Genomic DNA, 127,918 nt, shown 5'->3' with positions numbered 1-127,918 from the left:
ACAGATCACTTTGCTCTCGATTAAGGGGAAACTCCCAATCTGTATGATTCAATATGTAATCGGCTGCGCTAAAAGCCGGACGTATCTTTGCGGATGATTTTAAAAATACATTTATATATATTACCAAACACTCTTTCTCTCTCGCGAGTGTTTGATAATGTCTTAATAAGACAAAACGCGTCATATATTATCATATATATATGTAAATAAAAAAAGTATTCAATCGAAAAACCGTGTTTTGGATATATTACCCAACAATAAATCATTGTACAGAATGGAATTGGGTTTGCGTTTACTTGTGATTACTATACGACCCTAATGAGTATAATAATTAGGGTCGGGGTCGATGAAAAAACCGCCCAATAACAATGTGTTAATTAATAGATCGTCTTGTTTGTGTCATATCAAGTCCTTCCGACATCGACTATAACTTGAGAGTATGTGTCTCCGTCTTGGGCAGAACTAAACAGCGCTTTAAATGTTCTGATCCCGGTCTAATCTCGTATATTCCTAGATCTGCCTTCTGTCAACACCTTGTCGACCATCTATAAAGTGCAATAGCTCATACTTCTCTCCTCTAAGCACATGCCCCAGAAAGAATACCCTCCGGACTTTGATATCAATCAGCAACTGTCTTTCTACTCTTGCTTTTTCAAGCATATTTGTATGCTGACCATATCGGTCCGTGAAACGAGTAGCATTCTATAATGCAACCACATTAGGAATCCCTCTAACTATTCTATAATAGTGCCGAATTAGAATTTAAAAAATACCAACTCGATAAATGTGGCCAAAATAATGAAATTAGTGGGAAAACTGGTGAGTTGACCTTAAAATAACAGTCAAAACGACGTAACTCCTAAACCTATAAATATCGCCAAACCCTCACCACCTGAAAGCTATTTTATATGTATATATATATATATATATATATATATATATATATATATATATATATATATATATATATATATATATATATATATATATATATATATATATATATATATATATATATATATATATATATATATATATATATATATATATATATATATATATATATATATATATATATATATATATATATATATATATATATATATATATATATATATATATATATATATATATATATATATATATATATATATATATATATATATATATATATATATATATATATATATATATATATATATATATATATATATATATATATATATATATATATATATATATATATATATATATATATATATATATATATATATATATATATATATATATATATATATATATATATATATATATATATATATATATATATATATATATATATATATATATATATATATATATATATATATATATATATATATATATATATATATATATATATATATATATATATATATGCGTATTTGATTGCATGCCATAAACATTTTTTTTTCATTTATTTATTGATTTGATGTTTAATGTGTAAGAAAAATGTATATTGAGACAATTGTTTCGCCTAGTTATAATATTTTCTGACTGATATATTCTCTGAACTGATGGTCCTTATACAATTCTATACAATTCTAGGTGCTTGAGTAATAGTTTTAACATGTGCAGTAATAATTTACGGGAGACAACAATAGTTAATGGGGCATGTAGGTACGTATACATACAACATAGTAGACTCAAAAAATCTGTGTTTGATTTAACAATTAACAAATAAATATTGTAAATGTGCCCTCGGCACGGGAAAACTCAGTGAGGGCACATTCTTGTAATTTGTAATTATGTGTATGATGAAATAAAAATAAATAAAAAATTATAACATGGTATTCTTACCAACACGGCCGCGGTGTAGCACCTCCACTCCAGCTTGATTTCCCTCGCCCGCTCTTGCGAGCTGCCTTGCATGGCGTCCTTCAGGGGCTGGCAGTCGGTGGGCCTCACACACCTCCCCTGAATACCGATTCCAGTTTCACATTCTATGCCGATTTCTGTAATCGTAATAAATCAAATAAAAACTATTCATTTCGTACGATTTGGCGCGTCCTAACCTCACATACTGACCACAGACTAATTACAAAGACTAACTAATTTGCATAGACTAATTACTAATTATATTTTGACAGCTAATAAGAAGTATAATTAATGATGGTCAAGCCATGCGTAATGTGACGTCAATCCTGAATTGGCCAATTGAAAAGCGAATTCACCAGAGACAATTTTTAAAATATTGCATTGGTCAACGGCGGCGGTAATGTTTCCGTTGTGGTTTTACACGCATAGGCTTCGGTAATTTACCAAAGAATATGATAATTTTAGCCTGATGATAGTAGGTACAGGCTTAATATCTGTGTAGACTTCGTTCGCGTTCGATTCCCAGGGGAGGGTCAAATAAATATAAGTGATTTTTTCACTCTAATATTTATTCAATATTACCCTGGACTGGTACCTGAAGCGGAGGACTGATCACCTTTCTTTCATGTATTGGCGATCAAGACAACACTGTGTTTATATGATGCACAATTGGGGTGCAGATAAGGGTTTGAAGAAGAGAGTTCGTTACAAGTTTAAATTTCAAACAAAATTCTTAATACATATATATAATAGGCAAATAGTAGTAGTCACTAATTATAAAATTAGAAATAGGAATATAATAAGAAAAAAATATAAGAAAACTATACATATCTCAATATAAAATGGGTTGATGAGACGACAGAATGTATGAAGAATGAATGGAAATTAATGAATAACGTCACAATAAAATATTACTACATAATAAAAATGTATATAATTGTAGTTATTTTAAGACTGTAGTCTTTATCTAATCTATCTTATAGAATAAAACTGTTAAATACCCCATTATTTACTGATTTGGCATTTATAATGATTCAAACACAAAAATTAAACACTTGTTGTTTTACAGCAGTTCTCATTCATTTTTAGTAGTTCTCGAAACATTACATTACATTAATAAACTCAAAAATGGACAAATGCAAGTTTTATTTTTATCTTTAACATTAGATATTAGTTATTGTGTAATATAAATAAATCTAATATCAACATACTTTTGTTTACAATAACAAAATACAAATGCGGTATTTTTTCGACTTTCGTGTGCTTTCTTTGCAATGTGTGTATTAATAATAATAAATTTACATTTTCAAATATAACGAAATACGCCTACATATTTGTTTAAATTCGTTTGATAGAAAATTTCTCAAATAGTTTTTGTTGGATTTACGCAACGTCCAATTGAATCTAAATTTCAGCTACGGCTTATGCAACAACGCCAATCATGTCCTTGCATAGCTTTTAATTTTGTAAACTTAGGACACTGAATCGTATTGATGCAATATTATCTAATCGTTAATATATATACATATATATATATATATATATATATATATATATATATATATATATATATATATATATATATATATATATATATATATATATATATATATATATATATATATATATATATATATATATATATATATATATATATATATATATATATATATATATATATATATATATATATATATATATATATATATATATATATATATATATATATATATATATATATATATATATATATATATATATATATATATATATATATATATATATATATATATATATATATATATATATATATATATATATATATATATATATATATATATATATATATATAATTTATTATTAGATTAAAAACCAATATTTTTAGCTTTTCCACTTTTTTATTTGACCAGCGACCGGGTTTCGTCGTTACCGACATCACCCGACGAAACCCGGTCGCTGGTCAAATAAAAAAGTGGAAAAGCTAAAAATATTGGTTTTTAATCTAATAATAAATTAAAAATGCAATTCCATCACGAAGTGTCAGTGGATAATATAAATATATATATATAATAATTTAATCGTTAATTACATGAAAGTAAAGTGTCATCGTCAAAGTCTAGCGTTCCAGAGTGTTATTGAATAAATATTTTTCTTCATTTAACCCTTATCTGCGCCCAACGTTGCATAGAGCACCGCATCGTAGCGAGGCAGTGTTATGATAATATTTTTTTGCTGTAAAGTTGTATAATTCCCGAAAAAATATAAAAAATAAAAAATACATAAAAAAAATCACTTTCGAAACATTGTGCTTGGATCACTAGAGAACTTAAAGAACTTCACTAGAGACATCCATTGTGAGATGAAAGAAGCTTTTTATTAAGCAGAAACTCTTTAATTCTTCGTGGAAGACCACGTTCATGCATCTCCTCAGACATACACATATATTATTCAAAACATACCGTATGAGGAAAACTTGGCACAATCAGGTATGTCAAATACTTGAAAGCGGCCGGGTCAGGAGTCGTAATAATCGTCGGGTATGTATGAGGAGATGCATGAATGTAGAAGAGGCAAAGAATGTTTGCAAGGACAGAGTGGTGTGGCGTTCGATTCTCTCTGCCTACCCCTGCGGGGAAGCGGCGTGATGGTTAGTTAGTTAGTTTTTATTACATACCGTTTTTTCTGCTCACCGCATGTCCTAAAATCGCACTCAGTACCAAGAGCACTAACACGGGAGCCATATTTGTAAACAACGCGTAATACAGTAATAGAGAGAGTAATACGAGGGTCTTGAACAAATCGCGCTGTCCGTATGGCTTCGTAAGGTGAACTGGATGAGACTACCCGTGTTACGTCAATATAACCGGTAGAACAAAACATTATATAGCCATCATTCGTATGCTAAACAAAAAAACTGATGTAGAAGGAAAAACTACTCGGTCAGCCTAGATCATTGTTCCGCAAAGTGTGTGCCGCGGTGATAAACGTCTAGTTTTCTGAAAATAACACAATTGCTCCAAATTTTGATTACCTGTGCTCAGTTAAGTAGGCTCACATTTCGCATTAAACATAATATGCTAAATATATTACCATAATATGGTTTACCAGTGGTCAGGTTAGGAGTTGTAATAATCGGCGGGTATGTATGAGTAAATGGATAAAGTGGAAAAGGCGAAGAATGTTTGCAAAGACAGAGTGGTGTGGCGTTCTATTCTCTCTGCCTACGCCTGCGGGGAAGCGGCGTGATGGTTAGTTACTTAGTTAGTTAGTTACCAAACCTTTTTATTATTTACAAAAATACATCATTTTCATACTATTTCTGTGAGCCTGAGCGGCTCTTTATAATATAAATATGTATTAAATTGTGGTAGAGTTGGTTCGAACCCAGAAACTCAGACTCAAAAGTCCGCGACACTAACCATTTATATGCACCTATTTATATGCACCTATTCATACGCACCCCTGAAATTTCTTAATTTGGTAGGTGTACCCTGAATAAAAAAAGTTTGCGGAACATTGGTCTAGATTACACTCGCAGTGAGCTGACCACAAGTTGTCCAAAACGACCGGGAAGTTTGGTGTCCCGAGCGGCTTCTTGCCCGAATGATAATATAATTAGAAATGTGACTAATGGCCAACTGCTACTTTTCCCTTACTCTATTGCGTAGGCCTCGGAAGCCCTCTTTGACCTTTTAACACATTAATTACCAAAAACCGAGTAGATGTTGGATTATTGGCTAATAAATTAATATGCAAAATGTATCGACAACATTCTTATTGAAATCTGTAGGGAACTAAGGTAGATTATTAAAGTTTAAACTTTAGATATTTGAATAAAACGAAAAACGTGCGTTCGCATACGTCATCGAACGTTGTATTACGTCATATAGTTTATTGTCTATGGTTTATAGAGCTGTAATAGTAGTAGTGTTTACCACTATACTATCATTTGTGTTATGCAAATATGAGGGGGGATGGACCATAAACATCAAAAAATAGAGCCGCCAATAATTTTGCAATAACACCAACATTAAAATAACTCCATCGTTTCTGTGACGTCATTCATTGCCAACTTACGAAAATAAAGTTTTTTCAAAGGCGAATTTTAAAAAATAAAATGATGAATGAAAATATTACTTATATCGTCTGTTATAAACACAAAACGAGTCATATGCAATCCTTTATAGGTTTAGTACGTTAAATTAGATATTCCTCCCGTCTGACAAAGATCCGTTGCGGGTGAAATTTCAAAGAGTTTATTGGGCACATTTCGTTACATGAGAGAGATGAAAGAAATAAAGTAGAATGTAGGAAATGAGAGCTAACTATACATTCTAATGCCAAACGTAAGTAAGTCGTTATTTCATTATTATTTTTATAAATTCCATCAGCCATATATAAAAATGATAAAATAATTATACAAATACACCAACGCATGTCTGTGGTAAATTTATATTTGATAAAAAATGCATTCCTTTTTATTTATCATTACATTTGCGGTTTAGTTACTATTAATAAGTAACTTAGGAAATTTCCTCGTCAAATAGGAAGATATTCAGGTATGTTTTTTGTCGTTCGTTCGAATGACATTCGTTTGAAAATTGCATAACAAGGCGAAACGATTGTACCAATTTTTTTATGTGTTTTTATAACAATAAAATACAACTTAGTAGACTCCAAAAATCAGTGTTTGATTTTAACATTTAATATATTATATATACAACATATTGAGTGTGTCCAAATACTTGTTAACAAAATCTGGATTATCTCCAATCACAGGAGTTATTTTCATATTCAATTTTTTACATCTCATCAGGGATGAAGAAGAATATGGAAGTCTGGGCATTTACGGGGCTGACGACCGTCATAGGCTGGTTTAAGTGATCACTTTACACACGTGTAACATTCACCAATTATATTAATAATAATAATAAAACCCTCATCCGCACCCCAATGGTGCATAGGGCACTGTGTTATATAAACGCAGTGTTATCTTGATCGTTTATACATGAAGGAAAAGTGATCAGCCCTCCGCTTCAGGTATCAGTCCATGGTAATATTGAATAAATATTACAGTAAAAAAATCACTTACATTTATTTTACCCCCCTTGGGAATCGAACCCGGGACCTCCAGAACGGTAGCTCCAGAAAGGTAGAGCAGTAGCTGACCATTACACTACGGAGGTGGACCAATTCTAGACATTATTAACAACCACACTACTCGAATTCTTGGAAGTTCTATATATCTATATATATATATACCAATTTCGAAACATTATTCTTGAATCACTAGAATTTCACTAGAGACATCTATTAGTGAGATGAAAAGTATCTTTTTTATATAATTTATATTTGAAGCACTAACTTTGTAATTTTCCATTTTATAATTAAAATGTAACTTTGTTTTAAAATCACTATAAATATTTAAATATTTTATTCGTATGGAATCGAAAGTAGAGCGGACACCGTTGCACAGACGGCCGGCGGCCTAAGAAGAGCGGTCGTAGGGGGTTATCGTAATAATTACTAATCATGGCGTGTGTTACTGTACCTACAAATATTTTTTTATGGATACTTTGAGTAAATTCACATAAAAAACAACACATTTTTATTTTTAAATAACGTATTCTGCTAGTAGGAAATGCTGATTGATGGCCGCTCGCGCTCCCATCGAAACAGCTCTATCAAACGGGCGCCACTGGTGTAATCAGCACATTACACCAGTGTGCCGCGGCACACACTTTAGGGACACAACTTTAGGGTTGTGCAAAAAAATCTATTCATCGACGGTCGTGTAAACGACGGTCGTTAATCGACGGTCGCTACATCGTCGGTCGCTAAATCGACGGTAGTTAAATCGACCGTCGCTAAATCGACCGTCGCTAAATCGACCGTCGCTAAATCGAACGTCGCTAATTTGACCGTCGCTAAATCGACCGTCGCTAAATCGACCGTCGCTATATCGACCGTCGCTATATCGACCGTCGCTATATCGACCGTCGCTAAATCGACTGTCGCTATATCGACCGTCGCTAAATCGACCATCGCTAAATCGACCGTCGCTAAATCGACCGTCGCAAAATCGACGAAATGGGTCGATAGCTGGGAATCGACAAAATCGACATCCTTTTAAAAACAGGCCACAAGGCCTACAACAAGATGAAGAAAAAAGAAGATAAACATTTTACTATAACTTAATTATAATGTCTACCGGTTAGCTTCGAAACCGGTAGACATTATAATTACCTTATAACTGATTATAAAATATTTACAGTGATTTTAAAACAAAGTTACATTTTAATTATATCTTTTTTTTGTTACACTACCTTATTTAATTCCGTCTTAGGCTCCCAATAAAATACCGGAAAAATAACAAGTTATATTAAAATAATTCATGGAAAGTCTAAGACGCAATATAAATTCGTTTAAAAATGTAAAATTTTAATGCTGAGAATTAGGAATTAAGAATTAATTAATAACAATTAGAAAGGGATATTTACCATTTTGACTTCACAACTTTGTAAAAAATTAAAATATGTACAATATTTTGTGTATTAATGCATTGTTAACTTTGTGGTTTGCTAATACAGTGAAACCTCTATCTATCGTTCCTCGAATAATCGTTTTCCCGGATGTGTCGTTTATTTCTTCTACCCCAGATTCATCTCATACAAAAATAGATCGCATTGATCGTTTCTCTATCATCATTTTATCGCATTCATCGTTTGAATTACGCTCCAAATGTTGATATTTTGTTTGTGTTTTTTTTTACGTTCTTTCCAATTTTGTTACATTTGACGGATACAACAGAAGAGGTTGATGTTGATGAAGAGGAGCTTCTGCCTGTACCTTCATTTTCAGAAGCATGCACACTATTTGAAAGATTGAAAAATTTCTACTACGCACATTCAATAACTAATGCAAAAAAAAATATATACAAAGCTGAAAATATACTGTTGACTTATGGAAATAAAACAGTGAAAAAACTAATGCCGATCATAGATTATTAAATAATAATAAAACCCTTATCCGCACCCCAATGGTGCATAGGGCACTGTGTCATATTAAGGAAGTGTTATCTTGATCGTCTACACATGAAGGAAAGGTGATCAGCCCTCCGCTTCAGGTACCAGTCTATGGTAATATTGAATAAATATGACAGTGAAAAAATCACTTATATTTATTTTACCCCCCTTGGGAATCGAACCCGGGACCTCCTGAACGGTAGCCGAGCGTGCTGACCATTACACTACGGAGGCGGACATAGATTATTAACAATTCCAAAAAACTTAAATATTTTTTTGGTTCTCTTCAGCTATGTATTTTTTTTAAAGAAGTACATTTATTTGTATCTAAAACTTGTATTCTTCTTAGAATTTTAACTTGCCAATGGTAATGCAGATTGGGAGGACGGTATCTTTACTCGATCGTATCTCCTTGTGTATCGACCTCTTAATCTCGCATTCATTGTTTTCCCGCATTTATTGTTTTCCCGCATTCATAGTTTATTTCGATGGTCCCTTTAAAAATGATAGATAGAGGTTTCACTGTATTACACTCTCCTTATCATTCATCCTTATCTTTGTGTAATACCACTTTAACCTGTCCGGGAGTAAGTTTCTGCGCGAAAACTGTACCTGGGGAGTGAGTTTTTTTGCTATTTTTTTTTACTTTTTATAATTTTATATCATATTATGCTATAAGCAACATATTTTCTTGAATTTTTTTTTTTACACCAGTAAACATGATTTATATCAGAATTATTGACACATCTATAAACTATGTTTTGATATAAATCATGTCATAAATTATGTTTTGTATCGGCCGTACATGTACGGCCATACTCCCGGACAGGTTAATAAACACTAATTCGCGACTACCGGATCACAATGGGAATTAAAATAATCAATTCCTATTGTGATAGAAATGATGTAAAAGCTCGCTGTTGTGTTACTTTATTTAGAAAGGATCTAGACTCCTTGATCCTTGATCTAGTCCTGCTTGATACATCGTTGTTCCTTACATGTTTTTTTTTTCAAAGAGAAATATTTGTGTTTTTATCATTTACACAAATATTTCAATTTCATACTATTTCTGTGAGCCTAAGCGGCTCATTATTAGAAATAGGTATCAAATTGTGGTAGAGTGGGTTCGTGCGGAAAAACTCTGACTTAAGCGTCCGCGACACTAACCACGGGACCACAACCCGACACATGTTCCGACCAATGAGTCACCAACATGCGCCTGTACACCACATCTCATCCCTGAGTTTTAGGTTCCAGTCCAGGGTAATATTAAATAAATATTAGAGTGAAAAATCACCCTGGAAATCGTCTCCGACTCCGTGGTGTAATGGTTAACGTGTTTATCTACGGTGCTGGTGTCCCGAGCTCGATTCCCAGGGCGGGGGGTGAAAATAAATATTGGAGATTTTACATTCCAATATTTATTTAGTGTGGTGCCGCATATATAATATAATCCTGGACTGAAGCGCAGAAGTGATCACATTGCCTTGGTGTATGTAACGATCAAGATAACACTGCGCCAATACGATGCAGTGCCCTATGTAACATTGGGTGCGGATAAGTGTTAGAATAAAAAGAAGGAGGGAATCGAACCCGGGACCTCCAGCGCGGTAGCCAAGCGTGGTGATCACCACAGAATAAAAATTTAATTCCGCAAAATAATTTAAGTAAATTAGGTATTGATTAATTAATTACAGCATCAATAACTTATGATATTGGCACATGTCGTACGTCATTGTGTATTTAAGTTTGTACATCACAGATGTCGCTTGTTCTTTCCGTCAGTATCGATGTACATAGCAACATGTAACCATTGGTGGAGTCGTAGGGCGAAATGACCTATCTCCATTTTACTAAAATATCCGTCATAATTAATATTATCATAAATACGAGAAAGCTTTCTTTTAAATGTCCAAGTGACTTCGAAATCTAGGTACAGCTTATGCAACACCCCTTATCCGTACTTTTCTGTCGTCAACTTTTATAACCTATACCCACTTGTGAATGTATTTACTCTTGATGTTTAAAGTTACTATAATTTTGTGTAATTCATGAGTGAAAAGTCTAGGTAAGTCATTCATTATGTTATTAAAAATTATTCTTCTTATTTTTCCATTTGGGCTCCCTAGGTGGAGCATATGGCCAACACGAGACATCTCCGAGTCATTCTGTCACGCGCCATCTCTTTGGTTTCCCCCCAGGTCATTTTCGCTGAGTATAGTCGGTGAATGGTCGTCAGCAGCCTTTCGGGGCGCCAGAATCCTCGGGGTTGGAAGAAGAGACATGAGGGATTGATGCTCTCAGGTGGCATTCTAAGGACATGTCCCAACCATGTCCACCTTCTCCTCTTCAGGGCTTCCAGTATGAGGGGCTGTTGGGTTCTTCTCCTCACGTCTTTATTACTAAAATATAGACATTTCATTTTATATATATATTTTAATGTGTTTCGAATGAGTGAAGAATGAACAGTAAAACAAATTTATGAGGCGAAGGTAATTTTACTACAAACATTGTGATTGTGTCACGTTTTCGTTTTAGTGGAGATGATCTAGGCGAATGATTAATTTGGGGAAAAATAAATCATGAAACGTGAACGTGTCACCAACTGATCATCCGGATATGTTTTTCAGATATATTTATATAAAGTTCCAGCTCGCTAATCCGAACGTAAATCGTGCAGAGGGTCATTCGGATTAGGGAATCGTTCGAATTACAGAGTTTAAAGATATGATGGTTGCATTTTTTATTTACCTGGCGTATTATGTAGAAAGGTTTATAGATCATTAAGTGGATTTTTGTTTCTTCTAACTTCTGTCACGAGAGGTGGTATCATACATGATAAAAATAGTGAAGGATATTGGTAATATAAACCAAGCTAGGACACAAAATGCCGAACCCTCTTCTATTGGAACGGAAGGTCTGCTGACGACAGTCAACAGTCCGGCTTCTCCTGAGAAGTTCTACGGATTACTGAGTGTTTTAAGAAAAATAAGAGAAGAAACGGAAATTTCGGTTTATGAATACGCTCTTTATTTTACATGATTTTTTTCGGTAGGTACTAAATGAGTGATTAAAAAAAAATAGCATTTTTAAGTGTGAAATTGAATTTTGGCGTAACAAAAAAACGCACATTTTGACATATGCTCTTTTGGCCCGCAACTCCGCGCCGGCTTGTGTACACAGTTATGATGAATGTGAATACACACGGAAATACAAACGACAGAGGTGTTTGCAATCAGTGGGAGTTAATTCTTCAAAGATCCTCGCAGACGTCCCAGCACCGTTCAAAACAGCCCGCGAACGACTAACCAACCGGTCACAGTAAAAGAGACATTGAAATTTCAATGCTAACTGCAATCGATCGGCGCCGAGTTTCACCGAGTTTGGACGTGTTTTGAATGTTATTTTTTTTTAATTTAAAAAGTTGAATTAATCGAGATGTAAACACAAACAATATACAAACACAGCGACGAGGTACAACGTTGGATATGCGTTTGTGGTTTCTCCGCCCAGAGCGGTCAGTTCGAGTGACTCATGTAAAATTATGAAGTAATTCACACAGTAGCTTGGCGGCGCACGTTTGAAGTATCGGTCACATTGTGGATACTTGATTTTGCATTATTATATCGGGACAGTGTTGGTGATATATCGTCCAGGATGACAGGAGACCGAGGCTGCCTGCAGACCGTGGTGCTACTCGCAGTGCTGGCCCTGGCGCGGTGCCGTGAGTCCATTATCTCTTGTTATTCCGACTTTTGTTGACATTACCTCGTTTCCGAGAAAACGTCAATTCGGCAAACTGGTTTTGTATTCGCATTCCTAAAACTAGCAATATTTTTTGGCAACGCTTAGCGATTGGGTCAACAGAGTAGTTATTTGCTGTTTAACCCTTTTAAAAACTCAACTCAAAATATTGGCTCTTACTGAATAATCTTAAATATATCGGCATAGCAAAATTTCGTATTTAATGTGAAATTTCAAATACATAATGAGCTTTGAGTGTCATTTTTTTTAAATAAACAGACTATTATGTACTATATTATATGTTTAGACATTGTATTTAAATATATATATATATATATATATATATATATATATATATATATATATATATATATATATATATATATATATATATATATATATATATATATATATGTAAATATATATATATATATATATATATATATATATTTTATATATATATAAATATATATATATATATGTAAATATATATATATATATATATATATATATATATATATATATATATATATATATATATATATAAATATATATATATATATATATATATATATATATATATATATATATATATATATATATATATATTTATATATATATATATATATATATATATATATATATATATATATATATATATATATATATATATATATATATATATATATATATATATATATATATATATATATATATATATATATATATATATATATATATATATATATATATATATATATATATATATATATATATACATATATATATATATATATATATATATATATATATATATATATATATATATATATATATATATATATATATATACATACATATATATATATATATATATATATATATATATATATATATATATATATATATATATATATATATATATATATATATATATATAAATATATATATATATATTTATTTTACCCCCCTTGGGAATCGAACCCGGGACCTCCAGAACGGTAGCCAAGCGTGCTGACCATTACACTACGGAGGCGGACATATATATATATATATATATATATATATATATATATTTAGGTATTGTTTTGTTTATTTATATTTATTTATGTTTATAAGTTGTTTAACCGTTACAATAAGATTTTATTTTTTATTTTAATTATTCATGTAATATTTATAGCCCAAAATATTTATTTGTAATTTAGTTTGACGGGGAAAAGAAATATTTTAATAAATGATCATATTATTTACTGATTATTGCAAAAAAATAATTGGGACGTATTGTAATACATACTATGATTGGTGAGTGTTCGTATGTGTCCCAACAGTATTTTATAATAAAATAGTAGTAATTATAGTAAAATAGTGGAGCATATAAAATATATTTTGCACTAAAAAGAAAAAAGCCAGGTTTGGACTTGTATGGACTTGGTATGACCGTACAGTACTAAAATCCCAGATCCCAATGCATTTGTAAGCATTTAAACTATTTTAGTAATTCTCTGGGACAATATGTCCCTACAGTATTGAAAGGGTTAAGTATATTTATATAAGTTTATAAGTTGTGTCCGCCTCCGTTGTATAATGGTTAGCACGTTCGGCTACCATACGTTCGATTTCCAGAGGGGTCAAATCAATACAAGTGATTTTGTCACTCTACTATTTCCCTGGACTGGTACCTGAAGCGGAGGGCTGATCACCTTTCCTTCATTTGTCAACGATCAAGATAACACTGCGATTATATGATGCAGTGCCCAATGCACCATCGGGTGCGGATAAGGTTTTTTTAAGTTCATATAACGTAAAAAAATATAATAAGCGATTTGTAAATTCCTAAAATATAAAACCATTTGCTCGGAACTTGATAACAATCAAAATAGTTTTTTTATTAAAATTATTTTTAAAATTATCAATCTGTAATTAGTGTAAATTGGAGGGTTATTAAGCGTATTTATGAATCCTGTTAAAATTTTAACTTGTAACGAACATTCATAAAAAAGTGACTAGGCCATGTGTTACCCCATGTATCCTACACTCATCCACTAAAAACCATTATTATAAAACCCTTATCCGCACCCCAATGGTGCATAGGGCACTGTGTCATATAAACGCAGTGTTATCTTGATCGTTTACACATGAAGGAAAGGTGATCAGCCCTCCGCTTCAGGTACCAGTCCATGGTAATATTGAATAAATATTACAGTGAAAAATCATACTAACCTTTAGTAAATTCCGCCACCAAAAAAAACGATGGCGAACGCAGCCGCTTTCGTTGGGTTCAGATCAGATTTCCAATGTTAATTTATAACCGTATTATCTGTGCAATACTTCATGCTTTATCTCTGGCGAATTTGATTTGTCCGCCTCCTCTAAATGATTTTACTTGAGGTTACTTAAACGTTTTTGCCATACTTTTTTAAATGTTTTATGACCGCACTATTGACATTTTGGGAGTTCATTGATAAGAGGTGCTGGACATTCAGCGGGAAGGACAAACCCTCCGAGCGAATGTTTGAATAGGGTATCATCACGTTATGTTTCAACGCGACGATATACGAGTGTAATCAGAACCCAACACAATTAAAAGTTATTATTCATTATCTTGTTATCTTAAAATCAGACAAGAAATAATAAATACATATACATATAAATCTGTAAAAGAATAATTTATATGTGATTCTATAATATAAAATAATAAAAGATATATAAATCGTAAAGGAATAATGGATATCGTTCACTCCTTTTAACAACGTCATAAATCAAAAAACTTGATTTTTCAGGACATCGTTTTTGCAGCTTAAAAATATAATAATAATTATGTATTAAAAATAAATAAGTAACACTTATTGAACTTTTTACTGTGCAACAGATCTTTTTATGTAAAACCTGAATGTTTTTTCTCCATTTGAAAAATATTAAGTTTATTTAAAAAAAAATTGAACAACACCTTTTCTTCAAAATGCAAAAACAACGCTTTCTGCCCTGTAGCGGATAAATATTAAGTTAAAAATATGCCTTTCATTCATTCCGAAAACATTCCAAAAACAGCATGCACAACTGAAAATTTACGAATTTTTATATATGACGTTCTTGAAAGGAGTGAGCGATATATGAATTTGTATAGGAATAATAGATTTATAAGGATAATTAACTTAATGGATATATAAACCATGAATACATAAAAGTGATATTTCTAACAAGAAATAAAAGAGTTAGGGATTGTTAAAGAAATGATGAAGAATCTAGTTTTAGGTAGGTATTTGCGTATCACAAATTCTGTATTCTAATTATCACTAAGTACATTTTGGAAATAATGAATAACTATTGATTAATAGGATTATTATAAATAAAATAAAAAAAGAAATACAGTCGAATTCGGTTATAACGAGGATGAAGGGACCAACTGAATTTGCTCGTTATAACCGTTCCTCGTTATATCCGAGAATAGGTTTTTTAAACATATTGATCACATAAGTATGTTATCTGGAATGGTCACATAACACAATATGTCGCAATTGAAACAAAATTCATACAATTCACCCATTACACATGTGTCATATTTTTCTGTCAAACCAGTTTTCCTATAAAAATTGGAAAAGTATTTAATTTTTTTATGTAAAGTGTGTAGAATGTTGATGTGATAATGCCCCTTTAGAGTAATAATGCCCCTTCGAGCTAATTCGTTAAAATATCGTAATATGATGACAGCTAGGAAAAATTCAACGGGACTCCCATAACAGCAATTAAATTGATAGTTATTACATATAAACCATTACGTGTAATTCTCGGAATCTCTGCGCATAATTCTCCAACGTCTGTAGCATTTCCTAACCTTTTCCTTAAATAAAAGGGGAATTTAAAATATCCAACCGCAAATAGTGATGCGATTCCCGGAGAATCATATTTAGTAATTTAGGGTACTGAAAAAAATTAAGTGGGATAATCAATAAACCGCAACTTAATTTTCCTTAAATTTAACGTACCTAACTGAAATTTTTGTATTGAAATAATGAGTTTTTCTTCGAAATAAATACAGTAAACTCCCTATAACGTTGAGATAGGTTCCGCGTTGTCGGAAGAAACGTTATAAGGGGTTAATGCTTTAAAATGAATTTTTACACTTTAACGAGTGGATTTCACTGAAATGAGTCATTCTTGAATTTAAATACAGTTTAAAAACGTTTTCTCTCTATAAAGTTCTCCCCGATAACGCGGTACTTATCTCAACCTTATAGGGGGTTTACTGTGTGTTTATGATTTTGAAAAGAAAAGAGATATTGAAGGTAAGGAGTAAACTCATTTTTTTTTAATCCAAAATATTTTCTTAAAAAATTTTCGCGAACAATACGTGTGGCTTCTCGCGCAGCCGGTAGCGCACTGAATTGTATATTTGAGAGTACCCCCATAACGAAAGGTTGATGCTTTTAGTTTTGGTGACCAATAACCAGTCTCATCGCTCTCGCAACATCAACAGACTAAAACAATTTACAGTTAAAAAATTGTCTCATAATTTCTTTGTAAATTTTCTTGTTTTTTGTATGTTTTCTGTTGTATTTATTGTTTTTTTTTCTTATTGTAACATGAGAAATATTTGTGTTCTTTTTATATACATAAATATTTCAATTTATACTATTTTCGTAGGCTAAGCGGCATGAAATTAAAAATAGGTATTAATTGTGGTATGGTGAGCTCAAACGCAGAAACTTTAACCGAAAAATACATTACCTTTTTTACTAAAAAGAATAAAGATTTAAAAAAATCTTCTATAAAAATATCAATTATCCCTTATCTTCCCTTATTCTCCCACAAATTATATAACTCTATATGATAGCAAGCGAAATATATCCTAATTTTATTTTTGAACATCTCATATAAGATGAAGAAGAATATAGAAGTCTGGGCATTTACGGGGCTGACGACCGTCATAGGCTGGTTTAAGTGATCACTTTACACACGTGTAACATTCACCAATTCTACCCATTATTGACAACCACACTACTCAAATTCTTGGAAGTTCTATATATATGCACCAATTTTGAATCTTTATTCTTGAATCACTAGAACTTCACTAGAGACATCTATTGGTGAGATGAAAAGAAGCTTTTTGTTGAGCAGAAACTCTTTTATTAGTATGTGAGGTCCGAATCCTAAATTAATCCAAATTTTGTGAAACAGTATTTGAACGCACTCAAAACATTGTATACAAATATTTCTCTTGATTTTCTGCAGAAATGGACGACCCTTGCACCAATCCTTATGGACAGGGTGGAAACTGTATCAACCTGAAGAACTGCCCCCCGATATTCAACTTCCTCATAGCGGAACCTCGACCCTGGTCCATGGCCATTAGAGACCTGCTCAGGGCATACCAGTGCGGCTTCGAGGGGAAAGATCCTAAGGTAAACCGCAAAAATTTAAATTTTTTTTTGACATGTCAACACTGATAAAGAAGAATACGGAAGTCTTGGGCAATTACGGGCTTACGACCGTCATAGGTTGGTTTAAGTGATCACTTTACACACGTGTAACATTCACGAATTCTACCCATGATTGACTACCACTTCACTCAAATTCTTGAAAGCTCTGAATAAAAAGTTACTGCTCAGTAAATAAAATTATATTGATATGTAATTCGGCATTGTTACCAGGTGGATCTTTTAACATTGTCAGTCGACATTGATATCGTGATGTGTCCTTCGTTTCAACATTGTCAGTCGACATTGATATCGTGATATGTCCTTCGTTTCAACATTGTCAGTCGACATTGATATCGTGATGTGTCCTTCGTTTCAACATTGTCAGTCGACATTGATATCGTGCTGTGTCCTTCGTTTCAACATTGTCAGTCGACATTGATATCGTGATGTGTCCTTCGTTTCGTGTCCCTCCTTCCCGTCCCTCTTCCAGGTATTTTAACAAATGAGGAATTTTGTAATTGAAACAGTACAAGTACTTGTTTTGTAATACTTCCCATATGTGTATAACTGATCTGTTAAATTCCCGAATATTTTTTGAAAAATAATTCAATCGCCCGTGTCTACGCCATTTTCAATCAATACTAGTCTCCCTTCCGCTGAATGCATGCGTGCAAATGTCATATGTTTGTATTTTTGTCTATTGTTGGTATTTTCTACTCACCAGATTTGCTGTTCTCCTATACCTTTCGACAGCGGTGCCACGAACGAGAACGGAATCCAAGTGAATCTGGGTATTCCGACTACCAGACCTGTCGACAATAGCAACCAGAGTCCTATGACTCCGCCCACTGTAGAAGGCCATCCCAACCTCGACTTGCTGCCCACGTCGTGCGGTGCCGTGGAAGAGGATCGTCTCTACGGCGGAAATTCAACTGGGATCTACGAGTTCCCGTGGATGGCCCTCATATCATACAATACAAGTAAACATTTTTTAACCAAGTAATAAAATATTATAGGTATCTCAACTTGATATGAGAAAATGGTAGTCTGAACATCCCAGGGCTTTCGACCTGGTATTTTTCTGGCTTCTTTCATCGTGTATACGTTGCTCTCCTTTCATCCACTCCCGTGACGTCAGAATATAAAGCTCCCTTTCTTCTTCTCTCTAAGTTCTATCTTTCTTAGAAAAACGGCCAAAAGCACAAGCCAATCCAAGCCAACCATCCGTTTTGTCATGCTAACCGGACTGCCGGACAGTAACATTCCGTGTAGTGCACAAGCGTGCGTCGAGTTTAAGATGTACATTTCGTTACATAAGAGAGAAAGAAGATAGTACTTAGAGAGATGAAGAAAGGTAGCTATATATTCTGACGCCACGGGAGCGGAGCAAAAGAGAAAGACGTAACAACTATACAAAGCGATAGATTATGATATTTTTTAAAAGGGAAATATTGGTGTTTTAATTATTTACAAAAATATTTCAATGTTATAATATTTCTGTGAGCCTAAGCGGCTCACAATTAAAGGTAGGTATCATCTTGTGGTAGAGTGGGTTCGATCCCAGAAACTCTGACTCGAGAGTCCGCGACACTAACCACGGGATTACAACCTGATAAGGTAGTGTCACGCATGCGCGCATTGTAGATGTGCGCGTCAGACGCTATATATGAACAGTGACGTACGTCGCGTAATCGCGTCGTAATGACGACACCTAAAGGCGGGGGTTGACTGGAGCATTTCGTCATTTATAGAACTTCCGAGAATTTAAGCTTCCGGTCAGTCCCCACCTTGAGAATGTTGATGTTTCCAGTCCGCGGTCGCCGCTTCTCCTGCGGCGGAACCATCATCAACAGGCACTACATCCTGACGGCGGCGCACTGCGTCACGAACCTCGGCACGTCCTCGCTGGCCGGCGTGCGCGTGGGCGAGCACGACGTGCGCACGGAGGCGGACTGCGAAGGGCCGCCCGCCGCGCGCGTGTGCGCGCCGCCCTACCGCGACTACACCGTGGCGGAGGTCCTGCCGCACCCGGCCTTCCTGGGCACCTCCTCCCGGGGCCTGGCGAGGCTGCAGAACGACATCGCACTCATCAGGGTCGACGGGGAGATGGACCTAACTAGCGGTAAAGCCAACATCTTAACTCATTCGGTAGTCACTTTGTGGTAGGGCTTATGGCTGGTGGAGAGATTGACTTGACTAGCGTAAAGCCAACATCTTCTTGATCCATTAACTGATTCGGAAGTCACTTTGGCTTAGGTACGACTGACAGAGAGATGCACCTTACTAGCAATAAAGCCAACATCTTCTTCTTCGGTTGGAAGATATTGCTTTTTAGCAATAAGCCGGCCAATGTACTTATTTCTTTTCTGTACATGATGTTTAAATAAATAAATAAAATAAAATAATTTCCAAGATACGCTTCTGATGTCTTTTTTTTCTTCTTTTAGATAATGTTGGGCCTATATGTTTACCTATCACGAGGCAGCTCCAATCCATGCCCCTGGACGGAATGAATCTAGTTGTGGCAGGGTGGGGAGCGACTGAAGACGGCACACAAAGTGAAGCTCTGCTGAAGATCAACCTTCCCATGGTTCCGAATGCTCAATGTGCTGTCATTCACAGCAGGTAAAATAATTTACTAATAGCTTTTTTTATTTTAAAAATGTCAATATTGATTAATTTATTTTCATTAATTGATTCGGCAGTCACTCTGCAGTAATATCTATGCATTTGTAATTGAAGTTTTACTTGGTAAATACCACTATTTCTTAAAATCTATTGTGACTCGTGTTTCGATGCGAAAAAATCTGAGTCGTGTGGTTGCCTCTCATCTTGTTGGGGCCTTTTTTGATAGCTGTCCCACCACATTCCCAGATCTGATACAGAAGCATCTAGGCTTCCTGAGAGACCTTCTCTTGCAAAGCAATTTTTTAAAACTAATTTGCGAAATTTATTGAAAATATGAAACAAAATTAGATCCCGATTTTACTGTGAATTTACATTTAAAAGCTTCCGCCTTACTAAGATGCAAATTTGGTCATTTCTTCTTCCAGGTCTACTTTGGACGGGATCGGCTATCGCCAGCTGTGCGCTGGTGGCGTCCTCGGCGTGGACTCCTGCGGGGGAGACTCTGGAGGTCCGCTGAAGCTGCCGACCGTGAATAGCGAAGGCTACCCGAGCTACGTGCAGTACGGGATAGTCAGCTTTGGACCGAGAAGATGCGGGACCCCTGGAGTGCCGGGCGTGTACACCAACGTAGCCTTCTACATGGACTGGATCCTCGACCAAATAAGACCATAGTTGTTAGTGAATACGCACAGAGAAGTGTATATAGTCACAATTCAAATAATCCAGGATTCGGACCTCACATGCTAAAATAAGAATGCTAAAATATGAATGCGGTCATATTTTCATATAATTTTTTGACATCTCATCAAAGATGAAGAAGAATATGGGAGTCAGAGCATTTACGGGGCTGATGACAGTCATAGGCTGGTCTAAGTGATCACTTTACACGCGTGTAACATTCACCGATTCTACCCATTATTGACAACCACACTACTCAAATTTTTGGAAGAAATAATATGAAAATGACTCCTATAATTGGAGATAATCCAGATTTTGTGAACACGTATTTGGACACACTCAAAATGTCGGTCATATTTTAGCAACACACTCAGACGTAAATAAATTAGTTGGTCAAATTATAAGCTAGAATAATAAAATGAAAAGGATATTTCCTGGCGTTTCTTACACTGCAAATATAATAGTTTCTGCTCAATAAAAAAAGCTTCTTCATCTCACTAATAGATGTCTCTAGTGAAATTTTAATGATTCTTGTACAATGTATAGAAATTGGATCATATATATGGAACTTCCGAGAATTTGAGTAGTGTGGTTGTCAATCACGAGTAGAATTGGTGAATGCTTCACGTGTGTAAAATGATCACTTAAACCGGTCTATGACGGTCATAACCCCCGTAAATGCCTAGACTTCTATATCATTCTTCATCTATGTTGAGATGTGTACCATTCACCATTCTTCCCATGATTGACAACCAAACTACCCACTCAAATTTTTGGAACTCTGTTTACAAAGACAGATGTAGTATTCAATTCTCTCTGCCTATCCCCACGATTGTCCGCCTCCGTAATGTAATGGTCAGCACGCTCGGCTACCGTTATGGAGGTCCCGGGCTCGATTCCCAAGGGGGTTAAAATAAATATAAGTGATTTTTTCACTGTTATATTTATTCAATATTACCCTGGACTGGTACCTGAAGCGGAAGGCTGATCACCTTTCCTTCATGTATAAACGATCAAAATAACACTGCGTTTATATGACGCAGTGCCCTATGCACCATTGGGTGCGGATAAGGGTTTTATTATTATTATATTATTATATTATTATCCCTACGAGAATCGGCGTGATGGTTAGTCAGTTAGTTGAATAACATTTATGATTGATCGTTGTGCAATCGTCTGTTAATTTCATCAGTTTGGATATATCGGTGCAGCATGCAATTATGCTTGAATGGACATTTGGCATTACTCCTTGTATGGAAAACTTCCGCCCATATGCTTTACTATTTAGACGCATAGCATTGGAAAGGTCGCCGCCTTGCTTCAACGCCATCTCATGGTTATTTAAAGATCAATGCGACGTTAAAAAAAAGTCTGCAACCAAAAATTACACGGTGCTAATTTGTTCCAAGGGAGCTCGAAAGCGGTGGTCCTCAAATATTTCATCGCCGCGGACCTCTCAGCGTTTGATAATTTTACCTTGGCCCGCTGAGGAGACGTTGATTGATTGGCTTTTTCCATGTAACGCGATGGAAAGGCACTCTGGCACATTTCGTTCACTCCTTTCAAGAACGTCATAATCAAAAAACTTGATTTTTCAGGAGAACGTTTTAAAGTTTAAAAATATAATACGATGTATTAAAAATAACTATCAAGCCACTTATTGAACTTTTTACTGTGCAACAGATCTTTTCAGGTAAAACCTGAAGGTTTTTTCGCCATTTGAAAAATATTTAGTATATTTAAAAAAATAATTAAACAATACTTTTTATTAAAAATGCAAAAACAACACTTACTGCCCTGTAGGGGGTAAATATTAAGTTAAATCCCTCTTTTGCTGGGATATAGTACATTTTCTGGGCATTCCAAAAACATGCACAACTGAAAATTGACGATTTTTGATTTATGACGTTCTTGAAAGGAGTGAGCGATTTTTTCACGGATAAACGTTTTTTTTTAATTTTCAAAATCAATTAAACGGAACAATGTTTCCGCTAACGTAATTAAAATCTATATTTATATAATTCGTTAAAATGATAAAATATGGTATTGTAATGAAAATTTAAATGATATTTTTTTAGTAAAAAGCTTGACATGACCAGTTACGAGCAGTTATCTCTTTTAAACCCTCATTATACATAATTGTAAAAAAAATATCATTTTCATTTGATTGTATTTTAACACGCCTTCAAAATAAAATACAGTTGACATCTCAATTTAGATGAAGAAGAATATGAAAGTCGTATGTACAGGGTTTACGACCTTCCATAGGCTGGTTAAGTGATCACCTTACACACGTGTTACATTCACCATTCTACCCATGATTAACAACCACATACTCAAATTTTGAAACTCCTTCATGTATCATAAATCTTATTTTTTGACATCTCATCAAAGATGAAGAAGAATATGGAAGTCTGGGCATTTACGGGGCTGACGACCGTCATCGGCTGGTTTAAGTGATCACTTTACACACGTGTAACATTCACCAATTCTACCCATTATTGACAACCACACTACTCAAATTCTTGGAAGTTCTTTATATATGAACCAATTTAGAAACCTTGTTCTTGAATCACTAGAACTTCACTAGAGACATCTATTAGTGAGATGTAAAGAAAATGCCCAGACTTCAATATTCTTCTTCATCTTTGATGAGATGTCAAAAAATAATATGAAAATAACTCCTGTAATTGGAGATAATCCAGATTTTGTGAACAAGTATTTGGACACACTCAAAATGTTATCATAAATCTCATGATATATATCTCGTGGCACCATGCATATGAGTTCACAACAGCCATCTAAGTTGGATTGAAGAAAGCTGTCATTTAGCTAAGACCCTGCTCAAATTTTGGAAGTCATACATATATGATGAATCTCATGACATTTCACGACAATCATAGATGGCTGTTGTGAACTCAATTATGGAGGTAGCTCAAAAATTCAACGTCTGTCGAATTTTGAGCATACCAACTGTTTGCAGTTACAATAAAAAATTTAATAGGTGAGTGGAAAATATAAAACATATATTTTTCAAACGCAGTTATCGCGTCCTTTCAAAAGGACATAGGTACAAAATGAGGAAGTGATCTAAAAAAAACACTTTAGAGCAGTGGTCCTCAACCTAAGGCGCCACGGCCGGCATTGGTCGAATGTGGATCACCGTGAATCAAATGGTACTTGGTAGCCCAAGGCCCTGCTTAAAACTCAAAATTGATTATGAAAAAATCAATCCAATTGTCATTTCTGTCGGGTTGTGGCCCCGTGGTTAGTCTCTCGGACTCTTATGTCAGAGTTTCTCGGTTCGAACCCACTCTATTACAATTTGATACCTATTTATAATAATGAGCCGCTTAGGCTCACAGAAATAGTATGAAATTGAAATATTTGTGTAAATAATAAAAACACAAATATTTATCTTTTTTTAATAAAAAAAACTTCACGTTGATGCTATGCGGTGCCTTATGCACCATTTTGGTGCAGATAAGGGTTAAGGTAGATCCAGCACTGAAATGGGATTCTCAAAATGTCAATATTGTAATATGTATGTCCAAAAATATAGTAGTTATATTTTTTACTATGCGGTACGTTTCATTTAAATTCCTGCAGGTGTATGTATGTACAGATGATAGACTTTTGTTTTTTAAATTAAAACTGAAATAAAAATATGCATTTTTTAAAATTAATTGGTATTATAATAAACATAAGACTTTCAGAAACTCTTATATTAGTATGTGAGGTCCAAATCCTGGATTATAATCACACACATGCTTAATAAAAAGCTTCTTTACATCTCACCAATAGATGTCTCTAGTGAAGTTCTAGTGATTCAAGAACAAGGTTTCTAAATTGGTTCATATATAAGACTTTCAATATTTAAAAATATTGTGTATAATAAATCATTTAAAATAGAAACTAAGTATGTATAAACTAAGTATTTTGTCCGCTTTTGTGGTGTAGTGGTAAGGGTGTTTAGCTACCGTGCTCGAGGTCCCGGGTTCGACTCCCAAAGGGGGTCGAAAATAAATATTAGTGATTAGTGAAAATAATTATAAGTGATGAAAAGAGTTTATTAGTGACTCTAATAGTTATTTAATATTACCCAGGACTGGTCCCTGAAACGCAGGAGTGATCATCTGGCCTTCATGTAAGTAACGATCAAGATAAAACTGCGTCAATATGATGCAGTGCCCTATGGACCACTGGTTGCGGATAAGGGTTAGAAAGTGTAAAAGAGCTATTCATAAATGGATAATGGAGGTGGGTGGATCTGAAATAGATCGCGTCATTCGGTTATGTCGTATTTGATTGCATGTCATAATCGATTGTCTTTTATATAATTTTATAAATAAATATTGTAAAATGTGCCCTCGGCACGGGAAAACTCAGTGAGGGCACATTATTATAATTTGTAAATTACATATGTGTATGATGAAATAAAAATAATATAAACAAACTGGTTATTCGAGTGCCATAATTTGAAGAAAAAAATACAAAAATATGTACGTAAGTTATAATTATATTATGTGAACATTTTACGTAGTTTTAATGTGTAAATAGTAATAATTAAAATATTACAAAAAAACAACAAAAACATCGACACTGGAAAGAGAAAATGCCTGAAGCGATATTTAGAACACCTGGTTCGTGCAATTGGTTATTTTTAAACGGAATTTGACGTACTGTACATACAAATTTTATTTCGCCAACATTTCAAAACCCTTGCTTAACTAAGTCAACTTACTTAAATGCTTGGTTTCGATAATGGATAATTATAATTCGATAATCGATAATTCGATCATTTTCAGACGGGAGGAATATTAATTTAACATACTCAACCTATAAAGCATTGTGTAAGACTCGTTTTGTGTTTATAACAGCGCATATAATCAATATTTCCATTCATCATTTTCTTTTACAAAATTCGCCTTCGTAAATACGTTGTTTTCGTAAGTTCGTAACGAATGACGTCACGGAAACGAATCTACACTACTACTATTACAGCTATATAAAGCAGATACAGAAAGGGATACGCTCCATACCCTATGACGTAAAATTTGATGACGTATATAGCGGTGTCTGTTTTTCGTTTTATTCAAATATGTAAAGTTTCACCAAAATATCACCCTACAGCTTGCAATAAGAATGTTACCGATAGTCTAGTGATTTTTCATTTTAATTTATGAGCCAATAATAACACATCATGAGAATGATCTATTGAGTTTTGAAGATGATATTTAGATTTGTACAAAAATATATAGTAGAACCCGGTTACAAAGCGTCTTTTATAACGCTCATTTTCTAAGATTTGCAATATTTATATTTCTTGCTAGAGTACCGAAAGCCGATATATCGCTCACTCCTTTCAAGAACGTCATAAATCAAAAAACTTGTTTTTTCAGGAGAACGTTTTTAAAGTTTAAAAATAAAATACAATGTATTAAAAGTAAATATCAAGCCAATTATTGAACTTTTTACTGTGCAACAGATCTTTTTAGGTAAAACCTGAAGGTTTTTTCTCCATTTGAAAAATATTTAGTATATTTAAAAAAAAAATTAAACAATACCTTTTCTTCAAAATGCAAAAACAACACTTTCTGCCCTGTGGCGGGTAAATATCAAGTTAAAAATATGCCGCTTTTGGTGGGATATAGTACATTTTCTGGGCATTCCGAAGACAAGCGCAACTGAAAATTGACGATTTTTGATTTATGACGTTCTTGAAAGGAGTGAGCGATATCGGATTTTGGTAGCCAAAAGGTTAAGGCATCCAGCGTACAAGCACTGCAAGGTGAATTGAAAAACAACCCACGGAGTGAGCTATATGGTGATCTACAGATCTGCAGTTAGAGATATACTTTACGAGCCGGAAATACCCAAGATATAATTCACCAATGGGTAAATATCGACAAAGATTAAACAACCTGTCACGTACTAACAGATGAGGATATAGTTGAAAATGTAAACAACGAAACTAATTTAGAAGAAATCGACGATGGCGTGCTATATGAGGAGTCAGTTGATAATCCAACATACCAAGAAGCAGTGCGAGAATTACAGACTTTAGACGAGCATTGGATGGCTAGAGCTACAAGATAATGACCCAATAAAAATCATGCAGTTAGTTTCTCTGTAAAATTCTAGTCTCAACAAAAGATCCTTTAGAAAAAAGCAAGAGATTACTGTTTTATGTTATATTCATTTAAACATATTTTATCAAAATTATTTAATTTTTCTCACAAGCCCTTATCCGCACCCCAATGGTGCATAGGGCACTGCATCATACATACGCAGTGTTATCTTGATCGTTAACACACGAAGGAAAGGTGATCAGCCCTCCGCTTCAGGTACCAGTCCAGGGTTGTATGGAATAAATATAAGAGTGAAAAAATCACTAATATTTTTATTTGACCCCCCTGGGAATCGAACCCAGGACCTCCAGAACGGTAGCTGAGCTTGCTGACCATTACACTACGGAGGCGGACAAGTTTTAATTTAATTTTATGTTAAGTAAATTAAAAAATATTTTGTTCTTCATAGAATAGAATCATAATTTTGTACAATTTGTTTATAACGCGTGTTAGATACGTCGCCGCCGCCCGCAAACCCGCCGTATAACCGAGTTCCACTGTATTTATTAATATAAAAGAACTCTCGTTGTTTTCATACAACTCTAAATATCATTTTCAAAACTGGATTATCGAAATCAACCCTTCAAGTAAGTTAGCTTTGGTAACTTTTGAAATTTCGTAGCGTCAACAGAGGTCGGAAGTTTTGCGATTGGGGTCGAAACAACCAATGACGTCACAAAATGTATTTTTTCTTGTAATTTTAATTAAAAGATTATTAGTTCAATTCATTATACATGGTATCTGACCCGTTTTATTAGCAATTTTGTTTAAATAATGAAAAGATACAATTTTCAAAAAAGTCTCTTCACGCCTCTTCGCTTGCCAGTGTCGACATGTTTATTTAGTTTTTTTTTACCTTTATCTGACCATGAATTTTTATTATGAAGTTAAAATATCATACGACATCCACAACATTTTAAGTGTGTCAAAATAAATTTAAACTTCGCCTGAATGATGACAGTCAACAGTCCGCCTTCTCCTGAGGGGTGCAACGTGGTTTCTTCCCAGCAATGAGCAAATGCTGACAAGTTCCTGACTGGACCACACTAGATTATCCCTCCTGTTCCCAACACAGATTCCAATAAAAATATATTTAATTATAATTTATATTTGAAGCATTAACTTAAAATGAAACATTGTTTCAAAATCACTATAAATATTTTATTATAACTTAATAATAATATCTACCGGTTTCGAAGCTAACCGCTTCTTTATCAAGATTTATTAAGTATTAATCAGTCTTGATAAAGAAGCGGTTAGCTTCGAAACCGGTAGATATTATAATTAAGTTAAAATAAAATATTTATAGTGATTTTGAAACAAAGTTTCATTTTAATTACATATTTAATTAGCTAGAATAAACAAAAATCCACTAAATGATCTATAAACATTGTACTTAATAAGCTAGGTAAATAATAAATGCAATTCCAATCTAAAAATAAATAAAAAAAACTTCACCTGTTAAATACCACTATTTCTTAAAATCTCTAGACGCTTTGAAGGAATCCTTCAACATCTCAAGGGCGCAAACTCTACATTTTAATCTTGGCTACACATCCGGTGTTTGAAAATGGTGCGGAAAACATCAAAACACGTGTCATAATAGATTTTAGGAAAAAGTGGTATTCACAAAGTGAAATTCAAACTGAAAATGGAAAGATTTTATCACAAAGTGACTGCCGAATGAATTAATGAAAATAAAATACACGTGGAGCCGATACGCTCAACTATTTGGAGTAAAATCTTCGCTGTAAAGCGTATTCCCTAGACGCCGCGCCGTTTGACATTACAATGAGATCTGCCGGCTGATTCGGCGTCATAGGTTCTAACCAACTAAAGTTGTTTAAAAACAGAGAATTTAATATTAATTTTATTATTTTAATTTTTAATTTTATTTGAGTTAACAACAGCAACATATGTAAAATAAAACAATTAAAAGATATACATTAAACAAGCCAATTATAGTTAACCACAGAAACATAAAGATTAGTACAAAATTTATGTATTAATTTTAAATCAAACAGATTTTTTGAGTCTACTAAGTTGTATTTTATTAACAAAAAACACATAAAAAATTATATTGTGACAATTGTTTCGCCTTGTTAGGGCATTATCAAACGAATGTCGGACATTCGTTTGATAATGCCCTAACAAGGCGAAACAATTGTCACAATATAATTTTTTAAGTGTTTTTTGTTAATAAAATACAATTTAGTAGACTCAAAAAATCTGTGTTTGATTTAAAATTAATACATAAATTAAAATGGAGTTCTACAAATTAAACGCCAAGTCAATAAATAAAAAAAAAATTAGTACAAAATATTTAGTGTAGATCTAGCAAATGAATGAATGTGTGTGTGTGTGTGATGTTGATTCTACATAGTAGGGACACACATACGATGCAGAGAAGCATAGTTTTTAAAGATCCTGAGAGGACAATATGCTCACCATTCGACTTCTCAACACAGATTTTCCGCAATTAAAAATGTCAACTTGGCTAAAACTTGAGTTGTACTCACTAGCCATTCAAAACATAGGTGAACTCAGCAACATAATATACGTGGAGCCGATACGCTCAACTATTTGGGGTAAAATCCTCGCCTTACATTGGCTAGACGCCGTTTGACTTTACAATGAGATCTGCCGGCTGATTTGGCGTCATAGGATCTCTGCATGGTCGGTGTACAAGACGCAGCGCCATAACGTAACCAGTCGACCAGTCTGAGGGCGGTAGCTGTCCGCTCGGCTCGGTAATGTGTTGATACACGGCAGAAACTAGTTTGCCGGCGCTAGTCGCGAGTCGCGAGTCGGAGTAACCTTCGCAATGTCCGCGCTCGTCATCCTGAGCTCTTTACTTCTGATGTTTTCCTCAATCGGTGAGAATACTATACATATTTATCCCGTGACAAATCCGCCTTTATTGTGTCGCGATTTGTGAGAAAATTGTGTAAAGGAGTCGTAATAATCGTCGGGTATGTATGAGGAGATGAACGAATGTGGAAGAGGCGAAGAATGTTTGCAAAGACAGAGTGGTGTGGCGTTCGATTCTCAAGTTCAAGTTAGTTTTTTGTGTAAATCACGTCATTTTACATGTCGCTCACTCCTTTCAAGAACGTCATAAATCGAAAATCGTCAATTTTCGGTTTTGCATGTTTTTGGAATGCCAAGAAAATGTACTATATCCCAGCAAAAGAGGCATATTTTTAACTTAATATTTACCCGCTACAGGGCAGAAAATGTTGTTTTCGCATTTTGAAGAAAATGTATTGTTTAATATTTTTTAAATATATTAAGTATTTTTCAAATGGAGAAAAAACCTTCAGATTTTACCTAAAAAGATATGTTGCACAGTAAATTGTTCAATAAGAGGCTTGATATTTATTTTTAATGCATTGTGTTATTTTTTAAAACATTAAAAACGTTCTCCTGAAAAATCAAGTTTTTTGATTTATGACGTTCTTGAAAGGAGTGAGCGATGTATCTACAGCTTGTTTACAACTGTAATGTAAGAAAAAAACAACAACAATACATCTCAGCATAGAACTTCTTATATTCTTCAATAATATGGATATTTACAGGACTAATTACCTGTCATAGGCTGGTTAAGGGATCACTTTACACACGTGCAACATTCACCATTCTACCCACGATTGACAACCACACTACTCAAATTTTTGGAACTCCTAGATATATTTGATCAATCTCGTGACACAGCATATATGAGTTCAAAACAGCCATCTATGTTGGATTGAGAAAAGCTTTCATTTTACTGAGACCCTTTTATTTAAATGCGAACGCTCGATTATTTTTCCAACTTTTATTGCTGGGAAACACCTGAAAATATTATTTAATTTTTTTACGTAGCTTATAATTTGACAAGTTATTTTTATTTAAAACGTTTTCAAATACTTGTTCACAAATTTGGTTTTTTCGACTTAGAAGTTTATTATTTTCATTTTTACATCTCAAGAAAGATACAGTAAAATATTAATTTTACTGTATATACTTATGTTTATTTATTTTCGTTTTAGATAACGTTAAAACTTCTAAAATAAATCGATTCACATGAACGATAAAAATGACAATGAATATATTTTTATACACCCTATAACTCGTTTAAAAATGCATCTTTAAATTTGTTTTTTGCGCTTTATAAAGAAAAACATTTTCACTTGAATTCATTACAGCATTTTTTCCCTTGTTCTTTTTCCCTGAAAAATAATGTCTGATTACGAGAGACGCAATTTACTAATGTTAATTTTTTTTAAATATTAAAGCATTAACTTTATGGATCATATTGATATATTATTTCGAGAAGTAAAAAATACTTTGTGTTCTGATCCACTCACATTTTTATTAACCAACTAGTTTCGGCAACAACCTGTTGCCCTCTTCAGGGTTTCATTTATTACAATAAACCCTGAAGAGGGCAACAGGTTGTTGCCGAAACTAGTTGGTTAATAAAATGTGAGTGGATCAGAACACAAAGTATTTTTATTTCTCGAAATAATATATTTTATTTTTAATCATTTTTTGACATCCATGAATGATAAAACGTTGATAAATGAACATTAATATAAAATTTAACATTTTTTTAAATTAAAACCACTCGGTTTTTAGTAACGATTTTATAAATAATCGAATAAAAGAGTCGATTATTTTAACAGTATATACGCGGGTCTACCAAACAGTACAATGTATCGACTGCAATGAGTGTTAAACGCAGCAGCGAGACTGATTTCTGGAGTTTCTATTTGGGTAAAACAAATTTCTGTTTGGGTAAAACAAATTTATGAGGCGAATGTAATTGGAAAAAGGAGCAGAGGAAGACCGAGAAACATGGCACAATCAGGTGTGACAAATACTTGAAAGTGGTCAGGTTAGGAGTCGTTATAATCGGCGGGTATGTATGAGTAGATGCATGAACGTGGAAGAGGCGAAGAATGTTTGCAAAGACAGAGTGGTGTGGCGTTCTATTCTCTCTGCCTACCCCTGCGGGGAAGCGGCGTGATGGTTAGTAAGTTAGGTAGTTGAATAAACTGTATTTTCAGTCACACATCCCCCAATACTTCACCAACTGCACTGGTTACGCTTTCCCGAAAGGGTTGAATATATATTTATTTATATTTTTTAAATAACCCCATAGTATAACTGTTTTCTTTTCGAAACCACATAATTATATCGAAGAAAAACTTGTATTTTCAATGCGAAAACGGTGTAAGAAAAAAATTAATTACGTAAAATGTTACCTGGATTTAGAGAAAATTAAGTTGCGACTTAACGAAGCTGTATGTAAACAATTACTTTATTTCATGTATCTTGTACTTTATATTATTTTAAACCCCGGTTAAAAACAAATCAGCTGATATTATTTCGAACAGTTATACTAACTGTTTCTTTTCGAAACCTTACATTTATTTCGAAGAAAATTTATTTCTTCAATGCAAAAACGGTGTAAGAAAAAAATAAATTACGTAAATAGCTACCTGGATTTAGAAAAAGTTGCGACTTAACGAATGGTGGGCCTTAAGTATGTAAACAGTTGCTTTATTTCTTGTATTTCATACTTTCCATTATTTTAAATCCCTGTTAAAACAAATCAGCTGATGTTATTTCGACTGTTGCGCGCGACCTTGAACTGTCAGTCACAACTGACATTTCCGGCGCCTTCTTTACACAGTCTTGACCTTTGACCTCTCCAATGCCGTTGAGTTAAAATACTGATTTGTCGATTACCGGATCGTCGAATTGGACAATGCGCCTACATATGTGTGTGAACTCATCCTTTAGGTCGGAACCTCACGTGAAAAATGCTTTTATTTTTAATGAAGTTCACATTCCGTTATTAAGAATGACGCCATTATTCAATACTCTTTGGTTTTACTATGACTCAAGTGACTCGTGACTCGTGACTCGTTCTCTGGAGATGTGCGTCGTTCGTGAACGACCGGATCCTAACGAACCGTTCATTTGGATTAATTTAGTAACCGGATCCCAGTGTATAGTGAATATCGTTCAAAAATGCTGACTCGTTCGCCAGTTAACTCTACCATATACTTGAGCATATATTATATGATTTGTTATTTTTATAAAACTTTATAAAATGAAACTAAAACTTTGTATTTAACCACTCTTTTTTGGTACTTTTATATTTATTTCAAAACATATTACATACATAAGTCATATATACAATATTCCCGATGTGTAATTTCTATTTCTCATTTTGAACCGTTGACTCATTCTCCAACCGGTCTCGACAAGCAGGGATAGATAGCCATCCCTGAAGACGACAAGGTGCTTGATGGATTTCTTTAAAAACACCTAAAGTTTTATTTTGAAATGAGCTTTCGAACATGATTTTACGTTTTTGCAGCTTATAATTGTGCTCATCTGTGTTAAGATGTTAAAAAGTGGAGAAATCCAGATCTGTGAACAAGGATTTAGGCACACCCAAAATGTTATGAAAATTTAAAAAAATTCTCACCTCAAAACAAAGAGGTGAATAAAAGCTTTCTCAAACCAACCATAGATGGCTCTAGTGAAGTCGAACATAAGGCGTAATGAGATTTATGACATGTGGGAGTTCCAAAAATTTAAGTGGTCGAGAAACCCAGATTTGTGAACAAGGATTGGGACCCACCCAAAAATGTTGCGAAGGTACTTACTCTTTATTTTTCAGGTTTCGTGAATTCAAATTTCGACGATGGAAAGTGCGACACGAATTGGAAGTGCAAGCCGCTAGCTTCGTGCGCCTTGGAGCTCCTCGACACTGATACGGTCTTCCCGTGCAGCCAGTTTGGGGCCCCCATCCGAGTGTGCTGTCCCCCCACGCGGATGGGGGACCTGGAGCTCGACACCACCACCCCCGAGCCCCCCACCACCACCAGCACCACCACACCACCCCCTACCACCACTGCCACCACTACCACCACTACTACCACCACTACCGCAGCACCAACCACCACCCAGACCACCACTACGGTCACCACCACCAAAGAACCAGTGAAAACTACACCTGTTACGACTACCACTACTGAAAAACCAGTAAGAATTCATTTTGTATTTATTATATTCTTTATTTTTATGGCCTTTCTGATGCTGACAGCATTTTTCAAGTTTTTTAATTAATTTTTTTATTATTTTTTACTTCATCATACACATAATTCTTCTTCTTCTAACTCTTATCCGCACCCAATGGTGCATACGGCACTGCATCACATCAAAGCAATGTTATCTTAATTGTTAACAAATGAAGGAAAGGTGATCAGCCCTGCCCTTCAGGTACCAGTCCAGGGCAATATTAAATAAATATTAGAGTGAAGAATCACATATTTATTTGCCCCCTCTGGGAATCGAACACGGGACCTCCAGTACGATAACCGAGTGTGCTGACCATTACACTATGAAGTTACAAAATTCACTTAATTACAAATTACAATATTGTGCCCTCACTGAGTTTTCCCGTTTTCAAGGGCACATTGTACGATATTTATTTATAAAATTATATGAAGCAAAATTGTTTATGACATGCAATCAAATACGACACGGGCAAATAATGCGATCTATTTCAGATCTACCCACTTCCATTATTCATTTATGAATAGCTCATTTATGAATAGTTTCTATTTTTAATGCACTTATGGATGATGGAAGCAGGTTTCTTCATTTTCAAACACCATATTTAACGTACGGTGTTTGAAAATGATGCTAAATGCATCGAAACATATGGGAATAAACACTTTTAGAATACCGGGATTGTATTCCTTAATCCGATCAAGTTAAAGCTGCAGCAGGCACCTCGGTGGTTGGAGCGCTATGTGCAACGCAATCAAGGGATAGCCGAAGAAGAGTCATTGCTTCAACAAGGGTCACAACCCTCAGTAACGAGGAGTGAGACGGAGAAGAGATGAAGAATTCTTTAATGCTGGCTCAAAAACTAGAGAGAGTGGCTCCTTTAAAGCACTAAGTCACTATTTAAAGTGTCTGCAGACAAAGTGACAATAACTAAAATTAAATTGATTGTAAATTAATTGTTTTTTTCAGCACCCTGCCACGGTGTGGGGCAAATTACCGCCCAAACTGCAGGCGAAACTAAAGCTTCTTCCCACACAATGTGGTCGAGTTGTTATTTCGGAGAGGATTCTCAACGGGCAGGAAGCCAACTTAGGAGAGTGCCCTTGGATGGCGCTCATAGGCTACGAAGGTAAGAAGACATCGCTAACAGTACAAAGACATAACCCGAACCACCCAAACCTTTGAAATATAAATCTATAGATGCCTCAAAATCTACTGCGATAGTTTTTAATTTTTTTTTATTGAGGTCAAGGGATCTTGCATCCCTTATGTCACTGCAACCATATTAGGTATTAGCGCCCTTGAGGTATTTTTTTACGAAAATGGCGCTATATAAGTTATCCAAATTTATTATTATTATTATTATTATCGTGACCTCTAAAATATTTGTAACTGCGATAGTTACAAATATTTTATTTATTTAATTAAAAGTCCGCACCCGATGGTGCATAGGGCACTGCGTCATGTAAATGCAGTGTTATCTTGATCATTAACACATGAAGGAAAGGTGATCAAACCTCCGTTTCAGGTACCAGTTCAGGGCACTATTGAATAAATATTAGAGTGAAAAAAATCACTGATATTTATTTGACTCCCCCTGGGAATCGAACTCGGGATCCCCAGGGTAGCTAAACACGCTAACCATTACACAACGAGGCGGACATTTATTTCACTATACCAATATTTATTTCACTTTATATATATTAACAATTTATATTTTACAAGTTTAAAATTGACACTGTTAAAAGACGAAAAGCCACATACTTTGTTTGGCCACATTCCGTGGAGAAAAATATGCCTTTCTACAGTTTTTATTAGAGGGAAAGGTAGAGGGCTTGGGTCGTAAAAGAATATCATGGCTCAAAAATCTTGGACAGTGGTTTGGAATACCGGAGGCAGCAACCGTCATAAGATTGACCCAGAACGGTGTGGAATTTAAGAAGATGGGAGTAACCTAACCTCCGATAGGAGTGGAATGAGAAGAATAAGAATTTTAAAAGTACCACAAGAACATATGGCTAAAAATATAAGACCAATTCGATTCCTATTCATAATACAGTAATACCCCGCTTAGGGGGGTAATCCTCTCTTCTCCGTTTCATTCCTTGTGACCCTTGTGGAAGCAATGACTCTTCTCCAGTTACCCCTTGAGTGCGCTGCACGTAGCGCTCCAACCACCGAGGTGACTGCTGCTGCCTTAACTTGATCGGTCAATCGTGTGGGGATCTTCCTCTCCTTCTCTTCCCCTTCAGGTTATCAATCACAACCAGTCGTTCATGGCTATCCTCGTTACCATGCGCAACGTGTCCAAATCCGTGCCAGCAAAATGGTGCGCTAAACGAATCAGCACTAAGCGGGGTCTATTTTCCATACACATTCCAGCGGGCGCGTTTAGAAATTTCCCTTGAGCGGGCGCGTGTCATAAATTTTATGTCATTAAGTTTTCTGTATGCAAATTGGGTTTTCTTTATATAAATGTTATCAAATGTCTTTAACGATTGTGTAAATTTATTTTTTCCGACTAAAAATTCTTCCATTGTTTTCTTCTCTCTTTACTTGGTCTGACATGTTTTCCTGTTGAAACTAAATAAGAAATACATTTAGCTATAAAGGAAACGATTTAAATGAAAAATGAATAGGAAAATGAGTTTTTTTCTGTATAAAATACATAAAATACACTTTAAGGGGCGATTTTTTAAATGTATACTTAAAGAAAATTTCCAATTTTCAATGAAAAACAAAAACTTGTTAGCACACTAGGTACATCTGTAGTTTAGAGAGACACTGAGCCTGGAATAGCTCGGAGCTGGATGCTTGCAATTAAGTGATAAGGGTGGAGGAAGCGATAAGGTGCATTTGTCATAAATTTTATGACAACGCGCCCGCTGGAAGGTTAAACGAATGTCCATATTTGTATGCAGTGTTCAATTATCGCGATTTTATATACAAAAACTAATACCTTTGAGTATTTATATTTTATCTAGATGATTTTTAATTTTATTAATTTACTAAAGATGCGGGAGAAAAGAAATTCTTCTGTGGCGGCACACTCATCAACAAGCGCTATGTCCTGACAGCGGCCCACTGCTCCCGAGCAGCTAACTTCACTCCGTAAGTTCTTCAAGAAATCTCCTTCATTCCTAAACTCTCTCCATTCCAAAATGTCCAAATACTTGTTCACAAAATCTGGATTATCTCCAATTACAGGAGTTATTTTCATATTATTTTTTTTGATATCTCATCAAAGATGAAGAAGAACATGGAAGTCTAAGCATTTACTGGGCTGATGACCGTCATAGGCTAGTTTCAGTGATCACTTTACACACGTGTAACATTCACCTATTCTACCCATTATTGACAACCACACTACTCAAATTCTTGGAAGTTCTATATATGTATATGAACCAATTTTGAAATATTGTTCTTGAATCACTAGAACTTCACTAGAGACATCTATTGGTGAGAGGAAAAGAAGCTTTTTATTGAGCAGAAACTCTTTTATTAGTATGTGAGGTAAATAACTCCTGTATTTGGACACACTCAAAATGTTGTTCTTTATTGAAGATGTTAAAAATGTACAAAGCATGTGTATGCTAATGTACCTAATAAACTGCTTTAACAGTATAAGAAATAGTGATATTTACTAAGTTTTCTAAATCATTTTGATATCTCAACATAGATGAAGAAGAATATGGATGTCTGAGTATTTACAGAGATGACTTTATACATTTTATATTTTACTTATTTTGTCCGCCTCTGTAGTGTAATAGAGGTCTAATAAATATTAGTGATTTTTTCACGCTAATATTTATTCAATATTACCCTGGACTGGTACCTGAAGTGGAGGGCTGATCACCTTTCCTTCGTGTGTTAACGTCAAGATAACACTGCGTTTATATTATGCAGTGCCCTATGCACCATTGGTGTGCGGATAAGGGTACAAATGGAATACATTTATAATATTCACCATTCTACCCATGATTGACAACCACACTACAAAATTTTTTGGGACTCCTGCATATATTATAAATCCTATTATTTATTTCGTCATTGACTTTGTGGAATGACATGATTATTTTACTAAAATTAAACACATGAATATACCACTTTAATGGGTTTTATTTATATATACGACTAGTTTCGAAAATGAAAACATCTGTAAGTTTTCGAAACTAGTCGTATATATAAATAAAACTCATTAAAGTGGTACATATAATTAAGTGTTTAATTTTAGAAAAATATTATAAATCCCATAACACTTTATGTGTGAGTTTACTGAAGCCATGTATGGTTGGTTTGAGAAAGCTTTTATTCAGCAGAGACCCATATTTTTAATGTATGTAAGATTCTAACCGGATTATTTTACATACTGTAATCTTAGGACATTTCTTCCGTACAGTTTTAAAATGAAATTTATTTAATCCCATAACACTTTATGTGTGAGTTTACTGAAGCCATGTATGGTTGGTTTGAGAAAGCTTTTATTCAGCAGAGACCCATATTTTTAATGTATGTAAGATTCTAACCGGATTATTTTACATACTGTAATCTTAGGACATTTCTTCCGTACAGTTTTAAAATGAAATTGATGGATTTTTCTAAATTTGAAGGTCAGTAGTCCGATTCGGGGAGTGGGATCTGACGAAGGACCCGGACTGCCAGCTGTTCCAGGACAAGTGCGCGGATGTGGCGGACCCGGTGCTGGACGTCGCCATCGAGGAGTTCATAGTCCACGAGATGTACGGGAACAGAAGTCTGCCCCTCTTGCGATACGACATCGCCCTCATCCGACTGGCAACTGATGTCAATTTTACTGGTATGTTACAAAACTCACATTCTTCTTCTTCTTCAAACCCTCATCCGCACCCGATGGTGCATAGGGCACTGCATCATATGCACTGCAGCATAATCGATTGATTTCACACCCTATTCTTTTTCTATTTGGAGATCGAAGTCATCTATGGCTCTAAATGTCATAGATCTATTGCAGTCAAACATTTCATTCATTCAAACCCTTATCCGCGCCCGATGGTGCGTAGGGCACTGCATCATATAAATGCAGTATTATCTTGAGATTGTTAATACACAAAGGAAAGGTGATCAGCCCTCCGCTTCAGGTACCAGTCCAGGGTAGTATTGAATAAATATTAGGTGAAAAATTCACATTTATTTGACCCCCCCTCTAGGAATCGAACCCGGGACTTCCAATTCAATTAAATTTATTTATTTCAATTAGTATATACATTACAAACTATAAAAAATTTAAATCGTATACATTAAAAATACATTCAGACACATGGAATAAATCAATATCCAATGAGATATTGTTCAACATAGCGGTAGCTCTTCCTACAGGCATAACCATCGGCAGGTTGGTCCTGTGTATAGGAATGTGAAACAATCTATGTCGACGCTGTCTTAGGTAATTATCGGGAACATACAGACCAATGTTCCGGACAATTCCAGTACAGTAGATGAGCGTTCTGACCATTAAGGCAGAAAAAAATATACCTGCCATCAATTTTGGGCATCCTACCATAGATGTCTCATCGTTGATGCGATGCAATGCCTTATTCACTATTGAAGGGCAGAAGAAGTAGAGAGTTGTCAAGATGACACTGACATATTGTCACCAGTGTTGTCTTTGGTTTCAGATTTCATACAACCGATCTGCCTTCCTCCAAAGCTATATACGGAATCTGATAAGTACACGGTGTCAGGATGGGGAGTGACCGATAACATATCCAGGCAGCCCAGCTCCATTCTGCAGTACATATCGGTCTCCTTGTTCGACTTCTTCGAGTGCAACAACATAGCACCCCCAGAAGCGAGCCCACTGTTAGCTCGAACGCAGTTCTGCGCCGGAGGGTCCAGTGGTAACACATCATTTATTCTGTTTACTCTTTTTTATTTAGGTTAACAACAGCAACATATGTAAAACAAAACATTAAACAAGCCAATTATAGTTAACCACAGAAACATAAAAATTAGTACAAAATATTTAGTGTAGATTGAGCAAATAGACACGTATTTATGAGAGAAAATGTGTGTAAGAGGGTGTGTGTGTGTGTGATGTTGATTCCAATAGGAACATACATACTATGCAGAGAAGCATAGTTTTTAAAGATCCTGAGAGGACAATATTCTCACCATTCGACTTTTCAACACAGATTTTCCGCAACTGAAAACTTGGCTAAAACATGAGTTGTACTCACTAGCCATACGAAACATAGGTGATATCCGCGCATAATTAGTTCGAAGGACAGGTACTCTGAATAAAGATTATTTAATCATATACAAAATTACAAATTGCAATAATATGCCCTCACTAAGTTTTCTCGCCCTAAGGGTGCATTTCATAATGCTTATTTATAAAACTATCTTCTTCTGTGTGTGTCATGTCAGGTCCTCCTGGCGTCGGCTATCGCTTGAGAGTAATTGTCCTTGTCTGCCCAAGAGGGCAGCTCTAAACAGCGCCTAACAGTCCTGATCCCCGTCCTCCAATCTCGTATATTCCGGGGCCAGGAGATCTGTCTTCTGCCCACACCTCGTCGACCCTCTATTTTGCCTTTAATGATTAGATGCAATAGCTCTTACTTTTCTCCTCTCAGCACATGCCCCAGATAGGACACCTTCTGGACCTTGATATCAGTCAGCAACTGTCTCCCTGCTCTTGCTTTTTTGAGCGCATTTGCGTTGCTGACCATATTGGTCCGTGGAATGCGTAGCATTCTACGTATTTAGCCACACATATATAAAACCACAACATTTTGAGTGTGTCCTAACACTTGTTCACAAAATCTGGATTATCTCCAATTCATATTATTTTTTGACATCTCATCAAAGATAAATGCCCAGACTTCCATATTCTTCTTTATCTTTGATAAGATGTCAAAAAATAATATATAAAACTATATGAAAGAAAATTGTTTATGACATGCAATCAAATATGACATGGTCGAAGGATGCAGTCTATTTCTGATCTACCCACCTCCATTATCCATTTGTGAATAGCTCTTTTATACTTTGTTTCGTTTTTCAATGACTGTATTAATAATGAAGGCATGTTGTACAACTTTATTGCATAAGAATTAAAGTTCTTTTAAAAATTCTACCCATTATTGACAACCACACCACTCAAATTCTTGGAAGTTCTGTATATATGAACCAATTTAGGAACCTTGTTCTTGAATCGCTAAATTTAATTTTTGAATGTGTGTAAAGTGATCACTTAAAGTTCTTTTGACCAAAAGAGGTATATGTGTTTTATTTGATGTGTTTTAGATCTTATGGCTCTATGCACGTTTCCATAAAGTGTGTTTATTGTGATTTGTGTGCTTTGTTGGGAGGTACTTTCTTATGTTATGTGAGAGTAATTCTTAAATAAAGTAAGGATTATTTTAGTGTTTAGTTGGTTGACTGCCATAAGTTATAACTTGCTGAATATTTCCTCTGTGGGAGTCCGTTTCGGAACTTAAGTATTATTTTCATTTTTGATTTTTGGGCAACAATACCACTGTTTAATAATGCATAACTTGTACCACCCCTACCAACAATCCCATACTGTAGATTTCGTTTGATGTGTTTCTGTGTGTCAGATTACCAAGACTCAACTGTACTTATAAAAATAATTGCAAACACACAAACTATTGTATGCAATTATTGTTATTTGAAGGGTGTTTCCAATTTTTTTTGCAATTCTTTTATTTCCTTTTAACATTGAATAATTACTCTCCAGGTCAAGATGCTTGTAAAGGAGACAGCGGCGGGCCCTTGTCTTACAACATAAACAATATGGAATACCAGAAGGGAATAGTCTCAATGGCCACTTCGTTCAAGTGTGGAATGGAAGGCCGGCCAACCGTGTATACCGAAGTCACCACATTTGTGGGATGGATTCTCTACCATATGAAACCGTGATATTAGACCTATAACTAAGTGATTATTATATTTTAATATATATATTTTTAATAATAAAAAACTATATAATTGAAAAATACTTGTTTTTTATTTCTTCTTGGTACTGCATCACTTTGAGTGAACTTTATCTTTACACATTGCTGTTGGGCGGTGTTTTGATCAACCCCGACCCTAATAAGTATACTAATTAAGCTTGTATACTAATTACAAGTAACCGCAAACCCAATTTCAATCTGTACAATGTTTTTTGGCATCTTTCACGCTCTACTAAAAGTAAGCAAATAGAACGCTTATAAGCATCTCCCACTCTCACCAACAGTGTGTAAAAGACTCTTTCAAGCATTTCCAGCAAAACATGTTAATGAATAATGCCATTGGTCACCACATTCATGAATATAGGTGATGGAAATGTTTGTTGGGATACAAATAACAGATGTAAAGGAACTGAGAGTGAAGGAGATTACTGCTATATGGTTTACAAACAAATTTACATATATTTCCTCTGAACTTGATCAAGAAATGTACCATTGATATTAAAATAAACTCAAAAACTCAAGCACATTATACCTGGCTTGTTCTCTATTTGAGTTTACTTATAGTATAGCTACTGGGGCCATACATTAAAAACAAACTTCATAATACAAACATAATTTATTTCCAAGTATTAATATAAGTAATATGTTTTTAAAATTTGCAATTTGTGTTTTAAAATTCAACAAACTTGTGTATTATTATGTATCACTATAAAATACAAGTCCCGCTAAGTAAAAACACAGTAATAACACCAACCACAAAATAATACATAGTTAGATAAACATGAAAAGTTATTTTTGAGAGGAGTTCTTTATAATTGAGACAAAATCAGATGCCCAGATTCCCATAGACTTTAAATTTAAGATCGAAATATTATTTTTTGACATCTCATCAAAGATGAAGAAGAATATGGAAGTCTGGGCATTTACGGGGCTTACGACCGTCATAGGCTGGTTTAAGTGATCACTTTACACACGTGTAACATTCACCAATTCTACCCATTATTGACAACCACACTACTCAAATTCTTGGAAGTTCTATATATACCAACCAATTTAGAAACCTTGTTCATGAATCACTAGAACTTCACTAGAGACATCTATTGGTGAGATGTAAAGAAGCTTTTTAGTAAGCAGAAACTCTTATATTAGTATGTGAGATCCGAATCCTGGATTATAATCACACACATGAGAAACGCCAGAAAATACCATTTTCATTTTTATTATTAAGCTTATAATTTGACCAGATAATTCATTTACAACATTTTGAGTGTGTCCAAATACTTGTTCACAAAATCTGGATTATCTCCAAAAATATCTCTTTGGAGATAATCCAGATTTTGTGAACAAGTATTTGGACACACTCAAAATGTTGTTGAGATCGAAAGCTTAAGCAATTATTTTTATCTTTGCTTGTGCGAAATACTTTGAATGTCGATATTAAATTGAGATAAAAGTATTTATAGCATATGTGCGTATAAATGGAACCCGAGAGCTTCTATTCCAGACCCGGGAATGTGTCGGGAACATTCAGAGTATCACTCACACTATGCTACACGAATCGCCGCATGACAGGCACTATATCTAGTTGTATTTACATTTTGCAATCTTAACACGGATGATGAAGAATATGGGAGTCTAGGTAAATACCAATACAGTATATAAATAATAAAACCCTTACCGCACCCCAATGGTGCATAGGGCACTGCTTCATATAAACGCAGTGTTATCTCGATCGTTTACACATGAAGGAAAGGTGATCAGCCCTCCACTTCAGGTACCAGTCCAGTGTAATATTGAATAAATATTAGAGTGAAAAAATCACTTATATTTATTAAACCCCCCTGGGAATCGAACCCGGGACCTCCAGAACGGTAGCCGAGCATGCTGACCATTACACTACGGAGGCGGACAGAAATACAGTATATAACACCTGTAAATACAGGGTTTATAACCTGCTATAGACTGGATAAGTGATTACTGTACACACATGCAACTGTCAACAACTGTCGTCAAGAAAAGGTGATTCAGTTGGCTTGGCCATGTACTCCGCATGCCTCCCGAGAGCCACCATCAAGCTTGCCTCTTTTACAAGGCATCAGGTTCGCGTCGCCCAGGACTACCACTGCTGACAATTCGTCGGCAGTTCTCGTCAGAACTTCAGGACGCGGATCTGACTTGGGAGGATGCAAGGGAGCTGGCAGCCGACAGAAAAGGCTGCAGACAGTTTGTGGACTCCATATGCTCTACCTAGGGAGCGGATATGGTTTAATAATAAATAATAGTACACACATGCAACATTCGTGTTTAACAACCACACTATTAAAAATTTTGGAACTCCTACATGTATCATTAATTTCATGACGCTTTACTTGTGAGTTCAGCAGAGCCATCTAAAGTTGGATTGACAAAGCTTTTATTTAAAGATGTATGAAAAACATCATGAGATTAATGAAATACATATGTAGGAGTTCCAAAAAATTTAGTAGTGTGCTTGTCAATCATGAGTAGAATGGTAAATGTTGCATTTGTGTAAAGTGATTACTTTACCAGCTTAAATACCCAGACTTCTATATTCTCTTTCGTCTGTGTTGAGATGTCAAAACAGAACTCCTGAGTGGAGATACCTAGATTTGTGAACAAGCATTCGGACACACTCGAAATGTTGTAAATATCTATCTAGTTTCTTTGATTGCCTATCTGTCATCCTCAAAATCAAAAGCATTATCGATGCTTTCCGGAATGTCATCAGACGACTTGGATTCCTTTTCGTCGTCACTGTGCTTATACAAAAACTCGTCGATATCATCCCGAATTGTCTCCGCAGTCTCGTTAATAGACACCTTCCTGGAGCGGACGGGGGAGGCCGTGTTGGGCGAGAGGTCCCGGTTGATGAGGGCACTCCGCAGCTTGCTCTTCCTGCCCCCGCCTTCTCCGGGATAGGCCGACTCCCTCCGGGGGAGGTTCTTCCGAGGTCCGTACGTGCGCTCAAACATGAGAGGCTGTCGGTGCACTCGGCCGTACATGAGCTCCATCTCGTGGAGGAACTGCTCCCTGAGGAGACGCTCCTCGTCCTTTCTGGTTTGGAGACGCATGGCGATGTCGCCGGAAGGACTGGAAGAAAAAAAACATAAAAATTAATTAATTAAGTATACTGTTTCGCTAAAACACTGTTTCAATAGCGCAGTTCAGTGGTTCACTAAGGAACCATTCCATAATCAAAAAAATGGTACCCAGTCACATATATAATCAAAGGGACAATCCAATATTGATATATAAACATTTTAAATTACTGCCGGTACGTGGAATATTGTGGATGAGTATCATCGAACAGCAAACTAGACAAAAATATCAAAATCTTTTAGAACACAACCATGATACACGATTTACACACAACAAAGGTTTGATAGTCCCAAGAATTAACAATAAATATGGGAGTCCAACACTGCAATATATCGTTCCGAACATTTTTAATTTGTTGCCGATGGATGTTAGAGGTCAAAATAAAATATGGAACAAAGGCAAAATAAAGGAATGGGTAAGAGTTGGGGAAGAGAATGGGGATCAAGAGTTTATTTTATGAAAATTGTAAAATGTTTATATTCTTAATTTTTCTTTCTTTATGGGTGTATATTAGGTTAAAATGGTTAAAAACAGTAAAAATGTATTCAAAAAGAACTCCACCGACAAGACACACAACATGGCTTGTGGGTCTCTGCAAAATATATATATTTTTTAAATATATATATATATTTTAAATATGTTAAAAATGCTATTTTTTTACTTTCCGGGATATTATACGGGATTTCCTAATATTTATTCAGCGTTTACGTATTTATTACGTTTACGTTTACGCGTTTAATTATTTAGTCGCGTGTACGGAGTGTCGACTCATACTGCATTAATTCTTGAAACCTGTATATATGCTATGGTCCTAGATCCTTCTGCATATCAGTAAGGTTTTCGATACATTTGTGAAGCATGGCCGATTGTTACACCATCAATTCCGCGATTCGTGAAGTATTTAATAAGCTTATTACTTTTTGCTTCCATCTTGTTTCATAAAAATGGGAAGAATGATACATGTTTCTGTAAGGAATGAGGGTATCTTGCTGAGTGGTGACAACAACATCCCTCAATCGTTTATATACCCGCATAGTCAGGCAAGTGGCATTCTAGATTAGTCTCACTTAGAGCTACCTAGTAACTTATCTTTGATAATCTTCCACCACCTTTAAAAATTTACAACTCATCCGTAGGGTAAATAATCTAGTATCCGATATAAATAATATTAATATTGTTGATAATTTATGTTGTTCTAATCATTTCCCCTTATAAATAGTCCAGTTATGTGTTCAAAACCTGTACATTAATGTTTTCCATGCCGGTTTTCTTCTCAGAACGCTGTCCCGCCACTTCACCTCCGACTGGAATCTTTCTTCTTCTAGAATCTTCATGACATCGGCCTCCATTTTCTTTTTGGTGGACTCGATTCGCAAAATGGCTGCCAAGTTAGATCGGTTCACAGACGGGATCTCTATTGCCGACCGAGCCCGGTTGGGGGCATTCGGTGACGAATTTGTACTCGCCTGAGAACCATAAAGCTTCTTCAATAAATCCTAAAACCAAAACAAAAATATCATATTATTTCCATTAAAACAAATGTATTTTTTTATTATTAATTGATTTGTCTGTCACTTTGTGGTAATATCTATCCATTTTTAATTTTAGTTTTGCTTGGTCAATACCAATATTTCTTAAAATGCAATATGACACGTGTTTTGATGCATTCCGGATCATTTTCAAACACCGTATGATGGTAGAATGGTGAATGTTACACGTGAATAAAATGATCTCTTAAACATGTTAGGTCGTAAGCCCTGTAAATACTCGGACTTCCATATTCTTCTTTGACCTTCATATTGAGATGTAAATTTTATTTTTATATTTGAATGATCAAGATAACACATGAGATGGTCCGACGACATAGTCACTGTGAGGGGTAAAAACTGGCTGCAAGCAGCAACCGACCGGATAAAATGGAAAGAAGAGGAAGAGGCCTATATCCAGCAGTGGAGGTCAGAGGCCTCATAAAGAAAGAAAAATAAGATAACACAGCTTCGATACGATGCAGTGTCCTAAATACTATAAGTGCAGGTAAGGGATAGAGAACAAAGATGAATTTCAGTGATTATATTTAATGGTTGAATGGTTATATACCCCGGACGGGTTTCTACTTGATCGGGTGGGTGATTTGCTTCCGGAGGCGATAAACTCCTGTTTCAAGTCGTCGTATTCCCGCTCCGTCCTGCCCTGCCTCGCGGCGTGCCTCCTGCACTTCTTGCTCTTGGCCTTCCTCTTCCTCTTGTCGCTGCCGCTGCTGGCGCTGGATATGGTGTCGCTGCGCTGGTCCGCCCCGCGGCACAGCGCGGGAGAGCCGCAGTCCTCGGATTTGTGCTTCTCCCGTCTGGCCATGGACGGGGGGAGGGAAGATGCCTTGAGCATTTCCTCCGCTCGGATCCTGCGATTAAGGGCTCTGCAATTAATAACAGCGACAAAATAACGTTGCTAAGAATTCCCACATACATAATTACCTTATGACATTACAGTACTGCGGTACAGTACCAAGGGGTTGATGGTCCCAAATGTGAATAATATGGAAATAGAAATCACTTCATTATATAGTTCCGACCATTTTAAAGTATTAAGAGGGCAAACAAAAATCTAGAGTAAAGCAAAATAAAGGAATGGGTAATTGATCAAGAGTTTATGTAGTACAAATTGTATAACGTAGAACGGGGCTACTTAAACTTTGATGTGTTACTTGAGCCCAGTACAAAAAAATTAAATCTGTATTTTAGTCTACAATAATGAACGTATCGACATGATTCATTGTTTCCCTGACAGGTGACACTTATTGTCATAATACTTCGATCGATACCACGATCTAAAAATTTTTTTTACTGGGCTCAAGTAACACATCAAAGTTTTTTGAATTTTGAATTTTTACTTTTTTATTTTCGTGTGTGTACATTATTATTATGTATTAAGATGTTAAAATATATTAAAATAATGGAAAGGTATGTAAAAAGAACTGACCACTGACAAGACACACAAAGTGGCTTGATGGGTCCCTGTTGACACATTGTTTGCGGGACACGCTTAAAAGCATCTTTTACATACAGTTGGTAGAGAGAGCGGGAGACACTTATGAGCGTTCTGTTTGCTTACTTTTGGTAGAGCATGAGAGATGCCAAACATTGTACAGATCGGAATTGGGTTTGTGGTTACTTGTGATTAGTGTCAGGTGACAGACTGTCTGAGTCTGTTAGGGTCAGCGATGTTGATAAAACCGCCTGACAACAATGTGTTAATTATGTTTATTAAAATGGAAATGTGTACTTGTTTATGAATATGTAAAACAGAAAAATAATCTGGAATATGGTTTAGTGTTTAAATACAACCATAGATGGCAGTACAAGTATCATTTTAGAAATAAATGTCACTAGACTTTGCTAGTAACATTTATTTCTAAGCTAGGCTGTCACTGTAAGCACAGGTCTACACTCCTTTGAGAAAAGTTTTGTTGGATGATCATATACGGCCATACTCCCCCAGATGGGTTAAATTACTAAATCATAATATATATTAAATAATTAAAAGGTCGAATTACTAAATTACGCTACAAAATATTTTTTCATTTCACCTGTAGAACTCGTCCTCTCTCATCTTATCGTAAATGTAGTTGCTGAAGAGGTTCTTTGGCACAGGTTTGGCTCTGAACTTCTTACCGGACCCGGTGTCCGGAGACAACAGGTTCAACTGGGGATTGGAGCGACAGAGACGGCTTCCGAGGCTCCTGCGCTCCTCTCTCTCCGTAAACTTGAAAGGCTTCATCTGGGATTGGAGTTCTGCGGTCGACTGCAGTTTTGAAATCGAACGCCTGAAAAATTGATAGAGACACGCTTTTAATGACGATTTTACAACTTTTCAAAAAAGTATATACTACTACTGATACTTATAACCATCACGCTGCTTCATGCCATAGGCAAAGAGAATAGAATGCCACACTGCTTTGTCTTTACTAGCATTCTTTACCTGTTCCACATTCTTGCATCTCCTTAGACATACCTGCCGATTATTTTGCTACTGATCTGATTAATTTCAAGTATTTGACATCCCTGATCATGTCAAGTTTTCCTCGGTCTTCCTCTGCTCTTTTTCCAACTACATTCGCCTCACAAATTTGTTTTACCGTTTTTTTTCCTCAGTCATTTGTTCCACATGTCCAAACCATCACACACTTATTAGGAGCCTTTGGTCCAATATATGGACAGCAATAATATATTTTGGGCCCAAATATTGTGACAAAATTTATTGCCAACTTATAAAACTTTAATTTTTAAGAAAGCAAATGGAAATGCTAAATGAAATTATTAACTATATGAGCCGTTATAAACGCAAAAGAGTCTTAAAATATCCTTCATATGAAGGTGATGTTAGATTCGATATTACTCCAGAGAAAAAATGGTCCATTTATCGAAGCATCCCAACTCCATTTTGCGGTACATATGTCAGTCATAACATCTCTTTCAAAAAATCATAACTATTTATTATACAGTGAATAAAACAACAAAGAAAATAAATCATAATTACCAGGATTTCCCAAATGCGAATTGCGTTATTGATAAAATGGTCAAAATGCATTAACATTTAGGAGGGGCTGATTGAAAATATATAAATCATAAACATAAAATAAATAATAATGTTTAAAAAAAAAACTAACTTTTCAGAAAAAAGTGCATTTAACTCAGGATAATTTGATTGCTTCTACATATTTTGAAACCTTAATTCCTGGTCCTCCATAATTTTATCAAACAAAGGTATCCTCGATTCTATGGGAACGGGATTTGCCCGAAATTTCCTGCTATTCTTTTTGCTCTGAAGTATTTTATACTCTAATTCGTCCGAGTAATCTTGTAACTGGTCTAACAACTGCTTTTCATCCTCCCTGAAAAAACAATTTGTAAAATAACTTCATACATATAAAAAATATACATTAAAAAAATATATAATGAGGTTTAACAAGGGGATCTTATGTTATGTGTAATTTAAATCCAGTGTAGGAAAAGACAGTGGTTGAAAACTTAGGGGAATGGTTTTATTGTAGCACTAAGTCGCTGTTTAAAGCGGCTGCAAACAAAGTTAAAATTGGCAAAGTTAAAACAAAGATAATTGCCAACAATATGAAGAAGAAAAAGTTAGACTTATTCACTGTTTACGACCATTTTCAAAACATAATAAATTATGTTTTACAAAACTTTCTTCAAATGATCCATCATTGCAAATAACATGAGCTGATGAAATGTAGAACTTTATAATTCCAAACTTTCAACTAGAAACTGCTGAAATGCAAATGCTTGATGGTCAGTTGGAGAGTATAGAGACAAAAAAAAGAGTTCACGCATTCGTGGAAGCCTAGGTGTAACAGGCATAAATAGTAAGGTAGAGTAAAGGCAATTGAGATGGTATGAGCACATAGGATGCAGAGAACCTGATCATATTGTGAACCAGGCAATCACCATGGATCATTCTTGAAAGACATCTAGAGGAAGACCAAAAAATTCATGGATGCTACAGAAAGATAAGATGATTTGAAGGCATGGCCCAGGTGACGTTAAGACCCAAGGACCTACAACCTGAAGGAAATAAGTTGGGATGGAGCTAAGAAGATTAAGAAAGGCAAAGGAATTTGCATGATTTAAAGAATTATAAATACCTTTCAGCCGTCTTCAATTTTCGTGGCGAGACAAAACAATTAGTGGACAAATCAAATCTCGGTGACTTTTTCACCGGACTAGTTGGAACACTGAAAGATTTCTTAGAAAGGGCATCTTCCACTTTTCTGTACTTTTGAAATGGTATGTTTGTATCATCTCTATACGCGTGAGCATTATTATTTTCATCATCCCACGGTGCCGTAGAGTTTGTCCGTACGGCACTATTCAAATTAAAATCATTATCAAACATCTTTCTGGAATCTGGGGACAGAGATTCGTCCTTTCTGCTAAATTCTCGGAAGTTAATAAGACTTTTATACACTTCCGCCGGATGTGAGTGAGTGATGAAATCTGATTTTGATGTGATCGGTCTATCCATTCTATCAACTTCTATGTTATTCCTGCTGCCTTTGTTCGAACCGTGTACAGACTTTCCACATTTTAACAACAGTTCATTTTTATTTTCTCTTAATCTTTCTAGTTTTAAGTAAAACTCTTGGTTCGATAAATGAGTTACGTCTTCGTAGTCAGGTATGCTTTTGTAGAATTCTCGAAAAGATATTTGATTTTTGGATTCAACATTATCCATAATATCATTCGAAATCAAATCACGCTGCTTTTTTTTACTGGGTGATAAACTCAATGTTGTTATCCTTTCATATTTGGCGGATGGCAATCTGCTGGACGGATTCAAAGGCACTTTTAAACAAGAATTCTTGAACACTGTATTTGTATGTAAACCCATTTTGCAAGTGAATTTGCTTGACTATATTTAATCAGGAATCCGAAAGGTTTAATTGTATTACTATTTTAGTGACTTGACATATTGTTTGGTGTCTCTGTATCTATGGCAACAGTAATTCATTGATTTCCCAGCCGTGATAGCAAACAGAATTAATATTTTATGTTGTTTGATCTAGCACAGTTTATCAATTTTTCTTTTAATTTGTGAACCATAATTATTTACTTATTGATTTTGGACTTCAAATCAGATATATACACACTTTATATAAACACAGGATTTCAAAAGAAAATTTAATAGGAGTAATACAACTTTCATTAAAGGTTATTTGAAGTACAAATAAATGTTTTTTCATTATTTAAATTGATTCATAATATAACTTCTTTAGTTTTAAACTTTAAAAGTATTAAAAATAAGATAATTGATATTTCGCTCACTCCTTTCAAGAACGTCATAAATCAAAAACCTTCGATTTTCAGTTTTGCATGTTTTCGTAATGTCCAGAAAATGTACTGTATCCCAGCAAAAGCGACATATTTTTAACTTAATATTTATCCGCTATAGGGCAGAAAGTGTTGTTTTTGCATTTTTAAGAAAAGGTGTTGTTCAATTATTTTTTTTAAATATGCTTAATATTTTTAAAATGGAGAAAAAACATTTAGGTTTTACCTAAAAAGATCTGTTGCACAGTAAAAAGTTCAATAAGTGGCTTGATATTTATATTAAATGCATTTTATTATATTTTTAAACTTCAAAAACGATCTCCTGAAAAATCAAGTTTTTTGATATATGACGTTGTTGAAAGGAGTGAGCGATTTGTGAACCAATGATTTTTATCATATTTTGTCTTAAAATCAACCACTGAATGGATATAAAAGCAAATACTTAAGAATCAATAAATTATAAAAATTAAAGCGTATACAACTTTCAACTTTGTCCGCCTTTGTAGTGTAGTGGTTACAGCGTTTGGCTACTATGTTGGAGGTCCCAGGTTCGATTCCCAGATGGGTCGAAATAAATATACATATGTATTTCTTTTTATTTTTAAAAATATCTTCCTGAATACTGATTACCTTGCCTTCATGTAATCAACACTAATGCCCCTAAGGTCGAAAAAAGCATGCATGAAAAGCATGAATGAATGATGGACATCGCAATATGATGGTCCAAAACATTTTTTTATATAAAATATGGGCCGTTGACATAAATTATTATGTCAGGGAAAAGTCTCTTTTTCTTCAAAATGAATGGCATGCCCCAATTAGACCGCGAGCCTCGCTTTCCAATACCTGGATTAGACCATATCAATGAAATCTGAAATAAAACACAATGTTACCAACTTTGTGTGATAATTTATTATTATTTTAAAGTTACCTAACATTGTTGTCAAAAAATCAGACCTCGTTTATTTCATCAGATTGATCACTAAATGATCACCCTGTGATTATCTGAATTGTTTATTTATTTATTTATATTTTCACAAAAATTCTTTTTTTGTCACTTTTCTGAACGAAAGCAATCTTAAGACAATACATCGGTATCTTAATACACTCAACAAGATGATGGTTATTTCCTTAGTCATCGGAGAACTGCAATATTTATTTTATATAATATTTCGATTTTTCAATAAGGAGTGACATTATTAAATTAAAATAACAAGACTCGTGTTAAAAGACTGAAATCACGTGCGATGTTTGTATAAAATAGTTATATATGTTGCATAATATTACATTATATTTACGAAGATATCAAATAACCCTATATTTTTTTTAATGTTATTTTCGTAAACCATTATTATTTGTATTGACATATCTAAACCTTATACTAGGAATTCGGAAAGAAGATTACGAAATCAAATCTAACATTCTTCAAGACTGAAATAAATAGAAATTAAAAAAAACCTGTAATACTCGTAATATATTTTAAAAACTGTTGTAAATTGCGAAATTTAATCGGCTTTTAATAGATACAAAATCATGTAAATAAAAAATATACGAGTATCTCTTCGAGTCATCAGATGATCGTAAGATAATTATAAACACCTTCCAAAACAAAATTATCAAGTGACATTTGCGAATTGACGCAGCTGTCAAAATGATCCGAAATTCGTTATATTTACGCTCTCTTTGGCGAAATTGTTTTGTTTTAAATAATGTTTCAAAGAGATTTCTTTCTTCTACACAAAGTGGGAATGTCGATAAAGAAAATCATTACGATATTATCATCGCCGGCGGCGGAATGGTGGGATGCACACTAGCGTGTAATTTAGGTTAGATTCTTATTTTTATCACAAGCTATAAAAATTATTTTAACCTAATAACGTATTGTTTTATAAACTAAAACTATAGATCTAATTATAACTATCACGGTTTTCGATAATCTCATGAATTAGAACTGCAATCGCAAGAATCTTCATTTATTTTTTCAAACATATTACATACATAAGTCATATATACATATAAGATACCCGATGAGTAATTTCTATTTCTTATTTTGGGACATGGGATTAAGGTCAACAAGACTGGAACACAAATAATAAAGTTACATTTTTTTTTAAAATAACCAAAACTAATACGTGGCAAAATATAAAAAACAATAAACAGGTATAATAAATAGGCATAAGAAGCATTTTTAAAATAAATAAATTAGAAAAACATAAGGTAAGAAGCATATTTAAAATAAACAAATGAGAAAATATAAAAAACGTAAGGTAAAAATATAATGACAAAATATGACCAATCACTACATATTTATAATATTCTCAATATTATTAATATTAAAAGCATTTACTTTGTGGTTAGTCATTTTTACTTATTTAATTTTTTTTACAAAAATGTTAATAAAATTAGTATATAACCACTCGCCGAGATTTTTACGTCTACCGGTTTCGAGACGTACCCGTCTCTTCGTCAGGACAATCACTAACACAGCATGCAAACAATACTACCCTTCACCACCATAGCACCATTTACACACTCAAAACTACACAAAATGTCTAACACATGCGATTTTTGGTCGACCCGAAGACCAACATGCACTATAGTTTTCAATACAGACACGCGTTACGAGCCGAGGTTAAACGTGCAATAAAATCATATTTATCTTTTCACAAAGTATTTTTTTATATCATTTATTTTGGATCCCCGAATGGGTTCTATTTTGTATATCGCTCACTCCTTTCAAGAACGTCATAAATCAAAATACTTGATTTTTCAGGAGAACGTTTTTAAAGTTTAAACATATAATACAATATATTAAAAATAAATATCAAGCCACTTATTGAACTTTTTACTGTGCAACAGAACTTTTTTGGCAAAACCTGAAGGTTTTTTCTCCATTTGAAAAATATTTATTATATTTAAAAAAAAAAATAAACAATACCTTTTCTTCAAAATGCAAAAACAACACTTTCTGCCCTGTAGCGGGTAAATATTAAGTTAAAAATATGCCGCTTTCGCTGGGATATAGTACATTTTCTGGGCATTCCAAAAATATGCATAGCTGAAAATTGACAAATTTTGATTTATGACGTTCTTGAAAGGAGTGAGCGATATGTCACGCAGCTGGTTAATTTGGGTACAGGCAATATATTTTAAGGACCTTACTCCAAATTTAGTAGTGTTTATCGGCTCCACATGTATTTTGTTATGTCCTCGTGTATTATGATACAAATTTCTTTGTCAAAAATCGGAATGGTGTTGCTGTGAGTCGTTTTAAACATTATTTGAAGCATTGTATTTGTAATCTCATAAGTTGGTAGAATGTCAAAAGGTATTATGTTAGTGCTCAAATAAATGTCTTTTACATGAGTGGTGTACGGTAGTAACCGTAGTACGGTAGTTACCGCCTTTGTGGTGTAATGGTCAGCACGCTCGGCTACCGTTCTGGAGGTCCCGGGTTCGATTCCCAGGGGGGTCAAATAAATTTAAGTGATTTTTTCACTCTAATATTTATTCAATATTACCCTGGACTGGTACCTGAAGCGGAGGGCTGATCACCTTTCCTTCGTGTGTTTACGATCAAGATAACACTGCGTTTATATGATGCAGTGCCCTATGCACCATTGGGGTGCGGATAAGGGGTTAGAGAGAGTTAGAGAGAGTACGGTAGACGAAATATATTTCTAATAGCTCTAACTAACTAACTAACTAACCATCACGCCGCTTTTCCGCAGGGGTAGGCAGAGAGAATAGAACGCCACACCATTCTGTCTTTGCAAACATTCTTCGCCACTTCCACGTTCCTGCATCTCCTCATACATACCCGCCGATTGTTACAACTCCTAACCTGACCACTTTCAAGTATTTGGCATACCCGATCGTGCCATGTTTTTCTTGGTCTTCCTCTGCTCTTTTTTCCACTTACATTCGTCTCATAAATTTGTTTTACCGTTCTTTCCTCACTCATTCGTTCTACATGTCCAAACCATCTCAACACCCCTTTCTTAATTTTATCGATAATGCTTATCTCAGCTTTGCTTTCCTTCCTTATTTCACTATTTGCACATCTATCATACATCGTTTTGTCGCACATTCTTCTGAGAGATCGCATTTCGACTGCATTCAGTTTACTTTCATCTTTCTTTTGCCAACTCCATGTTTCACTTCCATACATTAGAGTTGGAACCAGGACTCCGTTGTGCACTGCCAGTTTAGCTTCCGCTGATAGGTTTTTACTTGCTATAACTGATTTTTATTTATTGTTTCGGCATTAACTTTGTGGTAAGACATGTTACAATGATTAAAGAAAACACTTCGTTTTTTACCACTTGAGTTTTATTATAGACTACATGTTTCAGAAGTTCAATTTCCATCATTCAGGTCTGTATAATAACTATTATACAGACCTGAATGATGGAAGTTTAACTTCTGAAACATGTTGTCTATAATAAAACTCAAGTGGTAAAAAACGAAGTGTTTTCTTTAATCATTATAACTGATTTCAGTGCACCATTAACTTTGTTCCCAGCATTCACTCTCCTTTCTATGTCTTTCAATCTTTCTTTCCAATCAATCAATCTTTCCATCCCCAGAAAACATACTACCCAAATATACGAAGTTAAATATACTAAATTAAATCTAATAGCTCTATTTTGTATAACTTGTATTTCGGAAATTCTCTTCTTAGTTGTGAAACCCCAGATACAGCAAAGGTATGAGGTAGGTGGGAATGTATCACGGCAAAAAAAATTGATCGGAGCATCGATAAAGAGAGAGTACCCTGCAATCGATATAATACTCCTGTTATGGGGACAATTTTTCTTTTAATGTGTTCCGACCATGAGAGCTGGGAGTCTACTACTAAACCCAAATACGTCGTCACATTGCTCCAGGCGATCATTTCCGATGTTTACATTCAAAGAAATGTTTCATTTTCTACCGAAAAGAATGTAGTGCAATCAACGCTAAACAATGAAAACTCTAAAAAAACTAACTAACCATCACGCCGCTTCCCCGCGGGGGGAGGCAGAGAGAATCGAACGCCACACCACTCTGTCTTTGCAAACATTCTTTGCCTCATACATACCCGACGATTATTACGACTCCTGACCCGGCCGCTTTCAAGTATTTGACATACCTGATTGTGCCAAGTTTTCCTCGGTCGTCCTCTGCTTCTTTTTCCAACTACATTCGCCTCATAAATTTGTTTAACCGTTCTTTCTTCACTCATACGCTCCACATGTCCAAACCATCTCAACACACCTTTCTTAATTTTATAGATAATGCTTATCTCAGCTTTGCATTCCTTCCTTATTTCACTATTCGCACATCTATCATACATTGTTTTGTCGCACATTCGTCTGAGGGATCGCATTTCGACTGCATTCAGTCTGCTTTCATCCTTCTTTTGCCAACTCCATGCTTCGCTTCCATACATAAGGGTTGGAACCAGAACTCCATTGTGTACTGCCAGTTTAGCTTCCTCCGATAGATAATGCAATGAAGAGAACAACGCAAGAGTGTAGAAAACTCTAACGTTCCTTGAATAATAGTTTTCCCGGATGTGTCGTTTATTTCTTCTACCCTGAATTCATTTCATAAATAGATCGCATCGATCGTTTCTCTATCACCATTTGAAATATTATTTTTTGATATCTCATCAAAGATGAAGAAGAATATGGAAGTCTGGGCATTTACGGGGATTACGTCCGTCATAGGCTGGTTTAAGTGATCACTTTACACACGTGTAACATTCACCAATTCTGCCCATTATTGACAACCACACTACTCAAATTCTTGGAAGTTCTATATATATGAACCAATTTAGAAACCTTGTTCATGAATCACTAGAACTTCACTAGAGACATCTATTGGTGAGATGTAAAGAAGCTTTTTATTAAGCAGAAACTCTTATATTAGTATGTGAGATCCGAATCCTGGATTATAATCACACACATAAGAAAATGAGAAAACCATTTGATATATTTTGTCTGTTTTTTTACATTCATTTAAATTTTCTCAATACAACAAAATTGTAACAACATTTGATGATGATATTCCAACATATGGGATACAGACTATCGAAAGCTTGTGTTACCTAAGGTTGGCGGATACAGCAGAAGAGGTCTGAAGTTGGTTAGGTTCTGTTCAGTTTTGTATTTTTTTAATGAATACATTATTTACGTCTACAACTGTATTCTTCTTAAAATTTTAACTTGGTTTTGCAGATCAGGAGGACAGTATCTTTATTTGATCTTATCTCCTTGTGTATTGACCTCTTAATCCCACATTCATAGTTTATTCTCATTTGTTTATTTTAAATATGCTTCTTAGCTTATTTTTTTCTTATTTATTTCTTTTAAATATGCTTCTTATGCCTATTTATTATACCTGTTTATTGTTTTTATATTTTGCCATGTATTAGCTTTGGTTATTAAAAACAAAAATGTCACTTTATTATTTGTGTTCCAGTCTTGTTAATCTTAATCCCATGTCCCAAAATGAGAAATAGAAATTATTCATCGGGAATATTATATGTATGACTTATGTATGTAATATGTTTTGAAAAATAAATAAATAATATCAACAGGTCCCTTTAAAAACGATAGAGGTTTCACTATATTTGTATTTGATTTGATTTAATTAAAATTAATTAAACCATATCCTCTCCCTAGGTGGAGCATATGAAGTCCACAAACTGTCTCTAGGCTTTTCTGTCGGCTGCCAGCTCCCTTGCATCCTCCCAAGTCAGTGCCGAGAACTGCCGACGAATTGTCAGCAGTGGTCGTCCTGGGCGGCGCGAACCTGATGCCTTGTAAAAGAGGCAAGCTTGATGGCGGCTCTCAGGAGGCATGCGGAGTACATGGCCAAGCCAACTGAATCGCCTAGATTTGATAATTTAGTATTTTTGTTTATTTTAGCAAAGAACCCCAAGTTGTCATCGCAGCGTATATTGCTCCTCGAAGGAAGTCCAGAGCAGAAGTTCACGTTGAAGGAGCAGCACAGCAACCGAGTATCAGCTATTAACCACAATACCAAGAAGTTAATGAAATCTATCGGGGCATGGAAGCATATTGAGGATATGAGGTACCAACCAGTCAAACACATGCAGGTTTGTGATAATTATTATTAATCAATTTGGCAGTCACTTTGTAGTGATATCTATCCATTTATTATTTAACTTTTACTTGGTAAATACCGCTTTTGATTAACACATTGTTGGCAAGCGGTTTTTCATCAACCCCTGCCCCAATCAGTATATTTGGGTTATATACTAATCACAAGTAACAGCTAACCAAATTTCAATTTGTACAATGTTTTTTTGGCGTCTCTCGTACTCTACCAAAAGTAAGTAAGTTTCCAAGAATTAACATATAGTTAATAATAATTTTACATATAGTCCATTGTTTGATTCGACATCGATTAAACACGATTCGTCAATATCCAATTCGAACCCCCCCCACTCCTCTCATCCTACAAGTATATAACTAGATTCGATTCCTAGTCTAATTTTAATGTACGTTTAACCTCGGCTCGTAACGCATGTCTGTATTGAAAACTATAGTGCATGTTGGTCTTCGGGTCGACCAAAAATCGCATGTGTTAGACATTTTGTGTAGTTTTGAGTGTGTAAATGGTGCTATGGTGGTGAAGGGTAGTATTGTTTGCATGCTGTGTTAGTGATTGTCCTGACGAAGAGACGGGTACGTCTCGAAACCGGTAGACGTAAAAATCTCGGTGAGTGGTTATATACTAATTTTATTAACATTTTTGTAAAAAAATAAATAAGTAAAAATTAACAATAATTATGGGAGTTGAACACTGCAATCTTTTAGAACACAACCATGATACACGATTTACACACAACAAAGTTTTGATAGTCCCAAGAATTAACCATAAATATGGGAGTCCAACACTGCAATATGTCGTCCCGAACATTTTTAATTTGTCGCCGACGGATGTTAGAGGTCGAAATAAAATATGGAACAAAGGCAAAATAAAGGAATGGGTAAATGATCAAGAGTTAATTTTATGAAAATTGTAAAATGTTTATATTCTTAATTTTTTTCTCTTTTTTGTGTCTATATTAGGTTAAAATCGTTAAAAACATTTAAAAAATGTATTAAAAAAGAGTCCGCCTCCGTGGTGTAATGGTCAGCGTGTTTAGCTACCGTGCTGGAGGTCCCGGGTTCGATTCCCAGGGGGGGAGGTGAAAATAAATATTAGTGATTTAACACTGTAATATTTATTTAATATTACCCTGGACTGGTTCCTGAAGCGCAAGAGTGATCACCTTGCCTTCATGTAAGTAATGATCAAGATAACACTGCGTCAATTTGATACAGTGCCCTATGCACCATTAGGTGCGGATAAGGGTTATAAAAAAAAATTAAAAAAGAATTCCACCGACAAGACACAAAAGGTGGCTTGGTGGGTCTCTGCAAAAAAAAAATACTCTAAATATATATAAATTGTGATTTAGATAAATGTATATAAATAAAAATAATAATAATAATAATAAAAAAAGCAAAAAGAACACTTATAAGCATCTTCCGCTCTCTAGTCACAGTATGTTTCACTTGATAGTAATTATCCTTGTCTCGGGCAGCTCTAAACAGCCCCTCGACGGCCCTGATCCAATCTCGTATGTACCACCAGAGCCAGGAGATCTGCCTTCTGCCCACACCTCGTAGACCTTCTATTGTGCCTTTTATGATTAGCTGCAATAGATAGTACTTCTCTCCTCAAAGCACATGCCCCAAACTGTTACACATTATTGTCGGGCAGTTTTTTCATCAACCCCGACCCTAACTATTCTCGGACAGTCTGCCGCCCGACCCTCAGTATTCCAATCACAAGTAACTGCAAACCTAATTCTCATCTGTACAATTTTTTTGGCGTCTCTCGCGCTCTACCAAAAGTAAGCAAATAGAACGCTTATAAGCGTCTCCCGCTCTCTACCAACAGTATGTAAAAGCCTCTTTTAAGCATTTCCCGCAAACAGCGTAATCAATCAATATTTTGGGTATGTCAATTAATATTTTGGGTATGTCCATAGATTTGGGACGCCAGCTCCGATGCCATGATCACCTTCAACAAGGACAACCTAGAGGGAGATGTCGCCTACATTGTGGAGAATGATGTACTCCTACACGCTGTCAATACCGAACTATCATCTCCCGATAATCCGAATCCGGTCACCGTAGTCCACGGTGCGAAAATAGCCGACTATGCTCTACCCGGCAGCGAAGGCGGGAAACCCATTGTAAAGATGGAGGACGGCAAGCTTTATTCCTGCAACCTTTTGGTAAGTCAGCTCAAAATTTTAATATCTCAACTCTTGATTTGTTGTTCTGTGTTTTCTAGGCAAAAATTAGCTGCAAATATTTTCAAACATTTTTATATTAACACCTCATAAACCAGTCTACTCCAAAAACCGCGCTAGTGCGGATATTTGATCTTACCATTAATCATCCTACCCATACAAACGTATGTGATACGTCGCATTTATTATCGCCCAAACGTAACAAGCCATATCCCGTATGTTCAGGTACAAAAAAGTATACCTGCAAGCACAGAAACGTTGGTGATACGTCAAATTGATCCTACTTGCCATAAGGTGGAGACTGACCGGAGCATTTGGTCATAACGTAACATGTTACGATGCGAGCATTCAGGCAGTCACTACAGCGAGCCGAGCGCTCCGTCCATAGTTTCGGATGCTCGGTGATGCTCGCCGCGAGCGATTTTACGACGTTATGTTACGGCGAAATGCTCCGGTCAGTCTCCACCTTTACACATACGAATACGTCACACACCGCATTTAGTATTTCGAGGTTAACACACATAACACACGGATGGAAAGGTATTTCTACCCGTTTGGTCGATTGATGCTTAAGGACAGCAAGTATTTTTACCTTCTGCGCAGGCATCATTTCAAAGTCAGAAAATAATAAATTATTGAATGTTTTTGTATGAATATTATGTACCAATCTCTTTCTTAAGGTCTTATTTATATGTACACAATTATCATATCCCGTCGCCACAGGCATAAAAAATCCCCATCTGATATGTCGCTCACTCCTTTCAAGAACGTAATAAATCAAAAATCGTAAATTTTCAGTTGTGCATGTTTTCGGAATGCTCAGAAAATGTACTATATCCCAGCAAAAGAGGCATATTTTTAACTTAATATTTACCCGCTACAAGGCAGAAAGTGTTGTTTTTGCATTTTGAAGAAAAGGTATTGTTTAATAATTTTTTGAAATGTACTAAATACTTTTCAAATGGAGAAAGAACCTTCAGTTTTTGCCTAAAAAGATCTGTTGCACAGTAAAAAGTTCAATAAATGGCATCATATTTATTTTTAATAAATTGTATTATATTTTTAAACTTAAAAACGTTCTCCTGAAAAATCAAGTTTTTTGATTTATGACGTTCTTGAAAGGAGTGAGCGATGTGTTAATATCAATGGCTACCTCATTTGCAGGGTTTGTCAAAACCATGTTCTTTTTTATTGTATTTATTTTATGTCATATTTATATACAAACTATATTTGTAAAAATATTCAATAGAATATTGTTACAAGAAAATTATCTGGCAACATCTTATGTTAAGAGTCAAAGGAAATAAAGAGAATTTTTTCTTTGTGATTATTTCCACAGGTGTCAGTAATATAACTAATTACTTACAGTTTAAGCAAAAAATATGAGAGCAGGTTATAGAGTGAAAACCTCAAAGTTCCTTCAGATAAACGACGTATATGATTAATTTTGTTTTAATCTTGTGGTTCTATGAATGTTTTCATGCAGTGTGTTATTGATGATTTGTGTGTCATTTAGCTGGTAGGTGTTTTCTTATGATTCGTGTGTTTCATTTTTAAATGTGTATGTAATAATTATTTTAGCGTAAAGTTGTTTGACTGTCTAGCGCAGAGTTTCCCAACTCCGTGCCGGCACGGGGTTGGAAACGATTCGTATGTGCCCACTACTATTACACAGAGACAGAATTATTTCATAAACATTAATTGAAAATTTGATTTTTTTAAATTTATTTGTTAGTTAAAATTTTTTTGTGTGCCTATATCTGCGATATTGTATGTATGAGTGGTCCCTTTGTTGACAGTACTTAAAAGTAAGTCGATTAAAAATAAGTGGCGCCCGCCACCCTGCCGATATTTTAGAATGTTCTCTAGAGTACAAAAATGTTGGGAACCCCTGGTCTAGCGTATAGTTGATTCCCAGAGGGGGTCAAATAAATATAAGTGATTTTTTTCATTCCAATATTTATTCAATATTACCCTGGACTCGTACCTGAAGCTTGCCTTCGTGTGTTAATCACCTTGCCTTCGTGTGTTAACGCTTAAGATAACACTACGTTTATATGATGTAGTGACCTATGCTAATCACCTTGCCTTCGATTAAGATAACACATTGTTAACGATTAAGATAACACTGCGTTTTTATGATGTAGTGCCCTATGCACCATGGGGTGCAGATAAGGGTTTGAATGAATGAAATGTTTGACCGTAATAGATCTATGACATTTAGAGCCATAGATGCCTTCGATCTCCAAATAGAAAAAGAATAGGGTATGGAATCAATCAATTATGCACTTTATACTTTGTGTATATATATACTTTTTTAAATTTCTTCTTTTCTTACAAATATCAATACAAAATAATCAACATGTAAATTAGTTCTCGGTTAAAGTCCATTCACGGGGTCGGTTGTGTGTCATTTTTGCTTATACTCTGAAGGGCGTCTTCGAGCGACGCCATTCTAGCATCCACCGATTTCTGGAACTGCGCCATCTTCTCACAGAGCTCTGTGATTTGGCTGGCCAGACTCGCCCCGTCTGGTTCCCTCTTGATAGAAGTGGTCTTGAACATTCTGGGCCCGATGCTGGACACGTCGGAGGTGGTCCTCGGCCGCAGGCTGGAGTTGTGGTTCCGGAGGGTGGACTGGTGGCGCAGCTTGATGGTCGTGTTGCGATCCGATATGTTGGGCGTTCCCTGATAGCATTTGAGGTTCCTCGTTGCCGCTTTTGCCTGCTCTTTCCTGCTTGCGACTAATTTGTATATGTTTGTGATCAAGCTTCGCGGTATCTGCAAAGAATGATCATCAAAAATTATTTGAAAAACCGTATGAGCATAAAATTGCATATTTTCGAGGTAATGTTTTTTGCCAGTACACCCAAAATACATCCTTCAATTGACACCTTCTTTCACATATAATTCTTGGCAGCATCTATCGTTAAGTTTTTTATTAGCAGAGACCTCTATTAGAAATGTATGTAAGCTTCTTCCCGAATTATTTTACATATAAGAGAACCTTTGATAATGTTTTTTAAAGAGGTCTCTGCTAGTCAAAATCTCAACTCATCTATAGATGCTACCAGTGAATGTGTTTAGGTATTAATGCAAAAACAGGAAGAAGAATGCTTGTTACTCACTCTGTTTTCCCTGGGATCGTTGGGTCTGATGACCAGCGCCCAGCGGTATGGCTCGGACAGCAGCAGTGCCCCCTTGTGGAGGAGCGCCAGGACTCTGAGGGGCATCCAACGCAGCAGGGGGCTGAACAGCAGGCTCTCCATGCGGGCCACCTCCCCGGCCTGTCTGACTAGCCTGTCCAACCCTGCGCTCTCTTGCAAGGCCTGCAATATACACAAAAGGTCTGAGGGAGAGAGTCATACAACAATGGTGGACAAAGATAAGAGAGAATACCAAGATGTGGCTCAAAGAATGGCAGAACAAAAGTGGAACTGGGTAGGTCAAATAGCACATATTTCTGAGAATAGATGGACGAAAAAAAATGCTTGACTAAAGGCCTAGAACAGTGGTTAGGCCCCAGACAAGATGGTCCGATGACATTAAAAAAGTAGCAGGCCTCCACTGTAAGAGAGTCTGTGGAAGTCCAAGAGGGAGGCCTTTGTTCAATACTGGACATAAGAAGAAGGCTTAAGAAGAGATTGTGAACCATGCAGTCACCATCGATCTTCCTCAAAAGACATCTAGAAGACCAAAAAATTAATAGACACTACAGAAAAATAAACTCGATTCGAAGGCATGGCCTAGGTGACATTGTCCATGATAGAATGACTTACAACCTGAGGATGAGGAGAGCTACCCCAACGATCTACAAAGACAATAAGTTGGGATGAAGCCTGGAAGAAGAAGCGGAAACGTTTAGATTTAGCTTCACATACGGTGTTTAAAAATAACGTGTCACAATTTTTTAAAAGAAAATGTGGTATTTACCAAGTAAAATAAATATTCACACTTAATGGATGTTTCGACTAGTTTGTATGAATCTGGCAAATGACTCATCTACTACTATACCTGAGCAGAGAACCAGCATATAAATCTCACCTGGATATCGCTGACAGCCAGACCCACGAGCAGGTTGGTCAGGATGATGGTGACCAATAGCACAAAGGTAATGAACAGAGCGTGGGCCGTTCCCGGATAGAGTATTTCCTGTTTATCGTCGTCGGGATAGAACAGGTCCTCGTACTCCACCTCTCCGGACATCATGACTATCGTCTTCAGGAAGCTGAGGAAGATGTTGAAGAACGGCTTGAAGTTTGCGAACAGCACGCCGAAGGAGAACGCGAAGGCTATCAGGAGGCAGGAGTAGGCCATCAAGAACTTGGAGAAATTCACTGAAACTGGTGGACAAAACAAGCGTACGAAGAATGAATTAAAAGGTCTTCGAATGCTGTTTAATTTGCCATCAATGAGGTTTTGACAATCTTGGAGCTAAATTTGAAGCCTAAGAAGGATTTGATGATGCAAATGTGTGGGAAAATCGATGTATGACAGAATTACAAATAAAGAGACATTAGAAGAAGACATTATGAAGACATTAGAATCTAATTTATTTTATTTATTTATTTTTAGGTACTTAGATGCATTTTTTTTACATTTTATTAATTGTATGTATTACGGCTCTTTAGGCATAGCCTGTGTTGAGCCAAAATACTTACATGTTAATACAAAAAGATATATTTTTTAAATTACTGCAATTTATGCATTACAAGATACAATAACAATTTACAATAGAAAGGTTGTACAATAAAATAATCACAATATTAAGCCTGGACTCTAATTAAGTCTGTTTCCACCTTGTCCCTACCAACGAGAAGCAACCATCAACGGACATTGTTCTTAAATTGAATTATTTCTTCAATACCTTCATCTCATTAGATTCATTAGATGAAGGCATTGAAGAAATTATAAAGTAATATGAGTTAGGGATAGTTGAAAAAATTAGGAAAAGCTCTTTCAGATAGACATGTGGTACGAATGGATAACAAAAAATGGAAAATAGAGAGTATATATATATTGCAAATTGAATGGTACGTACAATAGAACGAGAAAGACCAAGAATGACTTGGCACAACTAAATCAATCGCAACCTGAAATCTTCTTCAAACCCTTATCCACACCCCAATAGTGCATAGGGCACTGCATCATATAAACGCAGTGTTATCTTGATCGTTGACACATGAAGGAAAGGTGATCATCCCTCCGCTTCAGATACCAGTCCAAGGTAATATTGAATGAATATTAGAGTGAAAAAATCACTTATATTTATTTGATCCCTTCCCTTGGAATCGAACCCGGGACCTCCAAAACGGTAACCGAGAGTGCTGAACATTGCGCTACGGAGGTGGACAGAAGTGAACCTGAAATCTGGTCGAGTCAAAATTAAAACAAGAGTGTCAGGACAGACAAATGTGGCGTTTCATCCTCTTTGCCTATCTCTGCAGAGAAACGGCTTTTTAGTAGAGAAGTAGCATAGAACCGCGAAATCATAACAATGACATCGCAATCGTAAGATGTGGTAAAAGAAATTATTTTTACACGGGAGAATCTAAAAGCCTTTTTTTTAAAGATCTTATAATACCTAGCCCATTGTGGAATGTTACCTGTCGCAAACATTTGGACGTAAAGCCCAAACATGGGAAACCTTCCCACGATCAGCATCAGCTCCACCCAAGCCAGAAATATCCCTATCGCAGCCGCGTGATGTTGCCAAGTTGACAGGTCCATCTTGATGTCATCTTCCTCGCCTGGAACCTGAAACGATATCTTCGACATCACTTCTGGAGTTCTGCTTATCCTACTCTCCCAACTAGCAAAATAATTTGGGATAAGAATAAAATTAATAAAATAAAAAAGAAGGATGAAAGTATACTGAATTCAGTCGAAATGATCTCTCAGTGCAGCAAAACCATGTATGATAGACGTTCTAATGGTGATATAAGGAAAGAATGCAAGGCTGAGGTAAGCATTATCGATGAAATTAAGAAAGGTGCGTTGAGATGGTTTGGGCATGTGAATCAAATGAGAATGTAAAGCAAATTTATGAAGCTTATATAATATAGAATATAGTTGGTAATACGAGCAAACAAAGAGGAAAACTTGGCATGATCAAGTATTTCAAATACTTAGGAGTGGTCAAGTGTGATTGGTAGTCTGGAGGGGAAGAGAGGAAGAGAAAGATGCCCCACACGATGGACCAAATTAAGACAGCAGCGCACTTGAGGGATAACTGGAGAAAAGTCATTGCCGTGACAAGGGTCACAATCATCAGTAATGAGGAGTAAGACGGAGAGAAGAAGAAGACTGGTTTTATATTGAAACTGACTTCTTTCGTCAGCAAATTGCCAGAAGTCCTGGGTTCATAAGCCCCAACATTTTTACCAGAATACCCTTGAAGGGTATTTTGAAGTAAAGAAGAATAAAAAAGATTGAATATTTGGTCAAGACTCACCGCGCACATGAAGACGCTGATGATGACCAGCCATTGGAGCCAGTTCTCTCCCTGCTTGATGTAGGCCATCGGGTTGTGCAGCACTTGGAACAGCTCCCGGACCACGAGCAGGAAGCTCAGCGCGATCAGGAAGTACCCGACCACTTTGACTATCAGCGGGACTTGGCATTCTTTCACGAACGAATCTCGAGTTTCCGGCGGACAGTCGCGCAGATAAACACCTGAAAATATCAGTCAGTCCTTCAAAGCTGTCCAAAATCTCACTGGACAACGCAACAAAGGCTTCGATACACACAAAAATCTTAGTGAATTAACATTTTCGGTATGTCCAAATATTTTTTTTTTTTGTTGTTGGAATCACTTCATACATATACTATCTAATTCTTTTCTTTTCAACACTACATATTTCTTTCACAGAAAAATATATTTTTTCAATATAAAAACAGTGTTTTAAACAAAAAAATTCATTACTGAAATATGATAGATCTAAGATCTATGATAGGTCTAAAACGTACGAATGACATAGATCAGACACATAATAAATGTTAATAATACAGGAACAACCTGAAGTGATAATTTTGGTTTATAATAAAATTAAAATTTCATTAATTGATTCGGCAGTCACTTCATAGTAATATCTATCCGTTTTTAATTTAATTTCACTTGATAAATACCACTATTTCTTAAAATCTATTGTGACACGTGTTTCGATGCATTCTGCATCCTTTTCATCATCACAGTGTTTGAAAATGATGCGGAAAGCATTGTAACATGTCGCTCACTCCTTTCAAGAACGTCATAAATAAAAAAACTTGATTTTTCAGGAGAACGTTTTTAAAGTTTAAAAATATAATACAATGTATTGAAAATAAGTATCAAGCCACTTATTGAACTTTTTACTATGCAACAGATCTTTTTAGGTAAAACCTGGAGGTTTTTTCTCCATTTGAATTTTTTTTGGTATGTTTTAAAAAATACTTAAACAATACCTTTCCTTCAAAATGCAAAAACAACACTTTCCGCCCTGTAGCGGGTAAACATTAAGTTAAAAATATGCCTCTTTTGCTGGAATATAGTACGTTTTCTGGGGATTTCGAAAACATGCACAACTGAAAATTTACGATTTTTGATTTATGACGTTCTTGAAAGGGGTGAGCGATATGTAAGAATAGATTTTAAGAAATAGTGGTATTACCAAGTGATGTATTTAAAAAATTTAATTTCAATTTAATTTAAAAATTAAATTTAAATACCAATGTATTTAAAAAATTACCAAGCCACTTATTAAACTTTTTAAAATGCAACAGATCTTTTTAGGTAAAACCTGAAGGTTTATTCTACATTCGAAAAATATTAAGTGTTTTTAAAAAAATAATTAATTAAAACCTTTTATTCAAAATGCAAAAACAATACTTTCTGCCCCGTATCGGGTAAATATTAAGTTAAAAATATGCCTCTTTTGCTGTGATATAGTACATTATCTGGGCATTCCGAAAACATGCACAACTGAAAATTGTCAATTCTTGATTTATGACGTTCTTGAAAGGAGTGAGCCATATAGATTACTGCTCAACAATATTATTTTTGGCAAATGAAGGAAATTTAAATAAATTGGAAATTATACTAAATAAAGCGATGAGAATAGTGCTCAAGTAAAATAGATATAATAATATGGACAAAATGAGAGAAGAACTCAACTGGTTATCTATAAAAAAGAGACTAAAATTAAATATGCTGATCTTTATATATAAATTTTCAAACGATAAATTACCCAAATATTTTAAAGATAAAATAGTTAAACAAAAATTTTCATGAACATATTACTAGAAATAAGGACAAAATAAGACTGCCATTGTTGAATAAAAACCAAGTCACAAAATTGTTTAATGTGTAAGGATTTGAAAATGTATGATGAGATGCCTGAATGTATAAAGAATGAAAAGAATGTAAAAACAAATGTTTTGTTTACTGTAAGAAGATGTAAATATATATATATGATGTAAATTAAGTGTAAATAATAGTGTTTTCTAGGGACGGAAAGATTGATAAAGACATAGAAAGGAGAGTGAATGCTGGGAACAATGTGAATGGTGCACTGAAATCAGTTATAGCAAATAAAAACCTATCAGCGGAAGCTAAACTGGCAGTGCACAACGGAGTCCTGGTTCCAACTCTAATGTATGGAAGTGAAACATGGAGTTGGCAAAAGAAGGATGAAAGTAGACTGAATTCAGTCAAAATGCGATCTCTCAGAAGAATGTGCGACAAAACGATGTATGATAGATGTGCGAATAGTGAAATAAGGAAGGAATGCAAAGCTGAGATAAGCATTATCGATAAAATTAAGAAAGGTGTGTTGAGATGGTTTGGACATGTGGAACGAATGAGTGAGGAAAGAACGGTAAAATGGATTTATGGGGCGAATGTTAGTGGGAAAAGAAGCAGAGGAAGACCGAGAAAAACATGGCACGATCAGGTATGCCAAATACTTGAAAGTGGTCAGGTTAGGAGTCGTAACAATCGGTGTGTATGTATGAGGAGATGCATGAACGTGGAAGAGGCGAAGAATGTTTGCAAGGACAGAGTGGTGTGGCGCTCTATTCTCTCTGCCTACCCCTGCGGTAGGCAGAGAGAAAGTTCATTAAAGATTCGAATTAAAGAACATCATAGCGGTCTTGTTAGTAATTATTTTTCGGAATTTGCAAATCATATAATAGATACTAATCACTCATTTCCCTCTCATAAATTAAAATTATTACACCTTGTTCCATATAAAGGCCAAATTATGAATTGTCTTGAAAATTTAGAAGTACAAAAAAACTTGAATTCTAATAATAATTTATTAAATAATATATTGTTTCAAAATTCTTCGCCATTGCTTTCCATTTTTCCTTTGTTTTCAAACTCCGTTCCTTGACTAACCCCTTCCCCTTACTTTCCCCTCTCCTTATTTATAGAACAATTTTATATTTTATATTTTAGTTATTATACAGACCTGAATGATGGAAGTTTAACTTCTGAAACATGTAGTTATAATAAAACTCAAGTGGTAAAAAACGAAGTGTTTTCTTTAATCATTGTAACATGTCTTACCACAAAGTTAATGCCGAAACAATAAATAAAATATGGATTATATCTATGGAAGTTACACGTGGAAAATGATATCTGACGAATGTATTGATTTTACAATCATTATTTGATTACATCATCATAATTGAATCTCAAAGTAAGACAACAAACCTGTGGATGAGTTCTTGTTTCTTTCAACAACTCGTAAACATATAATTATTATTTATTATGCAAACTAAACTCGTCTAACAACTTAAGTACGTCTGCCATAATTATATGCTAGAATAATCTATTGCTGGTACATTATTTCTAAATACGCAGTTGTTACTTAATACGGATCTGAGCATGAATTTAATAACTAGATCTTCGCAAACAATCTTCTTCTTCTTCTTCAAACCCTTATCAGCACCCCAATGGTGCATAGGGCACTGCATATAAACGCAGTGTTATCTTGATCGTTAACACGTGAAGGAAAGGTGATCAGCCCTCCGCTTCAGATACCAGTCAGGGTGATATTGAATAAATATTAGAGTGAAAAAATCACTTATATTTATTTGACCCCCCCCCCTGGGAATCGAACCTGGGACCTCCAGTCGAGCGTGCTGACCATTACACTATGGAGGCCAACAATCTTCACCTCTTCCAAATTCATGCACTCCTCATACATCTTCTTCTTCCTGGCTACATCCCAGCTTGCAATGATTAAAGAAAACACTTGTTTTTTACCACTTGAGTTTTATTAAAGACTACATGTTTCAGAAGTTAAACTAACATCATTCAGGTCTGTATAATAATATATATTTTAGTTATTATACAGACCTGAATGATGGAAGTTTAACTTCTGAAACATGTAGTCTTTAATAAAACTCAAGTGGTAAAAAACAAGTGTTTTCTTTAATCGTTGTAACAAGTCTTACCACAAAGTTAATGCTGAAACAATAAATAAAACATCCCAGCTTATTGTCCTTATAGACTTTTTTTTTTAGATGGGAATTGCATTTATTATTTACCTTGCTTATTATGTACAAGGTTTATAGATCATTTAGTGGATTTTTGTTTCTTCTAGCTAATTAAACATGTTTTTATTTGAATCTGTGTTGGGAACAGGAGGGATAATCTAGTGTCCTTATAGACTGCTGGGGTCAGCTCTCCTCGTCCTCGGGTTATAGGTCCTTCTGTCCTAGATAACGTCACCTAGGCCATGCCTTGGAATCATGTTATCTTTCTGCATCACCCATGAATTCCTTGGTCTTCCTCTAGATAACTTAGGAGGAAGATCCATTTTTATTGCCTGGTTAACTAAATGTCGTAAACTGTAAAAATGACGTTTTTTGGATGAAAGACAGAGCATAAATGCTAGAATAACAGAACCGTCAAAATTATAGATGTCTCAAAAATATCATTGTATTTCCCAACATAGAATGAATCTTCTTTGTAGACTGTTGGGGTTAGCTCTCCTCGTCCTCGGGTTGTAGGTCCTATCACATACAACGTCACCTATGTAGGTCATGCCATCGAATCATGTTATATCTCTACAGCATCCACGAATTTGTCGGTCTTCCTCTAGATGTCTTTCGAGGCAGATCCATGGCGATTGCCTGCTTCACAATGTGTTCAGGTTCTCTGCGTCCTATGTGCCCATACCATCTCAATTGTCTTTTCTCTACCTTCCTGTTAATGTTTGTTACGCCCAGGCTTCAAGGAATGTGTGAACTCTTTATTTCGTCTCTAAGGTACACTCTCCATACATACCCCCCTATTATTCCGACTCCTGACTTGACCACTTAATCATACCAATTTTCTTCTTCCTCTGCTTCTATTTCCGTTCGCCCTAAGCTTACTAACTAACCATTACGCCAGTTAAGCAGAGAGAATAGAACGCCACACTGATCTGTCCTTGGAAACAATCTTCGCCGCTTCCATATTCATGCATCTTCACATGCATAACCGCCGATTACTCCAACTCCTGACCTGACCAAATCCAAGTATTTGAAATACTGGATCACATCAACTTTTCTTCGATCTTCTTCCTCTACATTTATTTCCAATAAATTTTCTTTACCTTCTTTCTTCACTCATTTGTTCCACATGTCCAAACTATCTCAACACAACTTTCTTAATTTTATCAAAAATGCTTATCTCAACTTTAAGTTCTTTCCATATTTCACCATTGGAACATAACGCTCACTCCTTTCAAGAATGTCATAAATAAAAAATTGTCAATTTTCAGCTATGCATGTTTTCGGAATGCCCAGAAAATGTACTATATCCCAGCAAAAGCGGCATATTTTTAACTTAATATTTACCCGCTACAGGACAGAAAGTGTTGTTTTTGCATTTTGAAGAAAAGGTATTGTTCAATTATTTTTTTAAATATACTTAATATTTTTCAAATGGAGAAAAAACAATTAGGTTTCACCTCAAAAGATTGGTTGCACAGTTAAAAGTTCAATTAGAGGCTTGATATTTATTTTAAATACATTGTATTATATTTTAAAACTTTGAAAACATTCTCCTTAAAAATCAAGCTTTTTGATTTATAACGTTCTTGAAAAGAGTGAGGGATATGTGAAAGCTTTCAACATAGCCATCAACTGGGCTGAAGAAGTCGTCCAGAGCACTGAGGAATCGATAGTTTTATGACGAATGCGTGATATAGCCCTTGAACACCAGTTAGGTTCGTTGGTTTAAAAGAAAGTATCTGATTTTTAAAGCTAAAATAAAAAGGTTAATTTTTAAACAGTTCAGTCAATTTTAAATGAAAAACACTTGTTTTTTTTAACACTTGAGTTTATTTTATGACGACTAGTTTCGGAAGCTATGCTTCCATTTTCAGGTCCAAATGTAAACTGAACCTGAAATATTTCGACCTGAAGATGGAAGCATAGCTTCCAAAACTAGTCGTCATAAAATACACTCAAGTGGTAAAAAACAAGTGTTTTTCATTTAAAATTTCATCATGTCTTACCACAAAGTTAATGCCGAAACAATAAATAAAATTCATTAAATACCTAGCTAAAAATGTGAAATAAACAGCATTTTCATGAATCGAAATTTCATTTTTTTCTCTCATTGTTCTCCAAACACGCAGTGATCCGAATGGTTTCCTAATCCGACAACCCAATGCACGATGTTTGTTCGGATTAGCGAGCTGGTATTTTGTAATGTTATTGTTTCTAGTTCTTATGTCAATCTTTGTAAGGTCTTATGTCCAATAAACCAAATATCTCTGTAGTTTGAGTTGCGTTTCCTTTTCTGTAGCTGAGTGACGCCAGCTTATTTACCTTGGATAAACATTTTTTGGTCTCTCGAACCTCCTACGCCTTTGCTTGACATTCAAGTACGTTTTTTAAATTCTCTAGCCTTATTCGATCTTCTTTATTTATTTAAACTTCATGTACAGAAAATAAATAAGTACATTGGCAGGCTTATTGCTAAAAAGCAATATCTTCCAATAACCAAAAACAGACTAGTGATATTGATCAAAACGTTTGATACCATATATCGCTCACTCCTTTCAAGAACGTCATAAATCAAAAAACTAGATTTTTCAGGAGAACGTTTTTAAAGTTCAAAAATAGAATACAATGTTTTAAAAATTAATACCAAGCCACTTATTGAACTTTTTACTGGGCAACAGATCTTTTTAGGTAAAACCTGAAGGTTTTTTCTCCATTTGAAAAATATTTAGTATATTTAAAAAAAGAATTAAACAATACCTTTTCTTTAAAATGCAAAAACAACACTTTCTGCCCTGTAGCGGGTAAATATTAAGTTTAAAATATGCCTCTTTTGCTGGGATATAGTACATTTATTGGGCATTCCGAAAACATGCACAACTGAAAATTGACGATTTTTGATATGTGACGTTCTTGAAAGGAGTGAGCGATATGGCTGTTTGCAATCAGAGGGTAGATAGTACTTGAACATTAAAAAAAACATAAATTACAAATTGACATTTAAAAAATATAAATTACAAAAGATGATAATAAGGAGGGCAAAGGAAAAAGGGAGTTTAGGGAAGGAGGAAGAGGGAAAAACTAAGGGAGAAGGTTTGATGGACAGTTAGGATTCTAATGATTAGTAGTGATGTCTCAGACGTTTCTTAAAAGTTATTAGAGAAGGTGCATTTTTTCTTCTTCTTCATATCCAATAAGGTATCATCGCTCAGGAGGAATATCGAATTAAAAAATTATCTGTATAAAAAGGATATTTTAACCTTCTACATAAATCCCTCTAACGAGGTCTTAAAAATAGCTTAGTTGAAAGTACCACCGAATTGTTGTAAAAAATACTCATATTTTTTTCTTATTTTTTTTAAACCCTTATCTGCATTCCAGTGGTGCATAGGGCACTGCATCATATAAACGCAGTGTTATCTCGATCGTTAACACATGAATGAAATGTGATCAGCCCTCCGCTTCAGGTACCAGTCCAGGGTAATATATAATTAATATTACAGTGAAAAAATCACTTATATTTATTTGACCCCCCGAGAATCGAACCTGTGACCTCCAGTACGGTAGCGGAGCGTGCTGACCACTACAGTACGGAGGCGAAAAAAAATCAATTTATTACCTAATAAATAAGATCGCTGAGAAAACCCTAGTATATCTTCGTAACTTAGTATTTGATCGGCTTGATAAATGAATGGTGTCGTGAGTCATCGGGACGACCTTGCCGGATATTGCAAAAATAATGATATGACTGCATACGGTCGCAGTGTGGGATTCCTTATTATTATTATGTCTCGGACATTCCAGTTTATGGGGTGAGTCACGGAAATTACGCGATCCGGCTATAGCCGCTTGTGCACTACGCGGAATTTTACCGTCCGGCAGTCCGATTTTGAAAAATAAAAGCAACTACAGTTTAGCGTGATCGAATTTACGCGCAACGTGTTCACGCACCGATCAAGAGCACCGATCCGAAGAAAGACGGACAAAAGCACAAGCCAATCATCCGTTTTATTACGCTAACTGAAGTGCCGGACGGTAAAATTCCGTGTAGTGCACAAACGCCCTATAACTCGATGGTAGTAACTAGTGACCAATGGATAAATATATTACGATGTGTGATTATTGGCTAATAAATTAATATGAAAAATCACAAGACTATCGGTAGCATTCTTATTGAAATCTGTAGAGAACTAAGGGAGATATTGAGGTTTAAACTTTAGATATTTTTATAAAACGAAAAACGTGCGTTCGCATACGTCATCGAATTTCCGTCATCGGACGTTTTATGACGTCATATGGTTTATAGAGCTGTAATAGTAGTAGTGTGGATTGTTTGTTTACCACTACACTACCATTTGTGTCATACAAATATGAGGGGAAAGGGGGTGGGAGGGTGGATTATAGATATCAACAAATAGAGCCGCCAATAATTTAGCAATGTTACCAATATTAAAATAACTCCATCGTTTCTGTGACGTCATTCATTGCCAACTTACGAAAATAACGTTTTTCCGAAGGCGAAATTTCCAAAAAAAAAAAAATAATGAAAATATGAATTTGATTGGCTGTTTTAAACACTGCACGAGTCTAATACAATCCTTTATAGGTTGAGTATGTTAAATTAGATATTCTTCCCGTCTGACGAAGATCCATTCCTTCAGTTAAGACGATGGCTTGTCTAAACAAGTCATAAGATTCACGAACTTATGCCTTCACAAACAAATAGGGTGCTACTAAAATTTTAATTAATTTATCGGTTCGAGCCTATTTCCTGGTTGTTCCTTTAATGTGAAAATAATTTAAAAATCGTTCGGCCATATCTAGTAGGTACATAGCGACAATGTAAACGCTCCTTAACCTGTCCGGGAGTACGGACGTAAATGAACGTCAGTGCGAATTTTCCTTAAAGGAGTATCGACGTTAATGAACGTCGAAGTCCGTCTGTCAGTTAGTATGATGTAACTTGTATGGCAATGACATCTGTGGATATTTGTTTGTGTAAAATTTTTTCATAATTGATAAATATTTCGAATAGGTATTTTTTGGTTAACCTTTAGCTGCTGAGGTGGATTTAATTTCACGTAACCGCTGACGTGGGGGCCTCACAGTCCCGCATATATATGTGCCGATATTTAAAAATTTTCCCTTTCTTTAGGGTTTAGTCTTTTATAATAAGCATTAGCGGATATATTTAAATATATTTTTTTAAATTACAATTTATTTATTTAAAATTAACTATTATTTAAAAGTTGAGAAAAAAATAAGCATTTCGTTCACTCCTTTCAAGAACGTCATAAATCAAAAAAACTTGATTTTTCAGGAGAACGTTTTTAAAGTTTAAAAATATAACAATGTATTAAAAATAAATATCAAGCCACTTATTGAACTTTTTACTGTGCAACAGATCTTTTTAGGTAAAACCTGAAGGTTTTTTCTCCATTTGAAAAATATTTAGTATATTTAAAAAAATAATTAATCAATACCTTTTCTTAAAAATGCAAAAACAAAATTTTCTGCTCAGTAGCGGGTAAATATTAAGTTAAAAATATGCCTCTTTTGCTGGGATATAGTACATTTTCTAGGCATTCCGAAAACATGCACAAGTGAAAATTGACGATTTTTGATTTATGACGTTCTTGAAAGGAGTGAGCGATTTCTCGGCAAAAATCACATGAGATCATAAAAAATAGACTATAAAAAAATGTATTTTAGAAAATCAACAAATTAACTAAGAATCTCAATTTCAAATAGTATTTCTAGTAAATGGCACATCAGCAATTATTATTCTATTTTAACATAATTTCTATCTTCATAATACATCGATTTAACCCCTTACTGCATGATTTTTTTAAAACTTGTGAAAAAAATATATGATGTGTAAATTATGAAAAGAAAAGACACGTATTTTTTTATTTTTCAAAAAAAAATATTTTTACCTATATAAAATACAAAAAATTATTTTGGTCCAAATCTGGCACGCCATGCAGTTATAGTAAAAAAAATACTAGAGTACATGACATGGCTTGGAATCGAAAACCAATATTCTTAGTGGAAATTTGTAAAGCAATTCCTGTTTTTATTCAGACATAAGTTTATTTTGCATTTTTTGCAGATGACAAAGACAGAATCGGCCTAAAAATTAGGCCGATTAGGAGATTTCGACCCTCTTTGCAAAAGTAAAGAGGGTCAAAATCTGGAGAATCTGGAGATGCCATTACAGAGTTGTCGACAAAATGCAGACATTTTTTTTAATTCCTCCCACCTATTGCACGGTTCACCTATTCATGCTTTCGGAAATTAATGGGTTACCTAGATCAGGATTCCAATAATGACGTGTAGAGGATAACTGTACTATAGACATCATCATACATATTCCAATGAATTGTTCTATATCATTTTTCGACAATAAGATTGATATGTCTGGTCTTTGGTTTGTCGAGTACAACCGTGATTCCAAAACTATCATTCCAAGATGTCGTCTTCAAAAAATATTTAAAAAATTGAACAGGAGAATCTATATCGTCAAAGTCATTTGGAAACTCTAGATCTTCCAAAAATGCAATATCATCTGGTGATTTACACATGTTTCGACTTCTCCACACAAACTTCTTGGTAGCAGAAGTTTAAGGAGCTTCTTGGACTTCGTTTTCTTCATCAGAACTGCTCTCATCGCTTTCTAGAATAATTACATTTTTGGGAGTACTCATTTGGGGGTAATCCTCATTATCTGACACATCATCCTCGCTGTCAATACTATTGTTTGGTATTTCTCTTGCATGTTTTGTAGTGTTGTAGAATTTACGAGCGTCCATATTTAAAAAAATAGTTAAAATCGATTAAAATACACTTAAGTTGGTTATTGGCATTTTACAACTTATTTGACCGTATGTGCAATTTTTTTTGACTAGTTGCATGATGGACCATATATGGACCAAAAACATTTTACACAATATTATCCATAATTTTATATAAAAGTGATCATTTTATTACTTACCCGATGAAAATAATATTAAACCAGTGCAATATAATTTTTATAGCGTTTTACAAACAAAAAACTAAAAAAAAAACACTTTTGAATATCACGTTTGGGCAGAAAATCATAAACCGACGGTTGGAAACAGCCGAACCCACATCTAGTACAACCAGATACATCTAGCAAGAAGTTTGACAACTAGTAACGCGGATCATAGATAAAACTTTAGTATTATTGCCGAAAGCAAGAAATATTTTATCATTTTGTTGTTTTTTAAGGCGAAAGATTATTTTGGATCATATATGAGCCAGTATGCGGTAAGGGGTTAATGAAGAAGAAAAAAATAATGTAAAAAGAACCCACTCCCCAGAGAAAGTCGGACTTCAATTTTTGTACTCCCGCAAAGGTTAAAAATAAAAGTAACCTGATAATCAATCGGCCAAAATAAAAATATTTAAAAATCGATCGAGTGGGTACTTACCGACAATGTAAACGCTGAAAAGCAGCACGAAGACCGCGTGGCAGACGAGGCTGGCGAAGAAGAACTTCCGGATCCGCTTCCACTTGAGGTGCAGGAAGGTCTCGCAGAGCGGGTGCTTGAGGACGTCCCTCCTGCCCACCTCCACGAAGGACAGCAGCAGGCTGCTCTCGCTCCTGGCCTGCACGACCATTCCGCCCAACCTGCAAGCGAGGAATACATCTTAAACGGGAATGATACTCCGCGCTGTTCCTTGATTCATGTTGTTAATAGCATCAAAATATATTTGAATTTTTCTTGGTAAATACCACTGTTTCTAACCAGTTGCCAGCTTATCCCGATTGCGACTCGGGCAAGGAGTTTGTGTTGCATCGATGAGTCCGAGTGCTGCTCGGGCAAATCGTATTTCAACTTGGTGGTATTGATTTGCCCGAGCCAAATATATTTATGTATTTGGTTTTATTGACCCGAGCAGTGTTCGGGTAGTCCTGTTTCGAGTTGTTTGGTGATGATTTCCTGCACCGACGAATCTGCTCGCCAAAATTCGAGTGTGAAGAGATTAAAATCTATTGTAGCACGTGTTTCGATGCATTCCGCATCATTTTCAATTACCCGTATGTGAAGCTAGGTCAAAATAAAATTTGAAGTTATGTCTTTGGGATGTTTTAGGATGAAGAGGGAGAAGGAGCTATTTTTTCTTCTTCTACTTGTGTCTTTTCAGGTCCCTCCAACGTTGGCAAAGGTTTCCCGTTCTTGAGCCATCCGGAACAACTGTTTGCTTTCTGCCAGCTCCTCACAGTCCTTCTATCTCTTTCCTATCATAATTAACTGTTTTTCTTCTCCGTCTTAGTCTTCAATACTGAGGGTTGTGACCCTTGTGGAAGCAATAACTCTTCTCCAGTTATCCCTTGACTGATCTGTACGTAGCGCTCCAACCACCGAGGTGCCTTGATCGATCTATCATGTGGGGGATCGATCTTCCTCTCCCGCTCTTCCCCTCCAGGCTATCGATCCCAACCAATCTTTCCAGGCTGTTCTCATTGCCACGCGCAATGTGTTCGAAGAATCGAAGAATCCGTCGTGTACAGACATTGGCCAGGTCAAGTCATCAGAATGTAATTCCTGACGAGTAGACTCGTTGGTGCGTCTAGGTGTCCATGGAATTCGGAGCACGCGCCTCCAACTCCGCATTTCGAAATCGTCAAATTTTCTCCTGCTGCTTTTATGGTCCATGTTTCAACAGTATAGAGAAAACAATTAACTGTATAAAGTGGTATTTCTCTCCACGAAATATGTGACCCAGATATGAGATCTTACGAACCTTGATATTCGACAAGATTTCTCTTTCTTCTCTTCTGAGAACTTCTTCATTTCTGACCCTATCCACCCAGGGAATACGAAGCATTCTGCGGTGAAGCCACATTTTAGAAGCTGTTTCTTACTTTTATTTGGATTTATTTTGCTATCAGTGGGAATATGGACAATAGAGGGGGGCTTTAGTCGTAACGTCATAGTGAGTTTATTATTGTTTATATTTTCATGAATCTATTGTTTCAATGTGTTGTTCGAGGAGTTTTTTTACTTTTCGTATTAATAATTTTTATGATTTCTACGTCATTGTAGTTATGTATATGATTATTATCTATGTCTCACAACATATTTTTAAGAGATAGTGGTATTTACCAAGTAAAATCTAAATTGAAATGGATAGATACGAGTATTACCACAAAGTGACTGCCGATTCAATGATTGAAAGCACTAAAATCGTTTTAAAGTACCGTGATCCTTCCCCAAGCGTGCCAAAACCAGTGCGATTAAAGCAGATAGACTCAGTGGCCTGGATTCCTGGAATTTGGAAGGAATTTTAGCATAGCAAGAATGTAGAGAGGTTTAATCATCCGTCGATTGACGTTTGATTTCCTTGGTCCGGTGTTGTGTGATGTGTGGCGTATGGTATTCGGTGATTTATTGTGTGTTTAAATGTTCCGAAGCCGCAATCCTCCATTCTATTAAATTTTATTAAGCGATTTCGAGTGGTTTGGGTGTACCTCTTCGTGGTTCCAGAATGTGTATCGTATTATTAGTTTTTAATAAACCGAGTGTTAGAATTTATATCAGAAGGTTTTCAAATGTTTAACTGTGAATATATTAATCGATATCTGTCATTTTTCGTTTTTTTGTAATATTTAAAAATCAAAAATGGATTTTGAGTGGCAACTAGAGAAAGAAATATTTACTCGGTAAATACCACTATTTCTTAAAATCTATTGTGATACGTGTTTCAATGCATTCCGCATCCTTTTCAAACACCGTATGTGAAGCTAAGTCTAAATTTTAGAGTTGTGTCCTTGGGATGATGGAAGACGAAGAAAGGAGTCGGATCTGTTAAACTATCATACTGATTTCGACTTAGATTACTTGAAATTGATGCGGAATGCATCTAAACACGTGTCACAATAGATTTTTTAAGAAATAGTGGTAATTACCAAGTAAAATTTAAATTAAAAATGGATAGATATTACTAAGAAATACAATATTTTGAGTGTGTCCAAGTCTTGTTTAATCATAAATTTGTCACACTAAAAATATGGTAAAAGGAAACAGTGATGCGTTTTTTATAAGGAGATGTAAATTTGTATCTCATTTGTGGTTTATTCTTACAATTCAATAAACCAGTAATTTCTCCATTATTGTTGTTGTTAAATTCTACCATTTTATTTCTTTGACAGCCGAACATCTTTAAACAAAAGAAAAACCCTCGATATTAGGTATTAGTATTGTCACAACATCCTGAAACTCAAAGCATTATATGTACAAGTCACCGTATTAAAACAAACAAAAAACTAGCATTTTTTTTTAAATATTCCACATATAATGTACGTATTGTACTCACACATTTAAACTCTCTTCTGGCTTCTCACTCCTGAAATAAGGATATGATTTAATGCATTTGCACACACACATAAAGGTTATCAACTTGTGATGACGCGGTATAATCGACCACCCCTCTATAAAATATATATGTATGTTCATGTTTATGTATATGCGAGTATATATATCACGATGCTGATAATCATTTCAACACAAATAAAATATAGAAAAATAGCATTTTATTTGGGGTAAATTTTTACCTCACTCCGAAACGCACCGGACTCTTCGTTGTTGTGTACTCTGTATCAAAAAGGTTAAACAAATTAAGTATGTATATTTTCTCACCAGCAAACTGTTGTGTCCTTTTTGTTTGAGGGGCTTGCTTATTTACATAAGTCGACATCGAATTAGTCTTGTATAATATTTTTAGGCATGCAACTTTTTGGTAAGACTCATACGTCTAAAGCTGTTTAGGGACATTGAAAATTGTCCAAACCTTGCGGCCAGCGGTACCAGCGGTCGAAAGTCCAGTTTCAATTCGCAGTCCACGTCGCCTATCTCGTGGTCGACCACTCGGATGGCGTCGTCGAACTTCTTTATGTAGTGCGGCAGAACTTCGGGAGTCCTGCGGACTATGAAGGAGAGCGCAGAGTGACCTCCCTTTGTCCTCATCGTGACGTCTCCGCCGTAATCTGAAATGGACGGAAGATACGTTGATGTCCACATTGGCTCATTTCTGTTAAAGCCAAGCAAGCAAAGCTAAGAAAGTCAGCAAGCTCGGCTACCGTGCTGGGGGTCCCGGGTTCGATTCCCAAGGGAGTGGGCCAAATAAATGCAAGTGATTTTTTCACTCTAATATTTATTCAATATTGCCCTGGACTGCTACCTGAAGCGGAAAGCTAATCACCTTTCCTTCAATTTGTTAACGATCAAGACAACACTGTGTTTATATGATGCAGTGCCCTATGCACCATCGGGTGCGGATGAGGGTTTGAAGAAGAAGAAGTTAAAGCCAGTCCATGGCTTTTATCTGTTGCTGATTGTTATATTGTTGATATTGACGACATCAAATCTTAATGATGAAACATCCAATCTTTTTGTCGAATCTCCCACAGTTTCATTTTTCGAAACTAAAACAAAAATCACGAATGGAAGTTATCAGAGAATCAGCATAAAAGTGGAGCATATGAAGTCCACAAACTGCTTCTGCTGCTTTGCATTCTCTAGTCAGGTCCACGTCCCAACAAGAATTACCGACGAAGAAGGACTGATATGGCCAGCAACGCAAATGTGCTCCAAAGAGCAAGAGACTTGCTGACTGATATCAAGGTCTGGAAGGTGTCCTATTTGGGGCATGTGCTAAGAGGAGAAATGTTCTAGCTATTGCACCTAATCATAAAAGGCCAAATAGAGGGTCGACGAGGTGTGGGCAGAAGACAGATCTCCTGGCTCCGGAATATACGAGATTAGACGGGAATTAAGACCGCTAAGGCGCTGTTTAGAGCTGGCCAAGACAAGGACAATAACACTCAAGTGATAATCGACGTCAGAGGGACCTGACATGATGTGCACAGAAAAAGAAGATTCAATAGCTCCAAAAAAGTATCAATAATACCTAGCAGCATGTTGACGCACGTTGAGAACTCGTTGAGCGCAGACAGGTGCACGGGCGTGTAGCCGTAGTTGTCGGGCGCGTTGGGGTCGGCTCCGGCTACCAGCAGCGCACGTGCGCACTCGGACCCGCGTGCCGACCGCCCCAGCGCGGCGTGCAAGGGCGTGCGCCCGTCCTGGTCGCGCGCCGTCATGCTGGCTCCGCGCGCCACCAACAATTCCACCATGTCTGTCGCCTGGGCGATACATGCTGTTGGAAGGTAAAAATTACTTAATAGTTATCAATAAGTTTATTAGTTAAGATAAGTTTGCGTCTGCCTCCGTAGTGTAATGGTGAGCACGCTCGGCTACCGCACTGGAGGTCCCGGGTTCGATTCCCAGGAAGAGTCAAATAAATGTAAGTGATTTTTCACTCTTATATTTAACCAACTTTTACCCCGGACTGGTGCCTGAAGTGCAGGGCTGATCACATTTTCTCTATGTGTTAACGATCAAGATAACACTGCTTTTATATGATACAGTGTCCCTTGCACCATAGGGTGCGAATAAGAGTTAGAAGAAGAATAATTATGTGTACGATGAAGTAAAAATAATAATAAAATTAATTAAAAAACCTCGAAAAATGCTGTCAGCATCAGAACAGCTATAAAAATCTAAGAAATTTAACACAAAATGAATTGGTGTTAACACAAGAGTGTGGATAAGGGTTTCAAGAAAAATAAATATCAAAATCTTCTTCTTCTTAGTGTAGGCTTGGTGGCCTGTTTTTTTTAAGAAGGATCACCTTCCTGCGATGTCGATTCCCAGCTGTCAATCCATCTCTTTGGTGTTCTGCCCGGGAGTCGTTGGGGCTAGAAACTGGCTGCAAATAGCAATAGACCGAAAAACTGGAAGGATACAGAAGAGGCCTATATGCAGAAGTGCAGGACGGAAGGTTTAAGAAGAAGAAAGATGGAGACACTTGGATCAAGTTGTAAAGAGTCTTGTACCCACCCAAGTGCAAGGCCGTCTGCTGCCGCTTGTTGGGCGTGTCCGTGGGCGCCCCCCGGTCTAGCAGCTCCTTGGCGCAGTCCACGTGGCCGTCCTCCGCCGCCAGGTGCAGCGCGGTGAGGCGCGCGGGCCCGAAGCGCGCGCGCACGTCCGCACCGTGCTTCAGCAGGAGCGCGGCGCAGGGGGCCGACCCGAGGGCGGCGGCCACGTGCAGCGGCGTCTCGGTGAACACCTACAAAATGAGATATTATAGTGCCTACATATCTAAGTATCTGCCAGGTCTGTTAAAGAGGCTGTCAGTGCCTACTTATCCCACATTGGCAACACCGAAGGAACAATCTGAAACTTTGTCAAAAAATAGTCAGGTGCTATATTTGGTTAGTACTTTGATACGGAGTTGAACGTGGACCCTCAATATCAACACTATGAACTGGTTAGTGGCATCAAAAATATATGGTTTCATCGTAGAATGCTACGCATTCCATGGACTGATGTAGTCAGCAACGGAAATGTCCTCCAAAGAGCAAGATACAGTTGCTGACTGATATCGAAGTCCGGAAGGTGTGCTATCTGGGGCATGTGCTTAGAGGAGAGAATACAAAGAGAAAGAGAAGAAAGACAGTTGCTGACTGATATCAAAGTCTGGCAGGTGTCCTATTTGGGGCATGTGCTGAGAGGAGAGAAATACGAGCTATTGCACCTAATAGAGGGTCGACGAGGTGTGGACAGAAAGGAGATCTCCTGGCTCCGGAATATACGAGATTGGATGGGAATCAGAACAGATGAGACGCTTTTTAGAGCTGCCCAAGACAGGGATATATACTGATACCACTATTTCTTAATATGTAATGTTTAAGCTAAAACTGTATTGTAGAACAGGTACCGTAGAACGGGGCTACTTAAACTTTGATGTGTTACTTGAGCCCAGTACAAAAAACATATTTAGATCGTGGTATCGATCGAAGTATCGTGATAATAAGTGTCACCTATTTGGGAAACAATGAATCATGTCGATACGTTCATTATTGTACACCAAATACAGATTTAAATCTTTTTTGTACTGGGCTTAAGTAACACATCAAAGTTCAAGTAGCCCCGTTCTACGGTAGTCTATGCGTTTATTCTCTCTACCAACGTCTGTGAGAAGAAATGACAGCATCTCCATCAACAAACATTTTCCAAATAAATCGAACCACGGACGGTATGCTGGCTCGCCAAACTTCTGGATTGAGTGGCTCTTAAAGTTTTGAAGGCAGTTCGACCGACCTGAGGAGTATCAGCTCTGGCTCCACTCTCCAGCAGAACCCTAACGCAGTCCTCTGCCTCACTCTGCACCGCGTAGTGCAATGGAGAGCGATCGTTGATTCCTGCATTCACGTCTGCACTGTGCTTGATCAGGGCCTAAAAAGTCGATAAATATGTCATTTACTCGTAAATACAAATACCATATTTTTTATGAATTGATAACTATTACGACATAAATTATGAACAATATGGAAGTTTAGGTAAATACCTAAATTGTAATAATTGTAAATACAAGCTTTACGACCTGTCGTCGTGAAACTGGCGTCGCGGGTTCGATTCCCGCCAATTGCAAAATGAATTCAAGAAAGATTTATTTTCAATTGGTCTGGGTGTTTGTAATGTATTTTTCACATTTACCTTCCCTATCCTTACTATTTTACCTGCAGACAATCATCTAAAACAGACGCTTTGCGGGTTATTCCTTTTTTTAAATATTGGAGTTATGAACAATGATCTAGATACACCCTGAGTATTGTTACTTGTATGCAAGGGACGCTCTTGGCGCTAGCTGCGCAGTGCAGGGGCGTAGCCTTGCGGCACCGGTCCCACGCGCTGTGGGCAGCCCCGTGGTCCAGGAGCAGCCTGACGCTGTCCGCGCTGCCAACTAGAGCTGACAGGTGAAGTGCACTCCTGGAACAAACGTCATGTTGACCAGATCATGTTCCGAGACAGAGAAGTGAGAACTGAGCGCCGATCTGAGAGCAGCTGACCCTGTCATGGTGTAGACACATCCCTTTGAACAGTCTTGACAAACAATGTGGTAGCTTCCAAAGAAAGGAATATGTTTAAGCCTTTCAGTTGTGAACTGATAACATGACCTTACAGCTTACACAATCTCAGAGAATTGCTTACGCTAGCTCAATATATAGTTTATACTAGCTTAATGTATCTTACACAAGCTCTGTGTACAACTTACACAAGCTCAATATATAACGTACACACAGCAAATAATCGTTTTCTTTTCCTATATTAGATGCAAATACGTATCAGATTTAAAGTTTTAACTCGTTTGGGCATCCATTTGATCTTTATAATCGTCAACAACTTTTTCTGTCATGGTCAATCCACATTTTTCCATAAATTTCATTTTCCTGATTAATAAAGTTTCTTTCTTCTATCCACACCTAAGTGGTGCATTGCGCATCGCGGAAAAAATTAAGAGTTAGTACGGCTGTCCAAACTCAAAACACAGTAAGGGACATTTTTTGTAGTACGTTTTTTTTGCATTTTTGGACTAAGTAGATTCTACTTAATCCAAAAATGCAAAAAACTACACAAAATGTTTCTTACTGTGTTTTAAGTTTGGACAGCCGAGTAAGGAAAATAATTTTAGGGACAAAAAGGGACATGGAAAGTATTACTAAATTTTGTGTTTGTGGACATTCTTCCTATTGCAATTGCACCTAATATATAAAAATATGTATATAAGCAAAATATGGGGTCGACGAGGTCGACAGAAGGTCGACGAGGTCGACAGAAGGCAGATCTTGCTTCGGAATATACAAGATTGGACGGGGATCAAGACCGTCGAGGCTCTGTTTAGAGCTCTAGAGCTGCCCGAGATAAGAACAATTACTCTTAAGTGATGAATAAGTACACAGAGTAAGAAGGACGTTGTCCTCACCTGCCCTGGGCGTCCATGACGTGCGGGTCGGCGCCCCCCTTGAGCAGCAGCGCCACGGCGGCAGGCTTGCCGAGCCAGCAGGCCCACAGCAGGGAGGCGCCCGCGGCCCCCGGCAGCGCCAGCGCCGCCTGCGCGCGCTCCGTGCACACCAGCTCGCCGGCGCCCCACGTGTCCAGCTCCTTGAGACTCTCCACGATTTCGTCTGCGGTCAAAACATTAAACAACAACATTTTGAGTGTGTTATTCGTCTCACCAATAGATGTCACTAGCGAAAATTCTAGTGATTCTTGTACAATGTTTCAAAATTTAATCATATATATTTTAGCAACAAAATTTTGAGTGTGCTATTGCGAGTGTTTTTGCCTAGAATTTTCACTTATGAATTACATGAAATTATAGTAACTTTAAACATAAAGAGTAAATCCACTCACAAATAGGCATAAGCTATGAAACTTATAAAGTTGAAGCCTGAGTAGGGACATGATAAACGGTGTTGCATAAGCCGTAGCTAGATTTCAGAGTCACTTGGACGTTATATAATTCAAAAAAAAAATAGTGTGTTGTTCGTCTCACCAATAGATGTCACTAGTGAAAATTCTAGTGATTCTTGTACAATGTTTCAAAATTGAATCATATATATTTAGAACTTCCAAGAATTTGAGTTGTGCGATTGTCAACAACATTTTGAGTGTGTCCAAATACTTGTTCACAAATCTGGATTATCTCCAATTATAGGAATTATTTATCATATTATACAAATATAAGAGCTTCTGCTCAATAAAAAGCTTCTTTCATCTCACCAACAGATGTCTCTACTGAAAATTCTAGTGATTCAAGCACAATGCTTCGAAATTGAACATACATATATTATATAGAACTTCCAAGAATTTGAGTAGTGTGGTTGTCAATCATGGGTAGAATTGGTGAATGTTACACGTGTGTAAAGTGATCACTTAAACCAGCATAGGCTGGTTTAAGTGATCACTTTACCGTCCGTTCACTTGACGTGACCGTCATAGGACGGTCGTAAGCCCCGTAAATGCCCAGACTTCCATATTCTTCTTCACCTATGTTGAGATTTCAAAAAATAATATGAAACATTAAACATTTAAATTTAAAGACGATTGCGATTTTATTTCAAAGAAATACTTATTTTTTCAATACAAAAACGGTGTTTTAAGTTAAAAAAATAATTATGCAAAATGTTACCAGGATTTAAATAAAAATTAAGCTGCGGGCTATTGATTATCCCAACTTAAATTAAAATGTTGACAACATTTTAAGTGTGTCCAAATACTTGTTCACAAATCTGGATTATCTCCAATTAGGACTGCCCAGACTTCTATATTCTTCTTCGTCTATGTTGAGGTGTAAAAAATAACGTTAAAATGTTGTTTATTTGCATATTTACATTCCACGCATGTAGGTTTTTCAGTTACACTTTCACCTGCCTTGATACATACGTGGGATTTCCAACGCAGTTGCGTCATGAAGGTTCTCTTTCTTAGACGCTCGTATAACGGGATTATGGCGTCATTGCGCCTCTAACCATTTATTAATTCAATATTTTATTTACTTTTCGCAGTGCCTTATTGCGAAATATTTATAACGGTAGTATTTGAACTTTGTCCGCCTCCGTAGTGTAATGGTCAGCACGCTCGGCCACCGTTCTGGAGGTCCCGGGTTCGATTCCCAAGGGGGGTAGAATAAATATAAGTGATTTTTTCACTGTCATATTTATTCAATATTACCCTGGACTGGTTTAGATTAGCAGTGACAGGTATATTGAAAGCTTTTAAATGTAAATTCATAGTAAAATCGGGATACAATTTTATGCTGTTTCACATTTTCAATAACTTAGTTTAAAAAAAATTGCTTAGCAAGAGCAGATCTGTCAGGAAGCCTAGATGCTTCTGTATCAGATCTGGGCATGCGGTGGGACAGCTTTCAATATACCCTGGACTGGTACCTGAAGCGGAGGGCTGATCACCTTTTCTTCATGTGTAAACGATCAAGATAACACTGCGTTTATATGACGCAGTGCCCTATGCACCATTGGGGTGCGGATAAGGGTTTTATTATTATTAGTATTTGAACTAGACGTCGGTAATCGATCAAAAACCCGAATTGAATTACGACTTCTTTAAAATAAGTCATTACGTACATAATTCGATCATTTAAGGCTAATTGTGCCAATTACTGCACATTTTTGTAGAAACTCGCAGGAAACATCCGACACGTAAAAAAAAGTCATAATATCATATAATTTTACATTTTATCAAAACTAATTAACCATAGCACCGTCTCTTCCACATTCATGCATCTCCTCATACATCTTCTCCGTCTTAATCCTCATTGCTGAGGGTTGTGACCCTTGCAGAAGCAATGACTCTTCTCCAGTTATCCCTTGACTGCGCTGCACGTAGCGCTCCAACCACTGAGGTGCCTGCTGCTGCCTTAATTTCCTCATACATACCCGCCGATTATTCAGACTCATGACCTGACCTGATATAAGAAAAGAATGCGTAGCTAAATAAGCATCATCGTTAAATTTAAGATAGGTGTGTTGAGATGGTTTGGCCATATGGAACGTATGAGTGAGGAAAGAACAGTACAATGAAGTCTGGTAAAAAAAAACCAACGAAATGATGGCATACCTCACTCGGTGACATCACATTTCGCTCACTCCTTTCAAGAACGTCATAAATCAAAAATTGACAATTTTCAGTTGTGCATGTTTTCGGAATGCCAAGCAAATGTACTATATCCCAGCAAAAGCGGTATATTTTTAACTTAATATTTGCCCGCTACAGGGCAGAAAGAGTTGTTTTTGCATTTTGAAGAAAAGGTATTGTTTCATTTTTTTTAAAAATAAACTAGTTATTTTTTAAATGGAGAAACAACCTTCAGGTTTAACCTAAAAAGATCTGTTGCACAGTAAAAAGTTCAATAAGTGGCTTGATATTTATTTTTAATAAATTGTATTATATTTTTCAACTTTAAAAACGTTCTCCTGAAAAATCAAGTTTTTTATATTTATGACATTCTTGAAAGGAGTGAGCGATTTGTAAAATAACATTCATGAAACTAGGTCAGGTCAATTTTCCGTCGGAATCAACTGACTGGGTTGTGCGCTGTTCAACAGCCTATGCTTCGTGCTCCAGCCCAAGAAGACCGAGAAGACCGAGAAGAAGGCGCAATAACACGGCGGATCCACTTTCCCCCTTCAGACTCAGCCGATTGACGACGTTTTTCTTAAATATTTTCTTATCTATCATTATCACTTTCATATCATAATTCATAATATCTGCATAAGAGCCCTTGAGGTAGTATTTTACGAAAAAGATTATTATCATTCTTAAGGCGTTTACCATGTTTCGAATGACTAGTGAGTACAACTCATGTTTTAGCGTTGACATTTTTAATTGCGGAAAATCTGTGTTAAAAAATCGAATGGAGAGCATATTGTCCTCTCAGGACCTTTAAAAACTATGCTTCTCTGCTTTGTATGTATGTCTCTACTAGAATCAACATCACACACACACACACACACACACACACACACACACACACACACACACACACACACACACACACACATTCATTAAAATACAACTTTGTTTTGAAATCACTATAAATATTTTATTATAACTTAATTATAATGTCTACCGGTTTCGAAGCTAACCGCTTCTTTATCAAGACTGATTAATACTAATAATAATAAATCAGTCTTTTATAAAGAAGCGGATAGCTTCGAAACCGGTAGACATTAAAATTAAGTTTTAATAAAATATTTATAGTGATTTTAAAAAAAAGTTACGTTTTAATTCTTAATATCTCCCTTCTGTACAGATTTCAATAAGAATGTTACCGATAGTCTTGTGATTTTTCATATTATTTTATTAGCCAATAATAGCACATCATGAAAATGATCCATTCAGATCAATGTTTCAATGTTAGATCACCACAGGTGTGTCCCAATTGGTTAGGTTCAGTTTGTATAACAGCTGATACTGTTATAACTTCCGTCTGTCGCTTAAAGAAATCATATTTTTGTATTACACATACTGTGAATAGACTTCGTTGGTTCCAACATGCTCCATGACTTGGGATACCAACATCAGGGATACCAAAATGGTCAGCACGCTCGGCTACCGTTCTGGAGGTCCCGGGTTCGATTCCCAAGGGGGGTAAAATAAATAAAAGTGATTTTTGCACTGTAATATTTATTCAATATTACCATGGACTGGTACCTGAAGCGGAGGGCTGATCACCTTTCCTTCATGTGTAAGCGATTAAGATAACACTGCGTTAATATGACACAGTGCCCTATGCACCATTGGAGTGCGGATAAGGGTTTATTATTTTATTATTTAATGATGAAAAAAATGTAGAACAACATCCGCGACCTAAGAGGAAAAAATCGATGTCGAATGACATTCGACATTGGACCAGTAAGGGTTAAGTGATTCTTTACACGCGTGTAACATTCGCCAATTCTACCCATGATTGACCAACACCCTATTTAAATTCTTGTTGCCCAGACTTCCATATTCTCCTTCATCTATGTTGAGATGTCAAAAAATAATTGAAAAAATAATTCGTATGATTGGAGATAATCCAGATTTGTGAACAAGTATTTGGACACACTCAAAATGTTGTTGAAAACTTCCAAGGGTGTACTTTATGGTGTTCGAAGAATAAAACTTATATTTCTGCATACAGTAATATGTTGTACCTGGAGGGACGACTGTACTGCGCAGCTGGCAGCATGACTGCATGTATTATTGGAGAAATTGTTAATAAGTACTGTACAATAAGCCGTCGTTGATTTCCGTTGGACGATTGGATATATAAATATCCGGCATCGGCTCCCGAGCCAGCTTCAGAGAACCGCGGCGCTGCGGTCAGGACAATGTAAACAGTGAATTCCGCGTTGACTGATACGACCCACGCGACCATCGGCCGTATGCATACCGAGTTGCCGAACGCGCCCCCAAAAATCTCCAATGGACACAACGTTCACTCCTTTAGAACGTCATAAATCAAAAATCGTCAATTCTCAGTTGTGCATGTTTTCTGAATGCCCAGAAAACGTACTATATCCCAGCAAAAGAGGCATATTTTTAACTTAATAAAGGGTCCGCCAAATAACATTTTTTTTTTGAAAATGGGGCGCAAAACATCGAGTGTAGCTTCGGCTGTGTGGCACGTAGCGCCGTCCTGTTGAAACCAAATGTTGCCAATATCCTCCTCTTCAATTTTTGTGAACAAAAATCCGTTCAACATGGCCCGATAACGATCGCCATTGACTAACGGCCACTCCTTGCTCATTTTCAAAGAAAAATGGCCCAATTATGCCTCTGGACCAAAATCCGCACCAAACAGTGACTCGTTTTGGGTGTACCGGCTTTTCAATGTATGCGTGCGGGTTTTCTGTGCCCCAAATACGACAATTTTGCTTGTTTACATACCCGCCAAGATCAAAATGAGCTTCATCCGAAAAGATGATTTTTTTGGCAAAATCGGCATCTTCTGTAAGTCGAATGTCGCAATATTTCCCAGCGTTGTTCAAGCGTATACACAACCATATTCGCTCAGCGGAAGGATAAAACTAATTATCTGTCAAATCAGACATGAGCTAAGTGTTACCATTCACGAAATAAGCACTAGTTGAAAAAAAAAACTTTAGATGGCGGACCCTATATTTACCCGCTACAGGGCAGAAAGTGTTGTTTTTGCATTTTGAAGTAAATGTGTTGTTTAATTATTTTTTTTTAAATATACTAAATATTTTTCAAATGGAGAAAAAACCTTTTGGTTTTTACCTAAAAAGATCTGTTGCACATTAAAAAGTTCAATAAGTGGCTTGCTATTTCCAACACAGTCCAAACCATCTCAACTTACCTTTCTTAATTTTATCGATAATGCTTATCTCAGCCTTGCGTTCTTTGCTTAAGTCACCATTCGAACATGTATCAACCATCGTTTTCCCGCACAATTATTTGAGAGATTGCATTTTTACTGGACTTAGTATAATATTTATTCGATATTATCCTGGACTGGTACCTGAAGCGCAGGATTGATCACCTCGCCTTCACGAAAGTAACGATTAAGATAATAACACCGCTTCAATACGACGCATTGCCCTATGTATCATTACGTCTGGATAAGGTTTATGGAAGAAGAAGAAACAATTTTAGAATTCCATTTGTATTTTTCGTTGACGCTTTTTGTGTTGTCGTCGTCGTTTTTGTGATAACTTAAATATGACTCGAATCACCTCCAAGTTTTAAATCCTTGTTGAATTGGTCGAGTTATCAGTAGTACAGGATGTGCGGTAGTGAACGGTAATTAGTCACTAACCGCTGCCTTTTGACCTTAGTTTACTAGCAATTCTTGTTTCACGATTAAATAACTCTCAGCCATATGCATTCGCCTAATTACTCGAGGTGTTTTAATGCCTGCTACACACACACATACGAATGATTTGACGAGCGCATATGGTTGACCACCAGATATTTTCACAATTGCAACTTGGCAACCATGGTTACCATGGCAACTATACATAAGTCAAATAGGCTATTAATTATTACTATTAAGGCCCAGTATTCGATAAGATCATTTTTTCTCTAAATCCAGTTTTTTTTTCTTAAAACGCCGTTTTCGCATTGATAAAATAAGTTTTTCTTCGAAATAATTGTATGGTTTAAAAAAAAAAGAGGGATCATCCTGCCTGGGGCCTACCCACGCTTCTGCGTCCTGTTCTAGGCCTCCAGTAAGCACCTTTTTCGTCCATCTAACCTCAGACATACCTGCCCAGTTCCACCTTATAGTTATTGATCACATAATTTTTTTTTTGACATCTCATCAAAGACGAAGAAGAATATGGAAGTCTGGGCATTTACGGGGATGACGACCGTCATAGGCTGGTTTAAGTGATCACTTTACACACTTGTAACGTTCACCAATTCTACCCATTATTGACCACCACACTACTCAAATTCTTGGAAGTTCTATATACTTATATATGAACCAATTTAGAAACCTTGTTCTTGAATCACTAGAACTTCACTAAAGTCATCTATTGGTGAGATGTAAAGAAGCTTTTTACTAAGCAGAAACTCTTATATTAGTATGTGAGATCCGAATCCTGGATTATAATCACACACACGAGAAACGCCAAAAAATGCCATTTTCATTTTTATTATTTAAGCTTATAATTTGACCAGCTAATTTATTTACAACATTTTGAGTGTGTCCAAATACTTGTTCACAAAATTTGGATTATCTCCAATTACAGGAGTTATTTACATATTATTTTTTGACATCTCATCAAAGATGATGAAGAAAAAAAAATTATATGAAAATAACTCCCGTAATTGGAGATAATCCAGATTTTGTGAACAAGTATTTGGACACACTCAAAATGTTGTAGATCACATAATGATTAGATGATTTTTTTTAAATGGTGCATTGCTAAGTTTCCCTCGGTCTTCCTAAGGTCTTATTTCCATCTACAGTAGCCTCATCGTGTTATTGTTTTATCGTAGTCGTACTGGAGAAATTGACCAACTAACAAAACGTAAAACGTTCAGGAGGGCCATTTAAGTCACTTTTGCTTGGCAAGAAAATAATCATCAATGCAATTAGTCATTTTTAACAAGTCAATATTATACTTTCAAGTTTAAAATCCTTTGGGATTTTTTTCAGGGCAATATTAAGCTAGTAAGATATGAAATAGTCAATGATCACGTTTTTGTAAAATAATGCACTTGGCCACTTTCTCCTGTATGACTACGATATGTTACAACGGGCTCACCTGAGGGCCAGATGTCCCTCATGGGCCAGGAGCGGCTGCGGGCGATGCAGTCCGCGCCGGCCCCATCCTCCTCGCTGCTGATGCTGTCCCCATCTTCCTCTATGATGACGGTCGTCACCTCGCTCTGCTCGTCTTGCTCCTCCTGGAAACAAGCCAATTTAAAGATGCTGCAAGACAAAGAAGCTTCTTACTTCGCAAAGCTCTCAACAGATAGCAGATATAATGCGGCACTTTGCGTTATATGGTTGCCAACAATATGAAGAAGAAAAAATTTGACCGTTTTCGACCATTTTCAAAACAACAATAAAGTATGTTTTACAAAGCTGTCTTCGAATGATCCACCATTGCAAACAACATTATCTGATATAATAAAATAACAACTATGTATTTTTTTCCACGTGAATTTTATTTGACCGGCAACCGGGTTTCGTCGCAACTGTCATCATCAGACCAGTCTGATGATGTTGGTTACGACGAATCCCGGTTGCTGGTCAAATAAAATTCATGTGGAAAAATTACATAATTGTTATTTTATTCTATAAAATGCAGTTCCAGCAAGAAATAACAGTAGATTACTAAAATCTAACATTATCCGATAAAATGTAGAACTCTACGATTCCAATGTTTCAACTAGAAACTGCTGAAATGCGAATACTTGATGGTCATTTGGAGTGTCATATAGAAATAAAGAAAATAAAGAGTTCACGCATTCGTGGAAGCCCATCAACAGTAAGGTAGAGGAAAGGCAACTGAGATGGTATGGGCACATAGGACGCAGAGAACCTGAACACACTGTGAATCAGGCAATCGCCGTGGACCTGCCTCGAAAGACATCTAGAGGAAGACCGACAAATTCGTGGATGCTGTAGAGATATAACATGATTCGATGGCATGACCTACATAGGTGACGTTGTATGTGATAGGACCTACAACCTGAGGACGAGGAAAGCTGACCCCAACAGTCTACAAAGACGATTCATTCTATGTTGGGAAATACAATGATATTTTTGAGACATCTATAATTTTGACAGTTCTGTTATTCTAGCATTTATGCTCTGTCTTTCATCCAAAAAACGTCATTTTTACAGTTTGTTTTCGCTATTAACGTAAATGTTTATTATTAATGCAACTCTTATTGTCTAGTGACCAATATTAGATGGAAAAATATCGTTTTACGTACTGAAATATGATAGATCTATGATCTATGATGGATCTATGATAGATCTAAGACGTACGAATGATATAGATCACATACATAATACATGTTAACGATACAGGAACAACCTGAAGTGATAATTTTGGTTTACAATAGAATTAAAATTTCATTGTTTTGAATATTGAAAGCATTAACTTTGTGGATCATATTGATATATTATTTCGAGAAATAAAAATACTTTGTGTTCTGATCCACTCACATTTTTATTAACCAACTAGTTTCGGCAACAACCTGTTGCCCTCTAGGCAACAGGTTGTTGCCGAAACTAGTTGGTTGATAAAAATGTGAGTGGATCAGAACACAAAGTATTTTTATTTCTCGAAATAATATACAATTTCATTTATTGATTCGGCAGTCACTTCATAGTAATATCTATCCGTTTTTAATTTAATTTCACTTGATAAATACCACTATTTCTTAAAATCTATTGTGACACGTGTTTCGATGCATTCCGCATCATTTTCATCATCACAGTGCTTGAAAATGATACGGAAAGCATTGTAACATGTGTAAGAATAGATTTTAAGAAATAGTGGTATAACCAAGTGAAATTTAAATTGAAAATTAAGTAAAAATTTTAACGTGTTTAACTCGAATTATCCAAAAAGCTCTTTTTGTAAATATTTATATGGCGGATATCCAAATGTCAGTAATGTGTACACCAAGGTAAAGTAAATATTTTATTTTTAATTAAAAAACATGTTTGAATCCGTACTAAATAAATTATCCGTTGTTTACGCATACATTAGACTATCATTAGATTATTTTACTGACTACGTCAATGCGATGCTGCTTATTTGTGAATAAAGATTTGAACACACTCAAAATATTGTGTATAAAATAACCGGTCAAATAATAAGTTGAATAAATATTTTTGTCCGCCTCCGTAGTGTAATGGTCAGCACGCTCGGCTACCGTTCTGGAGGTCCCGGGCTCGATTTTTATTTCGATATTTATTAACTATTACCCTGGACTGGTTGCTGAAGCGGAGGGCTGATCACCTTTCCTTCATGTGTAAACGATCAAGATAACACTGCGTTATATGACGCAGTGCCCTATGCACCATTGGGGTGCTGATAAGGGTTTTATTATTAAAATGATGTAAATTTTATTTTGACTTTTAAAACTAGTCATACCATCTGCGCCAAAGTTATTTAATTCGCTGCCCGTAACCATTAAGAATTCCAGTGTGCGTCGATGGTTGCTTCTCGTTGGAAGGGACAAGGTAGAAAGTGAGTTAATTAAAGTCCAGGTGTAATTATTTTTTGTAAAACCTTTATACTGTAAATTGTCATTGTATGTATGTAATGTATATAATCTAATAATGAAAAAAAAAACATAAAAAATAAAAAATTGTATTAATATGAAAGTATTTTGGCTCAACACAGGCCATGCCTAAAGAGCCGTAATACATATCGCTCACTCCTTTCAAGAACGTCATAAATCAAAAAACTTGATTTTTCAGTAGAACGTTTTTAAAGTTTAAAAATATAATACAATGTATTAAAAATAAATATCAAGCCACTTATTGAACTTTTTACTGTGCAACATATCTTTTTAAATAAAACCTGAAGGTTTTTTCGCCATTTGAAAAATATTTAGTATTTTTATAAAAATAATTAAACAATACCTCTTCTTTAAAATTCAAAAACAACAGTTTCTGCCCTGTAGCGGGTAAATATTAAGTTTAAATATGCCTGTTTTGCTGGGATATAGCACATTTTCTGGGCATTCCGAAAACATAGACAGCTGAAAATTTACGATTTTTGATTTATGACGTTCTTGAAAGGAGTGATTGATATAGTAAAAAAAGTATGTATCTATGAAATAAATAAATAAAATATATACCTCACTGTTTCCTTTCAAATGTGCACGATGCATATTATATATATTCATACTGAGTGAGTATATTAATTCATTTGTATAAAAAATGTGGTCCCCTTTGTCAGGATGTTCGCGGACAACTAAACCGGAATATGATACTTATTTAGTTTGCTATTACTAAATAAGGATGTTTCTTTTTCCTTGCAAGAAGCACTAGGAAATCATGTTGTATCTCCGAAAAGTAGAGGCCTTATCAGTCAGCTGTCCCCTTTCGCCTATAGTAACTTCACATTGGCGTGCGTTTAGCAAAAAGAATACCAGGGCTTATCCTCTCAAGAAATTTACGAGATTGCGTGCGACCCATCATGACATATCGCTAACTCCTTTCAACAACGTCATATTTCAAAAATCGTCAATTTTCAGTTGTGCATATTTTCGGAATGCTCGGAAAATGTACCATATCCCAGCAAAAGTGGCATATTTTTAACTTAATATTTACCCGCTACAGGGCAGAAAATGTTGTTTTTGCATTTTGAAGAAAAGGTATTGTATTGTTTAATTATTTTTTTAAATATTCTTAATATTTTTCAAGTGGAGAAAAAACATTCAGGTTTTACCTAAAAAGATCTGTTGCACAGTAAAAAGTACAATAAGTGGCTTGATATTTATTTTTAATACATTGTATTATATTTTTAAACTTTAAAAACGAAATCTCCTGAAAAATCAAGTTTTTTTTTTATATATGACGTTGTTGAAAGGAGTGAGCGATATATAAATATATATATATATATATATATATATATATATATATATATATATATATATATATATATATATATATATATATATATATATATATATATATATATATATATATATATATATATATATATATATATATATATATATATATATATATATATATATATATATATATATATATATATATATATATACGTATATATTATTTTTTATTTTTTTATTTTTTAAGAAACAGAAGAATAAAAAGAAGAATTCTTCTTCTTTTTCTACGCTAAGAAAAAGAAGAAGAATAATTTTCTGTAAACTTATTAATTTTTGCAATAAATGAAACCACTCTACGCCTCTGCTCTGTAATGAAGTACAATAGTTTCTTTCATACATCAAAAAATATTTATTTATTTATTTATTTATTTACTACATATTACGGTTGGAGATTACACATAGGAGATAAAGACATTGTATATTGATGTAAACAATTTCGCATATTTGGGACGTATGTTTTCTACGGATGAAAAGATTGACAAAGATATAGAAAGGATAGTGAATGGTGCATTGAAATCAGTTATAGCAACCTTTCAGCGAAAGCCAAACTGGTAGTAAACAATGGAGTTTTGGACACTCAAAATGTTTTACATAATTTAATGAAAATATCGGACTTACCTCTTGTTTTATGATATCCATTTTTATAGAATTCATCTTCGTTTTTTTTAATTGAAAATGGCGCTGGTCTCTCTTGTGCTGTATTGATTCAATTTCACATTTTATTATTTTGTTTTATTTTTTGATTCACACTTCACATATAATATCACAGAATTTTATTCACATTTATTTATTAAAATTATTATTTGATTTTTTAATTTTCATAGGCCAATTGCGTTCCTTAATATTCGTTTTTAAAAAAAATGTTCATTGTTTTTTTTTGTATATTGTAGAACTTCGTATTATTGCCCGTATTCACATGTCCTAGTATATCAAATAAATAAAAAAAATAAAAACCTCACTCTATATATATATATATATATATATATATATATATATATATATATATATATATATATATATATATATATATATATATATATATATATATATATATATATATATATATATATATATATATCACTTTCCTCATCATTTATCGTTCACTTTGTGTAAAACTACTTAAAAGCTCTACTTCACGACTACCGTTTTCGGAATAATGATAACAGGTCAAATATGGTCAATAGTTGACCTAGCGAGGGAATGGTTATTCCGAAACTGGTAGTCGTGAAGAGTATTTAATGATGAACTTGAATTGTAATAAAAAGTGCATAAAAGAGATTGGGCCATTCCTCACCTCTTGTATCCAACCTTCACCTAGTTATCATGATCGTTATTCTATTAAATTATCGTCATTTCGTATTCCAAGTGCATAAATTGAATGTAAACGCAGCTGCGTATCGTTACCCCTGACGAAATTTCCAATGACAAAAGTAGAAATTTGCTTAGAACTCTATATTTCTAACATTTCTCTATGCTTTCCTTCATCAAAGAAACCTTTGAAAAAAATTTTTTTTTTTAGTACAATTAGATAATTATTTTCAACATTTTGAGTGTGTCCAAATACTTGTTCACAAAATCTGGATTATCTCCAATCGCAGGAGTTAATTTTCATTATTGGTTTCATTATTGATTGGTTCAAACCAGCCTATGACGGTCGTCAGCCCCGTAAATGCCCAGACTTCCATATTCTTCTTCATCTTTGATGAGATGTCAAAAAATAATACAGATAATTGTTATTTTATTTATTGTTTCGGCATTAACTTTGTGGTAAGACATGTTACAATGATTAAAGAAAACACAGAAGTTAAACTTCCATCATTCAGGTCTATTGGTCTATATCTATATCATATATCTATTGGTCTATTGGTCTATATCATCATCCAGATAATTGTAATTCACCTTTTTGGATATTCCTCGAAAGACATCTAAATGAAGACCCAAAAATGCATGGATGTTACAGAGAGACAACATGATTCGAAGGCATGGCCTAGGTGACGTTGTCCATGATAGAAGGACCTACAACCTGACGACGAGGAGAGCTGACCCCAACAGTCTACAAAGACGATAATTTGGGATGTAGCCAGGAAGAAAAAGATTGTGCATCGTTCTTGTCTCTTAATTTACGCGACACTAATATTAAAAATTACGATAAATTGTAGTTCAATGTCAGTCGAACACGCGTGACATAACAGGGCTACGTTTTTGTCTGTCGTTTGTTACGCTAATAATAATCGTTAATCACTCTTGTAGAATGACCCAGTGGTATTTTTAAACTCAGGTTTTAAATTCAACGCGCAGCGGTTTAAAATAAACCCAATCTCGTCATTTAAAACCACAAAATGTGATCACGTTTTACCGGTTTTTACAGTGAATTAATAGTGGACGATAAACGCATTAAAACTAATAAAATAACAACTGTGTAGTTTTTTCCACATAAATTTATTCATATTTATGTGGAAAAAACTATATAGTTTTTTTTTAATTAAATACTTGAATATACCACTTTAATGAGTTTTATTTACAATGATTAAAGAAAACACTTCGTTTTTTACCACTTGAGTTTTATTATAGACTACATGTTTCAGAAGTTAAACTTCCATCATTCAGGTCTGTATTTTCATCATCAAACATCTGTAAGTTTTTGAAACTAGTCGTAAATATAAATAAAACTCAGTAAAGTGGTATATTCAAGTGTTTAATTTTAATAAAATAACCGACATGTCATTCCACAAAGTTAATGCCGAATCAATAAATAATATAGTTGTTATTTTATTATATAAAAGTCCATGAAATGTCAGCACAAAACTAAACAATTTTTTTATTTTTTATTATTAAATATTAATTATCATTTTTTGTTTGTAAATAAAAATAAGACTGTCAGCAACATCCTTTTACTGGGTGACTGCCAAATATATATATTTTTTTAAAATATGAAATCAAAAATATACGAAATATTATATTTGACGCGATATTACGTCTATTCTATATAATTTTTCAACAATGATTTTTAACAATAAAGGAATTGTATTTTATTTGCATCGAAAGATGTGTCACTATGGATTTTAAGAAAAAGTGGTATTTACCAAGTAAAATTAAAATCAAAATATGATATACCACAAAGTGACTGCCGAATCAATTCTGATCGAGGTAAGATCTTTCGATCTCAAACTAAAATATGGAACAAAGGCAAAGTAAAGGAATGGGAACAAGAGTTAATACTATGAAAATTGTTAAAAAAAATATATATATTCTTTATTTTTTTTGGGTGTATTGTTAAAATAGTTAATATATTATTTTAAATAAATAAAATATATGTAAAAAAAAACTCCACCGACAAGACACATAAGGCAGAGAGAATAGAACGCCACACCACTCTGTTTTTGCAAACATTCTTCGCCTCTTCCACGTTCATGCATCTCCTCATACATACCCGCTAATTATTTCGACTCCTTACCGCTTTCAAGTATTTGACATACCCGATCGTGCCAAGTTTTTCTCGGACTTCCTCTGCTTCTTTTTCTGACTAAAATTGTACGTTTAATTAAATTATTTATTTAAATAACAAATAAATGTTTATTATTTTTATTTATTTATGAGATTTCTGAATATTTGAACTAAAATTTCCCTTATTGAATGTGGTCTGTGTGGTGTGTACTAGAAGTTCAGTTGAATGGGCGTTCTGGCAAGCTGGGGGCCAGTACAATGGAGTGTTATGATATTATTAGAAACTTGTTTATTTTAGTTTAAGATGTGTTTACTTCGAATCTGTTTTATTTCACCTACATACGCTCTCTTCACTCCTTCAACTGTGATTCTACCTCAGATTACACAGGTAACCATTCTGTGCCCGATTACTTTTTTCATATTTTTTTTTCATGGAAACATTTATTTGTTAAATGTACATATCGCTCACTCCTTTCAACAATGTCATATATCAAAAAACAAGATTTTTCAGGAGAACGGTTTTAAAGTTTAAAAATATAATACAATGTATTAAAAATAAATATCAAGCCACTTATTGAACTTTTTACTGTGCAACAGATCGTTTTAGGTAAAACCTGAAGGTTTTTTCTGCATTTGAAAAATATTTAGTATTTTTCAAAAAATAATTAAACAATACCTTATCTTCAAAATGCAAAAACAACCCCTTCTGCCCTGTAGCGGGTAAATATTAAGTTTAAAATATGCCTCTTTTGCTGGGATATAGTACATTTTCTGGGCACTCCGAAAACAGGCACAACTGAAAATTGACAATTTTTTATTTATGACATTCTTGAAAGGAGTGAGCGATATGTGTATTTATATAAATATATTTAATACGCATACAGTGGAACCTCGGTATCCGTTCCAGATCATGAGACTTATACCAAATAGGACGTATACTAAACGCATTTTTCCCGTAAGAAATAAATGGAAAATGATAAATTCTTTAAAATAATATTTAAAAAAATATATAAAAATATGATATAGGTATATGCCATATATAAACATTGGCGTAGTTATATAAAATAATTTTAACACTGCTTAGTACTAAAATAGATAAACGTGGAATTTGGATTAAAATAATGGTAAATTTAAACAAAATGTTCAACGAAATTTATAATACATACAACTAAATAAAGACAACAAAAAGTCTTCATTTATTATCTCTGCCTATCCCTGCGGAAGCGGCGTGATGGTTAATTATGCTGAGTCAGTTCTTTAGTTTTTTTCTTGATAGTTTTTGCGTTGTATAGAACTGACCCGCCGTCTTTAAATAAATAGTTTGTAAACATATCATCGCACAACACCTGCTCGCTTGGTTATGGATCATCTCGAAATACATGATTATGGAGCAGTTAATACTCTGATATATTGTAGTCAATACGGAAAGGCGTTATCCGCATATCGCTCACTCCTTTCAAGAACGTCATAAATCAAAAATCGTCAATTTTCAGTTGTGCATGTTTTTGTAATGCCCAGAAAATGTACTATATCCCAGCAAAAGCGGCATATTTTTAACTCAGTATTTACTCGCTACAGGGCAGAAAGTGTTGTTTTTGCATTTTGAAGAAAAGGTATTGTTTAAATATATTTTTAAATATACTAAATATTTTTCAAATGGAGATAAAACCTTAAGGTTTTACCTAAAAAGATCTGTTGCACAGTAAAAAGTTCAGTAAATGGCTGGATATTTATTTTTAATACATTGTATTATATTTTTAAACTTTAAAAACTTTCTCCTGAAAAATCAAGTTTTTTTTTAATTATGACGCTCTTGAAAGGAGTAAGCGATATGACAGCCGTCAGATGGAAGTATTTTCGACCTTCCAGATCAACAAACATTGGATTTGTTGTCCAACACTCCCAGCCTAGAGAGACAACTGCTTCTTCTCAGTCTGCAAGTCTTTGGGAAAGGATGGTCTAGGAAATTATCTACTGGGCTAAGACACATTTTAGGCATAAAAAAACTCAAAAAGAGTGTACTATGCCATTTCACTATTAACATGGCATCGTCGGATAGGAATAACGCCTTGAACCCTATCAAAACAATTCAGACAACAATCATTAAAGTCATTTTGAAAAGAAGAAAAAGCCTATCCAACAAATTTCCCAAAAGTAGAGAACTTTTTTTTCTAAATCAGCAATTCTTCAACTATTTAAGGGTGAAAATACTGAAATCTAAAGAAAAGTTCATCTTCGAGATACGAAAATAACTTTGCAATACCAAAATGCAATACCAAACAATTCCAACAGAACTTAAATATTTGGGAACTAATATAAAAACTTCAATAACTTTCCTACAGATATACAAAAAATTGAAGATACTAAATAGCTAAAAAAATTAATTAAATGAATTTTATAGACGTTAATCGAAGAAAAAATCGCAGTATAAAAATATTTTTTTAAAAATTATATCACCAACAAACATAAATAATAAAGTGCAAGTCCCTCTCCAAGCACAAGAGCTTAGTCTCTTTATTGGAGAGAACAGCATAATTAATTTTAATATTGTAAAATAGAAATTCTTAGAAAATTAATTAAGTTATATTTAAAAAAGCCGTTTTAACTTTATTAAATAAATAAAACGAAAATGTTTGGTAGGATCGCTTTCGTAGCTCAGGTTGCTTGGTATTCCTCCTTAGGACTTGGGTTTGGGGATGGGTATAGAGAGAGGTTGGCCTGTCGGTGCGGGTAGTTTCCTAGTAGGGTTACTGACCTTCCTAACGCTGTCACACTGGCCGTTAGAACATGCTGGTGGACTGTACACGCTAGTTACCATTAACTTACATACCCCGCTGACAGTGATAGGGACAATTGAAAGCATTAGTAATCATTTTTATCTTTTATCGTGAAAAACTTTGCATGATTGATTCAATACCCATATAAGTTTTTTTTAATGGATGGGTCCGAATGAAAACCAAGAGTTTCTATTCCCAACTTTGAATGTCTGCAAATCTCGACTAACCTCTTAAGAAGTTAAAAGCTTAATTATCAATAATTAATCATTATTACCGCTACTTATTATACTGTATTATGACGCGTGTTTCGACGCAGTCAACATAATTATCTTACACTTTAAAATCATTCATGAAAACACGTGTTGTGCGATGGTATGTTTACAAATTATTTATTTAAAGACGGCGGGTCAGTTTTATACAACGCAACAAAGATTAAAAAAAAAATAACTAGATCTAATTCAACATAAGTAACTGGCTAACCATGAAGCCGCTTCCCCGCAGGGGTAGGCAGAGAGTATAGAACGCTACACCAATCTGTCTTCGCAAATATTCTTCGACTCTTCGGATTCGTGCATCTCATCGTACATACCCGCCGATTATTCGAACTCCTGACCTGACTGCTTTCAAATAATTGATCATGCCAAGTTTTTCTCGGTCTTTCTCTGCTCCTACTTCCAATTACATTCGCCTCACTCATTCGATTCACATGTACAAACCATCTCAATACACCTTTCTTAATTTTAACAGTAATGATTATCAAGGCATTCATTCCCTATTTCACCACTTGAACATCTATCATATATCGTTATGCCACGCATTCGTCTGAGAGTACGTATGCATTCAGTCTACTTTCATCCTTCTTATGTCAAATGCATGCTTCAATTCCATACATTAACACTAATTTTTTTTTTATTTGGCCTGCGTAGTGCAATGGTTATCGCGTTTAGCTACCGTGTTGGAAACCCCAGGTCCGATTCCCAGAAGGGGTCTGAATAAATATTAGTGATTTCTCGCTCTAATATTTATTTAATACTACCCCGAACTGGTACCTGAAGCGCACAACTGATCACCTTCCCTTCGTGTGAGTAACGATCATGATAACACTGCGTGAATGCGATGCAGTGACCTATGCACCATTGGGTGCAGATAGGGGCTAGAAGAAAAATAATATAGATATATCTGATACTAAGTTTATCTGATACTGTGCCCTATGCACCATTTGATACGGTCAGAATAAGAAGAAAAATAAAATCTTATCTCACGCACTATCAATATGTTGACCAATTTTTGTATCTAGTATGTTTACTAATTTTGGTATTTTGTTGGCAAAATTTAGCACTTTATCGGTAATACTTGGCACTTTGCAGGCAATACTTAGCACATTGATGACAATACTTAGCACTTTGATGACAATACTTAACACTTTATCGGTATTACTTGGCACTTTATCAGGAATACTTGGCACTTTGTCGGCAATATTCGGCACTTTGCTGACAATACTCGGCACTTTGTCGGCAATACTCGGCACTTTGTCGGCGAAACGTGTCGCTTCGGCAATTTTTAGCGGTCGGAATTCGTGTTGGAGCGATTTTAGATCGAATCCGCACGTCCGTTCCCGCGCGCTGGCTATTATAATGTATGGCGGAATGGTCAAACGAGATTTCCCACCAGTTTACATTCGGCGTCTCTTAACCCGTTCTTACCCACATGAAAAAATATTGGGATTTTCCCACTTTTAAAATGTGGTTCTTTATCGTCGAACATATTGTAGTTGTACAGGAGAAAGTGGCCAAGTAACAAAACGCAAAATGTTCAGGAGGGCCATTAAGCCATTAAGTGTTGAAAAGTCGGATGGTGAGCACATTGTCCTCTCAGGATATATAAAAACTATGCTTCTCTGCATTGTATGTATGTTACTACTGGAATCAACATCACACACGCACAAACACACACAAAATATAGTGTTATATTACCATACCACAAAGTCAACAATGCTTTGTTGTGCAATATACAAAATTAATAACAACTATGTACTTATTATTTTTTGACATCTCATCAAAGATGAAGAAGAATATGGAAGTCTGGGCATTTACGGGGCTGACGACCATCATAGGCTGGTTTAAGTGATCACTTTACACACGTGTAACATTCACCAATTCTACCCATTATTGACAACCACACTACTCAAATTCATGGAAGATCTATATATATGAACCAATTTAGAAACCTTGTTCTTGAATCACTAGAACTTCACTAGAGACATCTATTGGTGAGATGTAAAGAAGCTTTTTATTAAGCTGAATATTAGTATGTGAGGTCCAAATCTTGGATTTCAATCACACACATGAGAAACGCCAGAAAATACCATTTTCATTTTTATTATTTAAGCTTATAATTTGACCAGATAATTTATTTACAACATTTTGAGTGTGTCCAAATACTTGTTCACAAAATCTGGATTATCTACAATTACAGGAGTTATTTTCATATTATTTTTACTATGTACTTTTATTGTTTTTTACATATTTGACCAGTGGCAGGGCTTCGACGTTATCAGACTGGTGTCCGCCCCCGTGGTGTAACGGTTAGCGCGCTCGGCTAACGTGCTGGAGGTCCCGGGTTCGATTCCCTGAGGGGGGGGGGAGTTAAAATAAATATTAGTGATTTTACACTGATATTTATTCAATATTTACCCTATTTAAAACACACGTTGCTTCTTGCGCAGCCGTCCGCGTACTGAATTTTATATTTGAGATTACCCCCTTAAGCAATACGTTTACTACAGTCGTCGGTTTTTAGTTGCATTAAAATTAATTGTTTTTTTTTTAAGAATTCTACCGTTAGAGCTTTAAAGGGTTGACGTCATTCTTTTAACGCATTAAATTTGCGTGTATCTTCAATTTAAAACTTAATTAAATTTCGTTATTTGTTTTTATTAAGTGTTTTTTTTTCATTTAAATCCTCACCGAGTCATATTAGTCTAATTAATTCACAGAATTTCCTTGTATTGGGATGACATACCTGCACACACATTGATTGACCTTGCCTTGTACGCATTTGTGTGTGTGGATCGGAGCCAGACGTGTATAACTCACAAAAAAAATATGGACCAAAAGTGAAATCTTTGTTTTCCACTAGACATCCCAGCAGCTTGTGTGATACGCTTGCGGGTTCCAACTATTATTTATTTATTTATCATTAGTCTTCTTATTATTTCGCACCCCAATGGTGCATAGGGCACTGCATCATATAAACGCAGTGTTATCTTGATCGTAAATACACAAAGGAAAGGTGATCAGCCTTCCGCTTCACGTACCAGTCCAGGGTAATATTGAATGTATATTAGAGTGAAAAAAAATCACTTATATTTATTTGACCTCCCCTGGGAATCGATCTCCAGAACAGTAGCCGAGCGTGCTGACCATTACACTATGGAGGCGACAAAAATAAATATTTATTCACTCTTATATTTATTTTTCTAATAATGATATATACTAGAATTTATTTTGACCCATCTGGGAATCGAACCTGGACCCACCAGCACAGTGACCAAATGCGCTAACCATCACACTATAGAGACAGACTTAAAAGTTCAACCCGTCAATTTAACTTGTATTTTTTTTATTACATTGTATTATGGGTTAGACATGTCTGGCTTCCACAGATATTAGAACATTTTGCCAGTGACGTACTTTTAGTATGTGAAATACTGGTTTTTCTTGAACAGCATTTCGCAATAAAGAACCACCTTAATATAGTCTCGAGAGACAACACGTACCTACGTAAATAATATTTTTTAAAAGGTACACAAACTTATCATTCTAGGTATTTTTTTCCATTACAGTTTTCTTCTGTCTTTAGGTCTAGATACACATGCTTATTATTGGCACAAAAGCATGCTATTATTGAGCAATTGCATAGGGCACTGCATCATAAAACGCAGTGTTATCTCGATCATTAAAACATGAAGGAAAGGTGATCAGCCGCTTCGCTTCAGGTACCAGGCCAGGGTAATATTGAATAAATATTAGAGTGAAGTACCGCTTATTCATTTGATCCCCCCTGGGAATCGAATCCAGTACCTCCAGTGCGGTAGCCAAGTGTGCTGACCATGACACTACGGAGGCGGACATAGAACCACTAGACCCAAAACACAGAAACACATCAAATAAAACCAAGCACATACCCCTTTTGGTCAAAAAAACTTTGATTGTTATGCAATTATCCACCTCCTTTGCATAACTGACAAAATATTTTGAATTTTGTTTAGTAGATAGTGTTTTAGTATTAATCAGCGGTAAGCGGTAAGCTTCAAAACCGGTAGACATTATAATTTTGTTATAATATAATATTTATAGTGATTTTCATACAATGTTATATTTTAATTATAAAATGGAAAATCACAAAGTTAATGCTTCAAATATAAATTATAAATTCATTTATTTACATGTAAAACCTGTATTCTTCTTAGAATCTCAACCTACCAATGGTTATTTTATTTATTGTTTCGGCATTAACTTTGTGGTAAGACATGTTACAATGATTAAAGAAAACACTTCGTTTTTTACCACTTGAGTTTTATTATAGACTACATGTTTCAGAAGTTAAACTTCCATCATTCAGGTCTGTATAATAACTATAATAAGTTTAATCTCAGTTATTATACAGACCTGAATGATGGAAGTTTAACTTCTGAAACATGTAGTCTATAATAAAACTCAAGTGGTAAAAAACGAAGTGTTTTCTTTAATCATTGTACCAATGGTTATACAGATTGGGAGAACGGTATCTTTACTCGATCATATCTCCTCGTGTATTAACTTCTTTATCCCACAGTGGTCACCCTATTATCAAGTACACTCGGATAAAATTTAAAGAATCCAAAAACTTTTCGTAAAAAATTTAAAACGTAGATCTCACCTAAATTTTCAGGATTACCGTGAAGCATGCGCTTTTTATAACTTGCAAACTCTTTCTGATGGACGAACCGTGGCCGACTTGATGTTGCTCACCAAGATCATTTCCAACAAAATTGATTCCCCTGACCTAGTAGCCCGTATTAATTTTAGAGTACCTCAAAGACGTACGCGTTCTTCTCACCTTCTTCATGTACCGAAGTGCAACACAGTTTTTTTACAAAATACCACCCTAAATAGAATCATAGACTCATCTAATGACATTGATATTTTCGGAAAAAGCATAGCTATAATAAAAAAAGAGGTTAGTAGAAAGTTGTCATACTCTGTTTACTCTCCACCGATAACCTAGTTATGTTATGGGTGGGGGGTGAACGGTGCATGACAATTTTTTTTCTGTATATATAATATATATGTAAATGTATGTATATTTGTATATGTAGGTATATATATATAACGTGGTAATATTTTTCTTTGTAAATTGGGTGTAAATAATATATAAAGTGGGTGTATAATAATAAAACAAACAATGTGTTGCTTTGTAATTAAAGAAACGACAATAAAAGTTTATTCTTAATTAATCTTTACAATAATTTTTATATCTATCTGATTCTGACAGTTAATAATATTATATTTTTTCTATCGGATCTCTTTTGTTTAATTCTGTGCGACGCATGCGACATCTGGTGGTAGAACTGTTTTATGTAGGTACTATTTGTAAGTACTTAATAAAATGTATAGGTAGGTACCTAGTTATTTTATTACAAATATATATAAATAAATATATATATATATATATATATATATATATATATATATATATATATATATATATATATATATATATATATATATATATATATGTATGTATGTATGTGTGTATGTATGCGTATGTATATGTATGTATGTATATTTATAAATATATTTTTAAACTTCTTACCTAGAAAAAAAAATCCTTTAACCACCCTTATTAATTCCTCTCCTTTCCTTCTCCTTCCTGCTAAATCTATTATTTTATATAATACCCTTTTTTTGTTAAATATCTGAATGTTTTTTTAATAGTTTTATAACATAAATGTGGAATTGTTTAATTGGCTTTTTTTAACGTAACTATTTTTTGTTAATGTGATGTAATGTTTATTATTGTTAATGTAACTATTGTTTAATATGTCATTTTTTATATGTAAGCTGTACAATTCCCGAATAAATAAAATAAAAAATAAAACATTCATAGTTTATTTCCATAGGTCCTTTTAAAAACGATAGATAGAAGTTTGACTGTATATGAATTATCCAAAACGTTTATTATTATTATGCATTTATAATTAAATAACCCTTATTTTTTGGTTTCCAGCTTGGAGCGGATGGAGCCAACTCCAAGGTCAGAGGCAAGATGGGCGTCCAGTACATCTCCTGGCAGTACGACCAGATGGGAGTGGTGGCCACCCTACAACTGGCAGAGGTACACTTTCTGTTCCTTTCTTCATCTACCCTCTCCTAGCTTTGCGGCAGCTCTCACCTGGTCCACATCGAAGCCCGCATCCCGGATCAGATACATGGGCTCCAACCTTCCTGTAGGACCCGCACTTTAAACTAAAAATATTTAAACTCATATATCGTAGTCGTACAGGAGAAAGTAACCAACTGACAAAATGTAAAATGTTCAGGAGGGCCATCTAAAGGTGGAGACTGACCGGAGCTTTCGTCGTAACATAACATCGTAACATCGCTCGCAGCGAGCATCACCGAGCATCCAACTATGGACGGAGCGGTCGGCTCGGTGTACTGACTGCCTGAATGCTCGCATCGTAACGTGTTACGTTACAACGAAATGCTCCGGTCAGTCTCCACCATAAGTCACTTTTGCTTGGCGAGAAATTAAACATCAATGCAATTAGTCATTTTTTACAAGTCAATATATTATACTTCCAAGTTTAAAATCCTTTGGGATTTTTTCCAGGGCAATATTAAGCTAGTAAGATATAAAATAGTCAATGATCACATTTTTGTAAAAAATGCACTTGGTCACTTTTTCCTGTATGACTACGATATATGATATAATTCATGTCACTTCATGTGCGAGTTAGCGGCAGTATCTATGTTTGATTCAAGTAAACTTTTCATTTTAGTAGTGACCCTTTTCAATGTATGCAAAAATCCTTACCAAATTATTTTACATACTGGGAGACAACTTAAAACATGATTTTTATTTTTTGCTTATAATTTGACTGCTAGTGTGTGTATCTTAACACATTGTTGTCAAGTGGTTTTTTCATCAACCCCGTCCCTAATTATACTCTGGCAGTCTGCCGCTTGACCCTCAGTATACTAATCACAAGTAACACCCAATTCCTATCTGTACAAAGTTTGCAGGCATCTATTGCGTTCTATCAAAAGTAAACAAATAGAACACTTATAAGCGTCTCTGCCTCCATGGTGTAATCGTTAGCGCGTTTAGCTACCGTGCTGAAGGTCCCAGGTTCGAATTCCAGGGGTGGAGGGTAAAAATGAATGTTACTTATTTTACAGACTAATATTTATTTAATATTACCCTGGCCTGTTACCTGAAGCGCAAGAATGATCACCTAGCCTTCACTTAATTAACAATCGAGAAAACACTGCGTCAATACAATACAGCGCCCTATGCATTATTGGGTGCAAACAAGGGTTAGAGCGTCTCCTGGTCTCTACCAACAGTATGTAAAAGACGCTTTTAAGTGTTTCCCGCAAACAGTGTGTTAATTGGAAAGAGATTTGAGTTATGATGTAATTGTTTTCGCTTACTGCGATGATTATACAATATTCCAGGATACAGAGAACACGACGGCCTGGCAGCGCTTCCTGCCCGCGGGGCCCGTGGCGCTGCTCCCCCTGGGCCCCCGCCACAGCTCCCTCGTGTGGACCACGAGCCCCCGCCAAGCCAAGGACCTGCTGCAGCTGCCTCCCCAGGACTTCATCGACGCTCTGACCCATGCCCTGGTATGAACACAACTCCTCATTTGATACATGGGCATTCTAAATCCACCTCGTTAAATCATTAAATAAGCATGCTTTCTTTACACATTGACTGGCAAATACGGGATAACTCGTAAATTGCGTTCTTTGCTAGGACGCCGACTAGGAGTTATCTCGTACTGTGTTTATTGGCCATATTTCTGCAGCTACGATAAAATTTCTTGTATATCAGTGCTAATATGGATACATGGCTTCTGGGAAGAGAACGAAAAATCAATACTGGCTTACATGAACAGAAAACTTACTAATAAATGAACAGAAAATATAATAATGTACTATAATTAGAGTTTTTACTTACAACATTTTGAGTGTGTCCAAATACTTGTTCACAAAATCTGGATTATCTCCAATTACAGGAGTTATTTTCATATTATTTTTTGACATTTCATCAAAGATGAAGAAGAATATGGAAGTCTGGGCATTTACGGGGCTTACGACCGTCATAGGCTGGTTTAAGTGATCACTTTACACACGTGTAACATTCACCAATTCTACCCATTATTGACAACCACACTACTCAAATTCTTGGAAGTTCTATATATATGAACCAATTTAGAAACTTTGTTCTTTCTTCTTAATTGCTTACATCATTAACTTACATCTCACCAATAGATGTCTCTAGTGAAGTTCTAGTGATTCAAGAACAAAGTTTCTAAATTGGTTCATATATATAGAACTTCCAAGAATTTGAGTAGTGTGGTTGTCAATAATGGGTAGAATTGGTGAATGTTACACGTGTGTAAAGTGATCACTTAAACCAGCCTATGACGGTCGTAAGCCCCGTAAATGCCCAGACTTCCATATTCTTCTTCATCTTTGATGAAATGTCAAAAAATAATAGAGTTTTTACTAATATAATATGATTAAATCAATCAAAAAGCCTTCTTAGGACATCCGAAATGAAGACTCTAAGACCCATTGCAGGCCTAACACTTCGCGACAGTTAGAAACTCAGAAATAAGAAAAATCTGCGACGTTGAAGATGTTGTGCGATGGGGAAGAGAAAGAAAACGTTTCTGGAGAAATTATGTGGGAAGAGCGAGTCGGGATGGAGTGGTGAGGATAGCAGCGGACAGCAGCATAAGCGGAATCAGGCCCCCAGGAAGACCATCTAAACGATGGAGGGATAGCTGGTCTTCCACCTCCCAGGAGTGGACCGGAGAGTGACAGGACTTAGTGCTAGAAAAATAAGAAGAAGAAGATTAAATGAAATCAGCTTTTTAGCCCGGAATTCTGAAAATTGCCGTGGCAGTCAATGTGTTAACCACTTAACCCTTTGCCCAATTTGCCCGTACCACATACGGGCAAAAAAAGCGAGCCTTTGCGAATTTGCCTGTACCTGGTACAGGCGCAAATAACTGGACCTTTGCGAATTTACCCCGGATTTAACGAATGCACCTCGGTGAAGTTTTAAAATTCTCTTAAAAAATGCACCCCAGTGAAAGTTTAAAATTCTTTTAAAATTGCTATTCATATGTGGATAATGGAAGTGGGTAGATGTGAAATAAATCGCATCATCCAGCCATGTCCATAATATTTTAATAAATTTTGTTAAATGTGCCCTCGCATGGAAAAACTCTGTGAGGGCACACTATTGTAATCTTACGTTTATGATGAAATAAATAAATAATAAATCAAATTATAAATAAAACACTTGTCTTTTACCACTTGAGTATTATATTGTAACGATTAGTTTCGGAAACTACAGATGCTTCCATTCCACGGGTTTGAATATAAAATAACATTCATTAACCACAATGCAATTCAACAATAGCCTTCTCTCCTTGCAGCAGAAGACATATCCTCGCAGCCGGCTTGTGGACTCGGCCATGGGGGCCCTGGAGGCCCTGGTGGGGAAGCCCGGGCCCCGCCAGGTGCCCCCGCGGCTGCAGGAGGCCCACCAGCGGGCAGCCTTCCCACTGGGCTTTGGCCACGCCAGCCGGTACGTGGGGCCTGCCGTCGCTCTCATTGGGTATGTATAAATAGTCAATTCTGAAACACGGACCATAAAAGCAGCAGAATGGACAAAAATTTACGCAAAATTGGTAGGAATCAAATCCGCAGACATCAGTTTTGCAGTCGAGGGTCTACCCAACTACGCCAAATGCCTGTAGATAGTGTTTAGTATTAATTAGCCTTGAGGAAGAAGCTGTTCGTTTCGAAACCGGTCGACGTTATAATTAAATTATAATAAGATATAAAGTGCCATGTCTATGCTAGACTAAATCTGGAAAAACCAGATCCACTCTTTGATGCACTCCATTTTTCTCTATACTGGTTACGTTTTGGTGCGATTTAATGAATTCATATTGGTTTAACACGCGATTGGTCACGTTTTGTGCAGTAAACAGAACAGATTTGCATTTAAAGGATTGTTTTGTGCAATATTGGAAATGTAACTTTTTGTGAGCACCTCCACATTTTCCTCTTGTAGTCACCCTCACCGATGTGTAAAAGAATTTGCAAAGAGAGACGGTTATTCTGTCACCCAATCGGCAGCTATGAAGCTCTTCAAATCATTCCACGTTGATCTTACTTGTATGTGAATATTCTGTTCATGAAACTAAATTATATTTACAACATTTTGAGTGTTTTCAAATACTTATTCACAAAATCTGGATTATTTCCAATTACAGGAGTTATTTTCATATTATTTTTTGACAAATAAATTATCTGGTCAAATTTTAAGCTTAAATAATAAAAATGAAAATGGTATTTTCTGGCGTTTCTCATGTGTGTGATTGTAATCCAGGATTCGGACCTCACATACTATTATAAAAGTTTCTGCTTAGTAAAAAGCTTCTTTACATCTCACCAATAGATGTCTCTAGTGAAGTTCTAGTGATTCAAGAACAAGGTTTCTAAATTGGTTCTTTTATATAGAATTTGAGTAGTGTGGTTGTCAATATTGGGTAGAATTTTTTAATGTTACACGTGTGTAAAGGGATCACTCAAACCAGCCTATGACGGTCGTCAGCCCCGTAAATGCCCAGACTTCCATATTCTTCTTCATCTTTGATGAGATATAATATAATATAAATTATATTTACTGTTTTTTACAAGGACATTGTTTAAAATGAGTCACCATTTCAGAGATGCCGCCCATCGCGTGCATCCTCTAGCGGGGCAGGGAGTGAACCTGGGATTCGGAGACGTGGTGGATCTGGTCCATATCTTGGCTGACGCAGTCTACTCGGGCAGCCAACTCGGTAATTTTTAGTATAATAATTTTTTTATTATGTTTAACCTTTTCCACTCTGACCATTTTTTCTCATAACTGATCAGCTACTGTGATCAAAAATATGTGACGTTTTTCTACCATTAAAATAAATATTTTGGTTCCTTAATTTCGGGACACTGTCTGGCAATTCGTATGACCATTAGTTTTATAACTGAACTTGAAAGTGTAACTTTCATAGTTTTCCATGGCGGATTAATAATAATAAAAATAATAAAACCCTTATCCGCACCCAATGGTGCATAAGGCACTGTGTCATATTAACGCAGTGTTATCTTAATTGTTTACACATGAAGGAAAGGTGATCAGCCCTCCGCTTCAGGTACCAGTCCATGGTAATATTGAATAAATATTATAGTGAAAAAATCACTTATATTTATTTTACCCCCCCTGGGAATCGAACCCGGGACCTCCAGAACGGTAGCCGAGCGTGCTGACCATTACACTACGGAGGCGGACAACTATTGCGGACAACATGGCGGATTAACTATAAAATATTTATTAAAAACACATAAAATGTAATTTCTGTTATTTTAACTACTAACACTAATATCAAAAAAATTTGAAATATAATAGCTCCACAAAACGAAAAAAATGGGTATCCTTGTAGAAACGTCATAAATGAAGGATAACGACTGACTGTCCCAAAAAATATTAGCGGATGACAAATATTCTATCACCCAAAATGATAATCTGTTTTTCCTAGATTATATCTGAGTAATAGAAAGTTTTATTGAAGAAATGTTGGTTAATTCAGTATGTTGCGATGATTAACCGCATTTATCGCAAAAATTTTTTGGTAGAATATATATAGGGCGATAGAGAAATCAATGATTCAACTTATACCTGCGCCGGGCCAGACATTGTGGCCAACGGAGCTGCCTACTAGAATCATACGGGCCAGAATGTCTGGCCTACAGAGTGGTAAGAGTTAACATTCCTTTCCATGTAAAAAATGCACCTTCTCTGATAACTTTTAACAAAAGTCACTATCTGAGATATTACTATCATTAGAATCCTAACTGTCCATCAAACATCATCCCTTAGTTTTTCCTCTACCTTCTTCCCTAAACTCCCTTCTTCCTTTGCCTTTCTCATTATCATCAATTTGTAATTTTCATAAATATGTATTATAATATAAAGCAGTTGCTTAATTAATACAACAGTAAATTATAATGTTTGATTTTTTCATACTTTATATTCAAGCACTATCTACCCTCTGATTGCAAACAGCTAAATAAAGTATCAAACATTTTGACCAATATCACTAGTCTGTTTTTGGTTCTTTCCAAAAGTAAGCAAATAGAACGCTTATAAGCATCTCCCGCTCTCTCCCAGTAGTATGTAAAAGACGCTTGCTTTTAAGCGTTTCCCGCAAACAATGTGTTTCGATTTAATGCACCATTTGTATTTATTTACATTGGCAGGTGACAAAAGTCAGTTATTGAGGTACGAGACTCAACGCCAGCGCCACGTGTTTCCGACCGCCGTGGCCATAGACAGCCTACAGAAGCTCTACTCACATGACAACACTCCCGTAGTCCTGCTCAGGAGCTTGGGACTCCAGATCACACACGCGCTCACTCCCCTCAAGGTGAGCATACATTCCGGATAGACGTCTGGAGGCCAATGTTATGAGAGAAGCAATTTTATTGGACTTCAGACAACTATAGCTATACATTCCAAATTGATGTCTGAAGGCCAGTATTATAAAAGACGCAGTTTTATTGGACTTCTGATATCTGTAGCAATACATTCTGAATATATGTCTGAAGGCCAATATTATAAGAGAAGTAGTTTTATTGGACTTCAGACATCTGTAGCAATACATTCCGAATTGATGTCTGAAGGCCAGTATTATGAGAGAAGTGGTTTTATTGGACTTCAGACATCTGTAGCAATACATTCTGAATAGATGTCTGAAGGCCAATATTATAAGAGAAGTAGTTTTGTTGGACTTCAGACACCTGTAGCAATACATTCCGAATAGATGTCTGAAGGCCAGTATTATGAGAGAAGCAGTTTTATTGGTCTTTAGACATCTTTAGTATCATAGTATCATCTAACTAACTAACTAGCTAACCATCACCCCGCTTTCTGCAAGGGTGGCCAAAGAGAATAGAACTCCACACCATTCTGTCTTTACAAACATTCTTCATACATCTATCCCATAATTTTAATGAATGGATGTTTTGGTTTGTTTCAGAAAGCTATCATGAGTCACGCCATGGGATAATTCAGTATGGAGCTCCAACGTAGCTATGTAAATGTTAATATTTTAAAGTGATGTGTATTATTTGTTGATTTATGTTATTCAAGGAAACTCGCCAGTTATGGATCGTAGAGTCTTCATCTCGGAGGTTCGAAGTCGAGATTTTGTTCTGGAAGTATCTGTTCTTGCCTCAATCCCATAAGTGGAGCTTGAGAAGCATAGAGCATGGAGGTCGTCTTCGGATTCTGCTATAATGATGGCATCATCAGCGTAGCAGATATTGCCGATTCTTTTCCCGCCCAGTCGGTAACTCAGGTTCATATTGGCAACCTCTTCTATCAATTTATCCACAATCAAATTGAAAAGAAATGGGCTGAGGCTGTCTCCTTGTCTGATTCCGACTGGAGTGGGAACTGAACTTGTGCGTTCGCCATCTGCTTTGATCCTTGTGTAGCTGTTGGTGTTTAGATCTTTTATAAGTTTCACAATATTAGAGGGTATTTCTTTTTCGTCGAGAATTTTAATGACATCCTTTAATCTGATTCAATTGAATGCTTTGGTAAGATCGACAAAGCAGAAGTAAGCTGTCTTATTGAACTCTATTGCTTTTTCAACTATTTGTCTAACAACAAAGATGGCGTCTGTTGAAGATCTGTTTTTTCTAAACCCCTGTTGTTCTTCTCTATTGGTGATTTGTCTTTGCAATTTATTTCTGACAATGGTGGTTGAAAGTTTTAGAGCACAGCTAAGAAGAGTTTATGACTCGGTAGTTTCCAGGGTCTCTCTTATCACCTTTTTTTAATATGGGCACAGTTACTCTTGTTCGCCATTCTGTTGGTATACTACATGTTTTAAATATCTTTGATAAGGTCGTATATTTCTTTAAGTAATTTTAAGTGATGTGTATTATTTGTTGATTTATGGTATTCAAGGAAACTTTAATAATTAAAAAAATGATGAAATTAAAATGCCTTTTATTTAAGACTAACTAAACCCGACCACGCATTGCTGTGGCGCGGACTGGTTAAATGGTAAAGAAAGGAAACACAAAGCACGTATTTCTAATCTGTTTGATTTCACAATGCTCGTGAAGCAAGGAATATATTTAAATTCATATTTTAAATATGAAAATCAAACACTGATTTAGGTCTACCAAGTAAGTCTTTTTGATGACGATAGATTTAAGTATACTAATCAGTGTTTAATTTTAGTATTTAAATATATAAAATATGGAGTTCTACAAAAATAAATAAAAATTTATTGAAAGTCTATGAAACAAATAATGCATTGGAAAAGATTGAAAGTTATGGCAGCTGTCTGAAGCACGGTATCCACATTACATGAAGGCAAGTTGATAAGTCCTACGTTTGAGGTACCAGTCCAGGGTAATATTATATATATAAAAACATATGTTTGTTTGTTTGTTTATATTTTATGCTTTAGGAAGAAAATTTGCCCTTGTGATAAATCATTTGATTTAATTTCACTCACATTGATCGGCATGAGTGATAATAATGTAGAATAAACTGCGAGTGACCAGTGCTGTTTGTTTTTTGCCAATTTTCCATGCCTACTGTAAGTTAAATGTACTTTAAATGTAATTCGGCAATCAGTTGCTGGTAGTATCCTCCATTTTTAATTAAAGTTTTACTTGGTAAATATTACTTTTTCTTAAAATCTAGTATGACACGTGTTTCAATGGATTCCGCATCATTTGAAAATGATGTGGAATGCATTGAAACAGTTTTGTCGCAATTGCATGAATGGTATGGCAGCACATAAAATATGAACCGACAATCATTGATTTTTACATAAGGGGTGGCGCAAAATCAATTACCCTATTGGAAGATGCTATAATTTTTACAGATGGCATTGTACGTCAATCTTATTGGGCATTTGTGAACTAGACAACTGCAGCGTACAAACAAATTCAGGGTAGCGCATAATTAATCATCCAATTTCGTTTTCGAATAACTTTTATGATAAATAATAAATAAAAAATTTGAGTCATGGAAATCTTTATTTTGACCTTCATAATTTTTCCTGTTAAGTGGAAAAAGTGATATCTGTCAAGTGGCTGCCGCCAGTGTTGGTACACATTTATATATATATATATATATATATATATATATATATATATATATATATATATATATATATATATATATATATATATATATATAATATATTTATTTATATTTATATATATATATATATATTTATAAAAGTCATATATATAATCAAAGGGACAATCCAATCTTGATAAATAAACATTTAAAATTACTGCCGGTATGTGGAATATTGTGGATGATTATCATCGTTGAACATCAAACTGGACAAAAATATCGAAATCCTTTAGTACACAACCATGATACACGATTTACATACAACGAAGGTTTGACAGTCCCTAGAATTAACAATAAATATGGGAGTCGAACACTGCAATATATCGTTTCGAACATTTTTAATTTGTTGCCGACGGATGTTAGAGGTCAAAATAAAATAGGGAACAAAGGCAAAATAAAGGAATGGGTAAATGATCAAGAGTTAATTTTATGAAAATTGTAAAATGTTTAAATTCTTAATTTTTTTCTCTTTTTTGTGTCTATATTAGGTTAAAATCGTTAAAAACAATAAAAAATGTATTAAAAAAGAACTCCACTGGCAAGACACACAAGGTGGCTTGGTGGATCTCTGCAAAAAAAAAAGTTCTAAATATGTATAAATTGTGATTTAAATAAATGTATACAAATAAAAATTAAAAAATAATTATTTATTGAACAGCTAATGCCTTCAACATAATACATATACCATATAACCTATCTAATATAAAAATATACTAATAGAGAAACAAAAAGTCTTAAACATAAAATAACAAATAGTAAGCACTGGTAAATACACGTCTCCTTCACATACTATCAGCGAGCAGCGAGAGAGAGTGAAACACAACGTTTAAATGTATCCATTATAACGTGGAGAAGAAATGCTAAGAAAGTACACACTTCAAGGTGGATAACAATATATGAAATAAATCTATGCTTTTATGCCCGTTTTATCAATTTGTTTGTATGCTGCAGTTGTCTAGTTTACAAATTTCAAGTATGATTGACGTACGACGCCGTTTGCAAAAATTATAACATCTTCGGATAGGGTGATTATTTTTTCGTCACCCGGCACCCTGTAAGATTAATATATCAATAATCTCATCAGTACACAAACTCACAATCTACAAGAAGAAATTAAAATTCACTGTCATTATTGAATGCATAAACAAATTGTTTGAAGAACGGAGTCTTGAGCTGACTGACCCTGCAATGTTTTAATTGAAATATCGCTCACTCCTTTCAAGAACGTCATAAATCAAAAATCATCAGTTTTCAGTTGTGTATGTTTTCGGAATGTCCAGAAAATGTACTATATCCCAGCAAAAGCGGCATAATTTTAACTTAATATTTACCCGCTACACGGCAGAAAGTGTTGTTTTTGCATTTTAAAGAAAAGGTATTGTTTAATTATTTATTTAAATATATTAAATATTTTTCAAATGGAGAAAAAACCTTCAGGTTTTACCTAAAAAGATGTGTTGCACAGTAAAAAGTTCAGTAAGTTGCTTGATATTTATTTTTAAACTTAAAAAACGTTCTCCTGAAAAATCAATTTTTTTGATTTATGACGTTCTTGAAAGGAGTGAGCGATATGCAAAGTACACACACCTACGGAAACCTCACCTGAATATAAAAATAGAAATCTTCAGCAAAATGCTAGCAAACTGAAAGTGTGTCAAAAGAATTTGTTTTATTTTTTACAATGACCCAGTTTTGTGGCCAATACTTGAATAAACTTTTTTATGTGAATTCAAGCAATCCTCACACACATCCAAACATCACATTTTAAGTATACGAGATGAAGAAGAATATGGAAGTTTGGGCATTTACGGGGCTTACGACCGTCATAGGCTGGTCTAAGTGATCACTTTACATGTGTGTTACATTCACCAATTCTACCCATGATTGACAACCACACTACTCAAATTCTTTAAACTTCTAAATATATTGTTCAAATTCGAAACGTAGTGCTTGAATTCACAAGAATTTCACTAGAGACATCTATGGTGAGATGAAAGAATCTTTTTATTGAGCAGAAACTCTTTCATTTATCAGCCTATGACGGACGCTGATCGATACGATGTGGTGCCCTATGCACCATTGGGGAAAGATAAGGAGTTAGAAGAATAAAAAGATATTGACAAAACGTAGAATGTAAAAAAATACTGTAAATTATAACTTCCTTGAGGTGATTGCGCTATATAAATTGACCATATTTATTATTATAGACTCGATCAAATAATAATTATACCTCGAAAAGATAAATGTTCCAATGACCGGGAAAAATTGTTTTTTTCGATGCTCAGACCAAAAACCACGTGGGTTGTTTTTACTTACACGTGTGAATTCCGGATACCACCCACGAGGGCGCGGGCGGGCAGTCATCCAGCAAATACATATATATAAATAGTTCAGCGAGACTTCCTACGCTTTTTACCGCTATAAATACGTGCGTAGTACGCTCATTTTATTTCCAACGTCTGTTTGTGTTAAGGCGGGCTTACATTGAGCCAGTTACTAGCGTCAGAACTGACGCCGAGAACTGACTAAAGGTCTAGACCTATAGCATGTACATCTAGATGCACATGCTATATTCAAATAAGCTCAAGCTCATGACAGCGGTGGGCTGCAGGGGGCTTGGAGGGGGTCGCGCGAGCCCCTTGTTAATTTGAGAGAAATCAATATTCTCTGAGTAAATCAGTAATCTACCATTAAAAAGTTATATTAATATTTTGTCGTTTGGTATGCATATTAAGTATTTTTTAGTTATTATGTATTTTGGTTAGTAAAACAAATTTATACACCTCCCCCTCCCCCCACCTCATGGAATCCACGATCGCGCCTGTATAAAAACAATATTGCAATAAATAATGCATATCAAGGTTTGATAACCAATATAAATAACGCAACTCTGACTGAAAATAATAAAAACAAAAATTAAAAACTTTAAAATTATTAACATATTTTTAAATTCATAACCTAAAAAGAAGTTTTTAGAAGCATTTCATTGCAAGAAAAATAATGGTTTTATTCAGTTCTGTACGAAAGACCGCGTTGTTTTCCATTTCCACTACACTGACTCGACAGCGCTGTTTTTTTTTAAATTACCTAACGTTCAAGTGACTCTGAAATCTAGCTACGGCTTATGCAACACTTATCATGACCCTACTCAGGCTTCAACTTTTTAAGTTTCATAGCCTATGCCTACTCGTGAGTGGATTTACTCTCTATGTTTAAAGTTACTATAATTTCATGAGTGAAAATTCTAAGCAAAAACACTCGCTCGACAGAGCTGCACTGACGTGAAATCAATTTATACAATAGCAGTGCCGAGATAACACTGACATGCCTTGTGTTTGAAGTAAGTTACTGGCTCAATGTAAACTGACCTTAGAAACTGTGTTGCAGCAAAACCCCGTTAGAAGCTGCATTCGCTAGATCAATCCATTTCTTCCAGACTGTGATATCTAAGAAATGGACCATAAATGTAGCCGTACGTAAAATCGGCGTAAAATGAACACAAATATAACGAGCGATATAAGGTTAGGTTCCGTGTCAAAATTTTAAAAAATCTAACATGTGAATTTATTTGATGGCGTTTATATAAAATAAATTGTAAATGTTTTAACAAATAAAGTTTAAATTCGTTTTCAAAATAAATAATCTTTGATACAATGAATGATTTTTTTTAAAATTAAATACTAATTTTTAATTAATGTTTTACTTAGTAAATACCACTATTTTTTAAAATCTACTGTGACACGTGTTTCGATGCATTCCGCATCATTTTCAAATATTTTTGCGGTGTTTGAAAATGAAACAAGTGTCACAGTAGATTTTAAGAAATAGTGGTATTTACTAAGTAAAACATTAATTAAAATGGATAGATTTTACCACAAATGAGACTGCCGAATCAATTAATGCAATTAAATACTAATTCACCAGTTCTTGGTACGAAATTGAAATCTCACCTTTTTGAAAAAAAAACTTATTTAATTTGCTTTGGTTGTTAATTAAAATAATAATAATTTTGGATATGGCGCCATTTTCGTAAAATACTACCACAATACTATATACCTGTTGCTTCTTTTCTTGCAGAAGCGCAGAGCTCATCTGTTTACATTTCTATGGAAAAAAGGATACGAGTTAGATCGGCCATTTTAATTTTTTGGGTTTTCGACGATTACCTGTACTTTTTCACCTTGAAACAAAAGTTCATAAAAAATCCTTTTGAAAAACAATTTGCCCCGATGCTCACCCGTGCATCCTATCATTATCCATTTAAAAAATATAATATTCTCCAGTAAATAAAATTTCGCATTTCTAGCTTCTTATATATTTGATAATTTCTTAAAATATATAAGCTGGATACAAATATAAACCGAGATTAAGTAACCAATACCATCCCATGAGGGTAATGCGAGTGTTTTTGCCTAGAATTTTCACTCATGAATTACATGAAATTATAGTAACTTTAAACACAAAGAGTAAATCCACTCACAATTAGGCATAGGCTATGAAACTTATAAAGTTGAAGCCTGAGTAAGGACATGATAAACGGTGTCGCATAAGCCGTAGCTAGATTTCAGAGTCACTTGGACGTTAGGTAATTAAAAAAAATGAGGTTAATCGAAAATGTAACCATGAGACTCATTATTCTCTTCAATATAAAAAAAAAACATCAGAGATTTTTTCAATTTCGAACTTCATAATCTTGGATTTTGACAGTTAACATATCTGTAATAAAATGGACTGTATTAAAAACTAGATAACTATAATTTTACTTATAATCGTAAAGTAAATAAAATATAAGTAAAATATAACTTGCTGCAAACCAATCATCAAGAGACAAAAATGAGTCTCATGGTTGTCGAAAATCCAGTTTAAAAATTTCAAATTCGGTGGAAATAAAAGTATCTAAGTAAACGCCATGTGTATCGATTCCAAAAAAAGAGGCTTTACCCATACATGTTTTACTTATTTTCGGGAAAAAACAAATACATATGGACATAAATTTTAATTCTGTAACTTTTACTTTTTGATAATACATAAAAAAGATTGACAAAACACTTCGTTAAAAGCAAAATAAAAGTTGTCCATTCACTGCAATCGACCACCTGTCTATACCTGTATATTGTATATACCTCTAGGTATATATTATTAGTTTGCTTATCGTGCGTCATTCCAATATGTTAGTCATCTTGTTTGAGGTATTGTACGTGATACATGCGCACTTTCTTTGCAGTGACGTCATTCGCGAACTAATATACGTAGATTTAATTATACGATAATAATAAAACGTTATTGTGTTGGTCGTACACAGGAATAGCCAATTTGAAATGTTTTGATATAAAGGGCACTAATTCCTCATAATGTGATATGTCTATGAGCAATTAGATTCAAATATTTATATGTTATATGCAATGTAATATGTAGTTATATATTAGAAAATATGGTTTTAACTAGATGAGGGTAGATTACAAGGGATAAGGATCAACCCAAACAAGATTGTATGGACTTTCTGTTACAAGCAGACGAATAAGAACAGATTGAGAATTTGACAAGAGTCCTCTTGTCAATATGCAAATGTCATTTCGCAAAAAAATATACATACATAAAAATAAAACGTCAACCAGTCATCAATTACTCACGTTTGTACATATACAGGAAATTATAATTAAATTAGCAAACTCTAGTACTTGTGTAATCATTTGTTGTCCTGATTAATGTTTTTCTTTTATAATACGCAGTTTCAATAAAGTAAGAAGCGTAATAGCTATTGTTTTATGTACCTACGTGACATTTTCAATACTAAAATAAGTGTTTTACGCAGTTACCGAGTACCTACCTACTTTCGTATAAAACTTTCCCAGAGAAGATAACGGAAAGCAACGTTGCCAAGTCTCGCGTCGCGGAACTCGAAACCCACCGTACAATATCACAATGGATTGACGGTTGGTCGAGGTCTTTCTTGCATGTTGCTAATTTTGCTTTGACTGGGGAGCATTGTATTGTTATGGGAAGGTGAATATATATACCTGTTGAATTTAGATAGGTACAAAACAACGAGTTTCCCATGCTATGTGAAAGTATGGAGGGGCGATTTTTTAAAAATAATATGCAATGATTTACATAGGTACCTACCGTCTATACCTAGATATTATTGCATAGGACTATGCTACGCGGAGTAATTAATATTTTGTAAACCAACATACAATTATGTTTCTGTATATTTTTATTGCGTAGTGTAGATAACTTAACGGCTTTGTCATTTTTAAATTGATTATCGAAGAATTTGATGACACCGAAAATAAATATTAATAAGTACCTACTTAACCCGTTATCACAGAATATTCTTCCGCATATCGACGTACCTCCAAAATAGTGTGTAGGTAATTTTAATCGCAATGACCTTAAC

The 127,918-nt window shown here is 35.2% G+C and overlaps 4 protein-coding genes across 7 annotated transcripts; 2 read left to right on the top strand and 2 right to left on the bottom strand.

Annotated features, from left to right (window-relative positions):
- The first annotated feature begins 12,112 nt into the window (after positions 1-12,112).
- On the top strand, positions 12,113-42,533 carry LOC148299327 (ovochymase-like). Its single transcript, XM_088276194.1, has 13 exons — positions 12,113-12,606; positions 17,856-18,025; positions 18,768-19,023; positions 19,854-20,165; positions 20,491-20,668; positions 21,097-21,342; positions 30,274-30,356; positions 34,160-34,524; positions 35,524-35,683; positions 37,569-37,665; positions 39,165-39,370; positions 40,209-40,430; positions 42,293-42,533. Exons 1-13 carry the CDS (start codon positions 12,540-12,542, stop codon positions 42,472-42,474), a joined length of 2,544 nt encoding a protein of 847 aa, XP_088132320.1. The 5' UTR covers positions 12,113-12,539; the 3' UTR covers positions 42,475-42,533.
- A 1,368-nt stretch (positions 42,534-43,901) lies between these two features.
- On the bottom strand, positions 43,902-52,108 carry LOC148299326 (protein FAM161A-like). The gene is made up of 6 exons (XM_088276201.1): positions 51,286-52,108; positions 50,353-50,517; positions 49,213-49,449; positions 47,727-48,027; positions 46,875-47,125; positions 43,902-45,620 (listed from the first exon to the last, which is right to left on the bottom strand). The coding sequence occupies exons 1-6, from the start codon at positions 52,029-52,031 to the stop codon at positions 45,203-45,205; spliced, it is 2,118 nt and encodes a 705-aa protein (XP_088132327.1). The 5' UTR covers positions 52,032-52,108; the 3' UTR covers positions 43,902-45,202.
- Positions 52,109-54,068: 1,960 nt separating this feature from the next.
- LOC148299324 (ubiquinone biosynthesis monooxygenase COQ6, mitochondrial-like) lies at positions 54,069-120,363 on the top strand. The gene is made up of 9 exons (XM_088276200.1): positions 54,069-54,297; positions 59,389-59,579; positions 61,527-61,775; positions 112,285-112,392; positions 113,739-113,909; positions 115,736-115,917; positions 117,039-117,154; positions 118,611-118,777; positions 119,390-120,363. The coding sequence occupies exons 1-9, from the start codon at positions 54,123-54,125 to the stop codon at positions 119,417-119,419; spliced, it is 1,389 nt and encodes a 462-aa protein (XP_088132326.1). The 5' UTR covers positions 54,069-54,122; the 3' UTR covers positions 119,420-120,363.
- LOC148299325 (transient receptor potential channel pyrexia-like) lies at positions 64,083-107,654 on the bottom strand. 4 transcript variants are annotated; one of them, XM_088276195.1, is made up of 16 exons: positions 107,410-107,654; positions 100,412-100,714; positions 95,950-96,091; positions 88,128-88,329; positions 86,983-87,133; positions 86,465-86,599; positions 85,202-85,430; positions 84,213-84,458; positions 83,094-83,289; positions 82,620-82,649; positions 79,730-79,929; positions 68,248-68,468; positions 67,400-67,550; positions 65,838-66,136; positions 64,922-65,122; positions 64,083-64,574 (listed from the first exon to the last, which is right to left on the bottom strand). In XM_088276195.1, the coding sequence occupies exons 2-16, from the start codon at positions 100,445-100,447 to the stop codon at positions 64,185-64,187; spliced, it is 2,829 nt and encodes a 942-aa protein (XP_088132321.1). In that variant the 5' UTR covers positions 100,448-100,714; positions 107,410-107,654; the 3' UTR covers positions 64,083-64,184. The 4 variants fall into 4 exon arrangements, with proteins under 4 accessions (XP_088132321.1, XP_088132322.1, XP_088132324.1 ...); XM_088276196.1 differs by having other exon boundaries at positions 107,436-107,654; XM_088276198.1 differs by lacking the exon at positions 82,620-82,649 and having other exon boundaries at positions 107,431-107,654.
- Positions 120,364-127,918: the final 7,555 nt, after the last annotated feature.

This window comes from Brachycentrus maculatus, unplaced genomic scaffold (genome assembly GCF_059751285.1).
Source record: "Brachycentrus maculatus isolate JH-2025_06_01 unplaced genomic scaffold, ASM5975128v1 h1tg001184l, whole genome shotgun sequence".
NCBI classification, from domain to species: domain Eukaryota; kingdom Metazoa; phylum Arthropoda; class Insecta; order Trichoptera; family Brachycentridae; genus Brachycentrus; species Brachycentrus maculatus.
Note: the sequence above shows the minus strand (reverse complement) of the source record. Positions and strands in the feature narration are given on the sequence as shown.

Coding starts and splice junctions, on each gene's coding strand:
- LOC148299326 (XM_088276201.1), bottom strand. CDS start 52,031: ATGGGTTTACATACAAATACAGTGTTCAAGAATTCTTGTTTAAAAGTG. Junction 48,028..49,212: donor AGAGAGGACGAGTTCTACAG/GTGAAATGAAAA, acceptor CCTTAATCGCAG/GATCCGAGCGGAGGAAATGC. Junction 47,126..47,726: donor CAAGTAGAAACCCGTCCGGG/GTATATAACCAT, acceptor TTTTGGTTTTAG/GATTTATTGAAGAAGCTTTA.
- LOC148299324 (XM_088276200.1), top strand. CDS start 54,123: ATGATCCGAAATTCGTTATATTTACGCTCTCTTTGGCGAAATTGTTTT. Junction 112,393..113,738: donor CCACCCTACAACTGGCAGAG/GTACACTTTCTG, acceptor ACAATATTCCAG/GATACAGAGAACACGACGGC. Junction 115,918..117,038: donor CCTGCCGTCGCTCTCATTGG/GTATGTATAAAT, acceptor TCACCATTTCAG/AGATGCCGCCCATCGCGTGC.
- LOC148299327 (XM_088276194.1), top strand. CDS start 12,540: ATGACAGGAGACCGAGGCTGCCTGCAGACCGTGGTGCTACTCGCAGTG. Junction 19,024..19,853: donor CCTCATATCATACAATACAA/GTAAACATTTTT, acceptor TGATGTTTCCAG/TCCGCGGTCGCCGCTTCTCC. Junction 20,166..20,490: donor GGAGATGGACCTAACTAGCG/GTAAAGCCAACA, acceptor TTCTTCTTTTAG/ATAATGTTGGGCCTATATGT.
- LOC148299325 (XM_088276195.1), bottom strand. CDS start 100,447: ATGAATTCTATAAAAATGGATATCATAAAACAAGAG. Junction 96,092..100,411: donor TGGATATCATAAAACAAGAG/GTAAGTCCGATA, acceptor GCTTGTTTCCAG/GAGGAGCAAGACGAGCAGAG. Junction 84,459..85,201: donor GCAGACGGCCTTGCACTTGG/GTGGGTACAAGA, acceptor ACCTTCCAACAG/CATGTATCGCCCAGGCGACA.